Raw genomic sequence first — 144,179 nt, 5'->3', positions numbered from 1 at the left:
TCCTTTTTCTAGTTTTCAGGTGCCGGGATGCTGCGGATGATGCGGCCGCTTCTGCGCGTGCAAACACTGGTAAGTTAAGATGAATGCGACTGCCTTCACCCGAACCCCTTTTTAATTATGTCCTTTGCCTTTCAGGTGCAGAGAAGCTGTCAAAGAGAAGGCCGCGGTTAGCTCCGTTGCAATCACGGATGGATCAGGTAAGTGGGCGCGGCTGCAAAAGAGTTGCACTTTTCTAACCTTATGTTTATTCTTTGCAGGTTTTGCCGGTGACTGGATTCCGGGATCTGGTAAGTATTGTTCTGTGTCTTTCTTCATCCACAGGTTGCTGCGCGGAAGCTGAAGATGACTCTGGACCTGGAATGCAGGAGCCGACTCGGTGAGCGTCCTGCTGCTGCTGCAGAATAACGCGAAGCACGTGTTTTCCATCGGGCGTGGTTTAAATAGCAGAGAAGTGCTTCCAGTGTGTGTTCTTCCACCGGTTCCACCCAGGTAAGAAAAGAGTTCCTGAATGGAGGGAATAGTTCCTCCCAGCCCTGTTGGCTGGGGACTTCAACCAGACTGGATTGTTCTGGGTAAATATGCAGCATGGTCTGCCTCAGGTAAGTCCACCCAAGCATTATTACACTGTTTATCAATAGGAGCCCGGCGCCTATGGCGCTGGGACTGAAACCCTTCATGAGCCAGGCGCCAAAGGCGCCAGGACACAGTCCAAAGGGCCCTTTAGGGGTCTGCTGGGTCCGGAGTAGTGGAAGACGGGTCTGCTTCCGAGGGCGCTGGGCCAGTCCTGGCCCCTCGGGAGTAGCGCCCATGACAGCAACCCCCTTTTCCTTTTAGGCATACCCCTTTGATCCCCCATGCCTTAATGTCATATTGTCAGAACTCCCTTCACCGACCCATGAAAACTACTAAGAATACTTTCCCATGCCCTGTCTAAAAGTCACCAAGAACTGACTTCTCTTTTCATGAATGTAAAAGTACTGTGATGAGAAAGCTGAGTTGAGTAATGAAGATCGATAAAGACCAGAAGCACAAGCTGCGCTCTAGTGGTTGCCAGCGCATAATTGGTGCAACAACATTTAAAACACTGAACCAGCTGATGGGAGGGAGACGCTGGCTGGTAGAATCTCGTCCTCTCTGTACTGGCCTAGGGAACGCTCTGCTGCTGGGAAGACTGTGGAGCCAACCGGCTCACGTAGAAGGCCAAGGAAAGAAGACCGGAGGAGCTGGCTCCCCATGAGGACGTTACGAGAGGAAGAGAAGGGAATACTTCCCGGCATTCGCAGTTACCGGAGAACAGCATCCACGGCGTTCGAACACAGAGAAGCGGTTAGCAGGCAAACAAAAGCCATGAGATATTCGGAAACAAAAGCGAGGTCGGGGAACCCTGGGAGAAGGAACAGGACACCAAAGAGCCTCTTTCTGCATGTTTATTGTGGGAGAACTGACGCATGCCACAGAAAATTGGCGAGTCCACAAGAATGAAGCTGGGACACTGGGGCACTTTGGCAAACCCTACCGAATGCAAATATGAATAAATTAAGCATATAAGACTGAATGTGAGACTCGATATTTCCAAAAGAGAAACGATTAAGTGAATACAAGATATTGTCAAGTTTGCAAGTGTGTCAAGTGAAGCACATGAGAAAGCCCTGGCAGGAGAGTATACCAGGCAAAGTCAAGTTGGCAAGTGTGTAAAGTAGATCACATGAGGAATTCCTGTTATGAGGGTATATCTGGGATAGCCAAAGACTGTATTGAAATTACATTAAAGAGTAGAAGAAACCTGGCAAGGGAATACTCCATGTACCTTACGAAATTAAGTCGAACGGTCAAGTTGTTTAACATACAAACCAATTTTACTGAAAAGAGAGGTCTGAGGAAGGCTCCTACCCATAGGAGCTTGGGACATCTATAAGAGGTAATCCTGGGGAAGGGAGCAATCCCCTGGAACGGTGGAAGTCAACCAATTGGGAAAAAGTGAGCAGTTGTACATGGAGAGCTAGTCGGTATGTTGTCAGTAGATAAACGTGGGGGAGAATCTGGGTGGGTTGTAGAGAGTGCGGGTATCAAAGTTAGGACTTAGGCTAGAGGGATGAAGGAGTGGAGAGGCAGGCCAAGGAGTAGTCCAGTTTGCTGAAGACAAGAGTGGTGATTAGAGTTTTTGTAGAGTGGTTAGTAAGAAAATGGTCCTAATGTTGAGGAGGTTAATATGAGCCGCAGTGGTAGTGTAAACTTCACGATTGTTCCAGAGTGTATTAAACAAGCTTGGATCGCACTGCTGCTGAAGAAGTCCATGGTGGACCCTTCCATATCAACTAATTACAGGCCAATCATAAATGTTCTTTTTCTCCTTAGGAGTTTACATTGTGTTGCCTTTTTGAGGGTACAGGAACATTTGATAGCAACAACATCCTGAGTAAGAGACAATCTGGCTTCAGAGCCACTCACGGCACTGAAACAGCATTGCTGGATTTCAAATCTGAGATCATGCAAATCATTGATAGTGGACAAATTGCACTTCTGATGCTATTAGATCTTTCTGCTGCTTTTGGCTTAGTAGAACATGCTATTTTGACCGAGAGACTTCTACACTGCATCCTTTTCAGCATCTGCAGCAGGATGGGTTAAATCTTTCTTACTTCTACTTTCTGTCCCCTTTCTTCCATCCTGTATGGGGGTCCCCAGGGAGGGGACGGTACAGAAACCTTTGGCAGTGAACAAATTGAGCTTCCCCATTAAATGTATGATGGTGCAGGGAGGCAAGCATGCCTACTAGCCCCACCCTCTGCCACCTCAGTCCCTTTTTCCGCATGGACGGGAATGGACCTTCTAGCGACAGTCTTTTTTATATACTTTGCAACAGCTCCCCTTCTTATTATTTTTCAAATTTCTCTTCCGGCCTCTGGTTTCTCATCTCCCCAGTGCATGTCAGTCGCAGGAGGGTAATCTCACTGTGCCTCATGTGACCGCTCCTTCCCGGCTTCTGATCCCCATGTGCTCTGTCTGGAGTGCCTGGCGTTAGATCACCGGTGGGATGCATGCGCTAACGTCGAGGCTTTCCCGGTGGTGAGAAATCTTAGGTCGCCCGCCGCAACACGTCAAAGACTTTGTGGGAAAATCCAAGCAGGACAAGTTAAGTGCATTATTTAACAAACCTTTGAGCCGGGATCGTTGCCTAAAGCCTGCAAGGCAAGGGAAGGGGAAAAACCCATTACAGTGCTGACAGGGAAGATACTAGAGTCTGCCTCGAAAACCTCCTCCCCAATGAAGGAAATCTAATCCTAAATTGTCGCAATGTTCCAACACATTCCAAAACTGAGATCTATAACATCCGAGGATATTCGTGTAGTCAAGTTCATAAATTAAATCCGCATGGACTGGGTAATCCTCATTTGAGATCTCTGCTAATAAAATCTGACATATTGGAACTGAGTGAGCTGTTACTTTGTTTGGGCTATGAGCTAAGCGATTATAGGGAAGGCACTGAGTTTGCAACTACACGTTCTATCCTGGACATGAAGAAAGCTGACCGCAAAAGAGGATCAAACTTAAGGCTCAAGCGTACAGAAGCGAGGAAACTGAATGGCCATCACCGGGCAGTTTTAAGCAAGTCCCCACTGACAGGAACGTTGAGCAACGCATCCCAAATAGAATCAAGCTGTAAAAACGACGATGATAAGCTGCACTCTTGGTCCTGGCTAGCGGTGGCCCTGACGATACCCCGGCAGTGCTAGAGCCAGAAAGGGGAGGTAGCAAGGACACTCCAAATTGGCTGCAGGAATACGAGAGGTTTTGCGGACTGATGGGCTTAGAAAAGAGGTGGTAATTTGATGTTAAAATTGAGACAATTAGACTACGCCTTTATCTTAACTAGGGCAAACCGTCTCTCAAGCATTGCCGTCTGCCAATATAAGCCAATCATTGGTTACTATGCAATCTTCATAATAGGTCAACTTGCGCTTCAGTGCTAATACCTATACAGGACATCATTTCATTTTCCTCCACCTGAATTTATTTTTCATTTTTTAGGAATTACCGCAACTGCGAAGCAACAGAGGTAGGAAATTATTTGTTTCTCCTCTTACCGCATTCAGTCCTTTTGGTTTTGGCTTCCAGAAGGTACCTTTTCCTCATCAGTGACTTTGATGTTACAGTAATTTGTTTGCAGAATAGGCAATTTTACTACTCCTCATACCAGGTACTGTTTTCTTACCCCTAACCTACCTGGCAGAATATGGATCTTTGTTGGTCCTGTTAGTCAATTAGTACTCAGTATTAACGATCTTGTTTTTTGCTTTATTCCCCCCCCATTTTTTTCTTTCTGTTGTATTCCTCTTTCTTGGATATTGTGCTGTTTACCAATGTGTATTCAATCATATCTCAACCTTATGCCTATACCATGCATTGGCCACCATTATCTACCTTGATGTTACCACCCCTATGGGATTTTTTCCCCCTGTGCTGTTCACCATGGGTGCACTTGTTATCTTATTCGATGGATTTGATTTAATGTTGTGAATCTTGTGTGTTACCAGCCTCAGATGAAGAGCTAGGACCGTTCATGCCCTAGGCACAGGGGCTTCCAAGAAACCCTTCAGCGCCAAGCGGCCTGCGAGGAGAGCTTCTTAACCGATTTCTACAATTAATAAAGTCTTAGCAGATGGGAGGGATCCGAAAAAGGCTCTTCACAGAAGTGGTTCTCCAGATGTTGCCTCTGCAGCAGCCGATCCAGGGCCCTATTCTGGTGCCACATAACCCCAGCACTCCTCTGCCCCTCCCCCCCCCCACCCACCCTCTGGCTTCCCCCACCCTGCCTCTTCCACCATCAGCACTGGTGGTTCCTGCGATTGCACCTGTAGTGCAGGCACAAACCGCGGGAGAGCAACAGGGCGATGCGCCCATTCATCATCAGGGGCAGAATATAGACAGGGGGGTGGGGGGGTGGGGGGGTGGAGGGTGATGGTAAGACATCTCCTCATCCGCCAGGTCTTTCTGTGACGGGATGCAGGGTCTGGCCACATTTCTAGGAGTGCCAGAGCAGACACAGCAGGAGGTGAGAAGAGAGTACTGGCGGAGGTACTGTCCCTGTCGACAGCAAGCAAATCTGGGGTTCTGCTGCAAAAGGACGTTGAAAAAGCTGTGGCAGAAGATGCATTCCAATGGGCAGCCCAACAAGCGGCTAGACACACACTTCAGACAGCTGGAAGATGACACCATCCTGCTAGCCGCTCACCCAAAGCTGCACTCTTTGGTGGTAGTGGCAGCGTCTCTGTACTCAAAGCACACTGCCACAACGTCTTTGTCCCCCTTGGAGAGACAAGTGTTGGAAGAAGACTTACTGCTGGAAGGCTTTTGCTGCAAAGTCTACCTGAATGCTGGCCTCCATTTAAGACAGGAAACCGCTGACGCCAATCGGAAGCTGTGGTGGGAGATGGCGGGCTTCTCTCAGGGCCATGCTTAAGGCTGGCTTGGCTGAGGTGAAGATTGTTGGCCGAGATATGCTTGAGACATTCTTGGCTCACATCAGCACGGCAAGCAGGGGCATCTGCATCGGGGTTGACATGCACCGCACAGCTTGGATGCATGCAACAAAGTTTGCAATGGATGTACAGGTTCGAATCAATGATCTCCTGTTTGAGGGCGCGGTTTTGTTCCACTCTTCCACCGAAAGAAGACCTCACAAAGAAGACCTCAAGTCAGACGGCAAAATCCCTGGTGGTACTCACAAAGTCGGTTACTAAGCCCTTTGCTCAGTTGCAACACAGAACAGCAGGCTAGATCCTTCAGTGTATTCCAAGGGGTTTCCAGACTGGAGGTCGAGTCAACCCGACAGGTCTCCCAGTAGCCACAGGAGAAAACATCCACATCCAGCCATCAAGGGAAGTCGGGGAAGATGTTACGTTCACATCCAGATCCACTCCTCACCAGCGGGGGGTCGGCGGGGGCAGGCTCTCTCGGTTTTGGGACAACTTGTGTCATGTCTGTAACAACTTGTAGATCCTCTCTGTTGTGTCCATGGGCCTGAAACTTTCTCTACCGCCTCAGCCCCCCATTTCCCGCTTTATAGGGACTGGTTCCCCAGCACTGCTCTGAGAGATTGCACAATTGCTCAAGGACCTGGCAGTGGAATCTGTCCCAACACCCAACCAGGTGAAGGGCTTCTACTCCAGGGTATTCGCAGTCTCCCAAAGGAACCAAGCGGGCCTGAGTGGGATGCTGGACCTCTCGTCCCTGAACCTCTATCGCCCCGTAGAATGTTTCAAGATGGTCCCACCAGCCCAGATTGCAGACGCAATCTGCAAGGGAGATTGGATGGGCTCCCTGGACCTCAAGGATGCCTACCTACACATCCCCATTTTTCAGCCGCACACGAAGTTCCTATGCTGCACAGGGATGGTGCACCATTTCAAATACAAGGTACTGCCATTTGGCCTCAATTCGGCACAACAAGAATTTACGAAGTTCATGAATACTGTGGCGGCGCTCCTCAGGGTCGAGGGACACCCCTTTTACCCTTACTTGGAAGATTGGCTGATTAGGCCAGCATGCCAGAGTGGCCAGGAGTCATGCCGGAGGTTGCCAGACGTTCTTCACCAACTTGGTTTTTTGATCAACCTGAAGAAATTGCAGCCGGTCCCCATGCAGGTGATTGTCTTCCTGGGTGCCAGGTGGGACATGGTAGTGCACTGGTTCTTTCCTACCCAGGAGAGTGTTCAAGATATACAAAAAGCAGCGCTTCATTTCCTATACAGGCACGAAACATCTGAGTGGTAGTTTCAGCACCTTCTCGGGTTGATGGCATCAGGCATGTTAAAGGTACCCAATGCCAGGCAGAAAACGAGACGACTTCAGCTGCATCTGGTGTCAGTTTGGGATCAAGAAGTGGACCCTCAGTCAACCACATTGCCCATAGCTGCCTCCTTACAGCAGTATCTCCAATGGTGACTTCAGCAGGGCAATGTTCTGGTGGATCCCCTTGGCAACTGTCACCACGGACTCTTCCTTGAGAGGGTGGGGAGCTACTCTTGGCGACTTCATTCATGGGATCTGGAGTGGTCGGGATGTATCGTTGCACATAAATGCCTTGGAGCTCAAAACGATTGGTCTGGCGGTCAGACCGTTTGTCACACAATTGCAGGGCAAGACGGTGCTGGTAAGGACAGACTGCTCCACGTCAATGTTCTATCTATACAAACAGGGTAGCACCAGGTCTCCCCTCCTATGTCTTCTAGCAGTGGAGATCTGGCCCACAGCATGCACCTCCTGACAGTGCATCTACCCAGAGACAGCAACTCAGAAGCAGACAGGCTGGGCAGCAATAACTGCGAGTGGGAACTGCAGATGCAGTCTCTCTCACAGATTTGTTGGCAGCTATTTGTGTCAAGGTCAATTTGAAGTACTTTCAGTATGTGGCATAGCTGGGTAAAGGTCTCGGCTCTCTAACGTAGATGCAGTGCAGATCAGCTGGGATCATCTGCAAGCTTACACCTTTTCTCTGACTCCCCTACTGCAGAGAGTAGTGCAGATGTTCAGGTTGTCCACCAGTTCCTCACTGATTTTGATAGCACTGAGGTGGCCAGCGAGGGAGTGGCATACCGACCTGCTGCAGTTTGCAGTTGAGGGGCTAGTCACCTTGTTGATCGACTCGCCCAGGTTACTCTCTCAGAAGGGTTACAGGGGGCGTGGTAGTGCACCCAGAGGGGCAAGCACTGGCAGCCTGGCTCCTGATCAATTGAGCTGCAACACTGCCACCTCTCCGAGGACAACCTGTGCATTATTCAGGCTGCATGCAAAAGCTCAACCAGAGCTTAATACCATAGCAAATGGACCGGATTTTGGTTTTGGGAAAGAGGCAAACGACTAGATCCTCTTACATGCATGTTAGAGGATGTGTTGTCATTTATAGCCCATCTGGCACACTCGGGAGTGCAAGTGGACACCTGCCGCACATCCCTAGGGGCCATCGGAGTATACAAGAATTTAGTGATCACTCTTTCACAGCAGCCAATCCGGTGGTGAAAAGCTACCTAAAAGGGATGTCAAGACTTTTCCCTCCGGTACGCAGGCCTCATCCAGTTTGGGGCCTCAATATAGTACTAGCAGCATTGGCTCTAGTACCAAGCCCTTCAAACCAATGGCGTATGTGGATATCAAATGGGTAATGCTTAAAACTGTCATTCTGCTAGGTCTTACCTCAGCCAGAACGGTTAGCGAGATCGAGGTGCTCTCGGCGGCTGAACTATTAATGGTTTTTCACAGAACTAAAGTAGTCCTGAGGACGCACCACAACTTCCTCCCTAAGGTGGTGTCCTTTTTTCATATTACCCAGAAAATAAATGTTTACCAGTGTTTTTCCCAAACCTGCAATCAGAAGATACATCTGTTGGATCTTGAGTGCTCAAATATTACCTTTCGTACAAAGGGGATGAGGTAAATGGAAGGCCTCCTTGTCACCTTCTGCAGATCCTCTCCGCGTTCACAGGCGTCTAAAGCATCAATTTCCAGATGGATGGTGTCTGCCGATTACAAGGCATAGAATAAACCTGTTCCCAGTGGAATCCACGCAAATGCGGTCAGGGCAAAGGCCACTGTAGTTGCTTTTCAAAGACACGCTTCCTGGGAAGTCATCAGCAAAGCCGCTACCTGGGCTACACTACGTGCTAGATACCAGCTCGAGAGCGGATGCGGTATTCGGGCAGACTGTGTTAAAGAATCTGTTTGCCTCATCCTAGGTGGTACATGTCCTCCCCCCCAATAGCAGGGGTACGTTGTAATTATCCATACAAGATGGAGGAAAACGGACAGGATGTAGGAGTAATTGAATGTTACTCACCCTAGTCACTATAGTACTCCTATTCCTAAATCCCCTTTTCGCCATACGACCCAGATCCATACCCCATAAATAAAATAATTCCTGACAATGGACTTCGCCAACAGCGTCTGGTGTGCAAAGGGAATGCGATGAAGCAGCAGAGGGCGGGTTCAGTAGGTGTACTCACACCTGCCACCGTTCGCCATCATAAATTTAAAAGGGAAGCTCAAAGGGGACTTAGGACTTATAGGAGTAGTATAGTCACTATGGTGAGTAACATTCAATTAACGAATCACTCGGCCAGTGTATGCAGCAGTGAGACATCAATAGCCATGGTTCATATCCTGGTCAGTGTTCCGCAGGGGTTCTGTCTTTCACCCAGATTGTATAGCATCTCCCATAAACCGTTGTTTCAACTGCTGGATGACAGGGGGATTAGTTATACCTACTACGCGGATCATACGCATTGCTTAATCACCCTGTCAGGTGATTGCAATAAAGGACACTGAAGAGATAATTAGGGTTTACTCCCTTATCCAACACTGGATGGTTGAAAATGGTCTGGCTTTAAATGATGCAAAAACAGAAGCAATGATTGCAGGTACATAATGCACATTAAGAAAGCTTGGATCTAGTGTCAGCACTTTGTTATAGCAGGCTGCAAGATAGTTACCTCTCCCAAAGGTGAAAACCCTTGGTGTCTTTTTTGACCAAGAAATGAACATGAAAGCACTGGTAAATAATCTTGTGCCCACGTTGGCCTACTACATCACACTGCTTACTCAATAGTGCCCGTTTCTTACCAAGAAGAACTGTGCCACTATTGCAAGAGCCATTGTTGGCACTAAGTTAGACTATTGTGGTAGTCATCTCTAGGGCATTGATAAGGGTGACAACTCGAAGTTCAAGTTATCCAAAACCGTGCAGTGCGGGTGGTGGAAGGGTTAGGCAGATGTGAACAAGTGTTACAAGCAAGAAGGCAATAGCATTGGTTCCCTATTGAAGCAAGATTTCATTTTGGCGTTTGACTCTTAACCATAAATGCCTATTTGACATTAGCCCTGGCCATCTGTCTGAAAGGCTTTCTTGGCTACCCAACCAGAGGATCATTTGATCAAATAATTTCAATCTAGGATCGGTGCCCGGGCCAAAATTGTCTTTGGTCAGCCAAGGTGCATTTTACTGTGCAGCACCAAAGCTTTGGAATACATTGCCCCCGGACCTTAGGGGTTGTGACCCTTTGGATATTTTCAAACGGACTCTGAAAACCTATTTATTCGCCCGAGTTTGACTACTGTTCTTGTCTTACTTTACCTTGGAAGGTTAATGTTTGTGTTGAGTTAGTCTTCCATGTGGGATTTGTTTTGTTTCAGCACCCTGATGCCTCCGGGCTTGATTGTTTTTGCTTGGCGCTTTATGAATATTAAATAAAAATAAATGAATATTGATGAATTGTTGCAGTCGTATAAGAGGACACCAAAATTGCAAGCCTTTGGTGAGGGAGCAAGAAGGCCTGATGGAAAGGAAAGGGACGGAGGGTAGGGATGGCAATAGAAACTGGTAGAAAGGTGACTTGTTTTGATGAGTTCAGCATGAGTCAGCGGAGAGCCACTCCTTGCCAGATTGCAGTGAAACATTGTTGCGCTCACCCGGATGTTCTAACCTTGTCTTTCTTCTTCTTCACAGGGTCCGAGTTCGTGGATGCGGAGTGCAGTGCTGCGGTGTCGGGATTAAGACCACTGGATGTCAGGAGATGAAGCAATGAAGCACCGGTTTCCTGGAGGTGAGTATGCAGGAGAACGCCTGGTTTCAAAGGTAAGTAAACTGGTCCAAGCGGCAGTGAGCGTCACGTTGCACACGAGTGCACAGTAATGCGAAGCACCAGCCTTAAGGATGGAGCAGCTTAAATAGCAGAGCTTCTGAAGCCACACCCACCAGGTTCAGCCTGCCTGCCACACCCGATGAGTCAGCACATGAAGACCAGGCCTAGGGAGCCACACCGGATGAGTCAGCACATGAGGATGTTGTCTGGAATAAAGGCTTTTAGCTCCTGGAAAGTTATTGTAAAATAAAAGCACTCCTGAACTGAAATAAAGTGTTCCTGCTCACATCTTTATATGAGATTGGCTCCAAAGGCACCAGGACTGAATCCAGCTAGGGCCCCTGTATTTATGGGTCCCAAAGGGACATGAGTCAAGTGACCCATTGCCCCATCACTAGATGAAGTGGTTTTTGTGTTCTGGGGCTCTGGCCTTGACAACCATTTTGTAATCTGTTCTGACATGGCTGGGGTGAAGGAGGAAAAGGAGAAAATATTTGAGTGTCATCAGCAAAAAGGTGACAAAAAGCCAAGGATGAGAAGTCTTCCTAGGCCAGGTTCAAGGACTGATCCTGGGGAGGAGGGGCACACAGGGAGAGGGGTGGGGTCAGAGGTTTGCAAGTTCCAAGAGATTTTAAGGATCAACCTTACAGGTGGTAGGCCATACGGGCAAGAGCGGATTTGCGAAACCCAAGTCCTGGAGAGTGAGGAGGAGAGAGGAGTAGTCGACCATGTCAAAAGCAGCAGAAATGTCCATAAGGAGTAGTATAGAAGAGCGTTTGGAGTGGTAAGCATTGGAGGGAAAGTTGGAGACTAAGTCTTTGACCATTTGGTAAGCAAAAGGGTTGACCGAAGCGCAAGATGAGCTGTGAATGATGGGTCCCAATTCAGTAGGGGATATGTATTTGATTGTTGAAGAGGTAAAGGAAGAGGTGGTGGACCGAAGGAGGGCTGGGAGTGAGGGAGAGGAGGGCTGTGAGTTTCACACATTTTAGAGACTTAGAGGAAAAGTAGTGGGTACAATTATTTGCATAAAGGGAGGAGGCAATGGATATTGGTTTGGGGGTGAGCAAAGATTGAAAGTTTGCGGGGGTGATTGCATGACAGAGGAGATTAGGTTTGTGAAGTAGAAGGAATTGGCAGATGTTAGGGCAGCAAGGGCATTTTTGTAGGCTAAGAGTAGGGAAGGTGTCTGTAATTGGCACCAGTGTCGTAGATCACAGTGCATGTTTGTTTTGAGGGTCTGAATTTCAGTGGTGATCCAAGGCGAAGGATGGGAAGGTGTAAATGTTCGAGAAGGACATTGTTGGTGGTCAAATTGAGTCATAAGTGCATAGTGAAAGTCAGCGAAAGCATGGTCAACGGAAGAGGCATGAATAGGGGAAAGAGACAGGAGAGAGGTCCTTATAGCATCATGTTAAGGAGCAAGAGAGTCTTGCCTCTGCCATTGAAGAGGAGAGATGAGTAGTAGAAGGTGGAGGGAGTGAGATGTTAAAGTGTACAATGGAGTGATGGGAGGGAGAGAGGGGAATCAATGCAGAGGTAAGAGGGGGAGTGAATTGGAGTGAAAGACAAGGTCGAGAGAGTTCCCGCCAGAGTGGGTAGGTTGGTCATGGAGGGAATAGAGGGGGTGTTCAGATTGGAGAAATTTAAGTTCAAGGCAGGTGGCTGCAGAGGGCTTGCTATGGTTCAAGTCCTCCAGCATGACAATGGGGATGTCAGTAGGAAATTGACTTAAGGAGAATGGTCAGATCAGTGAAGGAGTTGAGGACCAGGGCCAGAACAGTGGGAGGAGTAGGAGGGAGGAGTTGAATAGTGGCTTATTGAAAAGAGGAAGAGTTGATGCCAGATGGGCATTATGGAGGGCCTTCTTGATAAGGAAGCTCACACTGCCACCCTGCCCAACAGGTCTGGGATAGTGGGAGAAGGTAACCGAGTCTGTGCTTATTCTAGAGGGGAGATCCCGGATTCTGTGATAGCAAGAAATGAAAGTTGAGGGTGATAAGAGTCGAAGTTATCAGTGATGTAGGAAGACTTGTTGCAGAGGGATTGTGCATTCCAGAGGCCAAGTGAAAGAGTGACATGGGCAGATGTTGTGCTCTAGGTGAGGGGGATAGATGGGGTTGGGGATCCTGGAAGCATCTTATTTAAGGAGTGCGGGTGCAGAGAGGAAGATGGTCTAACTGCTGCATCAGCCCCCAGCCCCATATTCTATCATAGACTACAACCTCAACTTGGGGAAGGAGAAGAGTGAGGAGAAGGGGAGTATAATAAAGGTGCATTATGGAGGGTAGAAGAAATAGGCAATGGAAGGAAATGAAGAAGGGGTGCAGCCCAAGAGAGAGGGAGCAGTGAGTAGGTGGGTGACCGGAAAGGGAAGGGGTGGAATGCTGGCTGAGAAGAACCAGGTGTAAGTTTGGAGTTGGATTAGAATGGGTCTGGGGATAACCAAATGACAGTTAACAGACCGAAAACGGTCATATTTCTTGCTCCTATGAGGTAACAGAAGGTTTGCAGTGAATGGATAGTCAGTGGGTGGATGGATCGCTATGCGTGTAAGCAGATATCGGGTAATGGGTGAGCGTGGTGAAGTCCTGGCTTGAGCATGGGTTCTGGACCTAGCCCTTCATGGCCCCAAACCTGGAGCTGCCCTTTGCTGCTTTTGACCCTTGACTGCAGATACCCGGGCTGTACACCCAGGCAAAACTGAATAAAGGAGGTTGTGTGTCACATGTCCCACTGGCACCCAGTCATAGTGCTCCAGGTGGTTTATACACTTGAAGGCAGAATCCTAGGTGTTGCCCAGGGAGCTGAGTTTTGTAGGAAGGACCATCTGATGAGGCACATGACCCTCAGACAAAGCAGAATGTGGCCAAGGAACAAAACACTCTATAGACTGTTGCACGTCCCTCTGGGAGCAGTCACCATGTTCCAGGTGACTTCCACACTTGCAGAGTCCTGGGTGTTGTAGGCCCAAGGAGTTTTGTTTTGTAGGCAGGACCTTCAGGTGGTGCACAGGTTCTTCTCCAAACATCTACCGGAACCTCTGGGAGCTGTCAGAGTGTTCCAGATGTCTTCCACACTTGCAGGCAGAGCCCTAGGCATTGTTGGTCCACGTATTCAAATTAAATGTTTTTTATTTAAATAAATTGAATGTATACCATGATGAACAAACCTATGATCGTTGGAAAATGCCGCCAAATTACCAAGAAAAGTGCTCACAGACAATCTCTTTGCAAATGCTCCAGGGAGGAGTGGATCATGTTCCAGTGGCACACATGACATGGAGAAAACCGCATTAGAACAAGAACACACAAATTGGCATACGTTGTACAAACATGAATTGGAATAGCTTTGGGCAACCACTGCAAGTGTTGTAGAAAAATAAATAAAAAGTGTATTGGAGCTGTGGCGAGTCATTTAAATAGTTACAGTACCATTAAATCAGAATTTCTGCAAAAGACAAATTATGTTCATTCAACCGATAAATTGAGATGAATCCAGGGAATTTGTCACCTCGCCCCTGTGGGACTAGGGGGGTGAGCCCGCTAAGCTTAACGCCCCTTAGGGAACTGGAAAGCGTGATCCCTCTGGAATGGACTCCCCCTTAGGGGATAGGAAAACCCCAACGAGGGACTACAGTCACCCCCTCCACACGAACACATTTGTAGGCTATGTAGGAACTAAGGTGTATGAGAATGCTCTACCCCCTTTTCTTATAGTTGATTATGCCTCTGACCCAAAGCTTAGCCTGTACTCGTGAAGACAGCAGAGAGACGAAGAGATCAGCCACCAGAGGGAGAATAATTGAAGGAGCCAATCAGGTGAGAGATTCTGCAAAGCCTCTACAGTTCAATTGAGCTACAGTACACATAGGTGTGGCTGGTAGGAAAGTGATAACACCAGAAACTGCATCCCGGCCGGCGGGGTGCACTATGCAAGTGCAGCCAGATCCCAGAGATGAGTATCGTCCAGTGGGGCCACGAGAACTTAGTATATCAGAAGGCCAATGCAACACCCTGAGGAAAGCGGCATAGAGAGTCTCACATCGAGCAAGTCGGAAAGAATAGTCCTCCCCGGTGGATGCAGAATCCAGTTGATGAGACGCCTAAGCAAGAGGACAGCCGGACGGGCTACGCACCCCTCTCAGGCAGCACTGGTTACCAGGAACATGTACATGGTGGCTTCAGAGGAACGGAAGACGGGTGGCAAGGCTAGGGATAAGGAGGTTCAGACCAGTGCAGGAAAAGAACAGAGAAGCCCTAGAGACGTGGGGAGCAAGCGTGAAAGGTACCCCCCCAGAGTGGATGAAAAAAGCCCTGTATTGGGGAGAGAACAGAGCAGTCCCGGAGTGGAAAGCAAGGGAGTGAGAACCCCCCAGTGGGGGGTAGGGGGGAAAGAGAGCAGAAAAGCCCTGAAGTAGAAAGGGGACAGCCCTGGAGTGAGGAAGGCACTACTGTACCTCATGCTGATAGTCTGTGGTGCCAAGATATCCATAATAGCTTCACTAACAAAGCCTCCGATCACCAAAATAATATTAACACCCAGGTTAAGCTTATTCCCAATCATACAATCTCTTTACTAGATAACATGAAATCTGTCAAGGATCTTTCTGTCTTCTCCTTTAGTTCAGTCTCTGCAGAAGACGTTATTGAGATAGTTTCTCAGCTTAAACCTACCTCATGCAAAGGAGATGTATTTCATGCCACACTATTCAAAGAATACATTTCCACCCTCGCCCCATGGGTGACTACCTTTACTAATCGGTCTTTTCACGAGTCATTTGTACCTGAAAACATAAAGGAAGCGTGGGTTACACCCTTGCTTAAAAAGGAAAATGTAGATCCAGCAGAAGCTGGCAACTATCGGCCGATCACAAATGTTCCCTTTATCCTGAAGATTCTGGATAAAATTGCCTATAGTCAATACCAGATGTTTGTTGAAGAACAAGACAAATTAGCTGCACAACAGTCTGGATTCCGGCCCAATCATGGGACCGAGACGGAACTGCTGGATTTAAAATCTTATATTGCCGGCATAGTCGATGAGGGTAATATGGCTTTGCTACTGCTTTTGGATCTGTCCGCCGCATTTGATCTTGTTGATCATCAACTTTTGACAGACAGGTTAATGTCAGTTGGCAAATGCACCAAAGAAGCAACGACCTGGTTGAAATCTTTCCTAGGCCCACGAAATATGAGAGTAACCAAGGGCAATGCCTTTTCCATTGCCTCTACCCTACTATGTGGTGTTCCTCAGGGGTCGTGTTTATTTCCCCTGCTCTTTAATATATACTCACGCCTTCTCTGTGCTCTTTTGTCGGCCATGGGCATATATTTTGCCAATTATGCCGACGATACGCAGATTGTCATCAAACTTACTGGCGAGTATCAAAAAGATCTAGAGCGTATCAATCCCATCTTTGTGGAAATTCAGAATTTGATAGCCTTGAACTCTCTGGCCCTCAATAATGCCAAAACGGAGTTGCTCATTTTGGGCACTCAGCAGCGGCTAAAGAAACTGGATGTGAAATATGACAATTTCCTGATCGGTCAGCATGTTATTTACGTATCTAAAAACGTAAAAACTCTTGGGGTCTTCTTTGACCCTCAGCTGTCTTTCACTCGGCAGACTAATTACCTTAAGTCTTCATGCTATTTTTACATCCAACTCCTATGGCAGATTCGACCCTATCTGTCCAGAGAAAATCTTGCATTGATAGCAGCTGCAATTGTGAACTGCAAGCTGGATTACTGTAATAGTCTTCTGATTGGTACATCACAGGCCAATCTGAGAACATTGCAAGTGATCCAGAACAGTGCAGTGCGAGCTGTGCTTGGACCTAGGCGTAACTTGCATGTTTCCAAAGCCAGGCACAGTCTGCACTGGCTGCCTGTCCAACAACGGCTGCATCACAAGGGGCTATCCATCGTGCATAAATGCTTGCATGGTAAGGCCCCATCATACCTTAAGACCAGGTTAAAAAAAGAAACCTGTTGGTCTTTTATTACGATCAAACGGTAATATTTCTCTGATCCAACCCGTGTCTATGTTGAAGGTGTTTGGAGGAGCCAGTTTTAACTCTTGGGCCCGACCCTATGGAATTCCTTGCCAAAACATTTGGCTAATATCAGCTCAGTAACTGTTTTTAAGAAACAACTGGAAACTGTCCTGTTTGATTTAGGCCATGGGTAAAGCTTCTTCTCTTTTTGCTACCGATACTACCCTCACTGTGTCTTCTAAATAACATCTTATGACTCCTCGTTTTTCTTGTAGAGTGAGCTCTGCCCCTACCACTTTGTCTCCTTCCATTTCTATGTTTTCTGTTGTCTGTCTCTTTTTCTCCTGTGTGCGTCCTGAGGCCTTAGGGTTAGTGGCGCAATATAAGAACACAGATAGATAGAACGGCTGAGCCCTATATTGGGAAGAAATAAATATTAGGCCCAGGGTGGGGCATGGAAAGGAGCAGAGCCCCCAGAGTGGGGAAAGGAGGAAAGAACCCCAGAGTGGGTCATTAGAAGAGGTGGAGCCCCAGAGTAGAGAGGGAGACCCTGAGAACTCCAGACTGAGGGGAGGGGCAAGATAGATGCAAGTGTGACAAACGTCTCCCCAAAAGGGAGAAGGCATGTGAGGCTCCTCAATTTGAATGAGATGCTGAGAATAACCTACTTGCAGTCCTGGCGCAGTATTCCATTACACAAAATCAACTTAAATTGGAACTGGGACTATGGCGAAAGGCCCTTTCATAAAGAGACAAGAGGGTCGGGTGTAGAAGAGGGAAACAAACAGTGAGTGGGAGATAGGGGGAGGGTAAGGTGGTAGGGCAGGGAAACAGCCTTCAGGCTGCTCGGAACGCAGGCTTGGATCATGGGATTCAGCCCGCAATCTGAGGGGCCGGATTGGTTGGCTCCTCCACCCCAGGTGCTAATAAACTCTTTGTACAGGCACCACAGAGGTTTCACTGTTCAGTTTAACAGATTTTGCTTTGGACATGAATTCTCAGTGCTGGTAGCAAGGTGGCATTTCCAGGTTTCTGTAGATTACAGCGAAGGTTAGTGTTGGGGTCCATAACAACACTTCCTACAAAGCAGATAATGCTCCAAAAAGCGACATATCCAAAATGAGTCATCAGAAAAGGTCCCTCTGACAGCAAAAGGAAGTCTAAAAAATATTTTTTAAAAAGACAGGGGGACTAAAGTTGTCAAAATGAACCTCATAACTGGAATTGTGATTCAACACCCTGTATCATATCCCTCTTGACCCACTGGTTCATTGGAAGCATTGTGTGCTAGTGAAATGGAGGACACATCCCATTTCAGTACACAGACCACCCTTTTTAAAATAAATATTTCTTTTAAATACATTTTTCATCAACATTTTATTTTTCTTATCAGTCTTTGGAAGCACTATATTTCTTCCTCCATATGAAACATGCTTAACAATCCGTTATCACTTATAGGGGGTTGTCTATAACAAACGGAGGGGCCTGTGCGCCAATATACTTTATTTTGAAAAAATAGTTTTTGTAAAATGCTATGAATGTTTTTTATCGCACATGCATTAATCCATTCTATTAGCCACCAAACATTATTCGGGACCATTTATATGGAATAAAGCATCATCACGGATACAGATTACCAAAATAAATTACTCAGTGAATCGCGGCAACGTGCGCGATGAGGTCATTGCGTCACGCGCATGTTTATAATTATGGTGGCCATTTTGGGACCGCAAGGTTGTTCCAGAGTTCGCTTTAGACCTTGGGTGCAATGAGAGGATCTTCAGTTCTATAATTTCTGGTGAGTAGATGAAGGCAACCACAATTGATAGCATTTTTGGGGCTTTCACAACCTCATTACCCATCATGTCAGTGGTTTCTAATGGAGATGGGATTACTTGTGTTTTGTAGGGGGACATCACTAGGAGCAACCAACTAGCTATAGGATCCACAGCTTACGTACATGGTTCCTTATCATTATGTGATACAGGCAAGACGCTCATTATACATAGATATTACCATTAGTATGACCCTCATGCTCACATTACAGAATAAAGAATATTTATCATTATTTCCATCTCCAGATATCTTATTCTGCACTTTAAGAGGAACATAATGAATGAAGAATTCTGAATTGTAATTGAATGTAGGAAATATGTTCTACTGGACATCACAGCCTATGAGTTCTTTATGGTAAGAACCTATGGACAGTTTTAGCATCAAAACTTCTTTATACATCAAGATTGTTATTTAGGAGACATCATTTGTCCCTCCATAGATTTGGATTAGTTTCTTAGATGAATGAGGTGCCATATATTTCAGCACAATACAACGCAAATTTGGACTTTTATATTCTTGCGGTAAGACACATTTCAGCTTTCTCCTTAATTCATGATCATTGGTCCCCAACAAGGATGGGGACCCACTAATTTAGGAACAGTTACAAGAGTTACATTGTTTCTTCAACTTTATTTTTCTCCAGAATAATGATTACACCAGTTTGGAGATATTACACACCACCAGAGGATTTCTGGATTTTTTATTTTTAAAGGTGACTTATCAAGTTTAAGGCGATCATAAGATAATGTATCATAAGATAATGTACTTAAGTGTTCTCATTGATGCTTCTTTGTTAAATTGAAGCAATCTTCGCAGTAAAATACATACCCCTAATAAGGAGAGTTATAGCTTGAAATGCGTTGGGTTTCAAATTAAACCAGAATCTGTGAAGATAAAAGAATGTTATGAAATGGCTTGTCTTGAAAAATTCTTGTCTTGAAGAATGTTTGTTTAAATATTTACCTTCCTATACAATTTTGAAATTGCTTCAGAATATTTGTTTAGATATATACAGTAATGTTTTGGCTGATTTTTAGCCCTTGACGGTGTGCAGGGGACGGGAGTTCCCACATCATTGGGAATTTACCTTTTGGTATTACATATTTGTACAGTCCATGGGCCAGGACTGGAATTTCTCCCCTGTTTTACGCATCTCTTTAATTTACACAACTTGCTCGAGAGAACATAAGTTGAATAACCCAACATAGGTGTGCGTTGTACAGTATCCTTGTTTGTATTGTATTGTACCCCTAGGGGTTGACACAAAACGCACAACAGCACTGTTACCTTCGAATATGTCATTTTCCAAGATTAGTAAATTAACTAATACATCTGCCACCACATTGGCTTTTAGTGAAGACGAGGCTACCCGCTTTCTATCACTCATATCGGATATAAAGACACCACCTCTACAGAAAATCCTGATAGACTCATCTTTAATCTCGAGCGGCTGATTAGAAGAGAGATCTCACAAAAACTTCATGCTATCACACTTGCCGAGTATTATAAAGCATAAAGAATACCAAGGGGTGTTAGGGTCTATCTCAGGCCAACACTTGGTTGGGAAACCCAGGAATTTGTTAAAATGTGGGAGCAAATTCTTAATAAATGCTTTCTGTACCTTATCAATTTTTTAAGGATTTCAATCAGGCGACACACACGTTGGTCTCAGCCTAGGATGTAGCGCTCAATTGATATGCCTTTCTCTTTATATTATGCAAATTCAATTTGAGATTGTACACAACTCAAATCACACCCCCTTTTTCAAATACCCTGGGTCACAATGAACCAGGTCGGTTGGTGAAGAAACTATATTTATTTATTTTTAAAATTCAAAAGAAATCATACCATTTTTAATATGGGGAGAGCAATCGCCAATGGGGTGATATTTACAATGAAAATGGAAGCAATGCACTTGGTTAACCTTCTCCTAGAACATATACAAAGCCCACATGAATAGGAGTACTTTTTGAATTAGGATAGATAGCACCCAAGTTAAGGTTTCCCCCTGCAATGTTCCCTCCACCCACAATTAATCAAATTCTGAGTGGATAGAAGGAAGCAGTAGGTAGTCAGGAATAAGGGGGAGAAAACAATCAAAATCCGACCTCCCTCACAAAAACGTATTTTAAACCCTTTTCAATAGCATGAAATGACACGCGGAAATGGCAAATAAAGAATTAATATACGGTTAAAAATGTTAAGTAAATATGATTTCTCACTAATGCAACAATGCACAAACACTAGCAATCACAAGGCAATGGATCAACAAGAAGCATACAACGCGAAAATGAGTTGAAGTTAAAACATGCTGCAGCCAAATGACACGTTGGAAAATTTACAATTTACCCAATTCCTGTTTAAAATGTCAAAAACGGTTTCTTGAAAAACGGGTTAAATACTGGGATTTGGAGTGCGGTTTTTGGGCTGTTAAAGAGGAACACACAGTAAGCTCCAAGGTTGATTCACGGGGTCAACCTTGTCCCCCCAGTGCTCAACCCCAACAATAAAATATATGGAAATTAGTTTGATTACTCCAAATATAACTAAGGGCTTATAATTTACACCAGACAAAATTGAAAAGAGATGGCCCTAGCACTTGAACATTAAGGACAGGATACGAGGATAATTCTAACAGTTTCAACAAGTTACCAGGGTATAAATATGACTACTCAGAGAGTGGGATAAGGGCAACGGCAAGACAAGATAGGCTAGGTGTTTCTATGGGGTGGGGATTATATTCACGGTCCACTTTTTGGTTTTGGGATTTTTGGACAGTCAACAGGGTCTGGTCACCACACTGCGGCGCGTCTGGCAAACGTCAGCTGGGCAAGGTCTGGTCACCAGGTAGCGAACAGCTGGGCAATTCAGGTCATTGGATGGTACTGGTACCGCTGGATGCAGTCAGTGGGCAAGCAGTTAGTGGGCCGCAAGCCGGTCTGATTTAAGGATGCAAAAGGTACCACCGCTTTCCCCTTTTAGTTAATTAGAGTGTTTTTTCTGGATCAATGGCCTTGCTGGAGTAGGAACCCGCTATGCTTGGGTTTTGCAGTGGGCTCTGGAGTAGGGTCAGCAATGCTTTGGCGTTGTAGGGAAAATCCGGAATCAGCAAGATGAATGGAGCAGATCAGGAACGCAGTGCAGGAACTTCAGGAAGGGTGTGTTCAGAGTCCTGTCATGGACTCTTATTTATAATGCATAGTGACATTATAGAAGTATATGGCTGGGCAGGCTTAGCTAAACACACCTCTAACTCACTGAATTGGTCAGGGGTGCTAGTCCCCACCTCGCTCTCAGCTGGTAGGATCTAAAGGGCAGGATGTCAGATTTATGATGTGAGTTTTACAATGTTCAAAAACCTCCCATAGTTAATTTAGCTAAAATACGATTTTGCCACAAATGGTACATTTATACAGTTGGAGTCTCTTATCAAATTACATAAACAGGTTACATATTTTATGCAGACCATTGCAGTCCAACTCTGCAATCTGTAAGACATTGTTTTGTACGTTTAATAATCTTTGGTCATTTTCAGTGTGGAATGTTCAGCCTAAATTTCTGTAACTTTACACGTGCGTATATACTATCATAAGGCCTATTTCTGTTAATTTTTAACGTTCCATCATATGTCCTTTTCCCATGATTCACATTCTTCTGCCGTTCGTGTCCCATACATGCTATTGACAGCCAACACCTCTTATTTGAAAGCCACAACAATCACATTTAAACTGCAAAATGTTCACATTTTTGCAAAGTCGTGCTGCAAAGATAAAAGTCTTTAAAGTTTATTTATAAAATAGTCTCTGGAACAGATGAGCAGCCCTTTGTCCTGCACTGGACCATTGTTTTTCCTCTTCAGCTACCACCAAATGTCGTTTCCTCCAGAGTAAGGTGGGGGGTTTCCCAGCTTGATTGAAGGTTTATTGCCCCTACTCCACTTCACACTTCCGTGTCCTGGAAATTCCATTGTAGAGAGCTCAGCCCAGACCAGATTCTGTCCAACCTAGTAATTATCACTGGGATGTTAGTATCTACTGAGAGGGCCCCTTTTGTTTCCGTCATCCTCTCAGCAGAAACCTGTTTTTGGCTGACATCCCCCCCTGCAGCCACTTTAGTTTGATTTAATTGTATTTATTTTTGTTCTGAATTGGAGGAACACCTGCTGAATAGAACCATTTCATACATTGTATTTTCACAGTACAATCCCCTTTCACATTGTTAGGCAAGAAGACGTTTTTGTTCAACATAGTATTCTCAAACAAGCATTTTTCTTCTTTAGTTTGCAAAGCCCATTTTTATTTATTTATATATGGTTTATATAAACCTTTACAAAATAGTACATCAAGACAAAAAAAGAAAACTACATTTCAAAATCAAATAAAAACATATCGTACATTTGATACATAGTTGAAACAAACAGACATTATAAACACCTTCAGATAAAATTTCACAATTTAAGATCACAAGATAAAAACAAACAAATAACAATTAGACCATAAAAACCATAATAATTACGAAGCGGATCAGAAACAATTCATATAAAGTCGATCCTGTAAACCTTAAAAGAATTCTTAAGATTCCCAAAATATGTCAGTTTGTTTAAACCGATATTTCTTATTTATATATAAGGTTTGAGCATAAGAGGAAAATTCATTATAATAATTTAAGATAAATCACAGAAATTTTTAAAAATGCCAAAATTCTCAATTTTAAAACAGTAGATGTGTTATGTCTGATTTGATACCATAAAGATTCTGTATCAACTGCATGAAGATACATTACAAATTGTTTGAAATATAAAATCCTTTGTTTTAAAAGAGCTGGACATTGTAATAGTATGTGCTTCAAAGTTTCTTCGGTCCTTTCTACCTTACAGTATTTACACCACATCCATTCGCCGTTCAATAGGTTCCATCTTTTTAAAATATAATTTGTTTTCAAGATATCAAAACGGAACCTCATAAAAGAGTTTCTAAAATTCCGAGAAGGGTATTTCACTAAATAATTCTCAAGAACGGGATACAATTTCCAAAAAGAGTGTATCTGATTAAGCCCATTTTTACACATGTGGTGCAAGCTGCTAGTACTTTGCTTTCAAATTCGGTTTTTGACTTTCCATCTGGATTCCCACACTGTTTTGCAGCCATCATTATTTTCTTGTAGGCAGTAGTTTATTTGAACCACCTATGCACTGAATTTGACATAGCCCAGAGCTGCAGTTTCATTGAATTACTTATCATTGACACTTTGTAACTTAAAAAGTGAATCTTTTCCCGTCCGGCGGAAAATGAAGTTTCTTTGTTGATTTTTCTCAGATTTGGTTTGACAAAGCCTGTCATTCAGGGGTCATACTTGGTTTTGCTGAAGCACAATGGGGATATGAATGGGCATGGCAGGGCCTTATTAATAACAGTAGTTTGAGGAAGAACAGATAAACATAGCGTCAGAGCAGCATCATTTTAAGGTAAAATACCCCCTTTGCAATGGGGACTTTGGGGCTGGCAGCAAAGCAGCGCTGCTTTTTCACTCTATTTCTTTTGTATATGTCAGAACACACTGGCAAGCTCCCTCAGTGTGCCCCCTTGTTCCATCCTGCCCAATATGTGTTGGCAAGATGGTGCAGCCATCTTGTTGTCGCTGCAAAACGCAGTTTTGAGGCCATGGTGCTCACAGGAGCCAGCACAGCCATTTTGTTGTTTCTGCTGAAATTCAGCTTAGTGATGTGGGGGAAGTACAGCTGAGTTGGGTCAATATAACCCACACTCCTTACCATTGAGGATTTTTCCAAATCATTGACGACTATACACCAAGAAATCGAGGAGATTAAGGAGCAGTTACTTGTGCTCAAGTCAGGGGAAAATCTTAATAAGATGTTGGAGGATGTGCATCAGAAGCTACAGACTTACAAAAAGGAGATAGAACAAAGGAGGATCCGTACATTTCGCAGGGATACACTAGATTATGCTTATGGGAAAGAGAAAACAAAGAGTTGGGAAGAAATTATGGAGTTCATAGTTATGAACCTCTCCTAGAGGGTATTGACAAACTCGCAAATAGATGCATTGAATTTAGGCCTTTCCTACATTCCAGTTGAAAATAGTTCAAGGTTTGAAGAAGAGATCAATCTCTTCAGACTGATCAGACAATTTGAATTAAAGGTCTTCTTTGAATCCCTACCAGAAGCACAGGAGAGGTATGTTTCCTTTGACTTCTTAGGGATCAAGCCAAAAAGTTCATTTCATCCACAAGTTAATAATCCCATCATAGATATGTTTAAACTAAGAGCCACCAGGGATCTGAGGAAGATCAAGTACAGCCTATCCAGACAGAATAACCTTTGCAAACACCAAACACAACTACTCAAGGAACTAGCCTAAGACTTCTATTATCATGAAACCTGCAGATAAGGGTGGTGGTTTAGTGATAATACACTACTTTTTACAAAGTTGTCTAGGATTGTTAGAAGACGCCATGACATATTTGGAATTGGACCATGATCCAACTAAAACCATCATGACCCTAATAGAAACAACCATCACTAAAGCAGAAGACCTGGAGTGTTTAACATCTCAAACTAGGGAATACTTGATTAAGAAACATCCAATAATTCCTGTATTTTATGCGCTCCCTAAAATACACAAAAATCCAATGACCCCACCATTCAAACCCATTGTCAGAAGCACGGATGGTGTCTTCAATCATCTGCCAGTTTACCTTGATTCTGCATTACAACCGTTGCTAGAACTTACCTCTACTTATCTTAAGGATACATCGCACTTGTTCGAGTTACTGGGCGAATTGCAACTCACAGACCCTGATTTGATTTTGTTCTCACTAGATGTGAAGAGTCTGTACACTACTACCCCCCATGGAGAAGGAATAGAAGCCATGGAGTGGTTCTTATTAAGACATGAGAATGAACACATACACAAGGTACTAGCGATCCAACTCATCAACCTTTTTTCTTTACAACAACTACTTCAGATATGAGGGCAAATATTTTTGCAAATCTCAGGTACCTCCATGGGGTCAGCAGTGGCACCTACATATGCCAATATCGTTGTTTTGTTTTGAAACCACACACATTCTGAAAAAGGAACCCTAGTCATCTAGGTAATTTTTGGGAAACGTTATATCACTGTTTTTGCTATCTGGAAGGGCAATAAGGCAGAACTACTACAATTTTCCGAACAACTCAACCTATGCCATGACCACATTAAGTTCACACTTGAGGCGGGGGAACCACACCTACATTTTTGGGATGTCATGATCACTCTCACGAATAATGAACTTTCGACCACCATTTATCGTAAGCCAACTGAGGTGAATAACACCTCTCACTTTGGGAGCTTTCATCCCACCCATCTAAAAAAAAGTCTCCCTTACAGACAATTTCTGAGGCTCAAGAGGATAGTTTCTAATACAACTACACTTCAGAATGAATACGAATTAATGTTGGACAGATTTAAGAAACAAGGGTACCCATCTGAGGTTCTAGATAATGCCATTACTAGAGTTGAGACCCATAAGAGGGAGGATGTATTGAGGCCAATCCCAAAAAGCGAAAACACAAGGTTAATACACACACTGAAATACTCGGAACAGAGTCATCAGATTGCTAGGACAATCAGGAAGAATTAGAATTTCATTAAAATTGATCCATTCCTAAACAAATATTCCCGGAACCCCTGATGATGGCATTTAAAAGAGGTAAACATTTCAGGGGCGTTTTGATCAAGGCTGACCGAACCTAAAAGCCATCACAGAAACAAAAGTTGGGCACATTTCCCCTGCCTCAACTGGCAACACTGTTCCAATATCATCAGGGGGCACCATATCCAACGCCCTAACACAGGTAGAAAGATCTCACTATGTCACTTTGCAACTTGTGACACAAGAAATGTCATCTATGCACTCAAATGCTCCTGTGGGAAATTGTATGTGGGTCAAATGATAAGGAGAGCAAAAGATCAAGGACCGAACATGAGTACAGTATCAGGACGGCCAATGACAAGTCACCAGTTTATAGGCCCTTCAAGGAAGGAAGACACACAGTGGCCCAAATGAGATGTGTGATACTTGAGGTGATCTACCCCTTACCAAGGGGAGGAGACCCGCAGAAGACAATTAGTGCAATGAGAGCTGTATTGGATCTATCATTTGGATGCCATTAGTCCCTTGGGAATGAACAAGGAATTCTACCCTGGTCCCTTTCTTTAGGTACACAGGGGCCCTCTAATCGAGGTCAATTAATTGACATGGGATAGATACTAAGGTTGAAACCATACATGCATACTAACTGCTGGAGTGACAAACGTGCGCTTATATCCTATTAAAAGCAGACAATTGTATGGCGTACTGATTAGTCATGCACTGTTTTAGGAGATGACGAATGTAATGAAATAATTGAATATAGTGATGAAGGCATGTACTGTCTAATGACATACTTTTGGAAATGGACTGGTTGAATGTATATTTCATCTGCATATACACTATGTAATACTGTAAGCTTGCTCATTCACCTTAGACCCTACTACTGCCTTTTATGTGTGTTAAGATCACAATTACATCTCAGGGAATCATATTTGACTCTAAATTGGTCAGAGGTTTCCTACATAATAGGGAGTGGCACATACCTAGATGGAATTAGCTAATTTGATTGTTAAAAATGGATCGAATGGTACATTTGACCGATTTCGGTACCCTTCGATCCATTTTTGAAAATACTGAAGCGAGGGTTGCAGGGGTGTCCTTGCTCCCCATGCTCAGTATTTTTGGGCTTGAGGTGTTGCTGGGGTGTCCCCTGCTTCATCAACATTGGAGGCGGGGGACTGGAAAAAAAAAGAAAGAAAAAGGGACCTTATGGTATCGGATCCGACCCACGTTAGATGGATGGATCTGAGGCCGCAGGGGTGCAGGGAAAGCGCGGGTGAGCGAGCAGGTAAGTAGGGGAGGTGGTTTAAGGCACATTTTGGTTTGTTTGGCAGAACTCCTCATCGACACCCTCACACTGAGGCATACCTATATGAGACCCTAAACATAGGGTAAAACACAAGTCTTCGCTACACATGGGTTCTTGTTCTAGTGATGACAATGGTCGCATAGACCTTTATTGCATCCTAACACTATGGGTCAGTTCCTAGGTGACTCACAAGTACAGTCACTCACTTCTAGTGAGAGATGTTGGTGATTGAGTCCCATTGTGTGCTAGTGACATGGTGGTCTCATCATCCCATTTCACTATACAGACCCCCTTTTTTAATATAATTTTTTAAAATACATTTTATCAACATTTTATTTTTCTTCTCGATCTTAGAAGCACTAAGTTTCTTCCTCCATATGAAATATGCTCAACAATCAGTTATAGGAGGTTCACTACAACACACTCAGGAACCTGTGCACCAATATACTTCATTTTGCAAACATAGTTTTTGTAAAATGCTATGAATGTTTTTTTTTTTAAATCGCCATGCATTAATCCATACTATTAGCCACCAAACATTATTCAGGACCATTCATATGAAATATATCATCATCACGGATACAAATTACCAAAGTAAATAACTCAGTGAATCGCGGAAACGTGCGAAATGGCGCCACACGCACCTTTATAATTACAGCGGCCATTGTGGGACCACAAGGTTGTTCCAGAGTTCTTTGGGTGAATATGGAGGATCTTCAATTGTAACATTTTTGGTGAGTGGATGAAGGCAACCAACATTTATAGCATTTTGGCGGCTTTTACAACCCTATTACCCATCATGTTAGCAGTTTCTAATAGAGATGGGATTACTTGTGTCTTGTATGGGGACAGCACTAGAAGCAACCTACTAGCTATAGGATCCACACGGTTTCTTATTTTGTGATACAGAGCTAATATTACCATTAGTATTACCCTCACACGCACATTACGGAATACAAGTATATTTATTATTATTTATATGTCCACTTATCTTATTCTGCACTTTGAGAGAAACATAATGAATGAAGAATTCTGAATACTAATTGCACATAGGAAATATATTCTACTGGACATCACATCCTATGAGTTCTATATGGTAAGAACCTATAGACACATCAACGTATTTAGGAGACATCATTTGTCTCTCCACAGATTTGGTTTTGTTTCTTAGAGGAATGAGGTGCCATATATTGCAGCACAATACAGTGCACATTTGAACTTTTATATTCTTAAGGGTAAGACACATTTCAGCTTTCTCCTTAATTTATGGACATGGTTCCCCAACAAGGTTGGGACCCACTAATTTAGGAACAGTTTTTCTCCAGAATAATGATCACACCAGTTGGAAGATATTTGAATACCAGTTACACACCACAAGAGGATTTCTGGATTGTTTTATTCAAAACTTTGACTTATCAAGCTTAATTTGAATTAAGTGTTCTTATTGGTGTTTATTTGTTAAATTGCAGTAATCTTCGCAGTAAAATACCCTTGATTAAGTTAGGTATATCTCGAAACGCGATGAGTTTCCAATTAAACCAGAATCTGTGAAGATAAAAGAATGTTGTGAAAATTCTCGTCTTGAAGAATGTTTGTTTAAACACTTACCTTCTTATCCAATTTTTAAATTGCTTCAGAATATTTGTTGAGATATATATACAGTAATGCTTTGGCTGATTTTTGGGATCATTGGCATCATTGGGAACTTACCTTTTGATATTCAATTGGAAGCTTTACCAGGATAGATAAGACCTGTAGTTTCCCCTCCTGCTACAGTAGTTTTTTCTTGGTAGAATTTCTCCCCCCATACCTGGGTTTCTCAACCTTTTAAAATGAGTTTGGTGGCCTTGCAGCTAACACTCCTGCTTGGCGTAGAACACCTTGCACCCCCCAGCAGGTTAGTCTCCAACTTCCTCATTCCAGCACATGCCAGCCTTTGGACCCAACTTTCAAGCAGGCTCTCTAGCCTTTCCTTTCAGACTAGCCTGATCCACAGTGTAGCCCACATGGATTAGTCACCTCCTGTTTGGATCTTTCCAACAATCTGCTCCATTTGACTTGACCAATGGAGCTTCTTCCTCTCTAGGTTCTCTCCTACTCTGACAATGTGTGCCTCTTTTTGTAGGCGAGTTTAGGATTAATTGTCCCAATGAGTGCTTTTTATGGTGGTCTGACTGCCCATTAGTTGGTGTCACAGGTGGCCTAAAGAACACGGCAACTCCCAGAGTTGTTCAAGGGTTTTTATCAAACTTTCTTGGCAGGGTGCGAAGGGCCGTCCCTCACCCTTTCATCTTACTTATGCCATTTCCTCCCTAGCCAAGGTGTCCCTACTCCCCAGGTTAATTTCCAGAGCTTATTGACCCATACTTTCTAGGTTTTGCCATTTCAATGAGAGCCTAAAGGCAATTGCCTTATCTGTCTAATCTACTTATGGTACTACATTACCCTCAAGGTTAGTTCTAAGGGGTTGTCTCCTTTCTTTCCTACCCATATGTTCCTCTCTGTATCTCTCACCGTTGTTATATGCTGCTCCTGCTACTCTCCTCCTTCCACCGTGTTAGGGAGAATTCTCATTTATGGCTAATTTCCCTCACCTAGTGAGTCCCCCAGCAGCTTTGCTGGACTTCTGGAGTTTATTTTTTTCCACCTGGTAAGAGTGAGAGCTTTTCCCCCCACTCTTAGCTGTGTTTTGCTATGTGTTTCCATCTGTTTTCGTGATTGTGGACTCTGAAGTACACCACTTCAGTAGCCCCCTTCTTTGTGTGTCACACAGCACCTTCAGTGCCGTGGCACAGGGTTGTCTTCGATATATCCCTCGACTCCATTTCTGAGGCGACTACTGTCCCCCAGAAAAGGGTAAAGTTACCATTAACTTTACTTCGTCAATATACCACAGTTCCAGTACACCCCATCTTCCAAGGAGTACTGGAAAGGGTTAACGCATACCCCTTTTTATCTGTACCTCCTAGAGCATTGCTTCGCTCTTTTAACATTTAGACTTGGCTGGTGGCAGTGGTATCTACCCTAACTTTTCTACCGCGATTATATTAGATAAACGTGGTACTGTTCTTGGCTATTATATTAGCCTCGAACATAAACCTGCTTGACCAAATCGTCTTTCTTTTGGCTCCGGTTGGGTTTATTCGCCATTTCTTTTTGTTAAAGTCCTCCTTGTGTTTTACTTTGCGCGGCAAACTACGTTTGTCTTCTTTGTTCACTGTCTTTTGGCGGGCTTCTGCCAAGAAGCCCTCCTCAAGGCACCTGGGTGTCTAGGTGGGCTGAATGTCAGGGAGGGGTGTAGTCACCCCCTGCGCAGGGTTTCCTATGAAACCCAAGTCGCACTTTTTCATGATTGGCCAGGGTAGTTGTCCGGGCTGGACAATCCCCCTGCTGGGTGATTGACAGCCAGGCTGCGTGAATGGGGTTTTTTTCGCATAAAAAGGCAGGTATCTTGGGCTAGAAGTCAGAGAGTTGCCACTGGAACTACAAGGAACCGAAAAGAAGTGGAGAGAACGACGGCTGCTGCAACTACCCCGTCCCGGTGAAGCCCTGCTGCTGTCCTGAGCTATCTGCCCTTCAACGACTCAGAGGATCCAGTCCGGAGTCTTCTTCCCTTGAGCTTGGTGGGGATAACCAGCTCATCTTCTACAGCCAGAGGATCCTCTTCCATGGTCAAAATCGCTGCACACTGCTGTAGTGGTCCGGATAGCCACCTGAAGAGCCTCTCCTGTTTTTAAGGAGCGCATCTTTTATTCTGTGTAGGATTAGCCACCTTTATGAAATATACGGCCTGTTCGATATCTGGACAAGGCGGTGCCTTGGCGAGGGTACATTTACCTTTTTTCTCCCTGGTCCACAGAACATCATCTAGAATGGATGACTTGCTCATATCTCTGGCGGGAGGGAGCTGGGTGCAGAATACTACCAGGGACCCTATCAGACCATTGGGTCTTGTGATGAATCTGGTCCTCACACCTTTCCCAGTGAAAGGGGTGTTGACTGTTGAACACAATGCGACACCCTCTTTTTTTCCAGGTTTCATGAGGCACATTGTCTCCTGTCTGAAATGGGGGCGATTTGGCACAGTGCAAAAGCATAGTAACAACACTCCACTCTTATCAGAAAGAACCATCTGCTGCTTGTACATCTTAACATGATTTGGTCATGTGTATCCTCGCTTACACTTCCCCACTCCATATGGAAACATGCTATGTAACTGCATCTCTTTATGTCAAAAGTCTCTGGTGCTATATAAAAGACCCAATACCAATCTCTGCAGTACATTAGCTGCTTCTTATCACAATGCTTTACCACTTCTCAGTGCCAACAACCACTTTCCAGTGCCAATGAACAGGTCTGCCTTCAGACTGAACTATGTGTCAAAAAGAAGAACAGTAATGACTAAGCAGAATATTATTTAATTAGTCCTGTTTGGATTTGCAAACTTGTATTGCCACGCCTGCTACAATATTCAAGCTCTTAGACTTACCACAGGGACCTATGAAGTACAGTGCATGTATCGACAAGTTCAAATAATGTATTGGTGGAAAGGGATTGAAGTAGCCAGCTTCACTGGCCCATTTCAGAAGTGGGTCTCAGATGATACCAAGGACTTGTTAGAACATAGGGTACCACCTCAAAACATGGATCGACCGTTGCCTCTAACCCTCCAAATTGATCAATGGTTGCCAGGCAGAAATATAAACTGGGAAAGGGATATAGGGGAATGAAAAACCAAGGAATTATCAAGAATTCAGGAAGATTCCCCTGAGCCAGTGCAACTGGGCATCAAATCGGTGTTTACACCCCCAAACATATACCTGAAGCAGAAAGGTTCAGCTGTGATTGAACTGTGAAAACATTGTGCTTGCTTGGACTCCAACCTTTTGATCATTTTGCTGTGCGAGAGCCTCCAGAAATGTGGAGTTTAGCCACCAAGTATGTTGGTGTTCCATTTGAGATGGTTGTGTAGGTGACGCATGCAGTTTTGAATATGATCCTGGCGGGGAGGGGGAGCCAGTAAAGCATGCGCAGTGTTGGAGAGATACATGTGTAAACTTGCAAATTAACCAAGTCTTAAGGGGCGGTTTCAATACTCCCACGAAAGCTGTTGTCTATTTTGGCACTTGGAGAGGTTTGGTGGTGGTAGTAGTCTGTCATCTGCGAGTCGATTGCTAATGTAATAACTGCTATTGATTTTAAAGTGATATTGCTTCCCACCAGGCTGGTCATACAACTGCTATTGATTGGGTAACAAGAACATTGGGGTGTCCAATTCTGCCAGAAGTGCTACATCAAGGACAAGAACTTACAAAGGGTCTTAAATCCCAGTAAAGTAGTCTAGCAGTTCCAGTTTACCACAAGGGAAACCGGTGGTCCTACAATTGCATACTTTTTTTTTTTATCACTACTGAGGCTGCAGTTGTTCCAATCCTGAGCCTCAGGTTAATTTTAGTTTTTCCTGTAGCACCAGCGCATCAGAGCACTTCACAAATCAACAGATATAAAAAGTTTACAATCACAATATCATGTAAACAATAGCCCAAATAATATTCCTATTTACAGATTACATCTTTGTTCAGTCCAGCAACCTTCTTACATTGTCCTCCTTGGCTGAAGCCACCACTCCTTCACCATCCCCCGCTGGACCGTAAACGCGGTGCATTCCTTTCACCGCCATGTAGCGGTTTTCCCCTGGACTTTGTTACAACAAACATGATTGCGCAATAGGAAAGAACTGGGTGCAAGCCAAGAACCAAAACTTGTGCTGACTCTTCGCCGATCCGCGCCCCCCCCCCCAGTTTGACACCTGCAAATTCTTCTGACGGCAGCACTTTATCCTGTTGGGTGACATTGGGGTTTGCTCTAGTTCTAAAAATCTGGTATTTGGATTCTAAAGCAGTTTGCCAGAAAATGTGGATTTATGCAACAGTCATCGCCTTAAGGACTCCATGCTTAACATAGTAACCTATCTGCAGTAAAAAAAAAAAAAAATCCAATTTCACCAAATCTACATAAGGACTATATATATTTTAATTTTATTTTATACAGTTGTACAAAACAACTTTCTAAATAATTAGTCCCACCTCCACATCATAAAACATAATCACTTATTAAAACAGTACATCAAAAATTGAAACAATTTTTCTCCAGAGCATAGAAAAGTGATAAATACAGCCCTCCAAGTTCCTTGCCATAAAAAGCTGCCATGCCTCGTCAGGTGAGAGCAACAGCTGTATAACGCCTGCCCTTCTGAGCGCGATTAGCCATAGGGAATGAAGCGCTTCACAACCCATTCGGAGGTGTTTTGCAGTCTCAACATAATCTTCTCCACATAATCTGCATTGCCGTGGATTCCCGGGAATATTTTGCCAGGCCCCACTTATCTCGTATGTCTTTACACAGTTGAACTTAGTGCCAGACCACATAGTTCTCAGTGAAGCTCTCGATGTACCCCGGTGTAGCAGTTTGTATGTTAAAACATTCAAGGAAGCCCGATGCCTGAGTTTTACTTGCCATCTTACTTATGCATTGCTCATGTGCCCCTGAGCACAAAACCGACTTTATGTGCTTCTTAAATTTACCAATTGGCCAACTGAAGAGCTGGTCTGGTGCCCTCTTCAGACAAATGTTACAAGCAGGCTTACTTTTCAATATATTACTATTTGGCATGAGCCAAGCTCTGGATTGAGTGACCTTTTGCAAGAGACCCAACAAGGAGTCGTTTGGTGCATTGCAAATGTTCCCATAAAAAAAGTGACATGAAGCGCACCTGCAGCTTTGCATGAATAGGTGTTAAGTTGAACTCCAAATAGGGAATTTCAATGGACAGACGTTTGTGGGTGGGGGGGCTTGAAGTTGTCTCCTAAGAGACTTTACTTCTAATCTTACAATACCCTCCACATAAGATAGTGCCCAAATCTCGGCTCCATAAAGGATGCTTGACACAATCTTGGCCTGGTACAATTGCAAGATAATCTCTAGGGAATATCCACCTCCCTTGCTAGCAAGCGAGCCTATCAAACCAGTTGCAATAGTCGGATATGTTCCGGGAGGTCCCCTGCAACTCAACGACTAGGTAAATCCCAAGATACTTAAATTTGGAAACCACCTTCACAGTTGCTCCCTCCAAGGACCAAGAAGCCCCTTTTATTCTCCTGCCCTTCATGCCAAAGACCATAATCTTGGTTTTATCAGTGTTGATAACAAGACCATTGTCTTCCGCATAAAGTGGCAGTCTATTCAGGGTCTCCTGCAGACCCTGTAGGGTAGAGCCTAGGATCATGAGATTGTCAACGTAACCCATCCACTAACTTCGGTGGGTTTGCTGAGTGATTAGGAACCCCCCCTTAAAGGTCAGCTAGGTAAAGGTTGAATAACATGGTTGCCAGAATGCACCCCTTGTTTGTGTCAACCCAAACAGAAGTCCCCTCCCCAAAGGATCAATGCAAACCTTCACGTGCGTGCAGTCGTGTAATTGAATAATCATTTAAGTCCCGGAGGTATATTTCAATTACTCGGTTTATTCCATAATTTGTCTGTCCACCGTGTCAAGCGACGCACTGAAATATATAAATGTGGCATACACTGATGTTTTACGGATAGCCCAGTTCGGCTTAATAACTGTAACCAAGGCCAAGCTATTAATTGTGGTGTCACACCCCTTGCAGGAGCCTTTCTGGTTTAGCGGGATAATGTTGTTCGCCGCCACCCAGTCTTCTAGTTCTGAAAGAATCGTTTGGGGGTGAAGATCTTTGCTGGAATATCCAGCATCACCAGTAAACGATCAGTTTTAGGCTCCTCAGACCTACCCTTCTTAAGGATAGGAACAATTATGCTATCTCTCCATGACGCAGGGATAATCTGCAGTACCCCCATCCAGCTAAAGAACCTATTAAGGGCTTCTGCCCACACCACTGGGTCCAATCTGAGCAGTAAGCTGCACAACCAGTCAGGGCCCGGCACCTGGGATGATTTGATTTACAGGATCTAATTGTATTCTCTACTAGCTGGCATAACCAGTGTTGCCTATCTCCTGATCGAGTGGTGTCTCATGTGCCCTGGAGGATGTTGCTCTTGTCCTCATGTCAGCAAGTCTTGCTTCAGTTTGCTCTGGTGTCTCATGTGCCCTGGAGGATGTTGCTCTTGTCCTCATGTTGGCAAGTCTTGCTTCAGTTTGCTCTGGTGTCTCATGTACCCTGGAGGATGTTGCTCTTGTTTGCTCTGGTGTCTCATGTACCCTGGAGGATGTTGCTCTTGTCCTCATGTCAGCAAGTCTTGCTTCAGTTTGCTCTGGTGTCTCATTTGCCCTGGAGAAAGTTGCTCTTGTCCTCTGGTCGGCAAGCCGTGCTGCTGTTTGTTGTAATGTTTCAGAAGCTCTTGATATGGATTTTTCACTTTGCATCAGATGGAGCTTTTCCAAGTGATGTTCGTTTTTTGTGCGGCATGTTTCAGTTACTTAATGGCTTCAGCACATTTGACAAAATGTCCAAGAAAGATTGATTGTGCTCTCTTCTCGTGAATGAACTTAAGTAAACTATAACCTTGCCATTTCCAATATTTGGAGTGGTGTGATAAAAAATAAAACATTCTTTTTTTAATTTCCCTTTAAAAATGCTTAAACACTTTTGAACTGTATACAGTAGTAATACATTTTAAAGGCATAACCAACATATCGAACATTTTTGCTTCCGACACTTCAAAATTTTTCCTCCTTCTAATACCTACTGTAGTGATTCAGGTGGAGCGCATCAGTAAATGAGGGTGTTCACAGAGTAAATCTTTCTTTCTAAGTGCTAGCGGCATGACCCAGAATCTTATAGGAAGCGAGATCTCTCTCTCTCTCATTTTTTTTTTCCCCAACCTTCCTTAGCAATCCCATTGAAATCTCTGTTTTAGAGATTTCTCATTGATACTTTTCCAAAACACAGGATTATTTGACTGGACGACCAAACCAGAAGGCAACATTTTGCACACTTCTTTTCAAATTTGAGTTTCTTTAGCAAAATTGCATACTTTTTTTTGCTGTTCTCACTGCCCAAGCATGTACAGCAGCATCTTGCTCCCTTTGGGAAATGGCATGCTGTTCCTGGGGCAAATGTCTTTTCTTGGCCTGAATTTCATGTGTGTGTTGGTGAGACCTATGTTAACACATGCCAGTTCTTTTTTAATTTTTGGGTGGATCTAGCCTTAATACACTCCACACAATCTTCAACTTGTAGCGGGCAGGATGTTACTGTTACAACAATTACTACCCCCAGACTTGACAGTAAACATTAAGGCTAACCCGTACCTTAGTTGAAGCCTTCCTAAGATTCTCATCAGGCGAGGATATACGGCTCAAGTCGCTGTTCAAAGACAGCTGGCCAAGATCCACAAAAGCTGGTTTAATCAGGGTGCAATTCAGTTTCACAAGCAGGTGAGAGAGATCACTCTCATTCCATTCCCCCACACACATATCCAGAATTACATTGTTGGGTGTCGAGACAAATACATAGTCAATTATACTACTAGTCACTCTCCCCACCTTCGTGTAACTCGGGTGGAATGTCAGAGGGGAAAGCTTACATTGACCATTTCAAAATTACCAGGGTATAACAGACTGGCCCAGCTGGCTCCATGTTTACAACCTTTGGTCAGTCTGACCCGCTGTCCTGCCAATGTAAAGTCTAGGAGATTGGCCATTACTGCTTGGAACATATTCAGGATCCTGGCAGCAAAATCCCTATATATCACAATCTGAGAGCTGTTATCCAACTTTGTAAGGATTGTTTTAACAAACATCAATACCCTCATATGACAGGTTTTATACAGAGGGTCATAGATGTTAATTACATGCAAAACCTTGTTAGGAAAACACAAACAGGATTCAGTGAAAGAAATTTTGCAAACTAGTGCATCCTTATATTCAGGTAAAACCAGCTCAATTCCCATATCCTTCTAGACACTCAGTGCCGGGCACCCTTTTGGGCGACCCCACTGGCCCTGCGATGTCACGGAGAAAAAAAAAGGACGTTCCAGACATCTATCACTAGTGGGGAGGTAAACCAGGTCTCTTGTACGGGGATTATAACAAATTTATCAACGCGAGTCAGTAATCCCTAATGTTCATAGAGGTGGGAGTTGTCCCCAATTTGTTCCAGCTCAGCAAAAAGAGGAACGCAACTTTTCGGGACTAGGCCTGCCATGTTTGTCCACCAGATTTGCCAGCCATGCCCAGTGACCCTTATCACCACAATTTCCAAGTTGCCTAATACCACTAGGGCGAGTATTTATATTTTTACTAATACAATGCATGTCCCTTATTGCATGTTACACAGAGTTTCGAGTTTTGGATGATATATTGGCTTGTTCACTAATCTAAATAAATTAATGGTATAATTATTCTCATTTTCTCAGGAATTTTCCCTTTTCATATTGAAATGGCAGAATTAGTTGGTTTTAAGTCTGCACATTGTTACCTTCAATGACCTTTTACATAATTAAATAATTATTAGTTACCTGGCGAGGCTCACCATCGCCCTTGGTACATGCTGCAGAGTGCCACTTTATAAATATAACTTTTATTTTTTTTAAGGGTGCAGTAACAGCTTGGTAATCTCTGGCTTCTTCAGAGCTGCTCTGCGATGTTCCACTCACCTTAACAAGCATCACCTTGCAGGGGTTCATGGAATCAATGGATCGTGCAGGAGCTGTATTTTCTGTATCATGTAAGAACACTACCCTACTGGTTTACCCGAGTCCACCTCTGCTGGGATTCAGGAAGATTATCGAGAAAGTGGGTGCAAGCCAACTACTTGTCAAAAATCAACCAGCTTGACATCCACCGTGATTAACAGTCTGGCTTCCGCCCCAAAGGCAGCACTGAGACCGCAACCATCCAAGTGGTGGACGATGCGCTCAGAATCACGGACACTGGTGGCTTATGTCTTAGTCCTCTGCTGCCTTTGACACAGTTGATCACCAAATACAACTCTCCCTCCTAGCCGACAGGATGCGCTTAGAGTAGAAGGCACTAAGGAGATACTTGAAAGTGACCAAAACTAGACATACCATGCCTGTGGAGAGATTTGTTAGGTGGAAACAAGCTCCCAGGTGTAAATCCACCAGGGAGATGTGGCAGATGGGAGTGATCTACTGCATTCGTTTCTAAGGAGGTGAAAGGAAACAACATGGTAATCACAGCAGAAAGCATGGAGGTCAACATTGAGACTTCAGCTTCCTGCTGACGAGACCAGAAGACATCCAGCATGGAGGCATTGCGTGTACAGGATTTTCCCCTTAATTCAAAATGGCTGCTCACCCCTTTTGATGGCTCTGCCCACCAAACACAACCAATTAGAGTACCGGATGAGGGCCATACATTTAGGCATCCAATCTTCTGAGGGGGGTTGGGGGGGGGGATTTAAGAGTCTGGATACAAGATCACAGATGGCACGCACCACAGAGAGAACGAATGACTGTGAGCAGGACACTTTATTCCTTAGACCCAGATCTGTGAAATAGAATACACAGCTCTTGCTGGCAGCTAGATCTCAGGCACTGGGACAGAATAGGCCGGACTTCAGAAAGATAATTCAGACCTTGCTGAGAGAATAGACTTGGGAGCGATCTGACTAGGAAGTGAAGAGGCTAACTTGGTGCTACATCCCAAAAAGAAGTTATTCAAGCTAGCCCAAGAGTGCATCACCCCCCATGCCCCCATCCCCCACAAAGGTTAGAGGTTGACTATCGCAGCTTGGCAAAAACCTCAAGCAAGGGTGAAGAAATATTGGCTGTTGGTGTGCTCTCCAATGAATTGAAATTAGCCCAGGAGGCCGACCTGCCGTTAGCAGGTGAAAATATTAAGTATAACAAAAGACCCTGAGCAAGGGGGTAGAACTATTTGCTGGTAGGAAATTGACAAGAAGCGAGTGTGCACTATAACTGTGAAACTTAAGAACCTTTAAACAGGGAGCTCTGGGGATGTGAGAAAGACCAGTAGTCCATAGTTAGACTATTGAAACAATTTAGTTGGCACATTCTGAAACCCATATTCTAGCCACACTTATTTCTAGTTTGATTGCATCAGAATCTACAGGCATTACAAAACCCATCCTGGAAAAGTTAATAAAAAGGAGAACCTTACTTAGGACAAACACAAAACATGTACATTTCAAAAACCTAATTTAAGTGGAATTGAATACCCATTTAGGATACTTTCTTGGCAGAGTGAAGACTTGGTTGCAAGCCGCCTTCCGATATGTTGCAGGCGTACCTTGCTCTTGTGTTCCAATAAGAGGCATCACCAGCACAGCGTTGGGGGAACATTTATCATTATGTTCGTGACCTGTGTCAACCCCAGTAACTTTTGCTTGGAGATTATTTATCCTTGTCCCTAGGTGAGTAGGAATCTCCCTCCCTCCCCGCCCCACCACCACTCCCCTCCTCTAGTCTTTTACCCTTTTCATGGGTGACCTTTATGTCTCTCCATAGTGTATGGTTGGAGTTATTAGTTTCCTATAACCTTTGTACTTAGGCTGGGTCGCCCCTTTGGGCTCCCCTGTTAATTTCTCTTTCATGTACTTGGGTGCACTACTGTTCCCAAGTACAAAAGAGCGAATTTTCATCCCTTTTACATTTTGCATACGAAAGCCAGCATACCTCACCCTATGTGGATTGCTTGTGGGCAGGGGTTTCGGGGTGGGGAGGGAAGAGAATACAACGTATCCCCTTTCCTACTTACCTGGTGAAATGTTTGTTACAATTGCAAGTTTACTTTAATAGCTGGTTTTACCTTTATGACTGTCATTTTTACTCACAGGCTGTAATGCAGCCTCAGTAATGCAGAAGGGCCACCATTTTTGCTTAAACGGTGGGCTCCTTTTTTCACAATTTCTTGTGTGCTTGTAGTTTGAGGTCTTTCCCTGCCATTCAAGGCGGGAACAACCTCAGTGGAAGTTTGGCCTTTGGCTGGAATCCTTTGGATTTCCCACCAAGGCTCCAGAGTGTCTGAGAAGGTAGGAAGCGACGGAGGAGTCCAAAACTCTTCAGCCCTTTGTCTTCCACCTTGCCTGAAAGGGAACATCTCCCAGTGGGGGGCTGGCTTTCCTGATTGGACAGCCAGACTGCCCCTTTCTGTAAAATGCAGGGGGAGATTGCAGACATTGTGCTGTAATGCCTGACAAATACTCAGAACCTGAAAGCTGCTGACAAGTTGACCACTGGAGCGGAGACCGAAGAGAAGATGAAGAAAGGTGGTCTCTAGCAATTTCCAGTGACCAGAGAGCCTGCTGTGTAACCGAATCCTGATGCAACCTTTCCTTCCAATCAACTTGGGGGTCGCGAACACGACTCCTCAATCCAAGAGGCTGGTGTGATCCACTAGTTTTCTTTTGTATTCCATCAAGAGCCACAGACAGTTCGGACGGCTCTTTCCCCCCATGCATGATGCTGTAAAGCCACTACACCATCGATGTTTTTATTGCTGCAGTCTGCTTATAGGCAACATCAAAAAGCGGTATGCAAATTGTGCTCAGTGCATTTGGCTACCTATAAATCACAGGCACCTCGCGGCCTTTCCAACTTGGCTGCTGCTTCCAACCTACAACAGCCAGCCAGGCACCCCTCGTGCCTAGTAAGCATCCTCCTGCATCCCGATTGGGCAGAAGAAGGTAGCCCTACCCAATCAGTGAAACAGCAGGCTTTAGCTAGACCTCCCCCCCACTGAAGGCCCACATCCTGCACCCCATATTTTCCTTTGCATATTGTGCCCGTCCTGCAACTACCAGGCCGCCTGGTGAGTTTGGGCTAGGACTGTGCAGTGCATCCACCCCGTCTCCATCTTTCCTCTGCCACCCTGATGGCACTCACCATTTCCTGTAACTGTGACACTATCCCCTACCCTCGCCTCCCCTCCCCCTCTCTCATGAAGTCTGGAAAGAAAAAGACATCATGAGCGCCAACCCTGGCTTACCCTTACAGCTATGTCAGCGCAACTTCTAGACAGGTCTTCACCGATATCCTCTTCTCGGTCACCTCCCCAGATCTATGGACTCCTCGTTTCTACCGCCCCCCCACCCCCTTCACATCCTCTCCCATTAATGGTGGCACCAAGTGGGAATCCTCTCCTCGGAAAACCTTCAAAGGCAGAGACCTCCTTCATCTGGTTACTCCTAACACCCGCTCAGCCAACAAACACTCCACTGACATCTGCCTCCTACTAGCAGACATTGACCTCGACTTGCTCACTCTTACCAAGACATGCGTCAGTGCCAGCTCAGTCACCGATTTGGACTCCCTTCTTCCCGCTGGCTACAAGATCATTTCCAAGCCACAACCTAACCATACTGGTGGTGAGTTGAGAGCCTGGTATGCAAGTTGTCATCTCCATCCTCCGCTCTGACCATTCACGTGATCTACAGGCCCCCTGGTACTACCACCCTGTTCCTCTCTGAATGTGCCGATTTCTGCTCCTCTCAACCTCCTCTACACTCCTCTTGGGCGACTTGAACATCCACTTGTATTCTCCATCACAGCATCCACTCTCTTCCTGGACCTCTGCACCTTGCTTGCCCTCTCCCTTCTGGTCCTACCCACACGGCAGGACACACGATGCCCTCATCCACTCTGATCGTTCACTCTCCTCCCCACTGATCACCCCTCTCTCCTGGTCAGTCCACTCTCCTCTCCACTTAGCTTGGTCCCCTCGGCCCTCTGACTGCACCTCCTCCAGCTCTGCCAACCTTGTTCACAAACATCTCTCTGATGAAACAAGTGTCAGCTTCTGCCTTCACATCTACCTTCATCTCCCCCCATACAACCCCCCCGCACCCCGGTCCCCGTCCCACACCCCAGACTCTGCCTCTGCTGTCAGCACCCTCCATCTGGCCATTACTAACACTCTGGACATACTTGCCCCAGTCATAAGGATCCGCCTGAAAACTGCCTCCAAGCGTAATACCTGTTATGACTCCGAGCTTGCAGCTCTGAAACGCAACAAGCTGCAGAAAGAAAGTGGCAAACCTCATGCTCACCCTCTGACAAACTTGCCTGCCGCCTGCTCCAAAGGCAATACAGACTCTACATCCTTATCAAGAAAAGGGCCCACATCCAGGCATAGGTATCTTGTACATCCAACAATACAGCTGATCTTTTTAAAATCTGCAGGAACTAGCCAACCCTTCCGCAGTCTCCTCCTCCCTTCTTCTTTCCCAGATCCTCTGCAACGCACTGGCCACATACTTCATCACTAAAACTCTGCATATTCTGTGCACCCTTGCTACCGTCTGGCTGCTCTGTCCATGCTACCTCATTCTCAGGTGGTACAGCCTCTTACTAAGAGTGGAGCTTATGTACGGTCTCCGATGTATGGTTTTATTGAGCCCTTATACACATGGCACAGAGGCGCTTTACTATTGTGTTATCGAAGTTGAAAAGGGCATCAGAAATTAACAAGAAAAAAGGTTTGGAAATGTATTTTTATGTGCCTAAAAAAAGAAAATCCTTTTTTTCCCACTCCCAGAAGATGTGCTATGACCATCAGGCCAGGACTGTACCCCCAGAAACGTAACAGCTGGTGTCTGAATGAAATAAAGCATTGAGGGAGGGGCGGTTGAGCAGTTTCTTCATACTCCTTGTATATGGGGGGGGGCGTGCTGCTTTCCTCTGGCTTGGAAACAAAGTAAGCAGGGGAATAGTAGGCTAACTTGCCATCGTCTGCCCCATCACAGAATACAAAGGGTTTTCCCCACAATCCAGCAATGGTTAAACATCCTCAACACCTCCCACCCCCCACTACTTTCCAATGTGCACCGACTCTTGGCATCTCTGATGTGGGTGAGGAATCAGCAGACACTGCGATGAGCATCCAGTGCCCCCTGCAAACGGGTGCTGCATGCCTCCTCATGAAACAAAGTAAATGTTACTGCCACACTGATCCAGAAAATGTAAAAAGCAGGCACACAACACACAAAATATGAAGAAACTGATTTTTATTACAAAACATGTATAAAACAAAGTATTTTACAGTATCATTAGTAAAGTAGTTTAAAAAAAATAGCAATGCATAAAATCGTTTGTAACAGATATCCAGAAACAGTGAGAGTACAAATGCAGTGTCCAAAGTTAAGTTGACTCAACGGACAGCAGGATTTTTCAGTGCCTTTGAGAAAAAAAAATACAGCATTTCCTTCTTGACCTAATCTTGGAAGCAGCATTTTACAATCAATAGAGGATGCTTGCAAGTTCGCCAACAGAGTAGGCGGCCGCGGGATGAGCAGAACAAAGTTCACAAACCAGTTGAGCATGCTACACCGCCCTCCACCTCCACCCCCATCCCACTCCTACCACCATTGTTCTGTGTGTCTTTAAGTTGCTTTAAGGCTTCTCTGGCTAAACATGCAACTAGGAGGTCTGCAACCTTTGGCTCTCCAGATGTTTTGGGCTACATCTTCCATCATCCCTAGACAGCATACTCAATTGTGAGGGGTAGTGGTAGTCCCCAACATCTGGAGAAATGCAAGTTGCAGACCCCTGACCAGATAAATATGTACCACAAAAAAAATAAAAAAAAAAAGATCACTGAAGAACGGGGGCAACACAAGAAGAAAAAACAAACCGGTAAAATAAAAAAGTGTAATTTGCAAGTCTTCAAACAATTTATCTTGAAGATATGGAAACCAACCATTTCATCATGACTTATAGGTACAAAGCATTGAATAGACAAACACAAATAACTAAAACACAGCTGTAAAACACGCACTCCCACTCCACCCCTAGTCATCAATTGTAGAAGGAGGTGGACAATCTGTGCGCAGGGTGCAGGTAGATCCATGACTTGTTCAAGGGGTTACATATCCAGGGGAAGAAAAGCAGATGGTAAGGAAAACTCAGCGCTTCTCAAGCTCCAGAGAGCAGGATCAAGTATGCCTCAAAGACGTCTTGTTTCACAAGCTGTGCATAATGCACCAGCTTTCTCCTTTTAATCCCTCACAATGTGAGCCGTGACCCAAATCTTCCAGGTTCTAGAGATCATCACTTTGCTCTCCGCTCTTGTGACGCATCGTCAGGCCAGAGCATGACATGCAACTGATTGGGTTAGGGATAACAAAATTAAGCAGAATAATCATGCCGAGCCCACAAGCTGATGCACTAGGGTCTTGGACCCTTCCGCATTCAATACTCTTCACTGCATCACGGACCGGATCCATGTAAAGAAAAGCCACAGTGCCTGTTGTCACCCATCACCCTCGAACCGTCACTTACTCCATCTTGAAGCCAACTAGGATTTTGAGTATCCAAAGAAAGCCTAATGCCATCCCACCCAAGAACCTCTCTCAATGCCTCCATGCCCACAGTCATTTTATGAGGCTTCTGGGGAGAAACTGGCATTGATGCTGGAGGGGATATGGCAGGCAACATCTGGATCTCTAGCTGTTTTAGACTACAACTGCATGTTCCCTCATTACAGACCATGCTGGTTACAGCTGATGCGAGTTCGATTCCCCCGACATATGGAGAGCCAAAGCTTGCAAGCACCCAGCTTGACTCCCACCCTATATACAATTCGAAAAACGACATTTCACAAGGAAAAAGGAGCAGACCATTCCACACCACAAGTTCAGAGGCATTCAAATCCGATTTAGCAGGAAAGATATGGGGTGCAGGCTTAAAACTGATCAAAAGATGGATCTGAAATCTTATTTGGGAGCACTGCAGATTGCCTATGGCTCATGAAAAGGTGGAAGTTTCAAAAGCTTGTTCACTTTCAGAGAGTGAGCAGCATTCAGAAATATGTCCTCAGATAGCGCACGGTAGGTATTTTGAGCGAAGGCCAATAGTCAGTGAAGGGCGTATGGCAAGGGAAGTCCGCGTGCCCAAGACGGTGAAAAACAAGACCAGGGCTGTAGCAGTTATGTTCAATTACCACAGATGAAAGACAAATACAGGGAGAAGAGTAAAGCTACAGATTTTAATTCAGAATTAGCACCTAGGGCGAACGCCACAGCCAATCGTGTTGCCCATATTGCGAGCCGAATCTCACGATTCAAACCTGCGTTCTGAGGAGGCTGAAAGCTGCTTGCACCCAAAACCCTCCCTTCCCCCCCACACCCCCACCCCCTTCCTCCCACACCCACTCCACACTGCTGGAGACCTCCCCCTCTCTCGCAAGCTCTTCATTTTAGCAGGTGCCAACACTGAGCCACGCCTCCATCCCAGGCCACTATGGACATGGAAGAGGGACTATGGAGCACTGCCTTCTATTTCCATGGTGGCCATCTTGGGGGCATTATTTGGCTGAATGTACAGGTCACTAAAATGTTAAATTAAATACTGCAGCAAGTTACACAATTCCCAATCTGTTTGAAGTCAATATTTATGTGGCCACTCATTTAGGAGGGTCTATACCGCTTGCCTTCTCAAATCGGGTGAACTACACAGACTTCCCTAGAATGCTCTTGGATTTGCTCAGCACATTGGTTTTTAAAATGGGGGTAAGAGATTCTGGTTACTACCAGTTCAACTTGACAAGAATGTAGCACGCACAGGCACTGCGAGGGAATATGAATAAAATAAATAACTTTAAAACTAGCTTTCAAACCCCATTCCTTCACCTGCACAAAGAGAAAAGAGGCCTTTGGGATACACAAAGCACAAAATAAAAATGTTCCATGTGTAATCAAAAGGTTTTAAAAAATAAATTCCTGATTGAGCCCTGCCTGTTAAGAACAGAGGCTCAGCATCAGCTCTGTGCTGCTGCTTAAAGCGGCCTTCCATCGAGCATCAAAAGATGCCCCTGTCCGATGACTGGGCGGTCTGATGGCATCATCCTTGCAGCGACTCTGCTTCTCCTCCTGGCAGTGCCAGAACCACAGGGCTACGGGTCAGCCCAGGTACTATTTAGCAAATTTCTTGGGGTGATACTGGCGCTCAAACTGCGCCACGTCAAACTTCCTCTTGCAGCCGTTGTAGTTCATGAAGCGGATCTTCCCAAACACCTCGCGCTCCGCCCAACCCTGGTCGTGGATTCCACAAATGGACCACATGCAGCCTGTCGAAGAAAAAGCGACAAAGGTCACACCATGGACATATGCATCAGGATGGACAAAGACCAGTAGATGCCACAGGAGTATGAATTTAAGCAAACCAAATTATGGATCAGAAATTACAGGCACAGGACAATGTCATTCTTCGCATTTCAGAGATTTAAATGCTACAAATGTTTTATTCTGGAATGGTTCCAAGGATTTGGAATTCCCCCCAGCTTTTTGCTTAGTTTTGAACATGTCCTGACTTTGAAGGCAAATAAAGGTGTTTTGCTTTACTTGCCTGGATTAGGTCATCTATTTGGAGGGCACTGATCAGTCCCCATTGATATTAGGTACATACTGTAGGGCACCTGGCGGGGTCCTGATTTACCCAGGTAGGTATACGTATAATAGACAAAAAATCAGGATGAAGAGATCCGACAGGAAACAGAGAACTTGTGTGCGTGTATTTATTTTGCATCAACACAGGAAGTTTCGGGTGACTAGACAATTTATTTTACAGTTCTTTCGATAAGCACGAAAGGTAAGTGAAATATAAACGGACAAGGTCAGTGATGGATAGTAGTAACACAGATAGGTGTCGGCCTCAGAATTATTGAGGTCAAAACTTCAATCGGATGCACATTTCCCACAGATGGAGGGGGTATAACAACCCTATAAAGCAGGGAAACATTCGCCTGAGACTTGCATAGGTCCAAGGCATAGCTTACACATGGTGCACACAACAATATTTACATATAACATACACGAGGGGGGATGGTATAGTTGTGTCACAGGGATCGACACAGGGTGTGTTTCGGCCAAAAAAAGGGGCTTGATTAGCGCCTGTCTTTGTGCTGGCCTTCGTCAGGAGAGGCACCTGTGGCGGTGCTGTCCGTTGAATCTGTGGATTTAAACAGACCTGTGAGGATCTCGGGTATAGATTGACTAAGTACTAAAAGTATTCAATAGAGGCAAAGTAGTGCCAAGGCGATACATCATGTGGTGTATCTGGAGAACAGCTTACCTACTGCTGTGGTAGCAGAAGGTTGCTGTTTAGGTAATCCTTAGAAAATGCAGGATTGCTGGTGCATAAATGGCACTTGGTGAGTCGGCTGTCGTTTTGTACGGGTCGACGTCTCTCAGGGTCCCGTGCGACTGGTATAGGCCAGGACTGATCCCATATCTGAGAGGGGACAGAAAAAAAAGGGGGTAATGGATCCCGAACTGAGCGTGGTGGACAGAATACTGTTAGTGATGGTGCTCCACAAGTGCTCATAGGTGCTGGGAAAGGCACACATACTGACTATGGTGGGGGCCGTGTCCTCGAGGTATTAAGTGCACTATCAGTGCTGTTATGTCCAGGATGGAACTCGGTACGTGATGGGTGGCCGAGATCAGCAGGTTGCTGAAGAACCTCCAGGGTGACAATGGTGCTCACGCGAGAGTAGAAAACCTCAGGGCCTCACTGCCGGCAAGATGGTAGATACAGCATGTGCAAATGCCGTGCTGGGCAATCTAGTGCTATTGTGGGCTACGTGACGGTGCCTGGAATAAAAACTTTATTGGAGTGGAGAGAACGTGGTGCATTAGTGTTGCGTCTAAAAAGCTGCCCAGTCCTCTAGCCGAGGGCATAGAGCGACAACGCAAAGTGCTCCTAGCGGTAACTTACTGCAGTAATCTCGCAGGTGCTTAGCTGGACGAGGACCTCTGAACGCCGTGGTTGCTGTATGGAAAGGCGGAGTGGCTGTGACTAAAAGGCTTATTCTTGGGCTGGCAAAGAGCCAATCGGGTGGCCCTGTGACACTGAGGCTAGACGCGGGAGCCAATCGCGTGGAGCTAGGCGTGATGTCCAATGGAGTGGAGAGAAGTAAGGCCGCACAGGATGATGGGCAATGTAGTTCTCTGTTTCCTGTCGGATCTCTTCATCCTGATTTTTTGTCTATTATACGTATACCTACCTGGGTAAATCAGGACCCCGCCAGGTGCCCTACAGTATGTACCCAATTTAGCACAACCCACGGTTGAAGGGCTATTTAAATTTTGCAGGAGCAGACTCTTGCACTTTCTCCTACCACTAACAACATGGATAAAGTCAACATCGTGTCCTACACGGACGAATATTTTCGCAAATTGATGGGCACCACAACTACCCTTGGATCAGAAGGCGGACCCATCGCACAAGGCGCGAACAAAGACGAACTAGATACCATCCTTCAAAAAAGGAAAAAAACTCATACGAACAGAGATGCATGGAACCTTCATGCTAGAATACTTGAAGGCGGGAATTATCCCAGACGGATTACAAGTTAAAAACATTCCCAGGGTGTTCACAGACAACCCCAAGTTCAAAGTAAACTTCAGTGGCGTAGGCAACAAATGTAGCCGAGACTGGATTATTCTCATAATAGATACAGCCCAGGAAGAATGTAAAAAACAGGGAGAAGACCTGGCCACCCTGGAAAAGAAATTTGTGGAGGATATCACCATTAATGACGCCAAACTAAAACTGGAAAAACTAGAAGAAGAGGTAGTCAAATTCAACCAACTCACTGTGGAACGGAAAGTACAGAAATTCAGAAAGGACCTCACTAACCACGCCGAAGAGAAAACATATCCCTATCTCAAAGAAACATACTACAGCGATCTCCAGCAACAACAGAAGACCAACTATAACAGACGTAATCGCATAGTGAATTTCTCTGGCAGCTCAGGATCTAATGCACCGTCACGTAGCCCACAATAGCACTAGATTGCCCAGCACAGCATTTGCACATGCTGTGTCTACCATCTTGCCGGCAGTGAGGCCCTGAGGTTTTCTACTCTCACGTGAGCACCATTGTCACCTCTTCAGCAACCTGCTGATCTCGGCCACCCATCACGTACTGAGTTCCATCCTGGACACAACAGCACTGATAGTGCACTTAATACCTCGAGGACACGGCCCCCACCATAGTCCGTATGCGTGCCTTTCCCAGCACCTATGAGCACTTGTGGACCACCATCACTAACGGTATTCTGTCCACCACGCTCAGTTCGGGATCCATTACCCCCTTTTTTTCTGTCCCCTCTCAGATATGGGATCAGTCCTGGCCTATACCAGTCACACGGGACCCTGAGAGACGTCGGCCCGTACAAAACGACAGCCGACTCACCAAGTGCCATTTATGCACCGGCAATCCTGCATTTTCTAAGGATTACCTAAACAGCAACCTTCTGCTACCACAGCAGTAGGTAAGCTGTTCTCCAGATACACCACATGATGTATCGCCTTGGCACTACTTTGCCTGTATTGAATACTTTTAGTACTTAGTCAATCTATACCCGAGATCCTCACAGGTCTGTTTAAATCCACAGATTCAACGGACAGCACCGCCACAGGTGCCTCTCCTGACGAAGGCCAGCACAAAGACAGGCGCTAATCAAGCCCCTTTTTTGGCCGAAACACACCCTGTGTCGATCCCTGTGACACAACTATACCATCCCCCCTCGTGTATGTTATATGTAAATATTGTTGTGTGCACCATGTGTAAGCTATGCCGTGGACCTATGCAAGTCTCAGGCGCATGTTTCCCTGCTTTATAGGGTTGTTATACCCCCTCCATCTGTGGGAAATGTGCATCCGATTGAAGTTTTGACCTCAATAATTCTGAGGCCGACACCTATCTGTGTTACTACTATCCATCACTGACCTTGTCCGTTTATATTTCACTTACCTTTCGTGCTTATCGAAAGAACTGTAACATAAATTGTCTAGTCACCCAAAACTTCCTGTGTTGATGCAAAATAAATACACACACACAGAAGTTCTCGGTTTCCTGTCGGATCTCTTCATCCTGATTTTTTGTCTATTATACCCATTGATATTAGTGCAGTGGGACTCAGCGAACCCCTCTTTCCTCCATTACGAAATTCATTGTTTGTTTTACGCTGGACACATCACCCTACAGTGAAGTGCACTAGGGGTACTTTGTAACCCTTTTTCTATTGTTTTAAGTAACAGAACTGTTACTTGCATGATGTGGGCAGGACGGGCTGGTAGCAGATTTTTCTACAATGATTTTCTTTTTTAGTTGCAAGTTTGCATTTTAAAATGACATTATGCCTTTTAGAGTACTATATACACTCTAAACCACTGTGGCACGGGATTTCAGCTTGTCCTTTGGCCTGCTGGTCTTTTGGTCTTCCTAGCCTCACAGGTTGGATAGTCCATAAAACAAGCCTTTTCCCAGGCAAAGCGGCAGTATGTTTTTGTGGCCGGATGTGGGGGCTGGGACTGGCTGGTCCCAATTCACATCCTGGCTAAATAGTTTTTGTTGCTGCGGAGATGTGGTGCCCGGGAGCTGTGCATGATAGGAAAGCCCTTGCCAGTTTGAACAGTGCAGATACCAGCTATTGGTGGGCTCTGGCAACTCCAGTTCGAATCTAGGATAAAAGGATGACTCTTGGAGCCATTCCTTCAGATTGTCAGAGCCAACACCCCTTCGAAGATGAGAATCCTGCTTAAGACCCGCAGGGTGGCGGTACCGCCATCCAGCAATACCTCTATCAAAGTCCGGGCAAAGCTCTGTTCCTTTGTCAGATCTCCTGAAGGCCTTAATTGGTGCTTCAATCCCTGGACCGGTGGGAACAACTAGTCTAGACCCCAGCTTGAGGATCCTGCCCTTGGAAGTCATCTTAAGTGTCCTGGGAACACCCTGTGGACTGACCAGCTCCACTTGGCTTCTTCATTGCATCAGTCGCTATCCCATGTCCGGACTTGGACTTCTGCATACCCAACATGAGACGAAAAGCGCCTTGTGCAGCTACAGCTCTCCATCACCAAGAGGGGCCTTGCAGAACTAGCTTCTTGGTCTCTGCCATGAGTGTCATACACTGCCTGATCGTGGCCCCCTTTCCCTGCAGGCCCCCACGCCCCCAAGGTGGTCAGCATCGTGGTGGGCCTCATCATACCATGGTGGTCCATTGTCCAGTCACAGAAACCATCCTTCCAGAGCACAGAACTGCCAACTAGACGCAAATAATCCAAACATCGAAAGTGACCAGTGACCCCATTAGATCCCCACCAACTGAACTAATTGAAGACGAGTGGGTCCAGTTGATCCAGAAACCTTAGGGGTGGTTTCTGGCAAAGTCAGCGTAATAGGGGCTAGTTTACATACCATACCTGTTTTTACACACACTAATCATAGGGTTTCATGGGCGGAAATTCCTGACCCTACCCCTCCCTTGCCTTGTTGTAATTAGTAGCATTCTGATCAAGGATTTCCCCTCTCCTAAAGGTGCTGGGATTGGGAGAGGACCCCCTAAAGAGCTTTGCATGCTTTGTTCTACCATTCTTGAACACTTACACCTGCATGTTGGCTTTGCTTGCACTTGTTCCGCTATCTTAAGACTCAACTCCTTACAAAGGTCTAACCTTGGGAATTGAGGCACTAGCAGAGAAGGACTTTTTAGGGATGGAGCCATATTTGTATAAGGCTGTGTAAAAGTGCTTGCGTATTCTCTTGATACTTACTCGTTTACAACTGGTTTCACATTACTTACCTGTTTCTTCACTTGCTTTATTGCATTACAGATGTGGATATGTACATAGTGCATGTTTAGTACTTTTACTTACCTTTGGCTTTCATTGCAAATAGTTTGTTTCCATGCCTAAAACTGCCTCTTCATGCATGCCATCTAACTTGATTTAAGACTGCTCTGTATGTGCTTAATTGATCCCTTCACCAGCCCCACACCCTCAGAAGTCTAACAGTCTGCAACCATTGAATCTCCAGATGTTTTGGACTACAACTGCCATCAGCCCTAGCCAGTTTAGTAAATGGTGAAGGATCATGGGAGTCTTAGTCCAAAACATCCGAAGAGCCAAATGTTGCAGACCACCTGGTACTGCCCATTAGTCACATTGCCTTGAAAAGTATGGCTAGATACTAGTGTCTTAATGTTCCCCAGATTAGGCTGGCCTCCCAGAATCTGCCCACCGAGTGGATTCTGAAAATCAGTAAGGTTCCCATAAAATGAGAATGCAAACCCCTCTCCCCCCTCCGAAAATTGAATCTCTGCCCAAATGGGCAGTTTAAGAGGACTGTGTGCAAGCTGTCTCAGAGTTCAGGTTGCTACTCAATGCTTCAGAACTCATCCCGGAAATTATCAAAGTCTAGGTGCAGATTTCATTTTCTCCTAGGGATATTGCGGGGTAAGAGCACAGTCAGCATCTGCAGTCCACATCCTAACACACTCTGCGCATCCTTTCATACATTTGGCAGCCACCCAATCATTGGGGTTTGCCACATGTGAATTTTGCAGTGCCTTTTCCTGGAAGAAAACCGAGGATTTGGACTCAGTCTTCCCATTTACATACTGGTCGGATATGGTCCTGACTGTCACGGTCTCAGTCTTCTGGGGGCACAGAACAGCCCAAACCCTAAATGGGCACACGTGTCCCTTCGTTCAATGAAACCAAACTCAGCCGAGGAGCTCCTTCTCCAATGTAAGAGCGGCAACTATGGGCTCCGTGCTAGAGAATGGGCTGCTACTTCCGAATTGTTTTTCCAGTGCAAGGTATGGCACCACAGTTCTGCCACCTGGGGATCTCAATCCTCTAAAAGAAGAAGGCTACATGCTCAGGAAAAACCCGGGTACCTTTTGGGCACCATGAGAGGCTTAGGGTGTCTCAGAGGGCACACTCAGTATGGAAAAGGGTTGGTGAACCAGTGCAGGAGAATAACACTTCACGGACCCCAGGAGAGAGTCTCAGCCAAAGACATTCAACCTCACAAGCAGGGAACCAGGAAGATTCAGAGTTAAAAGAGGAGCGGAGTATGCAAAGAGAACCAGACGATCCTGCGCAGGCATGCCTTCCTGGCATCTACACACCTAGCTGGCACCACATCAAGCCATGTGCTCTTTAGTCAAGCCAAAAAAACAAGGAAACCATGGAGAAGAAAGATCACTGACCTACATATCCATTGGGGTCTCGGCCATCCAGCTGAAAGCGGTCATTGAGGTAAAGGGAGAACTGCAGGGCTTCTTCGGGAGACTTGCTCCATTCCAAGATCTTCTTGGCCCAGTACATTCTCAGGAACCCGTGCATCTTCCCCTCATGCACCATCTGCAGCTACAAGGAAAAAGGGAAGAAAGAACCTCAAACCACATTCTGCACACAAGGCGTCTAGAGGCAGGCATAAACTGGGCCGCGTGTTCATTACTATTACAAATGAAACGGCTTACAAATAAGACCGCGTCAGGCGCTTCTAGAGGGGAACGGGTATACCTCATGTACCCTTTCAAACACGTTTTATTTGAAGTGCCAGAGTTGGTAGTTTGTAATGGCTGAGGCACATTGGAAGCTCGAGTTTGAAAAAGGGGTGTGTGTAAAAGAAAAGTTCCCCACCATGTGGATAATGCTCCTTTAAATATCCCCTCTAGACTGCAGGTTTCTGCAACCTTTCGCAATCCAGATGTTTCGGACTACAACTTATGTCATCCCCAAACAGCATAGTCAGTACAAAGGGGTCAAAGGACTTTGTGTAAAACATCTAGAGAGTCGTAGATTGCAGACCCCCACGCCCCATCTCTAGAGGGATTTCATAAACATACCTAAAAGTATTTTTGCCATCTTGGGGTCCAGGTGAACTACTGAACCTCCACATTAAATGCGTTGACTTCTACTTTTCAAGTTATAGCTACCTACCTACGAATTCCAGCATTCACAGCAAGGCTGGATAGAAACCCAATCTGGCTAAAGGAGCCAAGCGAGACCCTGGTTAACACCAAACCCTTTTACACCGTCAGCAGTAATACTTTCATGCTGCCTTTAAGAGTTCAATAATAAATATAGACCGTCAATGAGGTATGAAGACTAGATATTGGACATTACATCTGTACACTGCTCCTTGCTTCTTCAATGGGCCCTTCTAATCTACCCACTGCCCATTTAATTTCAGGCTGCTGTGTATCTGACTAGATCACCTTCCCTTCAGTTGCTACCCATTAAAGCATTTTCTTTAATCGTATTGTTTATACAGAATTTCATTTTATGGGGTTGTGGCTCCCTAACTTCATGGGGCCCTTAAATGATTTGCTGGCTGCCTTGCTTTTTAAGACTGTTCTTTTGTGGCCAAAGGGTCTCCAGTGCAAGTGCCACTGCGATTGCACCCCCTTTTCTGATGTGCTGCCTTTGGTGCCCGTTAGGAAAGTCTTTCAATTTGCTGTGTTCCCTCGTTAGACATCAACGGGACCCCATAACGTATTGCTTTTGTTTTAAATTTGTTTTGCCTTTTTAATTCACTTAACTTGCTACGCTCAGCCTTTCCGACAAAACAGATAATTTCCCATGACCATCAGTGCAGGAGTACTGCGTTCTCCATTTTAAAATTCTCCATTTATTTTTCCCTGCACAGATCACCCTGCTCTAAAGTGTGGTAGTGAGATTGTTTCTCTATAACTTTGTTAATTGTAACTTTGCGGTTACTTGCATGTGACCAGGATGGGCTGATGGCAGCGGATATTTTTCTACAGCTTTGGTTTTAATTGTATACTATTGCATTTTACTGCTTTATAGTACAATATACTCTAAAATAGCCATGCCATGAGATATTGGTCTGTCCTTTGGCCTTCTTCCTCTCAGGGCTGAATTTACAAGAGATAACCTTTCCCAGAGAAGGTTCCAGCTTTCCTAGGCAACATGGCTGTGTGTTGGACTGGATGCAGGAGCTGGGACTGTTGTCCCAGTCCACATCCATGCAAGAGGGTGTCTGTTGCTGGTCAGGTGTGGTGGCCAGAAGCTGTCCAGGATTGGACAGATCCACCAGTTTGAGTGGTGCAGATCCATGTAATTGGTGGGCTTGGGGTGGACTGAGCTCTAATCCTGGATTAAAGGGGGACTCCTGCAATCATTGTTCAGATCGTCGTTGGGGCCAAGACCCAAACAAAGGAGGAGCATCCAGCTTAAGAACCTGAAGTGGTCATTGGAAGACAGGCAGTATGATTTTAACCACCCTAGAAAAGCCCTGCTTCTTTGCCGATTTCCTGAAGGCCTTCTTTGGCGCATTGACCTGTGGGAACAACCAGTCTCGACTCCTCCAAGGAACCGGCCATTGGAAGCCTCTGGATGCGTCCCAGACCAATGTGGAATGACCAGTTTACTTCCGGGATACCTCAGGGGTTCCATGCTCCAATTGATATTTTGGGAACTGTACATCTGGAGACGTCTTCTAGAGTGAATAAAGGATCACCACTGTGGCAAAATCCAGAGGACCACCAGGACACAGGAAAAGGGGAAACAACCTCAGAGGACCACCCACCAGGACACAGTGAAGGGAGGCAGTAATAAGCGATGGCCACTCCAAAGAAATGGCAGAAGTCAACCCTTGTTGTGGAAAAAATGAGTGGTCCTGCAAAGCCCCTCTTCTTGTTGGAGAACTGCAAATGCAGGGGGAGACTTCTTGATCCACAAGTAAGTGCCTGTGGAGTTCCAAGTCCGGACTCGGGAAGGCGACCAATGCAGCGAGCTAGCTCGCGAGGGAGCTGGTCAGTCAAAGGCTGGTCCCAGGACCTTTTGTAAGCCCTTCCCAGGGCAGAATCCTTGAGCAGGGGTGGAAACTGGTTGTGGTTACCACTGACCCAGGGGTTGAAGCACTGATTAAGGCCTTCTGGAGATCAGCAAAGGAGCAATACTTTGCTGGGATGGTTGAAGATAATGCTGGCTGGCTGCAACGAGTTCCAGGTCTTTAGCAGGATGCTCCTCTCCTTAGGGGTCTTGGCTCCAACAGCGATCTCACAAATGGCTGCAGTAGTCCTTTTATCCCAGATTTGAGCTGGTGGCACCCCAAGACCACCACAGGCAGGTAAGGATCTACTCCCATTCAGACTAGCAGGGGCGTTCAAATCACAGACAGCCTCTGGCCGCTACATCAGCCCAGCAAAAGACCCACTTTCAGCCAGGAACCAGGCAATCCCAACCCCCACATCTGACCACAAACACACCATGCCGCTTTACCCGGAAATTGCATGCCATTGCCCAGGAAAAGGCTTCCCATATATGGCAAATTGGGCCCAGAGACTGCTGGAAGAAGGGCACAATCCAAATTGGCCAAATGACAAGGCAAAATCTGCCCATTTTGAACTATATTGTACTGTAAATGGTATTATGCGGTAAAATGCAACTGTGCATGCAAGAATGTAAAACATGGTAGAAAAATATCTGCTTCCACGAACAGATCTTGAACACATCACGCAAGTCACCATAAGGTTACTAGAAGAAGAAAGGGGATACAAGTATCCCCACCACACTTCACTGTAAGGTGATGTATGCAATACAGAGGGTGTAGAGCACTGGAATGTATACATCACTGCGCTGAGCATGACAATCGGGGTATGTCCCGCTGCCGGCAAAGGGTTCTTAGGAGATGGTGCTCTACTGTCCTGGCGAGGTAAAAGCGGGGTTGGGCAAGAACCAGTATCATCCAGGCGCTGGGATAGTAAGATGGTTAGTTGTTTAGTTAATTTGGAGTTAGTTGTCAAAAAATGTCAAGTCTTCTCACTTGTTTGTTGTGATGGTTAAAACACAAGAGCCGACACGTGTTTCGGCCCAACAAGGGTCTTTTTCAAGGCGCGTGGGAGAAAGGTAACGTAGTAGAGCTCTTGATGAGGCTCTGGTTGATTGACACCTCATTGGCCTGTTTGGCCTATGCATGAAGACGAGCGGTCACTGCGATCTTTCAAATTTTTTGAACACCAACTCAAAATTAACCAAACATCTGATGTATGCAGTGTGAAACAGGGGATTTCGTATTGGGGCGGGGGCAGAATCCCCCTGCACAGATAGCCATACGGACTGAACAGTGCACCAAAAACAGATGAGCCAAGCACAGTATAGTAAAGTAAAAAGGCTGGGTGGGGGCGGGGGGCGGGACATAGATGTCCAAATCGGGAAAGCAGCAAAAAGAAAAGGTTTCCCCAACACCAGCCATAACGCCAATTTTGTGAATGTTTTCATCTATGGTCACCTGCCGGGCTCCCTCTATAGGTCAGAGATTTGCGGTGCAGCGTGGGGAGTGGTTACATATAATCAGACACCGATTTTAGTCCTAGCCTTACTGCTCCCACTGAAGCCAAACACCTGGAATTGCAATCAACATATAGATCAAAACAACCTATGTGGCATGTTGCTAGGTCTGGGGCTACGCTAATGTCGGGACTCTGGGCTAGCTAGCCTTTTGGTTGTAGCCCCTGAGCTTCTATCCGGGGCTACAACCAAAAGACCAAGGGCTATAGCCCCCCCCTACCCCTAGCGACACCTCCGACAGGCCTGTTAAAGATAAATAATTATTAGTATAACGTTATGCAGCAGCACGGTTACTCATCAGTGCATGTTTGCCAAGTGGAAACACTGGTTCCATGTGATCATTACGAATCAAATATTAACAAACTTTAACAAATTATAAATAATGAAAAAATATTTTATTTTTTAATTTGGGGGTCTCCCGTAGCCCCGTTTACCTAGCTTTATTACCCCCCCCCCACCCCAAAGCTGCTCCTGACCAGTTTTATTCCCTTAATCCACCCCCTCATATATAACTTTTAACAGAGGGTTCTTTATAATAGTGATTTGTTAACATCACTGTACACTGGAAAACACCAGCCTGCATTTTATACTACGTCCTTCTGTATAGGCTCATCACCATCTTCCAGAAATAGTGACAATACCCGCATACCTGAATTGGCGGAGGGCATGGCTAACGTAGATTTGCATTTCAGGTCTAATAGTATTTAAATCTGTTTGATCTATACTATTCAAACGCAAATGGTTAATGAGCTCAGAATAGTTAGTCATGGTAGATGTCACTCTTGAACATCATTAGTTGTTAAATGAGGATAATATCTTGATTTAATTCTTGTAGAATGCCTTTGATGTGTATTTTAGACCTTGCAAATCAATTTAAAGTCTATTATGTAACATTTTAAATGCTTTGGCATCGAGTCAAATGGTGTAATGATTGAATTGTCAGTATGATAACAGCAATGCCAAACATTCGAGAACTTTAAATAAAAACTGGTCACGGTATATTGAATGACAATACATAACCCGTCATGATAGGTTATGACAGAAGTTTGAATCTGCGACTACTTTCATGGCAGGCCTGAATTAATGATTGTAGAGCCAGCAAGACAAAATGTATGCCTGCCGTCCACCTGGAATTGTATCGGTGTTTGATCTAGCACATTTGTCAATTAAAGCTCATTTAGGTAACTGAAAATCAAAACCACCACAAGCAACAAACTCATCATGGGAGCACCACATCAGAATACGGAACAAATGGGTTGGACTGGATAGAACGCTGCAAGCACTCCATGCACGCAGCGCTACCTGTGCAGCGTTCCATAAGGGGTCGTGCGTCTTCCCAGCTTCAAACTGCTCCAACGTGTAGATGTGGGTCCTCTTGTCCTTCGCATGGTCCTTCAAGGTATTTTTAGCCCAATCATAAGCACCTTGGAATAAAAGGAGAAAATACATCTATTGCAAAAGACTTGGTACTCTGGATTCAGAATAACCAGTATAGATCTTTCCAAACATTAGAGAGCATTAATTTTAAAATCAATACATCACACACTGGCTCGGAGTTGGATATTACTAAAGACACTATACCCAAGGGGCATTCTTAAGAAAAGGAAAAATAGCGAATGCACAAACGGGGAGAGGTATACAAACAGATCAATATGATAAAGCCGAGAAAGTGAGGAAGGCAATGGGGGAATGGAGGCGGTGGGTGAACATTTGCAAATGTGGAAGTTGAACTTGTTTTATTCCCCGAGGATCCAGCTACAAGACAAGTAATACATGCAGTCGCACACACATGCACCATTCAAACCTTTGGCGGCCAGCCAGTCTGTGCAGATAGCCACAGATAGGTGTGTGGGCACATACTGGGGGTGCATATTCCACATGTTATCCAGACATTGTTAGGGGGAAATGTTAGAGACCCTCAGCACTTTTGCTGGAATAGCGGATCTTTTTGATTTTTAACCTCCTGAGATTAGAGCTTTTTGCCACTTGTGCGTGCGTTTTTCTCTGACTGGGATTTCTTTTAACTGTGTTTAATGGAGGCTGGTAAACTCCATAGTGACACATAGCACCCTCTGTGCAGTGCCACTGAAGTCCCTTGTACTTCATTTAATATATAAATACCTTTTCTTGGGTGAGCAACCTTCCCAAGAATAGTAAGATAAGTTACCTTACTTACCTTTTCCTTTGTTGGCTGGTGGATGTGATTATTGTTTACTACCTTTTCTGCAGGGTACTAACAGGCTGATTTCTTAGCTGCAGTACAGGACCCATGGGTGACCATTTTTTTCCAAAATGGCCCCAGTCTTCTTTATTTTGCCATTTCTTGTAAGTTCGTTCCTTCTGGGCTTTTACTCTGTTTGCATCAGATTTGAGTCCTTTGTGTGCTTTGTCTTTGGCGGACTTTATCCCTGAAGCCCGCCCAGGCTCAAGTTTGTCTGGAAAGACAGGAAGTGCGGGAGGGTCCCAAAACTTTGCTGTCCTTTGTCTCTAGGTGTGCCTGACTGAAACCAGTTCTGACTGGCCGGCTGGCTGTCCTGGAAGACAGCCACCCCCCGGGTGGGATGTCGCATAAAAGGCAAGGCTTTTGGGACTACAGGCAGAGTCGACCACTGGAACAAGAAATCAGACCCAGAGGATGAGCAGTGACGCCAGCAGATCCTTCCAGGACCGCAGAAGCGCCAGTGAAGCCTTGCAGCTGTGCTGACCCAGTTTTCGTCGACAGGGAAGATCCGTGCAGGACGACTTCCTCCTCCCTTTGGCTGGTGGGACCAACTAGCCCGAGACCCACTTCATTTTGGCTCATTCCCCGACTTGCTGCCCATGGACCCCTGACCATCGAGTGCATCGTCTTCCAAAAAACTAATCCAGCAGAAACTACAGAAGCAGGATATCTTCGTCCAGAGTCCCCTCACCAGAGCCCAGGACTGAGGAAAATCCAACCAGAGGTATCTGTTCATTCTTGGCGCTGGGGAAAAAAAAGGCACCAAAACCACAAAGAGCAGCTGAATTGTGTGGAACCCATTGCTGCCGAGTCCCTCTCAGGTGCTTCCGCAGAAGCCTGGCAGACGTCCTCCCCTTTTGTCACCATGACCAAGGACCAGAAAGGGATCCAGCTGGAACCCCTTATTCAATTCTAAGGAACTGTGGGCTTGGAGTATGTTAGGGAGAATGCTAATTTCTGTGCCATTAACCTTGAAGAACCCCTGCTCGTTTGCTGGACTTGTGTTTCTTACTGTTTAATGGTGGTAGACTCCATAGGCATCTGCTTTTTGCATTGTCCTTTCGTGCAGTGCCACACTCAAATGTTTTACTACTACATTTTCTTGGGTGAACTACTGTTCCCAAGAATAGTAAGATGACCCCTTACTTACCTATTCTTTTCTATGTCCAGCACACACCACCCTATGTGGAGTACTGGGTGGGGCGGTTACATATCTCACACCTCGTGTAACGTTGTGTCACTGCCTCACTTAAATGACTGTTGGCAGTCTTTTTTACTACCTTTTGCCATGCATCTGCAGGCTGATAGCTCAGCTGCAGTACAGCACCGAAGCGTGACCATTTTCTCAAAATGGCCCAGTCTTCTTTTTTTGCCATTTCTTGTCAGTTAGTTTTTTCTGGCCTTTTAATCTGTTTGAATTGGGTTGGAGTCCTTTGTGCATTTTGCCTTTGGCGGGCCTCAGCCCTGAAGCCTGCCCAGGCGCCACTTTGTCTCGAAAGGCAAGTAGTGAGGGAGGGTCCTGAAACTTCCCTGTCCTTTGTCTCTAAGTGTGCCTGAGTGAAATCAGTTCTGATTGGCCCGCCAGCTGTTCAGGAGGATAGCCACCTTGCTGGGTGATTGACAGCCTAGGGCTGTGAATGAATGGGTACTTGTTAAAAGGTGAGGTTTTTTGGACTAGAGCCAGAGTCGATCACTGAGGACAACATCCGATGAATACGTGAAGAGACGTCAGCAGCACCCTCCTGGACCGCAAAGTGCCTGGTAAAGTCCTGCAGTTGTGCTGACCCAGTTTTCGTTTTGGACTGGGAAGACCCACACGGGACTTCCTTCCTTCCTTGGGGCTGGTGGGACCAACAAGTCTCAAGACAAACTCCATTTTGCCGCAACCCCCCCGACTTGCTGTGATTTTCCAAGGCTGCAGAATCTCAATATCCAGGGACCCCTGACCATCATCGAGTGCATTATCTTCGGAAGGGCGAATACGGTGAACATTTTGTGGGCATCCAGAGGACCCTACAGAAGCAGGAAATCTTCATCCAGAGTCCCCTCACCAGAGTCCAGGCCGAGGGATCAAGTAACTTCTAACCAGAGCTGTTCATTCTTTGGCACTGAGAAAAAGGCACCAAAACCACAGACGCTGAATCAAGGAAAATCCATTGCTGCAGATTCCCTCTCGAGTGCTGCCACAGGACCCCACCAGACGTCCATCCTTTCGTCACCACGACCAAGGGTCTGCATCACTGCAACAAGAAGGCATCCAACTGGAATAAATTCTTCAGTTCACAGGTACTGTGGGGCTTGGGGTACATCAACATTTTGGCATTTGTGGGGCTTCCTACCTTGGGGAGTGCTATTTTACACTCTTCTGAGTTGACTGCAACTCACCCGCACTGGCCTCCCAGTTTGTGCTTCTTCAAAGTGCCTCCTCTTGAGCTCCTGTGATTTTTCTACTGAACTACTGACTATTTTAAAACATTGTTCTAAGAAGAGAGCATCATAAATTTGAACTGGCCCATTGACTTTGGCTGGACTGGCACCCTAAAGGCCGCTTCTGAACATATTGGCGATGGCAGTGCTTGTTCCCTTACAGGCTTTAATTGTTGAACACTATCATTGCTGGGATAAAAGACTGCCTACATCCCTCTGGGAGGATCTAACTGTTTTTATAGAATACCAAGTATGTTCCAATCGGACCCTAACCGTTCCCTCCTTAATAACTCAATACTGTAAAGGTGATACAAAATAAGTGTTATACTGACCTCAAACGACGTCACCCTTGGTGCTGGAAAGTGTATAACATGTGAAAGAGTTACTCACTTGCTTTAGTTCTCTTTTTTTAACCAAATCCTAACTTGGGATTAATGTTACTATTAGTTGCTGCTTTTTAAAGAATGCTTTAAATATCTTTGTGTATATATAAATATGTATTTATTACTATAACTTTAAGTATACAAGTGTTTACTTGGATACCTGTATTTACTGATGTCAGTGTACAGCTCTACAACTCAAATTACTTGTCTTACGCTAACCCTGGCTGCTTAGTCACACTACCAACGTGTGCATTAAAGCCCTGCATTAAAAGGTGGGTTACCTAATACAAGAGAGAAGTCTAGTGGTGTCCCACACCTGTTAGACTGCATCAATTCTTACTGAACAGGGTAAGTGCTTTCTGGCTTGGGAACTACTATTTTCACCCATCTAGAGTTGATTGACCCTATCTCACCTGTGCAGGCCTTTCAGCTTGTACTGCTCTTGAGCTTGTGTGATTTTTCAAAGAACTCCTGACTGTTTGATTAACAATTTCTAAGAAAAGCTGCATCAGAACTGGAACTGTTCCATTGACTTTGGCTGTCCTGGTTTTCTAATGGCTCCTCTTTTTAACCCTATTGGCTTTGGCAGTGCGTGTTGCCTGGCAGGTTTTAATTGTCGACACTATTATTGCTGGGATAAAAGACTGCCTACATCCCTCTGGGGAGAAACTATCTATTGAACCAGTTGAAAGTGTGTTGTACTTAAACTCTAACCATTTTCCCTCCCAAACACAATTTTGTAATGGTGAACAAAAATAAGTGCCAATATGGACCTTGATTGATGTCACTCCGTGTGCTAGAACACGTTTAGCATAGAAAGATATTACTCACCTGCATTATTGGTTCTTGTTTAAATGAATTTTATCTTCCATTGAATGTTACTATTAGTTGCTACTTTTCTTTAAAGAATGCTTAATTTGACATGTGTAAATATAAATAAATATCTGTGTGCAAGTGTTTACTTGGTGCCTTGCGTTTGCTGATTTCATTGTACTACTCCACGGCTCACATTACCCCTCCTAAAATGAGCCTGGCTGATCAGTCACTCTACCAACTTGTGTAGAACAGGCCTATATTAAGAGGTGGATGCCTTTTTCCAAGAGATAAGTATTGTGAAGTCCCACACCAGTTGGACTTTACAAAATCTTACCTAACAGACAGGTCATCTCCCCAGCACACAGGCGCACCCTGCCAGAGCTCTTTCTGAGCTCAAGGTCAAAGCACATTTAGGCAGTGGTCCTTTCAGTAGAGACACTTGCATCCCCATGGAAAGCTGGATGGTATATGATAGGGGAAAAGGGCAACAAATGCAAGGGGCAAAAAGGGACTCGATCCAACAATATGGGGAACCATTAATGAGCGCCCATCAAAGACGTATACAGCGACAACTCAAACCATGTACAAGATCCTAAACGAAAATACATTTTTTAAATGAGTTTCAGCCAACATCCCAGACCAGAGACATTTAAATCATGATGGAATGCAATGTTTTCCCCGAGCAGGCAAGACGGCTCTATTAGCACCTCCTAAATGGTGGCAATGATGCTGTGCTGCAATGGCTCGAGACAGAATTATGGATCAGTAACCCGTTCCCTGACTCAGAGCCTGTAGGTGAAGTCCATTAATTAGAAACGAGAACCTGCCCACACATACTACAAATAAAACTGACTATTCATGGACGATACTCTAACCTCAGGTAGACCCCATCATAAGTTAGTTCTGGCAAATCTGAACGACTGGAGAGCATCATGTACTAACAGACATTCCCACGCAAAACCAAGGCAGCCATTGTACTAGCGCCATCCAGAACAAACAGCCTTTATCAGGGACTTTAGGAATATTTCGTGAACCGGCATGAAGGAGTCCAAATTAGAGCAGCTAAACTTCTGAGATACCAAAAATGGGAATACATCAGCTTTGCCCTTCCAACAGCTCCCAGTCACGTGGCGTATACAAATGAAAACCCTCTATTGCCCACCCCTCCATCCACGGCAAGAGCCCAGAATCCACCATGAGAAAATGTATCCACTGCAAGCCGACCAGGGCATCAAATTGCAGAGCCACAGTGCCAGGTTTTGATCTGAAAAGTCAGAGGATCTTCCTTTTTGTTGCTATCAACCAAGCGCTAAACAGAGATGTCCAAGCATAGATCACCTAGCCTTCAGAAAACCTAGCTATTCATTTACAAAACCACAAAATGAAACCAGTGTGGCAGCCTGTCCAGACCAAATCAAAGCATCCTGAACAAACAACCATCATGTATTCCGGCCAAAAGGCACTCTGGAATCAGACACAGCAGGAGGGTGAAACTCTACGATGGACGTGGAATGGTTAAAAGGGTACAGCAGACAACAAACAAAATAAGGAAAGGTCTACACAATTGTATTTGTAAAACTACACACTTTACAACTATACTATATATTAAAAACAAATGCAGCAATGAACATGCAGTTCTAACATAAGAATAGGGTTATAGTTACAGTGTTTCGGACTGCCATTCAACATTTGAGTGAATCTGATTGACAGCTTGATTGACTCAAATGTTTATGGGCTCAGTCCTTGAGCCAAAAACAAGTCTAAGATTTTTCAAACTACAAAATGTTAGTCCACTCTAAACGCAAAAGGAAAGCTCTGCAGTTCTAGGAAAGCAGAACGGACAATGTTTCTAGTGATCGAACCTACCACAGTGGCACCCAATAGTCATTGCTGAAGTTTACCTTCAGTTCAAAACTGAGCCATGCGTTGCAGCTTCCCGAGTCCGCACAAGTTGAGGTTTAGCAAAGGCTTAAAAACTCCATGTTCATCCATAGGCCAAAGACTATGGAAAGGCCTCCAGTTTTTTTTTTAAAAGGAGCAGTTTCCGTGGACAGCAAAACTCTTGCAACAACAAAGAAGAAGCAGGGAGGGTGACCCGAGGACCCTGGATGATGGAGGGACACTAACCTGATTCTGGGGTATGGTACAGGTAACTAAGCACACGTGGTATTCAAAAGTAAGCATATGATTCGGCAGAGCACCAGGAGGCGAGGTTGATATCAACTGTGACTGTATAAGGACTAAATAAATAATTGCATTTTATTTTACACATTCTGCCTAACTTGTGTGAAGAGTGTTCAGTGTGTGCTTCTCTGAACCCTTCACCACTCCACTCACACTTTCCCCAAGTCTAAGCCTTGCTGTAGTCACACTACCCAGATACAGCTTGGCTAGACATTATGGTCTTTCCTGGTTCACAAGAATAGCGTGGTCTCTCGGTCCGGTCCACAGGCCGGATTCTGAGAATTCATCTCAACACCTGCCCGTGTCAAGCACATGAGCATTTATTTATTTTTTATTGAATTAGCTGCTTAAATCAACCTTTCCATTTTATAACAAAAGAAATGATTACCTTCTACTGTGTCATATTTCTTGTTGTAGAAACAGAAGTTGTCAGCCAGTTCCCTCCGCACCATTGCTTCTTCGATGAAGCCTTCCACAGATTCCTTGAACCTGCTGCGATACTTCCGAACTTCTAGGATGGCACGCTGGACCGACACCTGACCTAGGAAGGATTTTTGAAAATAAAAATTAGCAATTGCCCAACTTCCTTTGAAATAAGCTCCTCACCTACCGATGCAAAGGACCAACTTGGTACATACAGAATACTGTTAAAGCAGATTTTGCACAACAAGCCTAGGGCGGGGCAAAAGCACCCAGACAAAAAGAAAGCCACACCTCTTAAAGGTAGGTAGAACAGCAGAGCTATCACGCTTAACTCTCAGGAAGGGGTAGCAGGCGGACACGAAACATAGGTACAATTAGTCCACACACTTATCCTTCGAAATTACCCCACACTTAAGTACTGAAAAATATATCATTTACACAACTACCCCTTCAAAATAAGAAGTTGCATATAGCAGCATATTATAAAGACATTAAACGTCGTTGAGGACTCTCCTAACCTATACTTCAGCGTAGGCCCACAACATAGTGATGGTGGGGGGCAGGAGGAGGACCAAATTCTAAACAGTAAAAAATCTCTAGTACCTGATAAGCCTGGCTACCCTACCACTCTAGCAAAGCCTTGAGTGGTACAGGTTTGTACTAGAAGTTGGAGCCCTGTACACCAAAGGGACAGTTTTATAAAGTCCTACCACAGGTGGACTTAAGAAAAACTCCAACAATGTTCTACATTGTTCTAATTGTAGATGCATGGTCTACAATTAACACAACAAAAATCACAGTTAAATGCTAAAAACTCAGTACTTGGTCCAGAACTCCAGGATTCCTTGCTGGGTACAGAAAATGTCCTGGGGCAGGTATATACTCCCGAAGTAACTTTAGGAGAGTGCATAGGAGAGTGCAAGAGTGAGTAGAATGTTCAACAGGAAATAATGGGACAAAGTCAGTAGGCTGTCTGTGTGTTTGCAGAAAACGAAGACATGTCTCCACTATACACTACAGGTGCAGATTCAACAGCAAACGACTCCAGCGAAGACCAGAGGAGACCCCCCAATGAAGAAATCCCAGAAGATGCAGCAAGAAGGACCTCCAATAGGAGATGCAGCATTGACTTGCATCCCGAAAAGTCTTACCCTCAGACCAGTGGGAGCCACGAGGGCGGGTATAGCGAAAAAGTGTCCACCTCAGGACCCAACGGTAGGTGCCCACAGTGTTGGTGTAGAGAACGACAGAAAGGTGAAACAACCCCAGAATTACAGAGCCTCTTCAGAATTACAGAGCCTCTTTAGGTGCCGTTTGTTAGGCAGAATTGCATGCAGTACCCTATGGGACCACTACACACAATTAGGATTACAGGTGTTAGCCAAACCAACCTTTGGTATAAGTCTGTACCACATAGTTTTTGGTTGCGAGCTGAGCAGACAGGCTTATCTCAAGAGTGAATGTGAGCAGTACAAGTAATTACACAGAGGTCTTTCAATCACAGTGGTTCAAGTAGAAACTTATACTCAAGGTTTCTTGGTAAAACGCTGATTAATTTATTACACAATCATTTAGAAAACATTTCACTATAAGGAGACAACTTAATATTATATACCAGTACACTTCAATACAAAGATTGTGAGACAGTTTGAGCTCCCCTGAAATAGGAGCCAAATGGCAGTTCAGTTACTTAGAAGTGAACAAAAGGGACAAGGTAAGTAGAATAGATCACATATACTTGTTAGACAGTGCAAATAGTTTCGGTTCACCAGAAGAGTTCAATTCAAGTCAATCGGCCAGGCCAAAGTCAATGGGCTAGTGTTCTGGAGAGTAAAGAGCAGTTCTGGCATCAAACAGTCAACTCTTTGCCAAAGTTCTCAGAAGTAGTTTAGGCGAAAAGGAATCATATGTCGGGTCACAAGCTGATTAGGCCTGTAAGTTGGGAAAGTTTCACAAACTTTCACCGCAAGAGTGGCGTTCTCAATCGGGTTGGCACAGTAGCTTAGTATGAAGAACAAAATGTAACTGAAGACGTTGGTTCCTGGCAGGTCCTGCAGATCTCACTGTTCCTGGGCCTCAGTCGTGGGGACAAGAGGGAGGACTCCTGCACTGCACAGTCGAAAAAGCAAACAAGATGGAGTCACTTCAGTTCCAGTAGCTGTAGATTCAAGCACACAAGCTGGTATCCCTCTCCCTGGTTAATCCTAACCAGCCTTGAGAATGGTATCCAGGTGGCTTACGAGTTGATTGGTCCCACCAACTCAAAGGAAGAAGTCGCCTTGAAGAGGCGTCTGTCGGACCTGCAGCAGGGCTTCACCGGGTAAACCAACGGTCCAGGAGTTGCAGCAGCCGTCCTCTTCCAGCTCTTCTTCGGTTCTTTCGTTCCAGTGGTCGTCTCTGCTTTCCAGTCCAAGAGACTCGCCTTTTAAAGAGTTTTCTTCCTTTCATTCCAGCCTAGCTGTCACTCACCCAGCAGGGTGGCTGTCTATGCCGGACAGTCAGCCAGCCAATCACGCCAGAGTGCATTTGGGTCTCCTAGGAGACTAAACACGGAGTTTCGGGCACCTCCCTCACTTCCTGCCCACCCCAGTCATTCAGACGCCAGAGGCGGTCTTCCGTCCTGAAACCCGCCAAAGGCATAGCAATGGACCAAACCTGGTTTGGCGCGCAGAGACAAACACTAGAAGGACCTTTCCAAAAGGAAACGGCGAAAAAAGAAGACCAGGACCCGTTTAAACAAAGGGGTTTAAGGCGCCGTCTTGAAAAACGTGACTCCCGTGATTTTTAGCTACCGGTGTTCGTGGTCGTGAAAAATCATGGTAGTTTGTTGTAAAACCACTTCCACCAGCCTTTTCAATAGGAAAGGGGAGCATTTGACTTCTACATGAGTATTTAGACACAGGGGATACTATGTAACCCCTCCAGCACTCCATTGTAAGATTGTGTGTGCTGGGTCTAGGAATTTGGAAAGACTAGTCAAGTCAATTTCACTTTACATTCTCTGGAAAACAGTAGTTTATCCCAGACAAGGTATTTAAACCTTTTGGAAGTCTAAAAAGACATCCCTGTGTCACTGCACTGAGGGTGCTGTGTAACACACATGAAAAGATTCCTATGGAATCATCTTAAAACTCCATAATCAAAGAACACAAGAGTAAAACATACATCAGAAGTGGGGGGGAAAAAAGGCTGACACTCTTTCCAGGAAAAAAAATCAAGTCCTCAAAATCCAGCAAAGTTGCTGGGGGTCTCTAAGGTGGAGGAAATTAGCACATTTATGAGAATTCTCCCTAACACGGTTTACAATGATCCATCTCAGAGAGACTTGAACCGTGGGCCAATGAAGACCGTGACACCAACACCACCACATGGCCTTCCCACATCTGGGCCTCTCAAGCCTGACATAAAAAAGCCAGAGAGGAAGACAGCACTGTTTAGAATATTATCCCAGAAGGGGGATAACTGATGGGTTTTCCCAGGAAGCAGATATGGCAGGGTAGGAATGTCCCACTATCCCTTCAGAGACAGTAACAAGGCGGGAGAACGTGGCAGTAAGACCACCAGTAGACTTTCCCAGCACAGAAGGCCTAACTCAACACACAGGTGGCATTAGCAGGAAGATGCAGGAGGTCCGGGTAGAATTCTAGCAGCAGAAAATGTCAAACCAGCTATATGCCCAGACCACTGCATCCTGTAAGGGCAGCCAGATGACGGCCCTTAACATGCATCAACGATGGGAAATCACCCAGCAGGTAAGTTACCCTGCTTCTTTGGAAATTTCCAAACAAGAGAGCCAGGAGGGACTGGGCTTCCTCTAAAGTGCCCATGGCAAAGGGGCAGACTAAGGCCTGCCCACTAATCACAACAAGGGGCTTGGCATAAAGGGGTCAGGTGGTCAACCAATGATGCAAGAGGAACAGCTCAGGGATATGCACTGGTCTAAACCCGTAGAAAACAAAATGGAGGTTGCCATGTGTGGTCACAAAGAGCTCAAATGTGCACAACAGCCAGTTGTAGGCCTACCTTGTGGTTCCCTAGAAAAAAGGAAGCCTTAAAATATTAAATGGGTGAAAGAAGGAATTCTAAAATGCTTGGGTACCTCAATGGTTAAACAAAAAGTGCATTGGGCTACCAAAAGCAATAAAATGACTTACACCCTGGTTAGGCTCAAACTAAATTGAAGCTGCCACCAGCCTGCTCCCTAGAACCAGTGTAGGGTGATGGAATCCCCCCGAGGGCACATATGGGACATGGGAACTGACAAAGGAAGGGTATTCGTCCCTCCACACTCAAAGGTAGAGCCAGCCCCATTGAGGCTAGGGAGGTGAACCCACTGCGCAAAATCCTGCGCTAGGGGTCTGGACAAGTGGAACCTCTCCGGCAAAGACTCCCCCTTAAGGGACAAGGACTTTCATTCCCATGAGGAACTACCTAGACCAAGCATCATATCAGCATATATGGGATGCCTGCTATGAAGAATAATGTGTACTCCTTATATTTGGCTGCAGACAATGCTGAAGCGAACCAGTCATCAAAAGGAAAATAGGTCTATACGCTGGAGTGTAGGCGAGTCCAATAACGGGGAAGCTGTTGGCAGAAGGAGAAGAGAAATCCTGTGCACGGTTGGGACGCTCACCACGATACGGTTGTGGTGGCAAGACACCCGGCTAACAGCGCCATGGTTGTAAATGTCCAGAACAAAAGGAGTTATTTTAACGAAAATGATTTTTTTTCTCCTGCTGAAATTACTGGCAACCCGATCCTCCCCACCCCCTTACTTATCTGTGGCCAGCACACCTCGTTGTGTGCTGCCGACTCCCTGCGATGCCAGTTCCCTTCACTTCTGTGGATAAGAACCGGCGCCGCAGGGTCAGTTTTTTTTTTTTTTTGTTTTTCAACTTTGTTCCTTAGGGAGCGTGGGACACCCCTGCAACCCCCAATGCCATTACAGAGAACAAGGGTGCTGGGGACACCCCCGCTTTCCTTGTTCGCTATAAAGTCTTGGTGTGGTAGAATTCGGCAAAATGTTCTGGTGTATGCAATTTTGGTACAGCCGAAATTGGAACAATTCTACCATTCAGTGTTTATTACCGCCCTTTCATACAGATACCCGACACCAAGATCATCATAACCAGGAAGCGTTAACAGCTTCCAACTGCATAGACCACAGCAGCCTGCAGGGAAGCCGAGAACGGAACACCAGCGAAACCAAAGACAGAAGCCAGACAACAAAGTTGATTACCCGAGCGACTGCTAAGCCCTGCAAGGTTCCCCCCTGCATACACGAAAGTACTGAGGAGGCCACTGGGGCAACAGTAGATGAGTGGGGAAACTCGTCCAGTCATATGGATAAGATACGAACGCTAAAGCAGCCTAACTGGAGTTGTGAGAAGCCAAGAAAGAATTAAACAGAATAGAAGGAATGAACGCTCACCAAAGTGAAACCATGGGGAGAGGTTGCTCAGCGCATTCTTGTTTGGGTTGTTTCGGTCAGTACCAAAGAACTTCAGTCTCTCTGCTATAAAAGACTTCAGCACCCCCATTCCAGCTTTGGTGCCAGGCTTTGCCCAGTCCACTTCGCCAACGGTTCGGTCCACCTGCAGGTTGGCGATGCACGCATCCCAGTCGATTGGCTGAAAAGTTCCATTTGGACAGAAACAGAGAAGGATAAAGTCATTGAGTAGAAAGCATTCATAGCAGACTCAAAGAAAGCTTTCACAGATCTTTGAACAGTAGTTGCAGCTCAAACTGACGGATTTTCAGCTTGAATGCATATCAACAGGAGAGAATTAGGCTATAGATACACTGGCCAAGGGGGAGGCATTCACAGGTAACAAAAGTAAAGTCTCAAAAACATGAAGTCACTGCCAAGACACTGGCAAAGCCCCACCACAAACTTGGAGAGGGCACCTTTCTGCCCAGGTCACCTGTAAACCAGCCTGTACTGCTCCCAGCTGAAATGCTGGAAACAGAACCCTTTGGCCCGTTCTCTATGACCAATGTGTCCTCCCCCTCCCCCAAGTACTATATGCATCTATCAAAGTCAGTTATGTGGGCGTTCCCACGACTGGCCAACATGGTTTAGAAATTCTTGAAATGTGCTCATAATTCAACACAAATATCCAAATGGCATACTAGACATTCCAGCGCCACCCAACCCCTTCGTCTCATTGCTAGAAATGATGCTAGGAAAATCATTACAATTAACCAGGAGTAACAATATGCTGTCGAGACAGCTCAGCGAGTTGAACGCTTGCTGCTGCCAACTGTGTGCGATCTGCAGACCGGAGGTCCGAATTCCAGCAAAGCCAACCCAGCATTTCATCCTTCCAAGATCGATATGAGAGTATCAACCTCATTGGATGATAACTGTATGTAAATGTTCCATGTGCAGCGCTTTGGCACAAGTGCAATATAAATAACAAATCATTATCACTATTAAGAGGTACACCTTCTATCCGCCATCAATTGTGCCCCAAGGCTGATGCCTTACCTCTCCCTGGAACTTGCTTTCGTGAGGGTGCACCAGCACCGGGGGGAATTCCGTCAGAAATTCTGAGACTTTATCATGGATCTTGTTCCTAATCGTCCGGGCGCCGTATTCCTGTTTGACGGAGGCCACCCAGCATGGAACTATGTTGTGTGCATCAACCTGGAAACGACAGATGCAGCGGTGAGAGGATGCTGGTGGGTAGATCACACACATATTCCAACAAGATACAGAAGCCCACCAAGGTTCACAAATGGGGATTGCCACAACATCTCACACGCCCAGGACCATCTGCCCAGCATGGAACTATGTTGTGTGCATCAACCTGGAAAGGACAGATGCAGCGGTGAGAGGATGCTGGTGGGTAGATCACACACATATTCCAACAAGATACAGAAGCCCACCAAGGTTCACAAATGGGGATTGCCACAACATCTCACACGCCCAGGACCATCTGCCCAGCATGGAACTATGTTGTGTGCATCAACCTGGAAACGACAGATGCAGCGGTGAGAGGATGCTGGTGGGTAGATCACACACACATATATTCCAACAAGATATAGAAGCCCACCAAGGTTCACAAATGGGGATTGTCACAACATCTCACACGCCCAGGACCATCTGCCCAGCATGGAACTATGTTGTGTGCATCAACCTGGAAACGACAGATGCAGCGGTGAGAGGATGCTGGTGGGTAGATCACACACACATATATTCCAACAAGATATAGAAGCCCACCAAGGTTCACAAATGGGGATTGTCACAACATCTCACACGCCCAGGACCATCTGCCCAGCATGGAACTATGTTGTGTGCATCAACCTGGAAACGACAGATGCAGCGGTGAGAGGATGCTGGTGGGTAGATCACACACATATTCCAACAAGATATAGAAGCCCACCAAGGTTCACAAATGGGGATTGCCACAACATCTCACACGCCCAGGACCATCTGCCCAGCATGGAACTATGTTGTGTGCATCAACCTGGAAACGACAGATGCAGCGGTGAGAGGATGCTGGTGGGTAGATCACACACATATTCCAACAAGATATAGAAACCCACCAAGATTCACAAATGGGGATTGCCACAACATCTCACACGCCCAGGACCATCTGCCCAGCATGGAACTATGTTGTGTGCATCAACCTGGAAACGACAGATGCAGCGGTGAGAGGATGCTGGTGGGTAGATCACACACATATATTCCAACAAGATATAGAAGCCCACCAAGGTTCACAAATGGGGATTGTCACAACATCTCACACACCCAGGACCATCTGCCCAGCATGGAACTATGTTGTGTGCATCAACCTGGAAACGACAGATGCAGCGGTGAGAGGATGCTGGTGGGTAGATCACACACATATTCCAACAAGATATAGAAGCCCACCAAGATTCACAAATGGGGATTGTCACAACATCTCACACGCCCAGGACTATCTGAAGAGTAGGAACTGCAGAGAAGAAAAGGGGAAGGAACCAGACGTGGTGGGTAGAAGATGCCCAATGACCAGGATCCCTTTTAGACAGAAACATTTTAAGCCAATAATGTTCCCAGTCATAACCAGGTGGAGTGACCTCCTTTGGAAACAGAACATCTGCACAGTTGGGGCATGACCACAGGCCACTCCCTTTCTGCACTAGGCAGAGTATGTGTGTCACTACAGACACAGAACGCAAAGCCATTCCTGTACACTGCTCAGTACCTGGTCGCGAGCTAATTCAGGGACAAAAAATGAAGAGGTGAAAAAGCTTTCCAGTGGAGGACCACAGGAGCTGCTGGCACATCAGCAAGTAGGGGCTACCCCTAATTACAGCGCTGCCAGGGGTAGTCTACAAAAATTGTCCCCACTGTATTTGATTATCCGTAGTTCAGGAAGAAAGGAAAAATGGCTTATAGTGGCTTTGTGCATCTACATGGATATCACTCTGGGTAGCACCAAGCGTGATATCCATCATGTTGATGGCACATGGTGCATCACCATGCATGCTCCCACGCGACATGCAAGCCATGAAACATTTCTACAATGAGAAAAAGAAGAATTAATGACGAATTATCCTTTTGAAAACGGTCTCGATTTCTAAGGTGGTAGTGCACAACGAAACAAAATGGTTTGCTTTTGACATTCATAAATGAATCATGTGTTTCAGTACATTGAAATCAGAGGGCTCTCTTAAAAGTCGATTAAGAGGGCCATGTATCCGATTTCCCCATCGGCAAACAGATTTAATTTCACACGACAGGTTTTTAGAACATTTCTCCTTGCAAGTCAAAAGGAAGCCCAGGTGGTATTTTAGTTCAAGCTGCCTTAGGCTTCAGGTAAAAGCCAACTATGTCCCAGCTCCTGTTCATTAAAGATTCCTGCTGCTCTACAAGTGCTTCGGTGGATCATCAAAGCACCACAATTTCACGGAAAAACCTTCAGTAAGTACAGTTAGGGTTCTCTAAGCGCATTTAGTAATCTAAAGCTTCTGAAATGCTACCCTATCAGTTTAATTATTTACTTTGACAAGAAGCAGAAGAACGCCAAGTCAGTCTGCAAATACCTGGCGATGGTGAGATCTATGCACTTACGCGTCAGGTGAGAAACATTGCCGCCAATTAGATTTATTTTCCCAGTCTTTGCTCGAATCCTGGTGCTTATATCTGGGTTGCCTGTCACCTCAGCACAGGAAGGCATTGGACACTTTTCTGAGCAGAAAGTGGTTTCCATGAATTCTAAAGGATGCTTTTATACTTCCCAGATTTTCTCACTGCAGATTTCTAGACACAAGGCCTGCTTCAAGGAGCCAGCGGCCCCTTGCCTGCCTTTTATCAGAGGGGAGTGCTGCACAATAGCAAGAGTGCATGAATGGTGCTCTGCAGCATAGCTATGGTGGCAGCAACCTGCAAACACACGAGTGAGGGATCCAGCAGTCAGGAAACCGGTCCGATTAGGTTGCCCACATCCAGTCTGGTGCCACACCCATCCTTCCAAATCAGTCTCCAAGACCAAAGATTGCGCCCGAAAAAATACCACGGTTCCCTTACTGATGTGGGGAAGAGTGCAGGTAAAACAAAACAGTTGCAGATCGCTGAGCCCAGAGGCAGTTTAGCACATTGCGAAGTATACAAACATGCCTCCGACGCAGTCGCTCCCAGCCATGGTGCAGATCAGATGATCTGTGAATTCATTAGATAGCGGGTAAAAAAGGGGGGAGGAATATATTACACAATCATAAAAGCTGGTTTAGGCTTTTATTTATTGTTTTACATATACCCATTCACTACGTTCTCCCTTACTTTTATTTATTTATTTAAATGGTGTGTATTTTACTTTTTGATGGAAAGTTAAAGATTTGTTTTAATCATATCAATTCAGCATATGAAAATCTCTTCCAGATGCTCAGTAAAACAAACGAGAACCAAGTGATCGGAGGGGGGGGGGGGGGGAAATCAGGGGAGAGCCAACTGTGCATGTCCTTCCTCTCCAATACTCAACGCCTCCGCCTCTTCCACACCTGAGGTAGGTTACCACCTAGTCCTCTGCTCAATGCCGCAAACATTGATCTCTTTTCCCGGCACTAGTAGTTCAGCTTCTCATGGCCCATCCTTTAAAATACACTAAACAAACAGTATGTATATTTTTGTCTACACATTCTCCTGGGCATATTGTGGGCAATGGAACTCGGATGGCTACTGGCAGGTTCTTTGGTGAGGGGTGTGAGGAAATCAAACCAAAGAGGAGGGAAAACGGGGCGTCTACAAAGATGGACCAAAACACAATCAATTGTTAAAATTAGCAGAGCAGTCAGGCTTCAATTTTAGGAGGGGGTTGCCTGGCAGCTAAGTGCAGTTAGGAACAAAAGATTACGCAAGAGAAAAATGCAGATACATTGAAAAATACACACTATCATGGTATTACAGACAATCAACATGAAGTACTAGGCAATGTAAAAGAGCTAGGCAGTAATTATACAAAACATTAAAAGGGCTTTCGGCAAGACACCAAATATCAGGATCTATTGACCCTCCATGATGTCTGCATGCACAGCTTCCCTCTGTGCACCGCACGGAAGACCATTAGCAGCGCACAGACAATGACCACCTTCTCAAGCACTAATGATGCACAAGCCAGAGTGGTTACCTGCCATATGCTTTTTCTGTTAAGAAAGCTACATTATACGAGCTAGTCTTGATATTCTGCTCTAGCACAACCAGATTACCCCAACTACGATAGTGTGGTTTTATTCATTTGCCATGTAAACTGTTAGGTAAGAATTTGATTTGTAGAGTCCAACTTGTGGGGCACTTTACAAGACTTCTCTTGGTATTAGGTAACCCACCTTTTAATTTGAGGCCTGTACTGCATAGGTTAGTAGTGTGACTGAGCAGCCAGGCTTATCCTAAGAGGGGTAATGTGAGCTGCACAATGAAATTAGTAAATACAGGCATCCAAGTGAACACCAAAAACTTTATAGTATAAATATGTATTCATATGTACACACAAGGATAGACAATCTTTAAAACACAGCAACTAATAGTAACATTAATCCCCAAAGTTAGGATTCAATTTCAACAAGAGCAATAATGCAGGTGAGTAACTTTTCATATGTTATACCTATTCCAGCATATTGAGTGATGTCATTTGAGCTTAGAAAGAACAATTATTTGTGATCACCATTGCAATAGAGTTATAATGAGGGAAAAGTTAGTCAGATCAGAACATACTTTGTACTTTGAAAAACAGTTAGATTCTTCCAAAGGGATGTAGGCAGTCTTTTATCCCAGCAATAATAGTGTTCAACTTTTAAAACTTGTAAGGAACCACGCACTGCCAATGCCAATAGGTTCAGAAGGGGGCCTTTAGGGAGCCAGGACAGCCAAAGTCAAAGGGCCTCATTACACGGTAGGCGGTAAGGGTTAACGGTCACCGGTAAGGGTACCGGTGACCGTTAACCCTTACCGCCTTATTACGAGGTCCCTTTGTGGGTTGGTACTTTAACGCCTGCTTTTAGCAGGCGTTAAAAAACGAACCCGCAAAGGAACCTTGGTGCGAATTACGGTACCGCAATTTGCGGTACCGTAATTAGCGCCTTCCCCATTACCATTATGCCCTATGGGGCAAAAATGGGAATTGATATTGATTGTTTATTTATATAGCGCCTATACACAGTGTGTTTCAAAGCGCTTCAAGGTGGGAGGGAACATAAGAAAAATAGAGTAACATTCAATAAAAGACCTTGAAACAATACAGAATGTGAAAAATAACTATCGTAATAGGCCTGACAACATTTCTGATAGTGCAAGTGCATAGACAAATAAGGCAAGAGGGAAAGGAAAAGGAAGGAGGACAAAACAAGCAGTAACATTACTATGCCTGACGGCAATTGATGTAGTGCAGGAGGTGAACAAGAGGAGGAGTGGGAGGCGGGGTGGATAAGAGGGGAGAAAGGGAATAACAGACACGCTACGATGCAAATTTGTCAGCGACAAATTAATAGAGATGGGGAGGGGGAGGAAGGAGAAGACAAGGAGGGGAGACAGACAAGCTGATATCAAAGTCTGGGGTGGGGAACAATGATCAGAGTAAGTGCTAAGTGGGGGGGGGGGGGGGAGTAAGAGGAGCGAGAAAGATAGTGGGCTGAGGTGTAAGAAGGTGGAGAAAAGGAAAAACGATGGGTGGGGGGGTAAGGGGTAGAAAGGAGGTTCGGGGGTTAGGGGGGGGCACACAGACACTCACGGGAGGTTTAGGGGGCACACAGACACTTGCGGGGGTCGGCGATCCGGCGTACCGCGGTGGACAGCGGTAGGCAGGGCCTTGTGAGAAGGGCCAGCCAAGGCTGCCGGCCTCCCCATTGGCCCAGATGATAAGGGCAGCAACCAATCCCACATCCCCAGCAGCACCATGCCTAGCACTCTGGTGCAGGCACTGAAGACAGCCATCTTGGAATGGCGGAATCCAACAAAGTAACAAGTATGGCAATTGACTACACATGAAAAACGGAGCATTATGTAGGATCCCAATGCATTTAAATACATACTGGTGCTAAGTGCCAATGCAGGCTGAGTCCAAAACACAATTTAGGTCCAGTTTCAGGCGTCGCCGCTCGCCGCTTCTTTAAGCCCAAAAGTGTGGGGCTTACCTTAGATTAGTGTCCGCACTGCGAGTGCAAGTGAAAGTCATGGCAGGAGAAGGTGAAAAGAGCTGCAACTGCTCCGGCGGCCACAGCAGTGAATGGGGAAGGGCCTTGGTGAATGGGGAATTACCGCTCCCGCTCACCTTGGAGTAGGGCGGTAATTCCGCCATCCACCAAGGCGGACATGGTAAAATACCGGCGGCAACCATGGCGCTAATAGCGCCATGGTTACCGCCTACCGTGTAATGAGGCCCATGTCTAGTTCAAAGTTCTGATGGTCTCTTCTTGGAAGAGGTTTTTAAAAAGTCAGTAGAAAATCACAGAAGCTCAAGAGGAACCACCTTGAAGCACAAGCTGGGAGGCCAGTGCAAGCGAGTTGAGGTCAACTCAAGAGGGTAAAATAGTACTCCCCAAGCTAGGAAGCACCACAAATGGCAAAAGGTAGATGTATCTCAAGCCCCACAGTACCTCTGAACTGAAAAATTTGTTCCAGATGGATGCCTTCCTGTTGCAGTGTGGCAAACCCTTGTTCCTGGTCCTTGGTCGTGGTGATAAAAGGGAGGATGTCTGGAATGCTTCTGCAGCAACACTCGAGAGAGGGCCTCAGCAGCAATGGGTTGTCCTTGATTCAGCTGCCTTTTTTGGTTTTGGCGCCAAAGAAGAATGAACAGCTACTTGATCCCCCGGGGGACGCTGGATGAAGATTTCCTGCTCCTGTAGGGTTCTCTGGATGCCCACGAAGTTTGGGCCGGATTCGCACTTCCAAAGACAATGCACTCTATGATGGTCAGGGGACCCCAGGCATTGGGATTCTGCAGCCTTGGAAAGTCACAGCAAGTTGGGGGTTGCGCCAAAATGAAGCTCATCTCATGGCTAGTTGGTCCCAGGGAGGAAGCTGTCCCGTACAGGTCTTCCCAGTTGAAACGAAAATGGGGTCTGCAGGGCTTCACTGGGCACTTCAGGAGGGCGCTGCAGGAGTCTTCATGCCTTCGTCGGATGTTGTCTTCCAATGGTCGACTGCCTTTATTCCAAAAATCCTCAACCTGTGCGCAAGTTCCCATTCATTCACAGCCCTAGGCTGTCAATCACAAAGCAGGGTGGCTGTCCTCACGAACAGCCAGCCGGCCAACCAGAACTGGTTTCACTCAGGCACACCTAGAGATAAATGACAGGGATGTTGGGACCCTCTCTAACTTCCTGACGTTACAGACACACGGAGCCTGGGCGGGCTTCAGACCTGAAGGCCACCAAAGGCAACTTGCACAAAAGGACTCAGAGTAAAAGCCCAGAAGAATGGACAATAATGGGAAAAAAAAGACGGCAAGGGTCATTTTGGGAAAATGGTCACCCTTGGGTGCTGTACTGCAGCCGAGGAATCAGCTTGCAGATACATGTCACCAGGTAGTAAAAAAGAAACCACAAGTTAGTGTAACAGAATGTAACATGGGAAGTGGGATAAAGGAGTGACTATGTAACCCCCCCAGCACTCCACATAGGGTGGTGTGTGTGCTGGAGCCACAAAAGAAAATAAGTAAGACGGAGTCCTCTTACTATTCTTGGAAACAGTAGTTTACCCAAGAAAACTTAGTTAAGCATTAAGGGACTACTCAGTGGCACTGCACAAAAGGTGCGGTGTGCCAATACAAAAAGCAGATGCCTATGGAGTTTACCAGACTCCATTAAACAGTAACACACACATAAATCCTAGTCAGAAAAAGCATGTGTGGAAAAAAAAAAAGTGCTACTCACTCAGGCGTTAAAAAGCCCAGAGTCCAGCAAAAGAGTTGGGGGGTCTCTAAGGTTAAAGGTAATTGGCACAGAAATGAAAATTCTCCCCAACATACGTTTTGGGAAGGCAGCTTAAATGCTCACCATCTGAATTCTGCAGTGTTATCATTACCCTGCAAGGGGAGTGCTGGATTGCAATATGAAAAGGATTATGGGCATGGAAATAGTCTGCACATACATAGGGCAAAAGCTAATCAGAAAGGTACAATACTTTTTGTATACTTATACTGGGTGTTCTCGTTACGGTCACTAACAAAATCCCAAAGGGTGCCCGAGCTACAGAGGGGTAGACTGACAGTCCCCAAGCCCTAGGCGACTGAAAGGAGGCCTCCTGATCCAGGCTTCACCACCTTTGATCTGGTAAGGGAGCTACTGTCATCTTCAGGGTTTCACGTACAATGCAAGTCAATGGCTATACGGGCGGTTACAATGGATTTCCAACCAAACAAGCACTTAACCCCTTCCCTCTTCGTTCTCTCTCTCTCTGCACTTGCACGTTCTGAAGGCTCACAGGACCGCCCCTTCCCTATTCATCAGTTTAAGCTAATTGCCTTTGTTCCCATGTTACCCTCCCCTTTGCCCTGTGGCCACTTTGGAACACAATTTGATGTCTAAGTGCACAATAATCAATACTAGGGTGGATTTTGGAAGACCAGCCTATTATGGAGAACAGGAAAGACACTGAAGTCTAGCCAAACCCAATCGGTGTAGGCAACTGGGCTGTAAGAGTGGTCCAGGGCTACAATGAGCACACTGAACACCAACAATAATTCCAGACAGACATGCCATACTCCATAATTTATTAGGCTTTAAAATACACACTAAGAAAATGACCCCTCTAGGCAAATATTGCCACACTGACTATAAGCAAATACATATATGTGTCACCCTTTGGAGAATATGGCGAGCATTTGAGTCCATAAACAGTGTAACACAGATAAGTAGCTGGATGCATAAAGTTCAGTAGAAACACTTGAGAGCAACCATAAACAGGTCCGCAATACCCAAGACGGACTGGGGCCTTAGGCCCTTAAGCGAGTTCCAAAGTTATACTTTTCACGAAGGTTACCATGTGATGTATAGAGAGAGTAAAAAACCGGTTTACTTGTTCAAACCTCCTCCCACCCCCCCCCCCCCCCCCGATTCAGATTTTTCCAGAGACCACTACGGAGGGTCCGTATTCAGTTGGGGACATGTTTTTCTGCGCTTGGTCTGGTCGAGGCAGGCCGAGGGTTTCCGGGTGCAGAGGTCACTTACGGCATCAGGATTTAAGTTTCACTCCACCGCAGTGCTTGAATCTCAGCTCCAGGGACCTTCCAGCTGAACACCTTTGGGGAGAAAAGATGAATGCTTCTGCAGAGCAGGCCACCGCAGCGACAGGCAATCTTCAGTAGGGCTATACCGGTAGAATTACCTTGAGCCTCCTCATTTAATCAGAATAATCCTGACCGGTTGAAGTAAACATTAATCGTCCTGCAGCACACTTGGCAAACAATCGAGTGGTGTTGCGGGCCAGAGCCAAGCCGCTTTGTATGGACTCTGGTGAATGGGTGAAGGCCAGTCCAGTGGGTCTCACCCCTGTTACCAAGGATTGGTCTGTGGACATCACATTCGAACAGGAAAGGTTGTTCGCCTCTCCTCACCAGACTACTACACTGAACTATAAGTGAGTTTACTCGCTGTGCGTGAACAGAGTTGCAGGCTATCATTTTACACATATGAGAAAGTCCAGTTGTTTTGAGATACACTTCTTTATCAGCAAACATGAGCCGTGTTATGTATCATTTACATGCAGTTCATCTGCAGTTTTCTTTTCATTTCCAAAGTGCAGCTAAGCATTCTTGTGGGGCGTGCAGTCTGCCTGCATGGAAAAGAAAAGTGTGCAATTGCAGTAGGTCACAAACATTTTGTTTAAGAAATACATGTCCAGGTTTTCAAAGGGTAGGGGGGGGCTTAACTAAGAATGCACCCAAGATTTAAATTGTTTGTACATGTTCTCTGGGGCCTCTTAAGATGATTGACGGATTCCATGGAACAGCAGTTTCCCAGCTCTTTTTGTTCCTGCAGATCCGGCTGAAGATGCCGGTCAGCCCATTTCAAAATGTTATTGGGGCGGGGGGGGGGGGGGGGGACGGGGGACTCTTCCTTACAGCTGCAAAAAACAGCCTGCATACGTCAACAAACCTAGTCTATGATTTTCAAACACAAAAAAGCAGTGGGAAAATTAAGTATTTTCCTTTGGTACAAACAGTTGCAGGTTGTGCAGTTTTGCATCCTAGAATAGTACATACCAGAGCACAAAATCTATAAATTATAAGGAGTTCAGTCAGTGCAGCATAGGTAAACCACTTTGGTTGGATGAGGCGTCTGTGCGGTTTGTAAATTATGATTATACAAATTATAATTTAGATTGTAATGAATTATAGTAGAGAATGGTTCCTACTCGGCATCTTCAGTTGGTCAAGTGGCACAGCGAGTAGAGCGCTCGCTTTGACATCGGTGCAGAGCCTGCTAACGCAGGTTCGAATCCCGGCGCGGCCAAACTCAGCCTTTCATCCTTCTGAGGTCGATAAATGAGCACCACACACCGTGGGTAATAATAAGCAGCGCTCAGTAGCGCTATATAAATGCCAAATTATTATCATCATCATCATCAATATTGCAATGGCTGAAGACCCTGGTGGTTTTATCATGGAATTTGAAGAGTATAAGCCACACCTTGACCTTCACTAATCCTCCAAATATTTACTGCCCCACCACACAGAATAGCTGAAAACGGGGTGAAAATGGTCTGCGATTATTGAGCACTATGGCCAGCAAATACACATTTGGAGCGAAAGCCTAAAATGTGTGAAGACTCATGCTTCCTTAGAACGGCACATCACCAGCCTCAGCATTTGTTTTCAGGTGTGCAAATGATCAAGGGATGTTTACTGTCCTCCTCTGCACAGCAGAACAAAGAAAATCAGCCAACTTGCAAGGTGAAACCCGAATTGCCCACTTAAGCAAATCAAATATGCTTTCTTTGAAGGAGTAGCAGCCCCCCACCCCCCCCCCAATGGCTCGGAAGATTATTTCAATAGAAAGGGTTAAAGATCCTGCCACTCTTACCTCACCCAGATGTTCTTTCAGTGTAGGGCTTCTTTTCTCTGGTGATGTGTTCAGTCAAGCTCCAATGGGCACTCAGTGCAGCCAAAGTGCACCCAGTAAATGAAGACCGGTATTTGCTTTTCCCAATTAACAGTCTTGAGCTACAAAGGGCCCATTTTGTCATAAAACATGTATATAAAAAGGAGGCGCTCCTAGTGCCGTTTGTGGTGCGAGTCGGTTAAGAAAAGTCTACAATGGTCACAAAATATTATTTAAAGTTACTTTAATATGCGTGCTATACCGCGATAAACATGCGTGCTACACCGCGATAAACAATCATTTGGGTAGAAGGTTATCATACCGTCCAAACATACATACTGTGACACCCCGAATTCTTTAGTGCACAAAGAAAGGAGCAGGCTCAGCACAGCTTCTGTTGATGCAAGAAGGTTGAAAATGCAGCAACAAGTCATCTTGTTACCCAAGTTGAAGATCCGCCATGTTCCAAGGATGCACTCAGAACGGTGGCGGCTGCAGTGAGGCAGCCCAGGAGAGAGCTGGCCAGTCCATTGGTTGATCCAGGGATACTTCCAAAAGTTCAGAAGGCACGGATACTCTCGCCGGGGTAGAAACTCATTTCCCCACCAGCCCAGCGGTCGAGGCACCGACCAGGGTCTCCCGTTTCCGCAAAGTAAATTATTTTGTGGTAATTTGCTTGGTTTAAATAAATTCGAAATTACTTCAAAATCAGGTATGCATTTGTGGGTAAAAATGTAAAAAAAGGGGTCTGGGGGAACCCCCATAAAAACAAGCAAGTTACCACAAATTAATCTACTTTGTGGAAATGTCATGGAATCCCGATGAGGGCCTTCTTGAGGTCAGGACAGAGGAGCAGGGCTTCCCAGGGACAGCACTCGAGTCAATGCTGGTCAGATTCAGGGGTCGTCTGCAGACTGCACTTCTTCGTAGAAGTCTTGACTCCAACAATGATCTATCGAATGGGGGAGTTCACCCAAGCCCACCAATGGCAAGGATCTGCACCATTCAAACTGGCAGTAGCTATATAATCATGGATAGCCACTGGCTACAACATAATCCAGCAACAGGCATCAGGAATGTGGACTAGGACTAGACAGTCCCAGCCCCCTCCTCCGGCCACAAACCCAAACCGCCCGCTAGCCTGCAAAAGCCACAGCTTTCGTCAGGAAAGGTAATTCCAAAGAAGGAATATCCTGACCTGAGAAGGTAAGAAGATGGACAAAGAATACATGAAAAAAGTCTTGTGGCACAGCCATTTTAGGATGATAGCCACCTTTAGTAGCCATTTGCAGTAAAAGCAAAAGTGCATGAGTAACATGTTCAGAAAATTTTAAAAATAACATTGCTGCTACCTGGTGCTGGTCTTAGGCACATTGTAAAAGTAACAAAAGCGATTATATAAAAAGATTGCAAAGTATCTTTAACTGTAAGGCGATATGTGCAATTGTAACAATACAATGAATACAATACAATGTCTCGGGAGGATAGCTCAGGAGCAATGTGCTTGCCTTGGAAGCAAGACGACACAGAGCACCACAGGTTCAATCCCCGGGTCCGCGCTTAGAAACCTCTGGGTATTAAGCGCGTTATAAATAACTTATCATATCATAATTCACAAAGAGTCTTTGTTTGATAGTCATAGGGACTAGTCAGTTTCCCGGTAAGAATGAGCTAACAGGAAGTAGGACATAAGGCTTTATTTCCCTCCAGAAAGTCAGAACAGGGTTCAAAACAAAGCAAAAAGTTACAAAGGTTATTTCTGGCATTTTCCTCCCATAGACTTCCAACACCTTCTGCCGTACAACATGTTCCAATTATTTTAGGCCATCTTTAGGTGCTATCAGCCTGCTCCAAGCACCCCCATGCAGACTACCACTTTAGCATCTGCAAACTCTTTACCCCGCGAAAAAAAGTTTGGTTTAGGCCTCCTGAAAAAGGAGGACTATTCATTTGTCTCCAAGTAGGATATTTTGGTAAGTTATGTAGAGTTCTCCAGTAGATCACAACATAAAACTGAATGAACAAATAAACTGGCCCCAGGGATGCAGGCATGTGGGTCATCGATGAAAGGACGCAATCTAAAACTAACTAGTTCTAGAAATGCACCAGAGGGGCTTGTGTGTGAAACCATATGACTTTACAAGTTTTTCTTTGGCACAGCAGACATCCAGGCGAGTTCCTTAGTTTGCATACTGGACTTGAGACATACACTCGCCCCATGGGGACAGTTGACATATTTATTAGTGCTTTCAGTAAAATGGAGCATGTCACCATAAGCACACTTCGTATTTGGTGTAATGCTGCCACCCAATGCAAGCCATGCACAATGAAACTTGGGTTTCCGTTTGTTTGCAGTAAATGTCAAAGAAATGTTTCAAACATCCCCATACTAGCCAGCAAGGTGAAGTACCATGCAAATCTTCTTGCCGATGCAAATGGGCTAGCATATCTTCCGAGTCCTGCACAGTTCACACACACACACTTGCTCAATAACAGTTAAATGCCAGTGATGTAGAGAGAATGGACGGCTACGTTATCAGGATTTGCTACAATGTATCACACACAGCTTATCGGAATCATGTCCTAACAGTGGGAGTTGAATCATGTGCTCTGCCATTCATACTCCCCATAATCCTACTCTTAGTTGCAGGCCCTGAAGCACCAATGGGCCATGCCATAGCAAATCCCAGTCAGATAACACGAAATGCAACATACTTTCATAGTCCCAGAATCATGGTTAAAATTATATAGCTGGGCCTATTCTTTCCTTGCAATAAATGGGATACTTTATGAAGGAATGTGCATGGTTTCTTCACCAAAAACAGAACAAAGTGATACCGCAGGTAGCGAGACAGGTAATTCCACAGAGACCTACATCATAAATACATCTAGGTTTTCTTCAACTGTATTCTATGGGGCAAAGAATCAGGTTCTGTACACGTAGGGTTGCTGTGTGCTTAGAATCCCCAAATAAACTGTGTTCCTACTGCACATAAGGTAGGTTGCTCGCCAGATTTCTACCCACCGTACAACTTGGGCATGGACACGTGCATGTACACAAAGGATGGGTGACATCGTACAAAATCACGTTTCATTTGTACCAAATTACTGTTCTGAAGTGAAGGTAAATCAAAGGTCAACTTAAAACAGAGGCCTTCATGAAACACCAGCGACTAAAGGGCAGTAGTCGATTAAAGTCGCACACATTATCGGAGATTGCATTACAACAGGTGAACATCCCTTTAAAATATGGACGATTGCGTGTGGCAGATCAATGATAACACTAATACTGCATTTCGACTCCCACAGCATTCCTATTGCGCAAGAGGATTTATTTATTTATTTATGCAACCCTGCGCCAGCTTTGGCCTCAGGACACTGATCACGCAACAAATACTCACGGCAAGCGCATACCTGCACGAAAGGAACATCCTCCGGGAGAAGTTCCTTCACGTCCTGCACCCACTGCATTGGCACGCGCAACGGGGAGAAGTCGGTGACCACGCCCCCAATGGCGTGCTCTTTAATAAAGCCGGGGAGCACATCTTTGGCAAAGCCAATCAGCAGGTGGAAAGGGATGTTTAACCTCTTGCACTCCTAAACGGACAGACCACCACACAGGGAGAAAAGAAAAAAAAATAAAGGGAAAGGTGAGCAAAGGAAGCAACTTTCTTCAGAGACAAAGCACAGTACATGCAAGTTAGGAAGATTCCCAGTAATGGGACTACACAGGTGGATGGAACAGAGATCTTGAATTAGAAAAAAAAGCTATATAACGGGTATGCAACCTTTAGCTCTCTAGAGGTTTTGGACTACAGTTCCCATCAGGACTAACCAGTATAGTCAATGATGAGGGATCATGGGAGTTGTAGTCCAAAACATCTGGAGAGCCCCAGATTGCCGACCCCCTGCTATATGAAAAAGTTCTTCGCAGTTAACGGTCTTGTGAAGACTTCCATGTCTTGAAACTGCCCAGGTAGACCATGTTGCAGTTTTCCTCCTCGCCAAGCACGCTCCTGATGCAGCTCTCCTCACACAGTCACCCAAAGCTCATTAGCATAACATGTCATCACTTGAAAGGGTTCTCAGGGTCGCCCAGGAAGCAGGTCTAACTAAGTAAGTTTTAAGGGCCTTAGGCTTTCTAAGGGACACTCTCTGCGGTTTGATACAGCTTTCTGAACCCTGCATATTTTGCTGTTTAATACCTTGGCACAATGCAGCCAGGGTACAAATTTAAGGCAGCATGTTTGCTCACACCAAATAATGAAAATAAAAAGAAGTGATCATTTCTTTGAAATGACGGCACATGCCTCAATGTCAAGTTTGCTCTTATTTTAGAGGAGAATAGGTTGGCCAGCTGGGCAGGGCATAGCATTCCCACTGAATATGAAAGGGAAAATCAATTTGTCTCAGATTGGAAATAAGCAGGTGTGTCAGAGTTGAAGTCTGCTTGCTTTTTGTTAGGTAAGATTTTTTTGTGATAAATTTTCCTGACCTGTGTCAACCACAGAACTTTTAGCTTGGACTGGGGGATTATTTCTCCTTGCCCCTAGGTGAAAGAATCTTTTTCCCTGCTCACCTAGTCCTACTTTTTTTTTTATTTTTGTTTATGGGTGACCTTTTAGGTCTCCATAGTCTTTGGTTGGAGTTATAGTTTCCTATAACGTTTGGGTTTAGGCTGGGTTGTCTCTTTGGGCTTCCTTGTTAATTTCCCTTTAATGTACTTGGGTTAACTACCGTTTCATCCCCTTTACATTTTATATAGTGAGCCAGCCCACCCCACCTTATGTGGAGTGGGGGGGGGCACTGTATCCCCTTTCTTACTTACATGGTAACATTGTTACAATTGCAAGTTTACTTGAATGGTTGGTGGCAGTGGTTCGATCGTAGTGACTTTTAGTCCTTTTTTACTCGAAGGCTGTGAAATCAGCCTCGGTAATGCACAGAAGGGACACCATTTTGCTGAAAAGGCGGCTCCTTTTTTCACCATTTCACGTATACTTGTTGTTTCAGGTCTTCCCCCTACGATTCTAGGCAGGAACAACCTCAGTGGGACTTTTTGTCTCTGCGAGAATCCTTTGCATTTCACGCCCAGGCTCCAGAGTGTCCGAGGGCAGGAAGCGAGGGGAGCAGGGGTGTCCTCAACTCTGCAGCTCTTTGTCTTTCACCTTGGCTGAAAGGAACCCAGTCTCAATAGGCGGCTGGCTGTCCCGATTGGACAAACAGATCACCCCTTTCTGTAAACTGCAGGGAGAAATTGCAGAAGTTGTGCTGTAGTACCCGATAAATACTCCGAACCCGAAAGCTGCTGACAAGTCTACCACTGCCGCTGAATCCGAAGAGGAGATGAATAAGACGCCTGTAGTGATTTTCCAGCGACCAGTGAGCCTGCTGTGTTACCAAAGCCTGATGTAATCCTTCTTTCCAATAGCCATGGGGGTACCGAATGAGATGCCTCCTACCCAGAGGCTGGTGAGATCCAGACCTGCATTTTGAGCCACCCCACGATGTTCTGCGACTTTGCTGGGCTGCAAACCTCCAATATCCTGGGACCTCGAGCCTGAGTGCAGTGCATGTCTTCCGAAGTTCGAATCCATCCGAAATTTGGTGGACTCCTGATGGATCTCCAGAGACACAAGTCGAATCCCCGAAGTCCCCTCACCAGAGTGCAGGACCGAGAGAGTGAATAGAGTCCGACCAGTGACATTCGTTCTTCATCAGGCTGCTGTAAAAAGGCACCAAATCCACAGAGCCACGGGACTCCGCGAAGAAAACTTTGCTGGAAGCCTCCTCGGACGACTGCTGCAAGTTCCTATCCAGTGTCCATTTCCTTCTTCTCCAGACCAAGAATATAGGGATCTGGAATTGTGCTACTGCATCCTGAAGGCATCCACTCCGAAGCGGTTATTTTCTCCTAAGGTATTGTGTGGGTTTGGGTAATACTGTATGTGCATCCTGTGAGGCTGAATGAAACGAAATCATATCTTATTCATATCGCGCTTGTACACAAGTGTTTCAGAGCGTGACCAGGCAAAAAGGGAGGTTAACAAAGGAGAACAAAAAAGAAAACAGCGATCTTACTAGGCCCACTGACATTTAAGAAACCACAAGTGCATGGAAAAGTGAAAAGGTGCATGGAAGGTGGTGGGGGGAGAGAGAGTGGAACATGCGGAGCAGAGGGTACAAAATAGAATAAATATTAAATAAAATAAATAAAGAAGGGCGATAAACCATGGTAGTGCAGCCAGCAAGTGGCAGGTGAAAGTTAGTCAGATAAGGTATATCTGATACGTGCAGGAGAAAAGTGGGAGGGGGACTGTATGGGTACGGATACAGAACCCTAGTGCAGAGTGTGGCCTGGAGGCAGTACAGGAGGGTGGCAGGGTGAGCAGGTACCTGGGCCCGAATGACAGAGGGTGGCCAGGTGCACGATGCCAAGAGAAGAAACAGATCAACAGGGGAGAAAGGGGGCAAATGCAGAGGTAAAGAGGAAAGTCTCAAGATGCTTCCGGAACCAGACATTACCTCAAGTTTCAAGGCAGCCGGGAGGTTGTTCCAAAGGGAGGCACAAGCCGAAGACAGATCTACCCCCAGCTCGTTTCTTAGCAAAACAAATAACCCTGAGGGAGTTAGAAGTAGAGGAGCGAAGCGCTCGAGAGGGGAGGTATTTATGGAGGGATAGGTGAAGGTATTTTGGACCCAGGTCCCAGAAAGCCTTGTGGACAATGCAGGGGGTTCTAAATGTAATCCTTGCATCCACTGGGAGCCAATGAAGAGATTTCAGGGCTGGGGAGATACGATCCTAGGGCTTGAGGCCAAGGACAAGTCTTGCAGTCCTGTTCTGGATTAGTTGTAAAGAGCAGAGAGTGGAGGCAGGTAGATTTAGAAAGAGGCTGTTACAGTAAATCCAGTCTGGAGAGAACCAGAGCTTGGGAGACAGTGAGCTTCTGAGGGAAAGAGAGGAAAGGCAGAGTACACCTATAAGGAGGTGCAATAAAAAGTGACTTTATAGAGATGTGTGCGGAGAAGGAAAGTGTAGAGTCAAAGATAACACTGAGATTCTTAGCCGCGCAGGTGGGGGCAGGAGGAAGGCCAGCCAGAGAGTGAGTGGGTGATTTGTGTGGTATGGAGTTTGTCCATACCACTTGCACAGGCCTAATGCTGGTTCACATATAGGGAACCTTCTGTGAAGTCTCTGAACACTAACTAACTCTGAAGCTAATAGGATTTCCTCTGGAACTTGACTTTCCTGCAACAGAACCCTATCCTGACCTGCCTGCAGCTGGCACCCAGACCAATAGGGTTCCTCTTAGGACTCTGAGAAAACTCATGCTATAGACCAGGGAAGGACTTTATAAGATAAGGATTCTGCCTTAAAGTATAACAAGTGTAAAAGTACTTACTTGCTAAAGAGTTTAGTCTGGTAACCATCTCTGTGAAAGAAGAAGTTACAAAGTGTCATTAGGTTTATGCTTTCCTTGGAGTTGCATTCTGCCCCTCTACAAAGTATACAAGTTAACTTTGAATGGCGTTTCCCCCTTCTGAAAAGTAATAGGTATTGGTACTGTTTTAGTATTCTTTACTGGAGGAGTGTAAAAGCTCACCATAGGGTCTACCTACCTTGAATAACATTGTGTCATTCTCAAAGTATATCATAGGGATTAGCTTTACCTGGTCTGCTTTGTAAAGATCGAAAACAGTCTTGGAGTTAATACTTGTCTTAGGAGTTGCTTGTAGCCCCTCTAAAAGTATATAGGTCTTACTCACCTTGATTAGCTGCTGCTCTTCTAAACTTGTAACCCCGGGTTCTGCTTCCCTACATTTTTTTGGTGATATTCTAAAATAGTCTCATAAAGTGCTTACTTACCATAGGAATTGTGTATAACTAACTTTTATATAGCAGTTATTTACCAATCGGTCACTACTTACTTACCCAAGAATTATCTTTTCTTCTTAGATTTACATAAACCTTTTATTTTTACAACAGAGTGTTTAAGTGTTTCTTTGGACCATATGTACGCTACAATTTCTTTGGACCAAGCTACAGCCCCCTCTCCCTGCAAAGATAAGCCTGGCTGCTCTCTCAACGCTACCAACATTCTCAGGTGGTACAGCCCCATACTAATAGTGTAGCTTATGTACTGCCTCAGATGTATGGTTTTATGAAGCCCTTAGTTGGACTTTAGAAAAACTGTCCTAACACTTTCCATTCCGGAGCCCGGCCTCCACTGCAGCTCTATTTTTATTTTGCCAGTCACACTGGTGAACAGCAGACTTCACAATTGGGAAAGTGGGGACAGGGGGCAGGGGTGGTGCAGTGTTTGGTTCAGGAGCTAGTGCTCAAAGTGTGTCACGAAATATGTCTGCCCTGTTCTAGGTCATCCATGCCATGTTGGGCCTTCCCTCCAAGTACCCAATCACATTTTATTTGGATCATGCTACCTTTGCGGTTACCCAGGACTATTTCCCTGGTATTCTAGGCTATGCCAGATTTTGTAAATTGGTTGTACTATACTACTCTAGGTTATATTTTTGCTATGCTTTTTTAACTTTGGTATGTTGTGTTATGAGGAATCATGTTATGTTAAGCTACTGGGGGGGCAGGTTATGCAAGGTCTCCTAGAATCTATGTTTTGTTCCCAAATACATCTTTGTCTGAACTTTTTATTTACATGGAATTCTGCATATTGATGCACACCTTACCTTTGATTTTAGGGAGGAAGCATATGCAAACACTTCCCAATTAGCCCTGTTAGCCCCGTTGGACTCACACTTCTGACCACACGCACAAACACACGTTCTAGATATAGGACAATCGGGTACAAAGGATTCTCTTCAACCCTTGGTGCCCTGTACCTCAAACAGCTCGTTAAAAAGACTCACACATGAAGCCGGAAACCACTGAGCTGCATTATTCTGCATTGAGAACTTCAGTGCTTCTTTTCCAGTCTGCTTCCCCGTGGTAGGCAACTTATCAACTGCATTCATCTCCAAGGAAGCGCCAGCACTCAAGGAATCCTCAAAAGCACCCTCAATGTTATGGCTGTGGAAAGAGATCCAACTGGACTTCCTCTTGGGGACACACAAAGCCTCCACAACCCCCACTATCCCCTACATCTGCAAGAGACACATTTTCCTTATGCAATTGGGACCTCAGCATCATGCTTACTTTTTTGTAGCCCTGACCAGATTTATTGTAAGGGATGTCTTTATCACCACTTGCTTGCTTAACGCCTTTTCTTTTGGTGGCATCCGTTACTCGTTAAGGCGACAAGTACATGGGGCATTGCCATCTTTGTATGCGCTGCAAGCCTCCACTCTGTATCCTCGATCACCACGTTGAACCTGTAGTGGTCGGGTCCCATGCTTGATAGTCAAGCAGTTGAGCATGGGGCCTACAGGGTGTGATGGGTAGACTGCCGATGGCAGCGGTATTCAGCAAGACTTTGCACTGCCTGGACACATCCAACCATCTCCATGCCCCACATCAGTAGGCCATTAAACTATGCAACAGACAATATGGTCATTATTCAAACCCCTCGCAATGCTACATACCAGAGCTTGGCCCACAAAGCCTCAAGCTTATAGGTTCCCAATACATAAAATTGATGAGAGAATAATTTGTCCGGACTGTCAATACAATAGCAACACTGCACAGGTCTGGATTACGCAGCCAAAAACTGCAAGGGAAGGGATCTACCTTTACGAAATTGGGAGTCTTCCAATCTAATGTATTATCTGGTCACATATACAGCACTTCCATCCATCTTGCATAATTTGTGCAGTGGAAATTGCATGTTTCACCACAATTACAGAGCCACAACTCTATCATACACAGATTTGAAACTCAATCAACTTTTTTACAATATCTTTAAAAGGTTCACACTACTCCAGACAAGCATGAACATGGGCACCACCATCAGCCTTATTGTACTGTCAGTTTAGCTGGACTTACCTCTTCGACTTCCTTCAGTCCTTTCAACATGAAACCAAAGTGCCGAATGGTTGCGTCTAGGAACTTTGGGACGAGGCAAAAGCAAACATGAAGAGGGAGCTTCTCTTTGAGAGCCAGTCGCTGTGCGTACAGAAATGCCCAATTATCTATGGAAACAGGTGAAAAAGAATTGAAAAGACAAACAGTGACGGGTTCAAAATGGTCTGTCACTCAAGAGGCAATTGTACTGGACAGGCAAGGGTAAAATAGTGACAATGTAGGGTCTCGCTGCCATGACTAGCCAAGGAAATGAGTAGACAGGGTGGGCTTGGCTGTGCTATTCGGCTGTTATGTACTAGCTTACTAGAATGGGTGGGTGAAGGGGATTTAAAGGTGGTGGTACACTTGGAGAATTGAGACAACGGGAGGTGTTGCAGACAACACACATGCAAGTCAATTGGATTGGATCAAAGTGAGAGGGCTAGACGAGAGTTATTGGGTGCATGTGCCAAAGTTCACCCACTCATCCCTAGGATTAATCTTACAGATACTGTACACCTCATTTGCAACCAACCAGAGTTGAACAAACAAGGAGAGGTCGAGTATTAAGTGTATGCCATCCATTACAATAAAAACAACACTTGCAGTGAAGCACTCCTGAAAATGCCACACGGAATCCACCAAAAAACACAATTAGGTTTTTAACCGATTTGTTCAACCCCTGCCGGCGATTCCAGAACAACAAAAGAAGAAAAACACCAAATGACCCCCATCATGATCCACATGTAGAGAAGGGCAGCATAAGAGCTTTAAAAACGATGTGTTGTTGAGCCACACACTGTGTTAGCCTGTATGACAGACTGCTCAACCTCCCTTTCAGTGGCTGAGAAGTGTGCATTGGCATCAAAGTGGACATGTGAGGAGACCAGGTCAGAAAACCCTGCTTGGGCTAAGCACAACACCACCCCTGGAGATGCAGCATTCCATGTCATGCCAGATGCTCTCAAGGTGCCCAGGTTGGGCAAACATTTGTGACAATCTTTGATGTGAAATTTAGGAGCACCTTAACTAGTGTTTATCCACCCAACTCTTCCAACACAGTAGTACATGGCGTTAACCCTACATACGCCCATGGCTAGACCACGAATTGTACGTACCTTCCACCCTCTGGTCACGAGACATCCAGTAGACTATGCCCATTGCGTCTTCCTTGAGAGAGTTATTTTCACTGGATATCAGGCGCACCCTTTTCTTATTGAACTTGAACTCCATCACCGAAGATGCAGCTTTTAACCTGGAGCTCTTCACGGCCTCCAACAGGTCCATACTCGCAGCTACACTAGGCTCCTCCAACTTCTGTTGGCTTCCAGTATCCAAGGGCTCTCCATCACCCTTCTTAGAAGTCTTAGAGGTCTTAGAAGTGTTTTTATCCTCTGCTTTGTGCTTGCTTTTTGCCTTTGATAACACATCACCACTTCCAGCAACACTTTCCTCCTGTATCTTTTTCTTTTTGGCAGCAACGTCATTGGATTTCCCACCGCCCTTCGCCGCCGTCTGCCCAATGTTTTTATTTTCCGATTTGCGCTTGACAGGGGCGACTTGAGGAGGCTTGCCCGTAGGCTTTGGTTTGGACTCACTCTTCTGAGCCTTTTTGGGCTTTTCACCTACAGCCTCATCCCCACTTAATTTGGTTTTCTTTTCATTCTGTGACATGCCGGGGCCTTGGTTGGTGCGCAGGCAATATGCAGTAAAGCACAGAAGTCTTTTGGGGAAAGGAACAACGTTGCTTTGATGAAAATCTGATATCCCAAGATATTTCAGCTGTGAAATCCAGTAACTGTCGAAGAAAGAAAACAGGCAATTACCAACAAATAAAAAAGTAATATGAAATAGGTTGATAGTCATAATTATCCTCATGAAATAGTGGCCCAACTAATTTCTACATCTTGAAGCAAGGGAGCGGGCGGGGGGTGGAATATAACATTAATAAAACAGTCACTTACCAAGAACCAAGATCTCTTAGTGTCCTTCTCAAACGGAAACCACGTCGGAGGGATGAGAAGGTTTGACAGACTAGCACAATCAACGGCTAGTTATGGTTTCCCCCAAGGGACTAACGTGAATTGACCTATGCAGGTGGCACCCCAACAACACCTCATGTTCTGGCAAAGTACGTTGGCCTATACATGTTTGCTGGGGAGAGTATATAAGGAAATGTTCACATAACAGGGCTGATAAGTCTTCTGTGAAGGTTAAGGACATTGATGTGGTTTGGATAAAGGCTAGTTTACAGTCTTCATGATTATACTAGTTAGGTTCCCATGTGGTGCAAAATAAGTGTATATGCAACTAGGTTATTAGTAATCCAGAGCAGGGCTCAAAATGTGCATTCGCCACTGGCTAGTGAGAATTGAATTGGCTAGTAAGAAATGGTGTGCTGTGTGTATGTGTATAATGGAGGCGACAATTGACTTTATGGCCGACTAATAACCTGTAAATTGCTATTTGTACCCCTGCTCTAGAGTGACTTTGGGGCCCATCTCTACTGAAATGGGAGTTAGTCTTCCAAAGGGATCAATGGGACAGGCATAGATCAGCTTCTTATTAGCTTTGATTAGCTTGGTGTGGATACTATTCCAGAGTAGTTATGGACAAACTTCATAAAATGTAACCATGATGACATCTAACCTTCTTGCCGTGATTTTTCCTATCTTGCGAGTACATGTGATGCTAGGCCATTAGGATTTGTACGGCACACCACTGCAATTTGTATGGTCTCCAAGTGCTCTGGTGGATCTGAACGAGTGGGTACGTTTTGGTTAGTTGAGAGAAGGGAATAGCGAGACTGCAGTGGTTTGTATTGAAAGTGTATATTGGAGGTACCCTGAGTTCTGAATGCATGACAACTTTATAGGCGAGGCGTGTTGGTCATATCGAGGACTGTGTCCGGAGAGGAAACCTCACGCTTGTGTGGGTGTGCATTGGCCGGGGGCCCGAGTGTGTCAGTTGGTTCAAGTGATCTAGAGCTCTGCTGTTAAGTCTAGGAAGTGGGCCTTTTAAAAACCATGTGTGGAAATTGAGGTTTAGGTCTATAAGAAGAATCTGTAGGACCAACCACCAACTCTCTTGAATGCAAGCGCATTAGGTCACTGTTGGCTGCAGCGAGAGGTATAGAGCTTGTTCATGGTTGTAGTGAGCTTAAGTCCTCCTGTATTTTTGATATTAAATAGAAGGCATTTTCTTAAAATGTCAGTGGTGACTGAAAAGGTTGACGTGTTCTAGCCATTGGTATCCTTCTCCGTGTGCCATTCCATTATGACATGTCAGGGTTGGCAATTTAGGGGACCTGGTAGCACTTTGGCTCCTGCTTCTAGCCTAGGAGAGCCTGGTTAGGTTGAAACCAACAGCTACCAGAAGCTGTGTTTGGCTCCCCAGGCCAGCTGGTGCCTTACAAACATGCATGTGGAAAATTAACTATGAGTTTTTGAAAATGCTAAAGAAGAATTAGGACACATCTAGTACACATTCAAACATAAGGGATAAAATGTTTCAGTGTGCATCTTATGTGGAAGTTAGATTTGCGGTGTGCTGTGCACTCATTCCTGGTTCCCCAGTGGTAGCTCTTACCTACTTGGTGATGCCAGACACCCAGGAGATGGTTTTAGCTTCTGCTCATTGAATCTTCATTTCAAACCCTGCATGTGCTTGTGGGAGTTGTTAGATTTTGAAGTGCTGTTTGAGTGTTGGCTAGGTTTTTAGATTTCTCCTTAATTTCAAGCGGTCCTGTAATGTGCAGATTACCCTGGGGTTCAAAGTTTGATCACTCAGCAGCTCTCCGTTGAATGTCTTTGTTAATATTAGGGCAGGATTTATGTATCTTGGTTAGGTCTCTGGTTGGTAATGTGATTTTTGCTTTGAATTAATTCTACTCTTTGTCTTTGGAGGGCTCTCTGGGCGAAGCAGAGTGCCTTGAAGTCGAATATTTTTCACTGGTAGCGTCACAATGCTCTAAGAACTGGGGTTATATGCTTTCTCCTGTTAAGCCGGAGTAATAGTCTTGCAGGCGTGGCTTAGATCAGTGTTTTTTAGGTTGCCTGGCTAACCTACATACATGCGGTTGGCATAATCTATTCTTGAGAACCAGAGAAATGATGACAGGGTTAAAAAAATGCTACAGTGTGGAGCTGTGAGACCCATATTTTAGCCCATTAGAGCCAGCGTTGCTTAACAGCTACCAGAAGATACCAATGCATCAGCGCTTTATTGTGCCGACAAAAAAACACCAGATACCAAAATGCCTCTTTTTTCATATTTCAGTGCAGTTATATTTGGGGGTGGGTATGGGAGTGGGGTGGGGTCTCCCCCCCACATAGAACTGTGCAAATAAAAAAAATCTGCATTTTGGCATTCAACATTTTTTTGTCACAATAATCACACAGATCCAATACTTTGACTCCTCTGGCCGAATGGTGCCATGGCCGAATGGTGCCCTGCACACATACCTTTGCAGGGCTTGAGATTGGAATTTGTGGAGCAAGAGCTGGAAGTAGCTCCTGGGTGTCAGGAATTTCCTCTGACCAGGAGTTACTCATCGTGACCCAGGAGCTTCTAAAGACCATCTTTGTGAATGGAGTGCTGAAAAGATGGTGGAAATTGCATTTTAAGTACACCAGATTCACAACCACACTGCGCATACACGTTAAGTTTAGATGAATGGAATATTTTAATGAAGGTGAAAACAGCCGACACGTGTTTCGACCACAAGGTCTTCTTCCAGGCTCGACTGTGCTCTGTTCTCCCACTTTTGGGAACTAAAGTCTACTGTTTTCAGTAAATTATATTAGCCAAAATTGTGTAGCTCTCAACTCAGACGTACCTGGCAGCTCGGTCTGCATCAACTCAACTAAACTAACGTGTATGCGCAGTGTGCTTTTAAATCTGTTGTACTCCATTCCTTGTTGTTTACTCTGGGCATAGGGTCCAAATCACCACAACCGCCCGCTGCATCTTCATTAGAGAAACAAACAATTGTCAACCTTGAGTTAGAGGGTTAATATTTACATAGCTCAAGTTATAGCATTGACAAGCCCTTTGTGGTTCCAGTCTTATGCCATACATTTATTGTTGGAACTTGCATTTTATTCTGCCAAAATGTGATATACACCTAAAAATTAACATTCTTTGCCCTCTTTCTATTGGGTGTGTTGCCATGTTTCTGTACTCGATTGCTGCCTAGGTCTGGTGAATTCTCTGCCTCTTGCCATGTTGCTGTACATGTCTTCACTTATCTTCTCTTTAAAATTGCTTTCCCTTTTGTTTCTTTTCTGACAGTTCTTTCTTGTTACTGCTACCTCAACTATTCTTTACCTAGATGAGCTATGAAGTGGCGGAAGAAGGACAGAGACGCATACCTTGCAATTTAAGGACTTAAATAAATAAATATAATGGTGCAAACTGCGGGTTTGCCCTACCTAACACAAACTAACTAGGGTGCTCCTCAGTAAGTCAAAAAGAAAGATCTGCCCTCGTTCCAAAGCTAGTCTGTCGCTACCAGTATCAAAATCAACTACGGCACAGGAGGACGACTCCTGTGGTCTGCTTTCCAGCGCAGACACTTTAGTAACTTATTCGTAGCTAGTTCTTGGTAACTACTTCAACCAGTGCATACATAAGGTGTGTGTTTACTTTTCTCTAACTCGCGGAAATAAATGTGAATACGTAGTATGTAACAAATCAAACTTCAAAATTAGATGCAACTATAACGGTGTCCAGTACATGCGACGATACAGGCTTTAAACGTCCTCGAGGTTTACTAGTGCATCTGAAAATTCCCAGACACAGTCAGTGTCAGATATTTATATGGCACCAATTGGCTTGATGAGCATTTTTTGGCAAATTGCCATTTATACTTTGAGCAATAACCACTCCCAACTCCTATAAGATATGTGGAAAATGCAAGTTTCTATGCATTGACGCAATCAGGACATCGATCTAATCTTAGCTGGGTGCTTGTATTAAAAGTCGCAATATCTAAAAATAAACACATTCCTGTTATTTATTCTGTGTGTCAATCATACGTTTTCCCCAAATCTTATCATAAAGACAAACGTGCGCACATCCTTATAAACCATTAATGTGCACACATCTATAAATAGCAATCACTGAACAGGAGCCACCCAAAGAATGATGCAAAAACAACCCCTTCAAAATAAAGCTTCAAAAGAAGATTGTTAGATTGTATGTTCTATAATTCAACTCCATACAAAATGATGCATTGATAAAAAAAGCTGGTATAGGGAGAAGAGAAAACCACTTTAACCTACCCAGAACAAGAACCTATGCAATTCTTAAACCCGCCACCTGAATTGGGTGTCTAGGAGTCCCTTAGGGAACCCTCGCCGCCCTACAACCCAAGTGCAGTGTGGCTGAGAGGAAGTGGAGGGCTTCGGGCACATCCTCAGACAAATTGGCCTGCCGCCTGCTTCAAAGGCAATACAGACTCTCTGTCCTCTCCAAGAAGAGGTCCACATTCAAGCATGTGTCTCTCCGGCCTCTAACAACACGGCCAAACTTTAAAATCTGCAAGGAGCTGGCCAATCCTACTGCAGTCTCCACCTCTCCTCTTCCCTCCCAGGCCCTCTGTTTGGCTCTTGCTTCTCATTTCACCACAAACTCAGGACATCCTGTCCTCGCTTTCCTCTTCCTCTTTCAGGCCCCCTTTGGCTGCCCCTCCCTCTCCTCTTGCTTTTTCCTCCTTCTCTCTGACAACACCTGACAATGTCTCTAGACAAGTCCAATCTATGAAAGTGTCATCCAAACAGGTGCTCCCCTGCTCTTCCACAACCATCAAGGCAGCATTGCTACCCTTGCTCCAGCCGTAGGCAATTTCTGCAATTACTCTTTCACTACAGAATCTTTCCCAACTCTCCTCAAGCACTCCCTTCTAAACCCCCTCCTAAAAAAAAAACCTTCTGCCAATCCTACATGTCTGGCAAACTATCGCCCGATTTCTACCACTCCTTTCCTGGGCAAACTCCTGGAAAAGCTGCCCATCTCCCAGCTTACTCTCCACACTGAATCTGTTGGTTGTCTCTATGATAATCAATCTGGCTTCAGAGCAGCCAGAGGCACGGAAACTGCTCTCCTGAACACCCGTGAAGATCTGCTCTCTAATCTCGAGTCTAGCTCTCCCCCTGTCCTCATCCGCCTTGACCTTTCCTCTGCTTTTGACATGGTCAATCTTGCCATCCCGATCAGTCGACTCTGCAAGAACCTGGGCACCACGGATCAGGATCTGGTGTGGCTGACCTCTTTCCTCCTGGATCGGCCCTCCCAGGTCCAACTTGGGTCATTTCTCTCCACCACCTCTCTCTCCACATGTGGTGTCCCCCAGGGCTCTATTCTCTCACCCCAATTATTATTATTATTATTATTATTAAGGCCCAAGCTCCCGGTTTCACTCTCCAACTCTGGCTGCCCTCATTGGGTCCTCTACTCTCACCTTCCTACGAGGCAAAAAACCTTGGTGTCATCTTGGACTCCACACTCTCCTTCTCTCCTCACATCACGAACCTTGCCAAGGCGGCCCACTTCCAGCTTCACCTCCTCAGAAGTATTCTACCATTCCTCTCCTTCCCCCAGAAGCTCGCCGTCTCCAGAGCCCTGGGTCTCTCTAGGCTGGACTACTGCAACAGTCTCTTTCTCAATCTGCCTAACTCTACTTTTTGCTCCCTGCAACTAATCCAGAACAGGACTGAGACACTTATCCTTGGCCTCAAGCCCAGGGACCATATCTCCAGCCCTGAAATCTCTCCACTGGCTCCCGGTAGCTCGAAGGATCAAGTTCAAGACCCTCTGCATCGTCCACAAGGCTTTCTGGGGCCAGGCCCCTCACTACATCCAACTCTCTCTGCCAAAATATCTTCCTTCTAGAGCACTTTGCTCAGCTACCTCCAACTCTCTGAAGGTCAGACGCTTCTCAAAGCAGAGAGTGCAGGCAGGGGGGTAGAACTCTCCTCTGCAGGTGCCTCCCTCTGGAACGGCTTCCATGCCCCTCTCAGACTTGAGCCAAACCACTTTGAAGTTCCGCAAGCGGCTCAAGACCTTCCTTTTCTCCTCCTCTGCCTTCTCTCTCCCACGTTCTTGCTAACTTACCTGTCTGCCGCGCCAACTGGTTGCTTGGCTACCCTCAGAGTCTCACTGTATAACAGGCTCCTCCATGACCAGTCCTCCTTGCACTGTATCCTGGCCTACCACACAATAAGGGGATGTAACTGTAACCCCTACAGCCACCCTAGGTCCTTGCACTTACCCAGAGCCATGCTGCCCTGGCTGCACTTACTCATAGCCATGCTGCCCTGATCGCACTGCCTCCCTTCCCTACCACTTGCACTTCTCATGTCGCACTTACACGATCCGAATGACACAAGGCGTAGTAGGATCATCTGCCTTGTCTTCTTTGTTTTGTGGCCCTAGAAACACTTGTGTACAGGAGCGTTATAAATGTCATATCATACCATAATAGAACAGCCAAGCCACAAACACATGGATGTCATTCGTAGGCCCTCGGGCATTGCCCATGGCATGTTCAGCTGCCATTAACATATAGGCTCCCTTACAGTATTCATCGCCCCCTGTCTCACAGTACCTCCATATTGGCACAATGTTCGGATACGGCACAAGACAGCCTGGTTCTCCATAAACAAAGTGCATGCTCCTACATGTAGAATAACCTTGAGAAGCTCTACTGGGCCACATGGGCTTCTCAGTTTCACTCACTGTTGGTTCTCCCAGTGAATAAGAGGGCAACATATTTGGAGTACATTCACTAGCAGTCCGACGCCTGCATGCGCACATTTTCAAAGATATGCTACCATGCTTTGTGCAAAAAATACCAACGACAAACACCCAGCCTGTATCAAATATTCATGCAGGTGGAGAGGATTGAATTCCCATGTATTCATTTTTTCTTAAAAACAATGTTTATAGGGTGGTCCATGCTCCAGTCGTGCAGCGATCCATTGGTCAAAAAAGCATAATAGACCACCTACTGCCCTCTACCACTCTGGCATATAGAGAATGATGGAATGCTCTTACCAATGTAACTGTAATGTTGACTCTGCACTAACCCAATATCCTTGCTATACTGTATACTAAACCACCATGTAAATCTCTCAGGATAGATATGACTGTACACTGAAATCGAAATATACCTCCTAATGTATTAATGAATGTATCTTCAAGCAAATCTCCTTGTAATACCGCCACGATGCCGCTGGCGCTTTATATATCCAAATAAATAAAAAATACTGCAGAGCCCATTATAGTTATATGCAAAGTAAGGTGATATTGGTGCATACGAATAAGGAGCCTGCAGTGTACAATTCATAACCCCCGTTTCAAGGGCATAAAATACAGTTAAGGTACGTTTGCTGCCCCTCCATAGAACTACATCCAGTTGAGTAGACGGAAAACATGGACAGAATGCATTGCCCATAATGCCTTCAACTAATGAAACAAGCCCTGAGGAAGGCTGAGCCCAAGTAACAGGCACATACAGCCGAAACCAAGTTGGCTTTCTGATAGCAAGACAGTGTGAAATGGTTAGCAACTTTATGAACTACCAATTTAATTAAGTTATTTTGCATTTTTAAAGCACTCACGCAGCCCGTGGGCATCGAGGCGCTGTTACAGGAATTGTTTGTGTTTAGTTGCGTATTTATAACGCGCTTAAAAACCCAGCGGTTTCTAAGTGGGGACCCGGAAATCGAACCTGTGTTGCTTCGTGTCCCGCTTCCAAGGCGAGCATGTTGCCGCTGAGCTATCCTCCCGGGTGTAAAATTGTATTTCCCCTTCTCTTGTTTGCTTCACTGCGATGATGGGTTCACCCTCAATGTTACGACTGTAGCTTTGATATGTATTGGAATAGCTTTTCTGAATGAATTTTGTATAGTACTTTGATACTTTAAGATGTGTGGAATATAGATTTGGTTTTCTAGTGGAGAGTCCTTTTTTAATTTACCCTAGTTCGCATATAACAATACTAGGATCTGTAAAAACTCTCTAAAAAGGCAGGCAGAATTCATAGGGTTAGAATTGAAGCTGCCATGGGCGTACACGACAGCAGAGAACCGCTTGTTTATGATTTAGGGGGCAAAAAAGGCATTGTAACCCGGCACCAGCAAACTATGCCTTTTTCGCATCGCTGACAAAAAAACCTAGTATAAGGATTTGTTGAGCAGGAGAAGTGGGGTACCGGAGAACTATAAAGGGGAGCAATATATATTAGAGCTATGCCCATACTGGAGGGTAGTTGTCCATCGTGCCCCCACACAGAAGGGAATACCCAAGAGCCTTGCAACGCTGGGTACACCCGTGCAGTTGGGCATAGCATGCACAAGGGCCTTGCCCAGTGGAAAATGCACACAAAAAAAATACTTGCACATTGAGTTCAATAGAGTACACCTAGGGAAAAGGAAGGCGCCAGGGGGAAACACACTGAACGTATTCGCAGTCGGGAAGACTGGTTGACGATGGAGAATGGCAAAGAGGCTTTTCAGTTTAGGCCACTAGAAGTGAGAAATGCCATCACCCCCTCTTTCTGTCTGACACAATGTGGCTCAGATGCTTAGACATGCCAGCGAGGGAGTCTGTGCCCGGTGTAGGAGCACCTGTGAGGATGGGGTCTTGCTTAGAATATGGTTGTGCCTGCGTGACTGGGAGCAGGTGAACTCATGCATGCTGACATATTGTTTGAGTGGATGATACGTGTGCCTGCACAACATGTTCCAGTAGAGACAACTCAGATGGGCTGCTGCATGTACGTGCCAGTGGGTCCCTGCCTTCATAGTTACATAAGGAAGAGGATTACTTACCTGTAGGACCCCCCCCCCCCCGTCCCCCAAATGCCTGTGGTTCTGGTCTAAGGAATCTACATCATCTTAATTTGCTACATAACTGGTAGCCAGAGTATGGAATCAAGAATCTTGCCTGGGAAGGGGGCAAGCAAAAAATGTGTTACCCCTGCTGGTGCCAGTGGTCTAGTATGCCTCGAGAACGGCTGCGTACTCTTGGAGCCTGGGAGTGATGCAGAGCTCCGTCCTCCACACAGGGTGGAGGGCAGTGCTTAAAGTGGGCCGGGGCCTGCCGGGGCCGGGCCTCGGCAGTCTCCAAAAAGTGGGACTGAGCCGGGGCCCTGCCGGGGCCCCGTCCTACCGCAACATTGGCGGGATGCATTATCCCGTCGCGGCCGCAGCCGCCACGGGATAATGCGCCTGCAATGAAGTCAGGCAAGCTGACCAAAATGGCAGCCAGCCACAGCGACGCTGTGACTGGCTGCCACTTCCGTCAGTCATAGTAACTGCCTCTGGTGACCCCTCGCGCGAGAGGTCACCAGAGGCGGTTACTGTCCCTTTGTTTCCCCAGGTCGCCGAGGCGTCTTTAACCCTCGGCGAACCTGGGGATTCCTCGACATATTTCGAGGTTTATAAAAGATGGCTTTGAAAGTACACATTTCAAGCCATCTTTTATAAAGCTTTGCCGACGGACAATTTTGCCCGTAGTCAAAGCTTTATAAAAGACGGCTTGAATTGTGTACTTTCAAAGCCATCTTTTATAAACCTGAAATGTTAGGAAAGATGGCCTGAAAACTAGGCAAATCGTAGGGTATACACACAAATATATATAAATGTTATATATCTGTGTGCGTACCTTACTATGGTTTGTGTACTATGCAAGCCATCTTTTATAAACGTAGAAATATGTTACATATTCTACGTTTATAAAAGATGGCTTGCATAGTACACAAACCATAGTAAGGTACGCACACAATTATATAACATTTATATATATTTGTGTGCATACCCTACGGTTTGCATACTTTTAGGCCACGCCCCTCCCACAAGCCACGCCCCCAAACGAGCCCCCCCCCCCCTCGATTTCTTACCCCACTTAAAGCCCTGGTGGAGGGGTAATGATGCCGCATAAGGCAGTGTTCCGCTGCCAACGTTCTCCCTGCCCAACATCGGTGCAGTAGCCACACTGCCCTTGTTGGCATGGAAAAATGTGCAAAGTACAGAAGTATGCTGGAGTTGCATGTGCTGGAGTGGTCTGGCTTGGACCCAAGGAGCTGCAGAGTGTTGTGTTCTCCATGCCGGAGTCGCAACGAGTCATGCTCGGACTATAAACTACGCAGGCTGAGGCCTGCAGACCATGACGAGGTGAGCCGAGGCCTGCAGACCGTGGTCGAGGTGAGCGGGAATGGTACGGAGCGGCATTCCACTACTTTTCTTTTTTTTCCCCTGCTAACAGTTCCGGAATGGTTACAAAAAGTAGTGGAACTGTACTTTGTGAAGGTAATTCACACTTCACTACTTTACCATCTAATATCAGTTAAGGCTAAACTGAAATCTTTTTGAACATGATTGGCTGCCAACCCGCATGGTTGCACACAATGAAAAAAAGTGTCCCTTTCTGCCTACTTTGTCCCCCCCACCGGGTCGCAGTTCCACTCCTTTTTTTGGTACTCTTCTACCACTGCCCGCAGAGTGGCGAGGCGATACATGGAAGATGAACTGGCTATTTGGGATGAAAGTACTTTGTGGTCCAGAGCAAGCCTGCGGTGGATGGGCAGGTAGGTGACATGAGATGTACAACAGTGATTTAAATGGGCAGGTACTTGCCGGTCCTGAGTACCTGCACTTCTTTAGTATCAGTGCTTCTCAGCAAGAAGCCAATGCATTCAATGAAGGAGTACCCGCACTTCTGAGCAGTAAGCAGGTACTCTGGGATAGCGAGTACTGGGCAGCACTTTTTCAGTTTTTTCATTCCAAGCAATGGACGTACTCTAACATGCTGCGTGTCTCTTGGCGAGTGAATGTCCCAGGAGAGACAGTTGAGAGATGGGCTGCTAGGGCATGGATGCTCGGGTTGGGACTTGTCTAAAGACTTGCTGGGTATCTGTACCACCTCAATAAAGATGTAACCGGGGGTCTTACCTGATGCTCCAGGGCAAGGCTATTTTCGTGAAAAGTCCCAATGCTCACAACCTAGAATGTTTTTTATTTTTAGCCGTCGGCGGTTCCCAGCCACCACCCCCCCTCCGGAAACCAAAACTCTACGCCCCTACCTGTTCTATGGAGTTAGAATCATCTTCATTTGCAACAGCTGACATGCATGGACTCCATAATCAGCAACAAAGGGACATGCAATCACCCCTCTTTATATCTGGCAAAGCCTCCTTGATGTGTTAACGAATGCTGGCATGCAATGAACCGCCAGGCAGGGTTCACCATCCCCTGCATGTTGCGATGCACAGCAGCAGGCGCGCAAAGCACTCACCTGGCTCCCCGCTGCACGCACCAAGCCGTTCTCCCTGCCGCTGCGCCAGCCACTCTTACATAAACCTCCCAGGCTGGCCACTTGCATAACAGCAGCACTCGGAGCGCTGTGGCGGGACAAGCCCAACCGCCTCAGGAAATAAGCCTGAAAGATACCACCATCCCAAACGACGGCGATGGGGCACAACGGAAGCACTTTCTGCATTACAAAAACACGCTGCATCACACAGCTTGTACCGCATCAGGTGCGCCAAGCACTCACCTGGCTCGCCGCTGCATGCACCAGGCCGTTCTCCTTGCTGCTGCGCCAGCCACTCTTACATAAACCTCCCAGGCTGGCCGCCAGGCCACTTGCATAACAGCAGCACTCGGAGAGCTGTGGCGGGACAAGCCCAACCGCCTCAGGAAACAAGCCTGAAAGATACCACCATCCCAAACGACGGCGATGGGGCACAACGGAAGCACTTTCTGCATTACAAAAACACGCTGCATCACACAGCTTGTACCGCATCAGGTGCGCCAAGCACTCACCTGGCTCGCCGCTGCATGCACCAGGCCGTTCTCCTTGCTGCTGCGCCAGCCACTCTTACATAAACCTCCCAGGCTGGCCGCCAGGCCACTTGCATAACAGCAGCACTCGGAGAGCTGTGGCGGGACAAGCCCAACCGCCTCAGGAAACAAGCCTGAAAGATACCACCATCCCAAACGACGGCGATGGGGCACAACGGAAGCACTTTCTGCATTAAATAAAAAAAAAAAACACGCTGCATCACACAGCTTGTACCGCGCCTGGCAATCAAAGCTCTCACCTGGATCGCCACTGCATGCGCCAGCCACTCTTACATAAACCTCCCACGCTGCCCAGCCACTTGCATAACAGCAGCACTCGGAAAGCTGTAGCGAGACAAGCCCAACCGCCTCACGAAAGACGACTAAAAGTTATCAAACATTCTAAACGACGTTCATAGGCCATAAAGGAAACATGTATTCATTTATTTGCAATGGTGCTCTGTCATCAATATTGTTTCACAAAATAGACACACTTCGCTTTTAATTAATATTTCTAGCTTCGTGTGAATAGCAGCATTTGTGTATACCATTTTGACTACGTGTGATCACAATCATAGCTCCCAACCTTTTTTGTCACCAAGGCGGGTGAAAACACCCGATTTTCTTTTTGGCGGGTGAGAGGCCCATAGAAGTGAATGGGCGTATGAGGAGCTTGGCGGGTGATTCATCAGCTTTCAAGGCGGGTGACACCCGCCAAAAGCGGGTGAGTTGAGAGCTATGTCACAATAGGTTTTCATTTCAGGACTAATTTGATATGTTTTGTTTGTTTGTTTATTTAATATGGCGCGCAAAACCCAGAGGTAACAGGGTGCAACAGAGAACAGAATATAAGATTACATAAAAACTTGGTTACAGGGTAAGGCACGATTGAGTAGAGAGCAGTGCATTACATTACGTGAAGTCTGTTGGGAGGGCATATGTACAAATATACATTAGCAATTTACATATCAGCAGGTCAGTTTATATACATATATACAGTCAGGTTGGCTAGGGATTGCTGTTACAATGCGGGGTTCAGTCAAGGGGGTAGTTGGATCGTAGCCAGGTGAGAGTGTTTCGCCTAAAGCTATGGTACGTTTGGTCGGTTCTGATGTTGAGTGGGAGAGCATTCCAGTGTTGGGCTGCCATGACAGGGAAACTCTTACTGCCCGTTTTCTTTTGTCTGAATTTGGTTACCTGTAGGCAGTAAGAGTTGGTTGTTCTGGTGGGTCGGGTGGAGGTTCTTTTTACTATTCTGGTTGTGAGGTATGGGGGGCTGCGATGTTTAAGTATTTGAAGGCGAGTGATGCCGTTTTAAGTGAGATGCGGTCGCAGATTTTGAGCCATTTGTGTTCTCTTCTTTTGTTGGATATGTGTTCCTTGTGTGGTAGGTTAAGGGCTGTTCTGAGTGCGTTATTTTGCAGTGTTTGAAGTTTGTAGGTAATGTATTTGTTGGCTCCTAGGTACATAGCATTACAATATTCGAGTCTGGATAGTATTAGGGCGTTGGCGATGATGATGCAACTTGCTTGGGAGAGGAATGCTCTACTTGCCCTGATTAGTTTGCATGTAAAGGCGGTAGAGGATGCTAGAGAGTTTACTTGTTTTTTTAGTGACAAGGCTGAGTCAAGGTGGAAGCCTAGGATTTTCACTGATTTGGCGATTGTGATGGAGTTGCTGTCAATGTTAAATGCCTTATAGCCGGAGCTGAGTTTTTTTAGGTTGGTGTTGGAGCCGAGGAGCAGGATTTCGGTTTTCTCATCATTCACGCATAGGCCATGTGTGGCCATCCATGCCTGAATGATGAGGTATATTTTGTTTACCAAGGCCGTATCTGAGTCAAAGTTGCCCAAGAGGGGTATGAGGATCTGGGTGCCTTTAGTATATTTGACACCCAGTCTATCCAACTTGTCAAATAGGGGCTTGGTAAAGATATTGTAGAGGGTCGGGGAGACGCAGGAGCCCTGGGGTACACCGCAGGTTATTTTGATAGGGTCTGCTGATGCTGCTGAGGAGAAGACTCTCATGGTTTGATTGTCCAAGAATGATTGGATCCAGGCTATAGCCTCTTTTGAGAAGTGGGCAGCTGAGGCCAGGTGTTCGCACAGGATTGTGTGATCTACCAGGTCGAAGGCTGCCGACAGATCGAGGAGGAGTAGCATGCCGGTATTTCCTTTGTCATTAATCTCATTGATCTGGGTTTTAAGATCGATTAAGGCAGTCTCCGTGCCGTGCAGCGGTCTGAATCCAGATTGGCGGGTGCCTAGGAGTTTGTGCATTTCTAGATATTGCTGGATTTGCAGGTATGCTACTCTGTCAATTATTTTTAGCAGGAATGGCACCGTGGTGATGGGCCTGTAATTAGTGGGGATAGCGGGGTCTAGGGTTTGCTTCTTGAGGAGCGGCAGAACCCAAGATTCTTTGAGATTGCTTGGTATGGTGTTGGAGGAGAAGAATGCATTGATTAGTTTGGTTATAAAGGGGGCCAAGTCCCTGGCTGCATCCTTTATTATCTGGGGTGGGCAATTGTCGCCTTTACAGTTGGATGGTTTGAGTGAGGCGATGACCCTTTCTGTTTCTGGAATGGAAATTTTAGCGAAACTGAAGAGATTAGGGCAAGGTGGGTTTGCTATTTTGGCCTGGTTGTACGGAGAAGGTGCGTTGGTGGTTAGAGAGTCTTTTTTTAGTGTGATTTTGGTTTGTAGCATTTTGATTTTATTGGTTAGGGCGTTTTGGACGCTGGTACACCATTGTTTGTCTTTTGTTATGTTAACTGGTGGGGGAATGGGGGATTCCAGTTCCCTTAGAATGGCAAATAGTTCCCTGGTGTTGGAACTGGATTTTTCAATTCTTTCATTAAATGGGTTCTTTTTTGTATTTGTTTGCAAAGATCCTTCAGAAACTTTATTTTGCTCAAAGGAAGTTGAAGAGAAGACTGGAGAGTGTCTATCTGTAAACCTAAGAATTCTGTAATGTGAGTTGGGTGAACATGAGATTTATTCCAGTTGATGACAAACCCATACATGCCAACCCTCCTGATTTAGGTGGGAGACTCCCGATTTTTCAACTAAAAATAGCGCTATTTTTTACTGTCTCCCGCCTAAAATAACTATATCGCCAATGTAATCCTATGGTAAAGTTACACTCTTCCGATTTCTGTGGGGCAGTCCCCCTCTCAGTGGCTTCAGAATGTTGGCATGTTTGCAAACCCCAAGATCTAAAGGAGCTGTACAATGATATGAAGATGAGGAGTCGCTAGAGATTGGGCTTTGCGATATTAAGACGATGTTGTCTAGATAAATGATCAGGGGAATTCCTGTCGCTCTTAGAGCTGCAACTACTGGTCTCATCACTTTGGTGAAACACCAGGGAGCGGATGACAGACCAAACGGGAGAGCAACAAATCTCCATTTCTTGTTGTCCCAAATAGATTGAAGGAAATGTGTGTGCGGGGCCATGAATACTGTGAATAGGAATGGTCAGATATGCACCCTTTAGATCCAACCTGGTAGTCCAGTCTCCTGGAAGAAGGGTGTCTCTCAGTAGATGTATAACTCCCACCTTGAAATGGTTGTATTGTAAGAACCTATTGAAAACCTAGGTTGATGACTGGACGGAACACCACCTTGACTAATAAGATATTGCTGACGAAACCTGGAGTGCTTATGGGGATCTGTTTGATCACACTTTCCTGATGAGATCCAAAATCTCCTTATGTAATACATGTGTATTCCCTCAGGACAAAACAATGGGTTTGGGTAGAGTAAGCTGAATCTGATGTTTGCAAATAGAATGTGGAAGCTCTAAATTGTCTATAAAACCCACGTATCTCTCTTGTTTTGCACCACAAATGGAAAAACTCAGCTAACCTGCCCCCTATCTTTTCCAGGAAAAAAAGACAGAAGATGTGGAAATGGTTGTACCTCTATTTTATCTTTGGCGTTGAAACCCCCTGTTGTTTTTTTACCTCAATCTTCACACTTTTCCATGTTCAGGGTAGAACGTGGAGAGTAAGAGTTCTTCATGAGTCTGCTGGAAAGGACGTGTCTGACTATGGGGCCTTTGAAATGGATGGCCCGAGTGAAGACACAGACAACAGATTCAATATTCAAACAAAAACACTTTAACTTAAATGCCAGGATGGAAAAACGCCTAACTTGCCCTATACTAAGGTGGGATTTCCCTACCTAAATAAGCTAAGGAAAGTCTCAGTCAAACGTTTCAACTTAGTAATCTGTCTGTGTCCAAAACCTATCCTTGCTCTCACCACCAAAACTATATGTGTAGGGATGTCAGCAACGAAAGAAACAGTGCAGTGTTCAAAATAAGGATCTGAGCTTCTTCCAGCTCACAGCTTTCATTCAACTCCCTTGCCCAAATGTAAGACAGTTCCACACAAGCCTTCCCCAAGGTCCAAGTACCACAATTTTTCCAAGTAATACAGTTCAAATATTAACAAATCTTGAGGTTCCGCTCTCAAATGAACATAGGTAGTTCTTAAAGTATTGAGGTTCCCTTTCCCAAAACTTTGATTTCTTCCCAAAAATGTTCCTCCGTGTGTGTTCATGCCAGTTTTTCCTGAATTTTGCATTCAACTTCGCCCTTTCCTTGGCTCAATTTTTAAAGTTCCATTCAATTTGGGATGCACCACACATTGGTTTTGCTTAATTGTGAAATACTGCTTGTTTTAAAATTCACCATGTATCAGACTCCTTCACTTTGGAATTCAAAGATTTACTTAGTTTCAAAGATATTCTAATCACTTCGAAATTCACCATGTATTAGATTCACTCACTTTAGAATTCAACATATAGTAGATTTACTTAGTTTAAAAGTTCCATTCACTTTGGATGTCAATTTTCAGTAGTTTACTCAATTTCAGAAATATGTATTCTGTTCAGCATTCAATAAACGTTAATGGGGTTGAGAGGCCTTTTCTATTCAGCCCAATGTTAGCAGAGTTCGACGTTTATTTATTTGACTTCAGTTGAAATCCCCAGCACTTGGAGACTTTCGAAAACGTATTCCCTGCGACTACTCTGAAACAAAGTATTTGTTAACAATGGGAACTTCACGCACCAGGTTTCTCTTTTGTTTAGAAACTCACTGGTCGCCATGATAGCTATTCCAACAGCAGAGGATACACGCCCTTTGACTCTGGCCTCCAGGGGTCCAAATCCTACCACTCAGACACTCCTGTGTCATCAGCTTCACACAGAGGAACCAGCACTGATGATGCAAGGGAAAGGGACAGCCTCTCCACACAGCTCCCTTCCCGGCCCATAGTCTGCTCCACGGAGCCCCAGCTCCCATGCCACACTGCCTGGGACCCTCTCTGCATGCAATCCCCAGCATCCTGTGCATGGCAGACTGGCCCACAGCAGTTTCCTTCCAAAGTTCACCTCTCTTCGAACATGGTTTCCTGCTGCTCCTCTTGCTGCCCCTCTGGCTGCCTCTTCTCACAGTGTTGCTTTCTTCTCCTCCCTTACAGGTTGCAGGTGTGCTTCAATTGACTTTGCCTGACCATGGTTAAGGGGACATGCCTGACCCTCACAACATCCTACAGTCATCGTCCTAGTTCCAGTACCAGAGTGGTGAAAAGGTATAGTGTTCATCACTTTCAGCTGCCTCATCCTCGTCTCAGTACTTTTAATTGGCACATGAGGAAAATGGGAGAAACCTGAGTTATAATAACACATAAAGGGCGGGTGGGTTAGGTTGGTTTTCAGTCGGAAAAGGGGATACCATGTCTCACCTAAGGGCACCCCACTCCCAATCCTCAAAGACCATCCAACCAGGTGATCCTCCCTTGCATCTTCACCCCTAGGTTCAGGATCCAAGAGTGATGGTCTTTCCCTGGCCACCTGCACAGAGGATTCAAGAGGAGTAGGCGTGGGAATACCCTCAGGTTTCTCACACCGGACAAATGACCCATGCCTTTTCTGGCCCATCCAAAAGCACCATTATACATAAGATTGCTGTACCCCGTACAAAATCTAACTCCACAGTTCGAGGCAGACCATAAATACGTATACACAAAGGAGGAAGAGTGTAAAACCTTAGTCTGTTAGATTGCTCATCTGTCTGAGAGGAGATGATTAATGGTCACCCATACCTTTAAGTCCTGACAATAATGGACTAGGATTGTAACACAAATTTAACATTAGATCTTTTTAATTTTCATATATTCAAAAATCAATAAAAGATTGTTAGAACAACTTGTTTAAAAACACTTTGTGCCGCCCAAGATTATGACCCACATGGTGGGTATAGCACCTACTGGGAAAATTATACCACGAACAATTTACAACATCAGAGATTTCACAGACACATAACATTTAACATCTGCTAAACATTTACACAACGTGTCGATTATCAACATATCCCGACATGTTTCTGTTCTTCAAGCTTCCAAACGCTAGAACTTTCTTCAGGGGAGAACCTTATTTCATAAGTTTTCACCATCATGTGATCCTGAGTACCCTGGAGCGATAATCCATCCAAAAGCACAACACCCAAAAGCATTTTTAATGGAGGATTGAGTCTTATCTAGGATAGTATAAGTCTCCACATATTTCAGTACATAATTAAATGGTTGCAAAGTAGAAGGGAACCTGCTTCAACTACCGGTACTCTAGAAGCTAGATCTGCTAGCTTAGAATCCAAAGCCAAAAAAACTTTTTTTCTGCGCTCTGCAGCGATGGCAGAGTTGGCATTACCCAGGAAGAAAATAGCATGTTGAGCCCATTCCCTAAGAGGAATTGGATCCACACAACTCCCCTTTTCCATAGCATCTCCGCTAAATCAAACATTTTAGTTAGAGGGCCTGAAATATCTAGCACCTTATATTGACACAATCGGAGTGACCTATACAGGCCTTTTTTGAGGTCTTTATCAGACTTGGCAAGAAAGGTGATCAGTTGGGGATCTAAATCAGTAACTGTGAAGTGATCTTTTGAGTTGTAGAAGGCCGAGGGCAATCTGATCCAAGCTTATATTTCTCTTCTCTTTGAAGAGGCTTTCTTAGTCTTGTGTCTAAATATTTAGCCACATAGGGCAAGGGAGTCCACTTTCTGAACCTGGGGTGAGTTACATTTGGATGGATCAAACAAAAGATGACCCAGTGAATCTACTAATCCCTCAATGGCCTCAGATGCTTCAAAGTTAGGGGAATCATGTCCCTCACCTATAAGAGGCACACATTGACATTTCTGCCGTTCATGACCCTCTGAAACCCAAAACAGGTCTGAGGAATAAAACACTTCATCTGCCTTTCTCTCTGAGGACAAAGAAAGGGCGACTTCACGTTTCTTGGAGGAAACATTCTCTTTTTTTTAATTAGAAGCAGAGCCTTTCTGTAACTCATTTCTTTTTCTTTTTTTAGGCACACTTGTTAATCTTTTTACACATTGCACCTTTTGGGGGACTTTGTATGGTTTTTCAATCATGGATTCCTCTCGTCCGGATAGCTCAGCCAAATTAAATTATTCCTCAACTTCCGGAGAGGGCAGCACTTTATTGCATTTCTTAATCTTTAAACTAACAATTATATAGACAACCACTTAACTTGCTGGCAACTTGCAGCAAAGAAGAAGAAGTGATCTGGCAGTTTATCTTATTTATACACTGTTAACGAGTTTGCAGCACACCTGGGACAGCTCTTGTCACATACTGTTTTCTTAATTTTTCCTTTTCAAAGTTAACCCTTTAATCTTTGCTGCTGGCAGTTGTGAGAAACCTAAAGGTGTCTCCCTGACTAGTCCCAGGGGATCTGTCACCCTGGTGGCCAGGACATGGCATTCGCTATTGGATCCAGTTCCTGGGGATGGACCAGTGAGGGAGGATCACCTGGGTGGGGAGTCCTTGGGAGGTGGAAGTGGGACACGACGGGTGAGATGCGGTATTACCCTTCTTCTAAGACTTTTTCCCCATCCTGCTATGTAGGATACTCAGAAACTCTACCTCCTCCGCCTTTTATGACACAAACACTTTCTCTCGACACAAAAGACAATGGACTAACGCTAAAGCCGTTTACCTGACATGTCCCAACCCAAGTGTCAGGCAAAGTCAGGCAATTGACCAGAACCAAACACACACCTGATGGCCCTTTTTCTTCCCCATAGGGATGGTGGAGCACGCAAGCACAAGACAAACAAGGCAGACCGCACGACGAGAGAGCTATCCCGGTGCAGCTATTCAAGAGGAGGAGAAAGGCGGTGGGAATCAAAGGCGCGACAAGGACAGAAGAAACCTTGCCCTTTTCGTGACCCAGACCCGCGAAACCTCCATGAAAGGAATCGTAAGACCGTGAACAATAGTCAGCGTGTGTTGTAACAGATATCAACAGTACACAGAGCATGCCTATGCTGATAAGCAGGACAGAGAGAGATGCCTGCTACCGTGGTACCATTCTTGACTCCAGATACAAGAAAGACCAGGCGGTTCATCACAGCCGGTGAGTCGAGGGGAGAGCTGATAAGAAACTGAACTGTGTTGAACGAAAACCGTAAAGTAGCAACTTAAGCTAAGTTCAAAGAATTGTTAAACATTAAGGGAAAACCAGCTGCAGAAAGGTCCAGCAACACGTGGGTGTATACTCGAGGGACTCTGGCTGATCCCGCGTTTGGTTGAAACTACTGATACCAGAAGGCTTTGGGAAAGCCGCAAGCAAAAGGTTCAAAGGGGCCATACAGGGGTCTAGCAAAATCCTCTGTACAATCGAAAGTCTTTGACCAACAAACCATTGGAAAGCTGAGGGAGATGAATCCCGCTTAGTGAGAAAGGAGATGGAATTGTATAGTTGGCAAGAGTAAACTTGACAGAGGGATGCCGACAGGAAGGGGTGAAGCATAATGCCCTAAAGAACATTGTGATGACAAGAGTGAACCAGACAGAGGGATGTCCACAGTGCATTGTTTAAAAAGACATTAAGACTTCTGAATGCAGCAGGTGAACACGTTTTTTTGTGAAAAGCCGTAGTGAACCCGACCGAGGGAGGCTGACATTCGAGAGGGGTCTGAACCTGGAAGAGGGGACCCAGGGGTGGAGAAGCATAACCCTAAGTATGAACGGAAAGGACACAGTCCTTTCTATGCTCCACTCTGCTATATCTGATACTCTTGATGTTCTTGCCCCTGTCATGAGGATCCGCTTGAAGCCCAAAGCCAAGTGCAATTCCTGGTGCGACTCAGACCTCATCACCCTTAAACGCAAGTGCAGGGTGGCTTAGAGGAAATGGTATGCTTCCTGTACATCCTCTGACAAACTGGCCTGCTGCCTGCTCCAAAGGCAATACCGGCTCTCTGTCGGCACCAAGAAGAGAGCCCTCATCCAAGCCTGCGTCTCTGCGGCATCCAACAACTCGGCCGAACTCTTTAAAATCTGCAAGGAGCTGGCCAATCCTGCTCAAGTCTCTACCTCATCTGTCCCCTCCCAGGCCCTCTGCACGGCCCCGACTTCATCTCTAAAACTCAGGACATCCTGTCCTCTCTCTCTTCCTCTCCTCCTCCTACCTCTACTCCAATCTCTTCCTCTGGCCCTTGTGTGGCCACCTCTCTTCCCTCCTTCTCTGCCTTTCCCCTGTTCTCCCCAGACGAGGTTTCTAGACAAGTTCGATCTATGAAAGTCTCATCAAAACAGGTTCTCCCATGTTCCTCTAAAAGCACCTTGGCTCCTGCTTTGGCTGACTTCTGCAACAACTCCTTTGCCACTGGAATCTTCCCTTTCCCCCTGAAGCACTACCTTGTGTACCCTCTTCTTAAGAAACCCTCAGCCGACCCCTCCTGCCCTGATAACTACCACCCAATCTCCACCACTCCTTTCCTGGGCAAACTCCTGGAAAAGCTGCCCATCTCCCAGCTTAATCGTCAGACTGAATTGGTTGGTTGTCTCCATGACCATCAGTCTGGCTTCAAAGCTGCCAGAAGCACGGAAACTGCTCTCCTGAACATCCGTGAAGACCTGCTCTCCTCCCTTGACTCCAATACCCCATGTGTCCTCATCTTCCTTGATCTCTCTTCTGACTTTGACACGGTCAACCATGCTATCCTGCTCAACGGTCTCCGTGATAACCTGTGTATCACCAATAAGGCCCTGGCTTGGCTGATCTCTTTCCACTCAGATCGACCCTCCCAGGTGCAACTTGGGTACCTCCTCACCTCTATCTCTACCTCTACCTGTGGTGTTCCCCAGGGGTCTAACCTCTCTCCCTGGCTGTTCAACCAATACCTGGCACTTCTTGCCCACTGCATTGCTGCTCTGTGCCCCAAATTTCAGTGCTATGCGGATGACACTCAGATCATTTTCAAGCTCCCTTGCGTCACCTCTTCTCCTTCTCTCATCTCTGACTGTGGAGTGGTGTGCCGCCAATGATCTCTGCCTTAGTGCCAGTAAGACTGAGATTCTCCTCATCGGCACACCTGCTCCCTCCTTTCCTGTCGCTCTCTAGCCGGCCTTTTTTGGCCCTCTTCCTTTTCCCATTTGTGAGGCTAAATACCTCAGGGTCAACTTCGACTCCACTCTCTCCTTCTCTCCTCACATCTCTGATGTCTCTAAGATGTCACACTGCCAGCTGTACCTCCTCAGAGGTATTGTTCCTTTCCTCTCCTTCCCCCAGAAGCTCACTTTCTCCAGACCTCTGGTTCTCTCTAGTCTGGACTACTGCAACAGCCTTTTAAAAAAAAATCTGCCTGATGTCTACTTTCCGCCCTCTGCAACTCATCCAGAACAGGACTGAAAGACTTGTCCTTGCAGGGATCGTATCTCTGCAGGACTGAAATCTCTGCACTGGATCCCAGTGGCTGTGAGGATTAAGTTCAAAACCCTCTGCATTGTTCTGGGGCCTGGGGCCTCATTACCTCCATCTCTTTCTTCCTAAATATCTTCCTTCTCAAGCTCTTCACACACCCGCCTCCAACTCCCTCAGGGCCAGTCGCTTCTCCAAGCAACGAGTTGTTGGTAGATCTCTTTCTTTGGCTGGGGCCTCCCTCTGGAACAGCCTCCCTGCCTCCCTGAAACTTGAGGAGAACCATCTCCGGTTCCGGAAGCACCTCAAGACCTCCCTCTTTGCTTCTGCTATCTCTCCGCCTCTCCCCTGCTGAACTCCTGACTAAAACTGCACTGGTCACCTGGCTACCTTCTGATCTCGGGCCCAGGTCCCCTCTCCCACCAGCTGCACTCCTGCACTGCCTCCCAGGCAACCCCTGCACTTGGGGGCTGTTTCTAAATACCTACAGTCCCCACCAGCTCTTGACACTTAATGTCTACACATAGCCCTGCAGTTGCCACTAGCTGGCCGCACTTTTACCTACTGTTTCTATTTATTTTACTGTTGAACCTATGTATTGCACTGCTCCCTATCCCTCCCTCCCCCGCACTTTCCCTTTCCCTCCTCCCCTGCACTTGCGCAATCTCAAATTCACCTGGCCTAGTAATACCGTTGTCTCTGTCTTCCCTCTGTTCCCCCTCCCTTGCCTCGTCACGCTTTGAAACACTTGTGTATAGGCGAGTTATAAATGCCATATCATATCATAACTTTTGTTTATTATTTTTGAACACATCAGGCCCTCGGAGGCAAGGGACTTTTTGATGGAAAAGAGACTTCACCAACTTATGTCCTGATAGTTGAGAACTGAACAGTCGTCTCGTGCTGGGAAAGCTCGAGTGTGTGCTGTGCTCATGAGTCCTGCCTTGTCCCGTTCTCAAAACATGGGGAAGGGAGACCCCCGGCTACCACCAGCTGACTTATTATTTGTGAACATTTCTTTCTTTCTTGTGAATCCTATCCCACACTCTTTTCTATTCAGTAGTAAGGACTGGAAACAGTTTTTTTTAGCATAGGCCCTTTTTATTTGACAAGACGCCACCAGGACTGCCTTATTTTTCATTTGATGGTCGTAGCTTGCTCCCATCTTAGCTTTAAGTTTAGATTGGGTGTTTTCCAACCTATATGCAGTTTAATAAACACTCTTGAACTGTGATCACTTGTGTCTGTATTCGCTGTTGCCACATGAGTTCCTTACACAGTGCTGTAAAGAAGTTGAATGCAAAATTGCAGCCTCTGTGTCTTGACCTAAAATTCATACCTCTCAGCCTTTCAGGGCTACCAAGTTTTTGGTTTTTGTATGTGTGACATTTACATGCTTACAATGTATTTATGTGTGACATTTCTATATTTTGTGTGTGGCATTTTGAGTGATACTTAAAGGGGATTGGGCAGAAGCCCCCTAGAACCACCAGTCAAACAGAATGTTGCAGAGAGCAGTTGGTTTGCTGTGTTTGTGGCAGTAGACGTGAGGAATGGAGTGCCCAGGCTACAGATAAGGACTATGAAACGGCATCTTGGATAAGGAAAGGTCACTGATGAAGAGCAAATGTATTCCAGGGAACCTCTGGTTGCACCCTGACATACGCCACGCGACACACAGTCCAAAGAGCTGGGTTACCATGGCAACCCAATGTCTCTATCCAGCGCTGCATGACAGTGCTCCCGAGACCTGCAGAAGCGGTATGCAACCGATGCCTGCAGTGTGTGCAATCAACCATTAAAAACTGCAAACAACTAAGATGGGGCCTGATTTTATCATCGGCTGCCTTTCGATCGAGTGGCTGCAGCTCTGTGGAGCGGACTAAGGGCCGGGAAGGGAGCCATGTGGAGAGGCTGTCCCTTTCTCTTGCATAATCACAGACAGGTCAGTCCTGCCGTATCTACATGTGGTTGGGGAACTGTGCGCACTGGGGTCCCTGCCCCTTGTGAAGCCGTTTTAGAGTTCACCTTAGTTCAATCACTGTCTTTGTTTCAGGCATGTTGCAACCCTACTGGTCGGCTTGCTGAGGGACAGACACACACACACACACACACACACACAGTTGACACAAGTACTTCCACCCGATGGACAAGGTAAGCACAGGTTTGTTCCTATATGTTGAAGGCACTTTGCTGGACTATAGTTAGCGTTCCTGTTTTAGTTTTTTGTTTTTTGTTTACTCCGGGATGTTTTTCCAGTGCTTTCAAAACATTTCCGAAATTGTGTTTATCAGTGTTTTCCTGTTTGCCCCTTTCAAAAAATAACAGACAACTGTTTTTTCAGGTGTAAACACAGACATGTTCTTTTATTGTTTCATTGCGTGTATATGTTGGGTAATCTCTCCGTGCAAGATGTTCCACACAATTTCATGTTCTTCCCGTAATCTGTTGCATTCCTACAAGTCAAAATTATTGTAATAAATCATGCAATACTTCTTCAAGGACTCTTTGCCCATCCTTGCCCTTTCTTTTCTTCCCATGAAGACTTTTATTTGGGAAAACGCCCTTTCCAAATTGGCACTGGACATGGGCAGGGCCAAAATATCTAACACGCAAGCTGATAAATCTGGCCACTGCTGGCGCTTTCCCACCCAATACTCATGCACCTGAAGATGAAGATTCTCAGGCACAGGCTCTGCCAAATAGGCATTAAACTGGGTGCACACAGTCTCAGTGTCTTTAAAATGGTGGAAAATAAATGCATACTTTTCAAAGTGTGGACTGAATTCTTTTTTGCGGAAGGGATCAAGTACTTGCATGGCATGCCACAAAGAGGCTTCACTCACTTCGAATTACATGGTGGCTGATGGGATATTCCGGCGCTGCATTGCTCGCCATTTTTCGTGCATTGTTGCGTAGAATATCCTAAACTTCTCCTCAACAGTCCTTTGTTTGCCAAGTGGCAGACATTCCAAAAGTGCACATGTTACAGGGCCAAAGTCACTGAAAGTGTCACCCAGCGTTCTTTGAAAAAGGAGTTTGACCTCCACACTAATGACATTGTACACCTGATAAACATATGTGTTTTCAGATTCCAACCTCTTCATTATATCAACTACAGCGGTCATGTTCTCTTGCAAAAATCTGAGAACATAGTAAACTGCACTTTTCTTTGCCTCACTATCAATGTGCGTCCTCAGATCCTCACATTTCTTGCCTGAGGCATCATCATGAAGGAGAAAATCGGTAAAAGGTCACCACTTCAATAGTATGGCATTCACTGCCTCTAATACAGAGAACCACCGGCTAAAGGAGACAGTTGGGATAGCCTTTTCTTTCATGCCATACAAAGTGCAACATGATAGGTATTTGCGTTTCAGTTCACATGCATATCTAAATAGTGCACCAGAATGGACCACAAAGTCAACTACACCTGTAATCAATTCTGAGGACTTTAAAGCTGCTTTTAAAACTCCATCAAGTAAGTGGCAGGGGTCTTGCATGGGGAAGGCCTTGAAATCGGCATTGTCCTTGGACAGATCATCTCATAACTTTATCATATATCATATAACTTGCCGAATCACTACAAATGCCCACTACATGTCTCCAGTCCTTCCCAAACTTGCCGAGGACTTTCTGGAGTAATGCCGCCACTGAAACTGCATTGCAAGTTTCAACCACCTCTAATTCTGGCATGATAGTACGGCGCACCCATCCACTTTTTGGGTCACAAATGTGAAGAGGACTGCCACTGCTGGATCACCGTTTATCACAGGCTTTTCATTGACGGTGATTGAAATGTTTACGTCGCCTTGGACTAACTCTTTGATGTGGACAATGTCTGTCATAAAAACCTCAGGTAGGTATTTCTCATACATTTGCATGGATTCGGGGTAATGTGCCATGCTTATTATCTTCATTTGCTAGATAGGGCACTCTCAACAGCAAACCGCTATATGGGTCGCACTTGAACCAGGCTAAGCTACACGCTTCTTACCGCTCACATCTACTATGTGTAATTGTATAACATGCTTACCGCTAAGACATTAACCATAGTAGCTATGTTGTCATCACAACTACTGCTCACACTCCTTAGTTATATGCCCATCTTTTGTATACTACCCTGCGTATTATTTTGCACTTATTACCCAGTCTCCAAACCCATGGATTCTATTTTGTGTCACAGAGGCTCTACCGCACGCCTAACCATGATACATACTCTCCCACTTTCAAATGACATCAGGCCTTCTAAATTCTTACAACCATGTCTTAACTTTGGATTACATCACCCCCTGAGACTCCACACCCTGACCCCTAACATGGAACGGACAAAACAGTATACCAGTCCACCCTGCCCACAAGCAACAATATCTGTAGCACCTGCCCCTTTGCCACCAACTAATTGCATACCCCACCTAGACCAACCCCAAGGATTCAGAGCCTCTCCAACAGCTCTGAGAAACTATAAACCGAGCTCCAGATCCATAGACATACCCGCCTCTGGAGGTATCTCTACTGCTTGCCCTCTCCCCATTGGAAACCTCAGACTAGGCTCCAGATCCAGTGGCCACCACTTAACACAACCTAACAAAACCCTATCTACATCAGCCACCAAGCCAAACTCCACGTCTACTAGACGGGCTAAGAATCATAAGCTGAAATCGCCTACACCCCTCGCTAACACTATTAAAGTGGGACTCATTACTGCGAGATCGCTCCAAGTGCATGCATTGGGCATAGTAGACATCATAACATCACATGACCTTGACTTTATTGCCATCACAGAAACATGGCTAAATACAGCTTCAGGTCCTTCTCTAGCACTAGCTATCCCAGAGAACTACTCCATTTTACGCTCAGACAGGGAGGGCAATACCTCAAAGGGAGGAGGAATCGCCATTGTTCACAATACGAAACTTGATCTACGAATGGCTAACAAATGCCATCTACCATCAGCGGAACTACTATCAGTGAAATTAGCCACATCCTCAACATCTACCATCACACTACACCTGATCTACCGACCCCCAGGACCAACTTCCGCATTCGAAAAGGACATTTCACATTTATTATCTACGAATACCAAAAGAATCTCCCAAGTCATTATCTTAGGAGACTTCAATCTAGGCCTTCCCGACCCAAAAGATACCAAAGCTACTTCACTTAAGGACACCATATCTGAGTTAGGTTTCTCACACTGTATCAACAACCCCACTCACAACAAAGGAAGAATATTAGACTGGTTAGCAGACCACAACTGTAAGATCAACATACTCGCTAACTCACCATGTGCATGGACCGATCATCACCTAATCACCTTCGCCATCAATAAGACAGCACACACCACTCTACAAACACAAGTGCCTGCCATGATGGCGAGAAGCAAGCAGAACCTCACACTTGAGAACTTATTGCCCCTGCTTAAACCTATCACCCATCTAGACAACCGGCATTCAGACCCTTCTACTCAATTGAACATTTACAATGATACTTTACTCAATGCCATCAATGCCTTAGCTCCACTTAAATTCCAAAAACCCAAACCTCACACTCACATTAATAAATGGTACACCCCCCAACTCAAAAATCTAAGGAAAATAAAAAGAACAGCAGAATCCACTTGGAGAAAATAACCATCAGAGTCCAACAAGGTCGTCTTAACAGAAGCCTCAACTATCTACAAGGCAGCTATCGCCCAGGCCAAAAAAGATAACTTCAATGACCGTATAGCTAAAGCTACATCCAGTACTAAGGAATTATTTAATATACTGAAAGAACTAGAAACTCCTGCCCCGGAACCTGACACCTGCACCAAAGATATTTCTTTGTGCTCGAACATTCAGAAGGCGCTCCAAGATAAAATCAGCCTACTCCTAGACAAAATTCAATCTAAAAAAAGCCTTACTGATACTGCTGCCCGTCAAGACATACCGCCTTACCCAGTAATTAATATACTGCAAGTTACCTTCAAACCTCTCTCCATCAAAGAAGTTGAATCAATCATACTCAAACTTACACCATCTAAGTGCCAGGGTGACATTTGTCCCGCGCCGCTCATCAAAGAGGCAGCAGCGGAACTTGCCCCAATCTTTACCACATTCATTAACGCCTCATTTAACACAAATGCTGTACCCAATAATCTTAAAGATGCCTGGGTACTCCCCCTACTAAAGAAACCCACCTTGACCCCAATAACCCATCTAACTACAGACCCATCACTACAGTCCCTTTTCCATGGAAAATTCTGGACTGGGCAGCACATCTCCAGATACAGCAATGCCTGGAATCAAACAATCTGCTAGGACTAAGACAGTAAGGATTCAGACCTAGACACGGGACAGAGACTGCACTTATTGATTTCCAATCCCAAATTCAGATCTTAAAAGACAAGGGCAAATCAGTCCTACTTCTACTACTCGACCTTCCTACGGCCTTTGACCTGGTGAACCATAAAATCCTATGCAAACACCTGTCTTCTGCTGCACACTTCTCGGACCAAGCTAATGCGTGTATTGAATCCTTCCTCAGCAACAGACCCATGAGAGTCTTCTCCCCTTCCGCCTCCTCTCCAGCTTCCCCTGTGACTTGCGGGGTACCACAAGGATCATGCGTCTACCCTACCCTCTACAATGTGTTCACCAAGCCTCTTTATGATGTACTTGACCATCTGGGTATTATGTACGCCAATTATGCAGATGATACCCAGATACTCATACCTGTCACTGGTGACCACATTGCAGAGAGTAAGTCACTTAATGACATTTATAGTACCATACAAAGCTGGATGGCGAAGCACGGTCTTTGTCTTAACGACAATAAGACCGAGCTACTCATTCTGGGCTCTCCCACCAAACAGAACAATCTAGGGCCTTTGTTCTCATCTTTTAACATTGATGGAAACATCATAAAAGTAGCAAAGGACATTAGGAATCTACATTGACTCTGCCCTCACATTTATTACACAAACCAATGCACCAGCCTCCGCGACGGCATTGACCTGCAAGCTCATCACAGCCTGCCGACCCTACCTGACATCGACAAATTGTACCTCAATAGCAAGAGCATTCGTTTTATCTAAACTTGACTACTGTAATGCACTATACACACATCTCAGCAGAACATCAACAAAATTCAAATCATGCAAAATAATGCTGTCAGAGCGGCTTGTAACATCCTCAGAAAGCATCCCATCACATCCACCAGACAAGCCATAAAGTGGCTCAATATTAAGCAAAGGATAGATCTTAAGCCACTTTCAATCACTCATAAGTGCCTCTATAACCAGGCACCAACCTACCTAGTGGACACTTTTTCACGCAACAACCCGTTGCGACCCACCAGAACTGGCCAAGTACATAGTGTCTCCATCCCACGTTTCAAACAACAACGGGGAGGCGGAGTCAGCTTCCCAGTCCTTGCGGCTAAGAAGTGGAATAAAATCTCCCCATCCACATCAGAGAAGAACCCTCATTCATTCGCACAATTTCGCTCAAAGGTAAAAAGCTGGTTCCAGGTACAGGACAACAACCAGTCAACTAAGCCAAACTAACCTACCTTACTTCCTTTAGCATTGTTAATACCTGCCTCTATCTCTTTACCATTTGCTCACCTACACTGTCAGCACACCGTATTACACGTAAGGATCAATTCTCTGCACTGGTTGTGCATTCATGCATACCTAGTCATGCACGCTCATCATGTAAAATTATGACTGTTTTCTGACTACAAACATTGTTAATGACGCACCCCCCAGGAACATTGGGATTTTGTAACTTCATGTCTATGCAGTTTGATTTGTTGTATACACCTGTATAGTCCTTATCTATGCAACCTGTAATTTCATAAAGGCTACTGTATATTACATAATTTCTGTAACTTGTAAGACTAGCGCCCAGCTGCCTCAGGGCTTGGTTGTGCTTTACAAATAAATAAATACAAAAACAAATACAATGTGGCTGCTGAGGCCCGTCTGCGGAGAAGATTACCAATCGGGCCATCTGCCTGGTGCAAGCTGGTTCCTGCCTACACTAAGGCGCGCTCAAATTCAGGTGCCACATCTTTTTCCTCATCGCGTTTTCTTTTAAAATGCTTTAGTGTCCCCGTAAGGGACATTTGGCACAGATCACTTTCAAATTTTGGCAGATCTTTCAACCTTAAGTGGGTCTTTGAAGAAACATGCTCAGCGATTCCGCTTGAAGTCTTTCCATTTACTAATGAAATTGTCACTCTGCAAGCCTTGCCGATGGGGAATTTCAATGGCTACTGTTTGGCTTCTTCAGTCCAGTGACTACTATTCTGATTGCTTGATGGAGCCAACCTTCTGAAATCCAGTTTTGTTTGCTGCAAGGTAAAAACCATATTAACACAACACTGGCAGGTTGTAAAAGAGTTACAGTGTGCACTGCATGTCCAAGTTACTTTATGTTTAAAAAAAATAAACCTGAGGACTCTGCCGGGTAAAACACATAGATCACAAGTATTTCTGCAGCTAAGGTCAGTCCGTCCAATTAGAAGGCAGGCAAGAAACTGCTAATGATGGCCCATTAGTCACTGAATGGTTTGTTGCCTGCATTCTGATGGGAGGGGAGGAGCAGTGGGGTGTGGGGAGTGGATGTGCATTGTAGGCAGCTTTGCCTCTCTTCAGGTGTGCAAGTGTCGTCTCACTTTGAAACAAGAGCCAAAATGCCCCCATGTGAGCAAAGCACTGACAGCAGCCAGCACGTTGCCACTTGCTATTGCCTCCCGACCTCCAGAGACCTCTTCTTTTGCCACTCACCGTCAGTCACCAGAGGACCCAGCCTGCAGCCTGACCCCGGCCGCCTGTCCAGTATCAGAGGTAAGTGTGCTGCCAGTGGCGATTATTTATGGAGCTTCCGAGCAGCGGTCACATTTCTGTCTGAGCACTGGAGTTAAGCAGCTGTGGGGAGACCACTCCACGGATTTGCCCTGGGGTGGACTGGGGGCACAGGGGCACGGGAGCAGGTGAGGGGACGACCATGTCGCTTTGTTTTATGGAAAGTCTGACATCGGTTTACATAGTAAATTAGCTAAAAGGCCTTCGGAGGCACGCAGGGCGGTGGGCGGCGTGTGTTTACAGAGCTCCACAGTCCCTTTCACCTGTCATTGTGCCCATTGTGCATCCATCCCCGATGTTACGTCCGTAGCTGACGTGCGCATGAGCGAGCCTCGTTCTGGCCACGCATGCGCGTTACAAATAAAGACGGTCCGGAAGGCAGATGATGCCAGGACCCTGGAACGACAAGACGCGTGTGCTGCATTCTCATTGTATTTATGCGTGTGAGTGTGTAGTACAGGGCGGCCCGATAACGGGAAGCCCCACAACACTGGCGACAAGGGCGGCACACGGAGAGAAACGCTCGGCACACAAATGTGTGCCAGCAAGGGTATTTCATCTCACGTGTGACACGAACCTCACACGAGTGATGGCGGCCATTTTGTTTTTTGTGATTATGGCAGTTGTGGCCCGCGAGGGTGCTCATGCGCTGTCTGGTCACTGAGGCAAACGAACCCTACATTTTTGGACACCCTGCAGTTGTCCCAGGAGGGATGACTGCGATTTCTGCCTAACCAAACGTCAGAACAGGCGGCAAAGAAAGAAGAGACACCTCACATCATCACAGTGGCTCTACCCAAGAAGTCAGGCACGTCGGACACGAAGATAGCCAGGTTTGCGGCCTCTGTCAAGGAGTGAGGTGCCTGTGCGACCTGTGAACATGACGGACAATGATGGAGAAGCCCCTGCGGCGGCGGGAGTGGTGAGAAGGCAGCATGGCTTATTGCAACCAATGCAAGAATTTGACACCCCAGGTCCACCCTCGGAATTGGGCCCAAGATGGCTTTTGTGGATTAAGAAACTTGACATGTTTTTCGCCGCCACGGGAGAAACAAATGATGACGCCAAAGTGGCAACGCTTTTATATTCCGCAGGCACGGAGGTACTACGCATATATGAATCTCTCAATTTACCTGTGGTAACATATGCGGCCGTTAAGACAGCACTGAAAGATCACTTCATACCACTCTCCAACGTCGACTTTGACAGATTTGTCATGTGTGGAGAAAAGCAGCATGAAGAGGAGTCACTTGATCAATTTTGTGCACGGCTGAGACAGCTAGCCACCACGTGCAGATGGACGGATGCGGATTTAATGGTCCGCCATCAACTGATCCAAGGGTGCAGACCGGCAAACTACGGAGACAGGTTTTAAGAGAGCCAGGCATGTCGCTAACACAGATTCTGGACAGTGGAAGAGTCTATGAACTTGCTGAGAGTAGAGGAGCCAAGATGGACGCAGCTACACGCTCAGTCAAGCACAAGGAAGCGTTTGCAGTTGGAAGACAATCTCAGACTAAGTCAAGGTGGAGCCAAAAGAGGAAGGAGTCTACAACAACTCAAAGCAATGCGGTCATCTGCCAATATTGTGGATACGACCTGCCGCATGCAGAGTAATGTCCAGCGAAATCGAGGACTTGTGGGCGATGCAACATGCCGGGGCACTATGCCCGAATGTGCAGAGCTGCTGCCCCAGTTGCCACACAGCGAGGACCCCCAAGGGTGAGTGGTGGATACAGAAAACAACGCAGCGTTGCTGCCATGGAACAGGAGGTCCAAAATTACAATATTGCAGAGGAGGAGCAAGAAGATGAAGAAGTTTTCTTCATCTTGAACTTAGCTACTGGGACAAAGAAGCGCAGACAGCCGACAAGTGTTGTAGATATTCAAGGGGTCCCCACGCAGGTACTCATGGACACAGGAGCCTCGGTATGCGTGTTGGCCACTGAACATTATGAGGCCATTCCAGGTCCCCCTCCATTGGACCGGTCAACGGCGAAAAAATTTTCACGTTTGGGGGTGACACTCCCCTTCCCATCAAAGGGGTATTCGTAGCTCCTGTAACACGTGAAGGAAAACATATCAAGGCAAGATTTTTTGTCACAGATGTCAGTCCACGGTCTTTGTTGAGTTGTGTGGCCTCGGAGGCACTTGACCTGGTTCAGTTTGCGTTTGCAGTGTATCAAGGGGATGTAAATTCACTGCTGGAGCGTTTTGAGAGCATATTTCAAGGAATTGTCCGGCAGAAAGCAGAACCCGTACGGCTCCACATCGATGAAACCATTCGCCCGACTGCACTAAAACACAGACGTAATTCCGTTCCACCTTCGGGCTCAGGTTGAAGAGGAGCTCAAAGTTTTGATTAACATGGCAATTATTGAGAAGGTAGAAGGGCCGACACCATGGGTCTCGCCAATCGTGGTGGCACTGAAGCCCAAACAACCGAGCAAGGTGCGCATATGCGTGGACATGAGGTTGCCCAATGCGGCCATTAAGCGAGAACGACACTTGACTCCTACGATAGATGATATCATCAATGAACTGCAAGGTGCGAAAATATTCTCAAAACTAGACCTAAGAGCAGGATATCACCAGCTGGAATTGCATGCAGACTCAAGATACATTACTACGTTTACAACGCATGAGGGTCTGTATCAATTCAAACGCCTCAGTTTTGGAATATCATCGGCCGTGGAGGTTTTTGAAAATGCCATCGGAGGCGCATTAGCAGGTCTAAAGGGAGTGATAAACATGAGTGACGATATCCTGGTGTTCGCAACTACGCACTCTGAACACATGAAACGTCTAGAAGCTACTTTACAGAGACTGAAAGACCTGGGACTCACCTTACATCGTGAGAAATGTGAATTCTTCAAGGATCGCATTGGGTTCTTTGGGTTTATATTTATGGAAATGGCGTATCCCCAGACCCGGAAAAGGTCAGAGACATCCGTGAGGCTGTGGCGCCCCAGTCACCGACAGAACTCCGCAGTGTTCTGGGGATGGTCAATTATTGCGGCCGTTTCATCAAGGGGCTGGCATCCGTTTCGGAACCGCTCCGAGCCCTCACAAAAAACGATGCAGTTTGGGTCTGGGGCATCAGAGAACAGGATGCGTTCAGTGTAATAAAGAGGGCATTATCCGACCAGGACACGGTGGCGTATTTTGACCCGGCAGCTGAATCTGAGGTGGTTGTGGATGCAAGTCCCGTGGTTCTGGGGGCGGTATTGATGCAAAGGGATGTGAGAGGTGAAATGATACCCATTGCATATGCGAGCAAAGCCCTAACTAACACCGAAAGAAGATATTTCCAGATAGAAAGGGAGGCCCTTGCCATTTTATGGGGCTGCAAGCACTTCAGACTGTATATCCTTGGGAAACCAGTCACCATCATCACTGATCACAAACCCCTTCTCCCAATCCTGGCAGGTGTATCTTCGAAACCGCCTCCCAGGATAGAGCGGTGGATGCTCGCACTCATAGAATATGGAGTCAAGTTGGTGTATCGGCCAGGGACGAACAACCCGGCGGACTATTTGTCGCGTCATCCCAACATGGTGAGGGAAGAGGATCAAGGAGATGTGACAGAGTGCCAGGAATTTGTTCGCAACATTGTGGCATGTGCCATGCCGGTGGCGTTAGACAGAGAAGTGATGGCCCGAGAATCAGCAGATGATGAGGTATTTCAGATCATAAAAGAGGCTATTCTGAGTGGTGACTGGAAAGGGGTCCTGCAGCACCATACAAGAAGAGAAGACAGAGCACAGAGAGACCTGCAGGCATTGTGGAAAATCCGTGACAAGCTGTCCATGTTGGAAGACGGATTGCTATTGAAGGGTCGACAAATTGTTGTGCCACAGTCGTTGAGAACAAAAGTCATAGAGCTAGCACACAACGGACACCAGGGAGTGGCCAAGACGAAGGCAAGGCTACGGACAAAGGTATGGTTTCCTGACCTGGAGGCCCGTGTTGAGCTGCATGTGAAGAGATGCCTACCGTGCCAGGCTGCAAGCCCAGTGGAAAGAGCACCACCGATCAACTCAATGGAGCGGAGCGAGACGCCATGGGGTACGATACATACCGACTTTGGGTCCACCGGGAGGGGATGTATTTCCTAGTGGCAGGGGATCAATGGTCAAGATATCCTGAAATGGAGCTAGTTGATTCAACTGCCACAGACCATGCTATCCTCGCTTTGGATAAAATGTTTGCCACGCATGTCCTCACTGAAATTGAATGCTCTGACAACGGGCCGCCATTCACAGGAAACAAATTCTCTCAGTACTTACGTGAGAAGGGCATTCAACATCGGAAGGTATCGCTGCTTTGGCCCAGGGCCAATGGAGAGGCCGAGCGGTTCATGAGGACCCGCCAGCAGTGGAATGGAACTAAAAAGAACCCTGTTTGAATTTCTCTGAGAATATCGGACGACTCCGCATCAATCCACCGGCGTAGCTCCCGCGGAGGCGTTGTTTGGGCGCTGCCTGAGGGGACTCATTCCGAAGGCAGAAGGTCGTGAACCAGGGGTCATTGACAATGACAGGGTAAGACAAGAACGAGAAGCTCATAATGCCAAAGAGAGCGAGAGAAGAGGACTGCAGGAAAAGGAAATAATGGTGGGAGACTCTGTGCTGGTACGCAACCGAAGACCCGAAGGGAAACTGTCGCTACCATATGAACCCCAACCGTCGGTTGTTACTCATGTCAAGGGATCTAAGATCACTGCGGCGAATGCGAGAGGAACCATCACCCGCAATCAATCGTTTTTCAAGAAGATTCACAGCCCCTCACGAGATGATGTTCTGACGAGACCAGCACCACAAGATGAAGAGGCGGAGGTTCCCGACGGTAACCCACTACCGGACACATCCTGCACAGTCGGGACCCCACCGCCGGCAGAGCGGCGGTACCCGGCGCGACTAGGCCGCGCCTTACCTGTTCGGCTCAAAGACTACGTCCTAGATTCAGGGGACTGAACAGGTGACTGTATCAGGCTTGTTATCCATTGTTGGAACTCTGTTGTATTTGCACATGTTTTATGTAAGTTGTATCTGTGCTGTTCTTTTGTTTAAAGAAAAAAAGGGATGTTACGTCCGTAGCTGACGTGCGCATGCGCAAACCTTGTTCTGGCCACGCATGCGCGTTACAAATAAAGACGGTCCGGAAGGCGGATTCTGCGGGACCCTGGAACGACAAGACGCGTGTGCTGCAGTCTCATTGTATGTATGCGTGTGAGTGTTTAGTACAGGGCGGCCCGATGCATGGGAAGCCCCACAACACCTGAGAGCCGATGACAGGGAGCCCTCGCCCCAATGGCCGCTAATAAGGCCACTTACACAGAGCAAAGAGGCTGTGAAGGGTCTGGAGGCCTCGTGTGCCAGTGGGACTGAGGAACCACTGCTGTGGGTGGGTCAGAGAGAGGGGAGAGTGTGAGGTGGAGGAGCAAGGGGCAGTCTAGGTTGGCCAACTGTCCCGCAGTTTGCAGAGTGGCTGTGCAGGACGCAGGTTGTCCCGACTTGCAGCTGCACCTGAGGACTTCTTCTCCCTGGAGAGAACTCTATTGAGAACCCTTAAAATGGGCTCCTCCCGCAAAGGCCAGCCCCATGGCAATGAGGAGAGCCGGCAGCCCTTCTTTCTTAGCAAAGTAGGCTTGCTGTCTGACGAGACCTTAGCCACGGGAGCAACTGGGTGTAAGAGCAGTCTCTTGAGGTCACATCCTTGCAACTTATTACCTTTAGGCTGTTATCTTCATATTCAATGACACCCATAAAGTCGAAAGGATTGATGTCCGAGTACAGAGGGGATGTGAGGAGGTGCAACCTGTGGGCGTTTTGACCTTTGCCCACCCATAGCCATGGGAACACATCTGACAGTTTCCCATTCACAACTTGCCCCTCCCCGACCAAAACAAATCCCCCCCCACATCTCTGAGCTAGCTCTGTGTGCAATAGTGGTAAACTATGGACTTTTATGGGGCTGCCTTTGTTATGTCTAAACAGTCATCTGAAGGGCAATGGCTTGATTGCAGCTGTAAATCAACTCTAGCTTTAATAATGTTTAACTGTGCCTTCAGGCAGTGGATTTGTAACCAATGTGTGTCCTTACAAATGTTGCCTACACTGAATTTCTTTTAAAGAAACAGCACTGGCAAAGCCTACAATTTTGGCTCTTTTATATGCATTTTCCATATCCTATAGCTTTGCCAATACTTGCTTCCTTTCAGTCAAAACGCTGCCATTTTAAAGCTGTTTTTCCCTACTATGCAAATCCAGAAATATCCCTTCCTTTAGCTTCATCTTGGATTCTAACAATGTACCTTTAGAGTCCTCTTTGGATAACAGCACCTGGAAAGGACTCTGAAAGTTGGCAGAGCCTGCAAAATGTGCCTGAAATAACAGAGCACAAAAGATCTCCTAAAGCCCACAGTTCCTCACATATCATAAACAGTATATCCGTATTGTATAAGCACCTAAAATTCAAACAATAAATAACTCCAAGCAAACCTACCACCGCTAACAATCAGCCCCCACAAAGCCCTCAATCGAACTCGAAATAGACCACCTTCACACCTCCCACTATCCTCCTCATTGTGAAGGCGAAAGCATCATACCAACAATCAACCTACACGCGTTCCAGCTCTTCATTTAGGCTCACAAAGCAAGGAAATGTTAAGGCCTCTCTGGAAAATGTACACTGTGAACACAGTTACTGAGCAGTGATGGTGTCCACCGCCTGATAGGCGTGAAGCTGGCACAAGCCAGTGACAAGTTCAGCACCATAGGAAGAGCAGTGAGGCACCTAACATGAAAAGTAGGCCCAGAAGATGCAGCAAAACAACAGCTTCCCACCCAACGGTATGAACTTTATTTTATGTTTGTTTTGTGCTGCAGCCCATAAAAGAAAAGTATACATGCCTTCACAACGTACACAGCAAACACAGGCCGAGTAACAAGGGGATTTAACTTGACCAACAAAAAGCCCATCAAGCAGCGCATGGTCAGGGGCAGCACTTCACAGGGTCGGGATCATGCTTCCCAAATAAACTGTGTTACTGAACAATTGTGCATGAGCAACTCTCTATACAAATCAGATAATCAGCTAACTGGACAATATACCTTTGAGAATAGTGGAACACTTATCCCAGGCACTTAGTTTCAGTAAAACAAACCTCTCGGTTCCCAGGAGGGGAGGGGTGAGCCATAATAATGTGTGAAGTGAATTAATGCGAATAATGTGTGAAGTGAATTTCTTCGACTGCTCAAGAAATACTTGTGATCTATGTGTCTTATCCGGCAGAGTCCTCAGGTTTATTTTTTTAAAACATAAAGTAATTTGGACATGTAGTGCACACTGTAACTCTTTTTTTTTACCTTGCAGCAAACAAAACTAGATTTGAGAAGGTTGGCTCCATCTATCAAATCAGAATAGTAGTCACTGGAATGAAGAAGCCAAACTATAGCCACCTAAATTCACCCAAGGTAAGTTTACACATTATTTTGTCCAGCCATATTCACGTGACCAAGCACTTCCTGTTGTGTTGTGATATATTTTGCTGTTATCTACATTACTGCATGGCAGTTCTTCTCTAGCCATAAAAGACAGGAGCCAAATAGCGAACATTAGTGGCTTCATGTGTCATCACCAGGTGACATTATGTTAGCTGAGGTCGACTGATGTTTTTTAAAATTCATTTTATTTAATTATTTTCAGACATCTCGGAGAAAGCAATGCACTTTTGGTCCAAAAATACCTACAAAATCTAACATAGCGCAGGGCATAGGCCCTTGACATTGGGGTGAGAGAATGTGACCTGAAGACCAGATGATGTCGGGGAAGGTACTGAGACTGAATTTGAAGGACAAAGTTAATGTCATGCTTCTTCTAAATTTAAGTTGTCTCCTCTTGTAATTGTTCCAATAGACTTCTCTGACATCGAGCAATGCTGCACAAAACCAAGACCATTGAGCATTATGCGCGGGAACACAAAGATTTTACAGTCGAAGAACACAATGGAAATAAATTGTTAATTTGAAAGGCTTGCAGAGTAACAGTTTCATTAGTAAATGGAAAGGCTTCAAGCGGATTCGCTGAGCATGTTTCTTCAAAGACCCACTTAAGGTTGAAAGATCCGCCAAAATTTGAAAGTGGTCTGTGGCAAATGCCCCTTACGGATACACTGACGCGTTTTAAAAGAAAAGGCGATGGGAGACCGCCAGGGGGCGTGGAGCATGCTGGACATGTGAGACCAGCGCTCCGCCACCACCGCAGGGCCTAGCAATCTGAGCCAATCCCCGGCCGGGAGTTTGGAGTAACCCCGACGGGAACGTGCGCCCCTGCGGCAGCGGGCCAACGAATCGAGTGCCCTTCCGAGAGCGGACACAGCCTGGCCCCGATTTGAGGCCCCGCTCGCTGAGCAACAGAGAGGACGCCGTGCAGCGGAGCCACTGGGGACGTCACATCTCGCGGTGCCCTGGGCCTCGGCTGGCCCCGCCGTGGAGCCCGGAGTCGCCAGTCATCGCCTCTGTAGCCGCGGCCTGCGCCCATGGCATCGAGAGGAGGACGCCGGAGAACGCCCCCCATCATGCGTGGGCGCCGAGAGGGCCCTGGAGCTCTGCCCCGGTGGTGTCTGAACTTCGAGCGGGGCTGGGGGCAAGTGGAGCGTCCTGGTGGGAGCCCCCCACCACCAAGAACCGCTCCTGTGTGGGGCCTCCCTGGGAAATTACCACCAGCAGCAAATCAGGACTCCGGGAGCTCCCCGACCCATCCCCCGCTCACGGAGGCCTACTAAAAAAGGGGCCTCCAGTGATGGGGTCCGAGCCCAAAATGGACGTGTGGCGGCCCCCAACGGCCCCAAGAAGGTGAGGAGCGCAGGGGGGAGAACTGATACCCGAGACTCGGCGGACTGTGTTTGACCCCCCCCGGCGCCATCCGGGCACGGACCAGCGCAACTCATCCCGTAAAAGCTGGCACAGCCATCCCCCCTGGAGTACAGTGGTCCCCCTGGATATTTCAGTCATGACGCCTCTGGGGAAACAGGCCCCAATCACAATCTCAGCCACCCCCGTGAGGACCTGAGCCATCGCCGGGCCCCCCCCCACGTGCGAGCTTACCACCGCGGAAGTGGGGAGGGCCCAAGACGACCAGAGGGAACATCAAGGCATTAAGGCAGGGTGAGAGGCGCCCCCGCCCTCACCCATACTCCAAAGTGCACCCAGAGACCGGAGCCCTGGAACCGACCCAGCCAACATGCGCAATCCGCTCCCTCCAGCGCTTCCGCCGGTCTAACGTACCCCTCGGCGAACCACACAGAGTCACCATGCCGTCGAGTGCCGACCCCCCCCCTCCTGCAGTGCTAACGAAGGACAACCTCAAGAACATCCTCCAGGAGATAAAAGCGATTCGAACGGACATACAAGCCTCTATAGTCGATCTCAGGGGGAGAGTGGAGACGCTTGAGGAAAAAATGGAGGGAATGGAAAACAACCACCTCCAAGTGGACCTGTTAGATATGAAATACGAAGCGAGGCTAACGGACCTAGAAATCAGAGAGGAGGACATAGCCCTGAAAATGGTTGACCTAGAGAACAGAAAACGCCGAAACAACCTGTGCATTATGGGTGTGACTCAACAGAGAGGCGAGACTGCCACAGACGTGGGGAGAAAGGTTCAGGGCCTCATCAACCAACTCTTCACTCTCGAGGGGGGCAAGGAAATCCAGCTGGAAAGAGCTCACCAAGAAGGAGGTGGAGCGAGGGGCAGCCCAAGGTCCATAGTTGTGCGCTTCCTCCGCTACAGAGAAAAAATGGAGGTCCTCGAGAAAGCGAGAAGGCTGGAGAGTTTCTTGTTCGAAGGAGACACAGTGAGGATTTTCCAGGACCTCTCGGCTTTCACTCTTACCCGCAGAAGAGAGTGCCGGCCACTCACCCAGTGGCTCACCAGTCAGGACATAAGATAAAGGTGGTCCTTCTCATTCGCCTTGTCCTTCGAGCGCTCAGGAGTGGACTATAGAGTGACCAGCGGCAAGGAAGCATCCCAAGTGCTGCAGGTACTCAAAGGGGATACCCCAGAGGAAGGAAACGAGATGGAGGTGCAGGAGCCTCGGAGCGCCAGGAGGGAGCCAGAGGGCCCCTGGTCCACAAAGAAGAAGATAAAGGGCCGAAGGAAATTCAAGAAACTAAACACCCCCACAACGGAAGCTGAAGGGGACTAAGTGGTCAGAGGCTCACTATTAGAGAAACCGAGAGATTCAATCAAACAGCCCCGGCCGGGGACGCCGAGCTTAACAAGGGATCAGCGGTGGATGGATGTGCATTCACCCTGGTGGCTTGCCCGTTGGCAGGCGTCGTGATAAAAAGGGGGAGGGGGAAGGAGGGAAGGGAAGGAGTTGGGGTTGGGGATTTGGGGGACCCACACAGTCTCAAAACAGCATTGGAAGGCGGCAGCAAGCACAGATCCGGGAAGACGATACACACAAGACAAGGACCCAATGGCAGACAATGAGAATAGGGGCCGGGCTGAGTCACTGAGAATTGGTTCACTCAATGTAAAGGGTCTGAACTACCCAGTAAAGCGCTCCCTCTTGGGGAGGGAAATGAAGAATGCTAAAATAGATGTCCTCTTCGTCCAGGAAACTAGAACAGTCACGGGAGAGGAGAGGGACATCCCGGGAGCACACGTGGGTCAGACCTTCTGGGCATCCGCTCCCACGAAACGGAGTGGAGTCGGGATCATCCTGCAGAGAAACCACAGACTCACAGAGGTAACCAGGTGGGGGAGGGAGGACGGTAGAGCCATGATTATATCGGGTGACTTGCACAACTCCAGGGTCTCCCTACTAGCTATCTACTGTCCTAACGTGGGACAGGTTGATTTTTTCAAAGAGGCAATGAGAGAGATAATGGCCAGGGCAGAGGGGCTCCTAATACTGGGTGGAGACTTTAAAATGTGGGCAAATCGGGAATTAGATCATAGTGGAGGGGCCATCCCGCTAGGCAGCAGAGGGGGTAGACCCCAGGGGAAATTCCGGGAGCTGATGTGGGGCTATGGGCTCGTGGACACATGGAGGGAATTGCATCCGGAGGGAAAGGGATACACCTTTTACTCAGCGGTCCATGGCACCAGAACGAGAATAGATTACCTTTTCATGGGGCACCAGAACTTGAGCCGAGTGGAGTCCTGCAATCCGCCCGGTTAGCTGGTCGGACCAAGATATGGTCTGGGCAAATATTAGTGTATCAGGTCTGAAGCCCAGAGAATCCCTGTGGAAATGCAATGACCACCTTCTAAGGGATGTGGTCTTCAAGGAGGAGATGGAGAAGGCGATCAATGAATATTTCGAACTGAACAACACGGGCAAAGTCAACATAGAGACAGTTTGCGAGGCTGCAAAGGCGACCTGGAGGGGTATACTGATTAGAGAGGGGGCTTCAAAAAAAAGGACCAGGACTCTCCTGGATCTTAGGCTGCGGGCGGAGATAATAGCATTGGAGGGATCTGAAGGGAAGAGTGACGAAGAGAGGGCCAGGGACTTGGGGGATGCAAGAGAGAAAAGGCAAGAACTGAGAGCATTGGAGATGGGGAAAATTGTAGCGGGCCTCCAACACCTGCGTCAAAGGTATTACAAAAAAGGAGATAAGGCCGACGCCATGCTGGTGGCCAAACTCCGGGGCCAACGGAGAGATGGATGGGTATCAAGGATCTCAAGCAGGGATGAGGGGGCAAAATGGAGGGAATGGAAAACAACCACCTCCAAGTGGACCTGTTAGATATGAAATACGAAGCGAGGCTAACGGACCTAGAAATCAGAGAGGAGGACATAGCCCTGAAAATGGACGACCTAGAGAACAGAAAACGCCGAAACAACCTGCGCATTATGGGTGTGACTCAACAGAGAGGCGAGACTGCCACAGACGTGGGGAGAAAGGTTCAGGGCCTCATCAACCAACTCTTCACACTCGAGGGGGGCAAGGAAATCCAGCTGGAAAGAGCTCACCAAGAAGGAGGTGGAGCGAGGGGCAGCCCAAGGTCCATAGTTGTGCGCTTCCTCCGCTACAGAGAAAAAATGGAGGTCCTCGAGAAAGCGAGAAGGCTGGAGAGTTTCTTGTTCGAAGGAGACACAGTGAGGATTTTCCAGGACCTCTCGGCTTTCACTCTTACCCGCAGAAGAGAGTGCCGGCCACTCACCCAGTGGCTCACCAGTCAGGACATAAGATAAAGGTGGTCCTTCTCATTCGCCTTGTCCTTCGAGCGCTCAGGAGTGGACTATAGAGTGACCAGCGGCAAGGAAGCATCCCAAGTGCTGCAGGTACTCAAAGGGGATACCCCAGAGGAAGGAAACGAGATGGAGGTGCAGGAGCCTCGGAGCGCCAGGAGGGAGCCAGAGGGCCCCTGGTCCACAAAGAAGAAGATAAAGGGCCGAAGGAAATTCAAGAAACTAAACACCCCCACAACGGAAGCTGAAGGGGACTAAGTGGTCAGAGGCTCACTATTAGAGAAACCGAGAGATTCAATCAAACAGCCCCGGCCGGGGACGCCGAGCTTAACAAGGGATCAGCGGTGGATGGACGTGCATTCACCCTGGTGGCTTGCCCGTTGGCAGGCGTCGTGATAAAAAGGGGGAGGGGGAAGGAGGGAAGGGAAGGAGTTGGGGTTGGGGATTTGGGGGACCCACACAGTCTCAAAACAGCATTGGAAGGCGGCAGCAAGCACAGATCCGGGAAGACGATACACACAAGACAAGGACCCAATGGCAGACAATGAGAATAGGGGCCGGGCTGAGTCACTGAGAATTGGTTCACTCAATGTAAAGGGTCTGAACTACCCAGTAAAGCGCTCCCTCTTGGGGAGGGAAATGAAGAATGCTAAAATAGATGTCCTCTTCGTCCAGGAAACTAGAACAGTCACGGGAGAGGAGAGGGACATCCCGGGAGCACACGTGGGTCAGACCTTCTGGGCATCCGCTCCCACGAAACGGATTGGAGTCGGGATCATCCTGCAGAGAAACCACAGACTCACAGAGGTAACCAGGTGGGGGAGGGAGGACGGTAGAGCCATGATTATATCGGGTGACTTGCACAACTCCAGGGTCTCCCTACTAGCTATCTACTGTCCTAACGTGGGACAGGTTGATTTTTTCAAAGAGGCAATGAGAGAGATAATGGCCAGGGCAGAGGGGCTCCTAATACTGGGTGGAGACTTTAAAATGTGGGCAAATCGGGAATTAGATCATAGTGGAGGGGCCATCCCGCTAGGCAGCAGAGGGGGTAGACCCCAGGGGAAATTCCGGGAGCTGATGTGGGGCTATGGGCTCGTGGACACATGGAGGGAATTGCATCCGAAGGGAAAGGGATACACCTTTTACTCAGCGGTCCATGGCACCAGAACGAGAATAGATTACCTTTTCATGGGGCACCAGAACTTGAGCCGAGTGGAGTCCTGCATCATCCGCCCGGTTAGCTGGTCGGACCAAGATATGGTCTGGGCAAATATTAGTGTATCAGGTCTGAAGCCCAGAGAATCCCTGTGGAAATGCAATGACCACCTTCTAAAGGATGTGGTCTTCAAGGAGGAGATGGAGAAGGCGATCAATGAATATTTCGAACTGAACAACACGGGCGAAGTCAACATAGAGACAGTTTGCGAGGCTGCAAAGGCGACCTGGAGGGGTATACTGATTAGAGAGGGGGCTTCAAAAAAAAGGACCAGGACCCTCCTGGATCTTAGGCTGCGGGCGGAGATAATAGCATTGGAGGGATCTGAAGGGAAGAGTGACGAAGAGAGGGCCAGGGACTTGGGGGATGCAAGAGAGAAAAGGCAAGAACTGAGAGCATTGGAGATGGGGAAAATTGTAGCGGGCCTCCAACACCTGCGTCAAAGGTATTACAAAAAAGGAGATAAGGCCGACGCCATGCTGGTGGCCAAACTCCAGGGCCAACGGAGAGATGGATGGGTATCAAGGATCTCAAGCAGGGATGAGGGGGCAAAAACGGATCCCGAGGGAATAGTGGAGGAATTTGCGGGGTATTATGAGACTCTCTATGGGAGGGAAGGAGAAGTGGAGGCGGAGGCACTGGGAGCATACCTCGGAGAAGTAACACTACCTGTGATGGACCCCACGGAAGCATTAGCTTTAGACGCCCCAATAACGAGCGAGGAGGTACTCAAGGCAATATCGGGTCTTAAGCTGGGCAGGGCCCCCGGGGAGGACGGATTCACTGCAGGCTTCTATAAGGCCTTTGGAGGCCTACTAGCGGGGTTCCTGGCGGGCCTATTCACAAATATCATGAGGACCGGGAGTGCACCCCCTTCGTTTGGCAAAGCGCTGATGACAGTGATCCCAAAGGAGGGCAAAGATCCAGCAGACTGTCGGTCGTATAGACCAATTTCCCTCCTGAATGTGGACGCTAAACTGTTCACCAGGATCATAGCCACGAGACTAGACAGCCATATGCCGGTACTCATCCATTCTGACCAGGTGGGCTTCATACAGGGGAGACAGGGGGCGGACACCCTCCGAAAAACCCTGCCCCTCATGAGGGAAGCGGCCCTGAAGGGAGACAACCCTGTCCTGGTGGCCATCGACGCCGAAAAGGCGTTCAACAGGGTGGATTGGGAGTTTCTACATGGAGTCCTTGTCAAACTGGGCTTCTGCAAGGGAATCAGGTGAGCCATTAAGGCCCTATACACAGACCCGTCTGCTAGAGTCACGGTAAATGGTCGCCTGTCATGAACATTTAGCCTTCAAAGGGGGACGAGGCAGGGCTGCCCCTTCTCCCCAATCCTGTTCGCCATGACCATGGAAATACTCGCGGAGTACATCAGATGTGCCCCGATGGTCCGCGATATTGATGTTGGAGGTCGGACATTCAAGCTCGGCCTCTATGCAGATGACATACTGCTCCTCCTGAGGGAACCAACTAGCTCTGTCCCGGCTGCCATCCGGGTTATTGAACGGTTTGGCCAATTCTCAGGCTTCAGGATAAATATAGGGAAGTCTATGATCTTCCCCTTTGCCCCAGATGCAGACAGGGACCTGACGGAACTGTCCCCCCTGGGTTTTCAAATCTGTACCGAAGGGATCAAATACCTGGGGATTAACATCGTCCGGCCCCATGAAGACCTAAGCCAGGCAAATTACCCCCCGCTGTTAGACAACTTATTCAAAGATATAGAGACATGGGGTAGGGGGCAAATCTTGTGGATGGGAAGGATAAACCCCGTAAAGATGAACATCCTCCCCAGGGCCCTGTACTTTTTCCAGATGCTCCCTTTAGAAGCCCCAGAAGCACTCCTTAAATAAGCTAAAAAACGCATAACGCAATTTGTATGGCAAGGCCAGAAACCCAGAATAGGTTATGAAACACTTACCCTCCCCAAGGATAGAGGGCGGGTCGGCCTCCCAGACTTACGAACCTACCACAGAGCAGCCCAGCTCAGAACCCTGGCCCCCCACCTCAGAGAGGACCCCAACAAACAATGGGTCTTCCTTGAAAACTCCCTCCTGAGCCCTGTCACAGTGGGTGAGTGGTTATGGGTCCCGATGAAAAAGCTCCCAAGGAGAATTAGGGAACACCCAATATTGGTAACAATGTGGAAGGCGCTGGAGGGTAAGGGACATGGTGAGAAGGTGACCACCTGGCCCTCCCCATGAGTCACATCTGGTCTACACCAGTTCTAGAGGAAATCCCAGGCCACGAACACTACCAGCCCTGGTTTGACGCGGGCTTATGCAGAGTTGGTCAGTTGGTCCGGGAGGAGTCCTTTATAAGTATCCAGGAGCTTGAAGAATCCTTGGGAATAGGCAGGCTCTCCCCACTCCTCTACCTGAGACTTAAGGGAATCCTAATGAAAGCAAATCTAAAGCCCAAATTACAAAGAAAACTCACCCCGGTTGAGAAAATCTTAGACACCCAGGTAGTAATGAAAGGCCTCATCTCACTCCTTTACTCTGCCCTTTTAACTCCCCGGGAGGGGACCACCAAAAGCCTCAGAGGGAAATGGGAAAGAGACTTGGGTTGCAGGATCGAAGACGGTCTCTGGGGGCGTCTCTGTAGTAGATCATTTAAGACCTCGATTTCCTGCCAATACCAAACCCATGCTGTTAAACTCTTGCACAGATGGCAGTATGACCCGATCACACTTTCTAGGATGTTCCCAGATGTAATCCCCCTTTGCTGGCACGGGTGTGGGGAAAAGGCAAACTACTGGCAAATGTGGTGCACATGCGGAAAGGTCCAAACCTATTGGGCCGAAGTCCTCAGCTGGCTGAAAGAGGCGGGAGAAGGTGTGCTCCCACTGGACCCGATGTTGATACTGTTTGGCCTGCAGCATAGGGATGACCACTGGGAAAAATTACCGGATCTCTCACACTCCCTTCTTTTGGCAGCCAGAGCGGCTCGCGCAAGAACATGGAAGAGGCCCGCCCTCCCCACGAAGAAAGAATGGGTGATGATAGCCAAAGACATATTCCTTATGGAAAGACTGACAGCGACCTTACATGGTTCAAGCACCCAAATAGAGACAGACTGGCTACAATTTCAAGAGGTGTTTGGCAATACACAGGCCACGTCCTGAGACCCTCAAGTGCCCTTGGCCCGGCCCAAAAACAAGCCCTGATAAGGAACGAATGGCCCTAGAACTTGGAAAGCCGGTTGAACACTGGCGGAAAAAACCCGGATCGACGCTGCCCTATGCCGCATCACTTCTATAAGTAGACTCCATCGCTTGAGACACTGTATGAGGTGGGTGGGAGGGGGCGGGGGAGTATAAACGCAGAGAATAATGGTCTACAGTTTGACTTGTTGAGGGTGATTGCCCAAATCTTGTGATTTGTGTACCTATGCTGTTTTCGAAAAATCAATAAAAATTGAATAAAAAAAAAAAAAAAAAAAGAAAACGCGATGTGGAAAAAGATGTGGCACATGAATTTGAACACGCCGTAGTGTAGGCAGGAACCAGCTTGCACCAGGCAGATGACCCAATTTGTATTCTTTTCCACAGACGGGCACGAGCAGCCACAACATTACCCCGATCCACGCAAATGTACGAGAAATAACTACTTGAGGTTTTTATGACAGACATTGCCCAGATCAAAGAGTTAGTCGAAGGTGACCAAGGCGACGTAAACATTTCAAGCACCGTCGATGAAACGCCCGAGATGCATGGTGATCCGGCAGTGGCAGTCCTCTTCACTTTTTGTGACCCAAAAAGTGGATGGGTGCGCCATACTATCATGGTAGATTTAGAGGTGATTGAAAGTTGCAATGCAGTTT

At 46.2% G+C, this 144,179-nt stretch overlaps 1 protein-coding gene across 4 annotated transcripts; it reads right to left on the bottom strand.

Annotated features, from left to right (window-relative positions):
- Positions 1-43,384: 43,384 nt before the first annotated feature.
- LOC138491158 (deoxyribodipyrimidine photo-lyase-like) lies at positions 43,385-107,662 on the bottom strand. 4 transcript variants are annotated; one of them, XM_069617523.1, is made up of 10 exons: positions 107,572-107,662; positions 94,583-95,262; positions 93,447-93,592; positions 86,906-87,088; positions 72,456-72,614; positions 71,397-71,595; positions 65,928-66,080; positions 58,811-58,932; positions 53,398-53,557; positions 43,385-46,460 (listed from the first exon to the last, which is right to left on the bottom strand). In XM_069617523.1, exons 1-10 carry the CDS (start codon positions 107,586-107,588, stop codon positions 46,306-46,308), a joined length of 1,974 nt encoding a protein of 657 aa, XP_069473624.1. In that variant the 5' UTR covers positions 107,589-107,662; the 3' UTR covers positions 43,385-46,305. The 4 variants fall into 4 exon arrangements, with proteins under 4 accessions (XP_069473624.1, XP_069473623.1, XP_069473622.1 ...); XM_069617522.1 differs by lacking the exon at positions 107,572-107,662 and adding an exon at positions 107,294-107,346; XM_069617521.1 differs by lacking the exon at positions 107,572-107,662 and adding an exon at positions 107,025-107,158.
- Positions 107,663-144,179: the final 36,517 nt, after the last annotated feature.

Source organism: Ambystoma mexicanum, chromosome 10 (genome assembly GCF_040938575.1).
Source record: "Ambystoma mexicanum isolate Mex_15411 chromosome 10, UKY_AmexF1_1, whole genome shotgun sequence".
NCBI classification, from domain to species: Eukaryota; Metazoa; Chordata; class Amphibia; order Caudata; family Ambystomatidae; genus Ambystoma; species Ambystoma mexicanum.
The sequence above is the reverse complement of the archived record's forward strand: the minus strand, read 5'-3'. Positions and strand labels throughout refer to the sequence as shown.

Coding starts and splice junctions, on each gene's coding strand:
- LOC138491158 (XM_069617521.1), bottom strand. CDS start 107,119: ATGCAAGTGGCCTGGCGGCCAGCCTGGGAGGTTTATGTAAGAGTGGCT. Junction 95,263..107,024: donor TGCATGCAGCGGCGAGCCAG/GTGAGTGCTTGG, acceptor TTTCTTCGACAG/TTACTGGATTTCACAGCTGA. Junction 58,933..65,927: donor GAAATATGACACAGTAGAAG/GTAATCATTTCT, acceptor TTTTATTCCAAG/GTGCTTATGATTGGGCTAAA.